The 144,179-nt window shown below is 37.2% G+C and overlaps 12 protein-coding genes across 17 annotated transcripts; 5 read left to right on the top strand and 7 right to left on the bottom strand.

Annotated features, from left to right (window-relative positions):
- Positions 1-4,124: 4,124 nt before the first annotated feature.
- Positions 4,125-13,999, top strand: LOC129252704 (uridine 5'-monophosphate synthase). The gene is made up of 3 exons (XM_054890953.1): positions 4,125-4,526; positions 4,599-5,109; positions 13,093-13,999. Exons 1-3 carry the CDS (start codon positions 4,386-4,388, stop codon positions 13,914-13,916), a joined length of 1,476 nt encoding a protein of 491 aa, XP_054746928.1. The 5' UTR covers positions 4,125-4,385; the 3' UTR covers positions 13,917-13,999.
- Positions 14,000-19,267: 5,268 nt separating this feature from the next.
- Positions 19,268-51,133, bottom strand: LOC129242427 (annexin B9). Of its 6 annotated transcripts, none has more exons than XM_054879072.1 (6): positions 48,231-48,338; positions 34,662-34,739; positions 29,140-29,622; positions 28,831-29,056; positions 28,572-28,753; positions 19,268-19,467 (listed from the first exon to the last, which is right to left on the bottom strand). In XM_054879072.1, exons 2-6 carry the CDS (start codon positions 34,689-34,691, stop codon positions 19,414-19,416), a joined length of 975 nt encoding a protein of 324 aa, XP_054735047.1. In that variant the 5' UTR covers positions 34,692-34,739; positions 48,231-48,338; the 3' UTR covers positions 19,268-19,413. The 6 variants fall into 6 exon arrangements, with proteins under 6 accessions (XP_054735047.1, XP_054735057.1, XP_054735041.1 ...); XM_054879082.1 differs by lacking the exon at positions 19,268-19,467 and adding an exon at positions 19,782-20,071; XM_054879066.1 differs by lacking the exon at positions 19,268-19,467 and adding an exon at positions 20,195-20,789.
- Positions 51,134-51,811: 678 nt separating this feature from the next.
- Positions 51,812-53,931, bottom strand: LOC129253217 (DNA repair protein RAD51 homolog 3). The gene is made up of 6 exons (XM_054891504.1): positions 53,705-53,931; positions 53,540-53,646; positions 53,292-53,479; positions 53,087-53,215; positions 51,908-52,096; positions 51,812-51,844 (listed from the first exon to the last, which is right to left on the bottom strand). Exons 1-6 carry the CDS (start codon positions 53,863-53,865, stop codon positions 51,812-51,814), a joined length of 807 nt encoding a protein of 268 aa, XP_054747479.1. The 5' UTR covers positions 53,866-53,931.
- Positions 53,932-56,138: 2,207 nt separating this feature from the next.
- LOC129253060 (uncharacterized) lies at positions 56,139-57,345 on the top strand. The gene is made up of 2 exons (XM_054891299.1): positions 56,139-56,861; positions 57,000-57,345. The coding sequence occupies exons 1-2, from the start codon at positions 56,265-56,267 to the stop codon at positions 57,204-57,206; spliced, it is 804 nt and encodes a 267-aa protein (XP_054747274.1). The 5' UTR covers positions 56,139-56,264; the 3' UTR covers positions 57,207-57,345.
- Positions 57,346-64,476: 7,131 nt separating this feature from the next.
- On the top strand, positions 64,477-65,630 carry LOC129249397 (uncharacterized). Its single transcript, XM_054889200.1, has 2 exons — positions 64,477-65,205; positions 65,328-65,630. Exons 1-2 carry the CDS (start codon positions 64,591-64,593, stop codon positions 65,517-65,519), a joined length of 807 nt encoding a protein of 268 aa, XP_054745175.1. The 5' UTR covers positions 64,477-64,590; the 3' UTR covers positions 65,520-65,630.
- An 11,297-nt stretch (positions 65,631-76,927) lies between these two features.
- LOC129242486 (importin-5) lies at positions 76,928-93,553 on the bottom strand. Its single transcript, XM_054879152.1, has 8 exons — positions 93,174-93,553; positions 91,648-91,797; positions 85,669-86,763; positions 84,913-85,543; positions 78,289-79,008; positions 78,082-78,206; positions 77,823-78,010; positions 76,928-77,750 (listed from the first exon to the last, which is right to left on the bottom strand). The coding sequence occupies exons 1-8, from the start codon at positions 93,252-93,254 to the stop codon at positions 77,417-77,419; spliced, it is 3,324 nt and encodes a 1,107-aa protein (XP_054735127.1). The 5' UTR covers positions 93,255-93,553; the 3' UTR covers positions 76,928-77,416.
- A 1,106-nt stretch (positions 93,554-94,659) lies between these two features.
- LOC129235470 (pickpocket protein 28) lies at positions 94,660-96,601 on the bottom strand. Its single transcript, XM_054869338.1, has 2 exons — positions 96,179-96,601; positions 94,660-96,114 (listed from the first exon to the last, which is right to left on the bottom strand). Exons 1-2 carry the CDS (start codon positions 96,555-96,557, stop codon positions 94,790-94,792), a joined length of 1,704 nt encoding a protein of 567 aa, XP_054725313.1. The 5' UTR covers positions 96,558-96,601; the 3' UTR covers positions 94,660-94,789.
- Positions 96,602-97,528: 927 nt separating this feature from the next.
- Positions 97,529-99,118, top strand: LOC129253207 (uncharacterized). Its single transcript, XM_054891492.1, has one exon. It carries the CDS (start codon positions 97,529-97,531, stop codon positions 99,116-99,118), a length of 1,590 nt encoding a protein of 529 aa, XP_054747467.1.
- A 6,493-nt stretch (positions 99,119-105,611) lies between these two features.
- LOC129245282 (uncharacterized) lies at positions 105,612-106,847 on the top strand. The gene is made up of 2 exons (XM_054883365.1): positions 105,612-106,269; positions 106,337-106,847. The coding sequence occupies exons 1-2, from the start codon at positions 105,690-105,692 to the stop codon at positions 106,792-106,794; spliced, it is 1,038 nt and encodes a 345-aa protein (XP_054739340.1). The 5' UTR covers positions 105,612-105,689; the 3' UTR covers positions 106,795-106,847.
- Positions 106,848-107,039: 192 nt separating this feature from the next.
- On the bottom strand, positions 107,040-115,984 carry LOC129245274 (AT-rich interactive domain-containing protein 2). The gene is made up of 3 exons (XM_054883353.1): positions 115,663-115,984; positions 111,220-115,594; positions 107,040-108,277 (listed from the first exon to the last, which is right to left on the bottom strand). The coding sequence occupies exons 1-3, from the start codon at positions 115,938-115,940 to the stop codon at positions 107,081-107,083; spliced, it is 5,850 nt and encodes a 1,949-aa protein (XP_054739328.1). The 5' UTR covers positions 115,941-115,984; the 3' UTR covers positions 107,040-107,080.
- A 10,248-nt stretch (positions 115,985-126,232) lies between these two features.
- On the bottom strand, positions 126,233-129,229 carry LOC129235519 (uncharacterized). Its single transcript, XM_054869405.1, has one exon. It carries the CDS (start codon positions 128,553-128,555, stop codon positions 126,456-126,458), a length of 2,100 nt encoding a protein of 699 aa, XP_054725380.1. The 5' UTR covers positions 128,556-129,229; the 3' UTR covers positions 126,233-126,455.
- Positions 129,230-132,493: 3,264 nt separating this feature from the next.
- Positions 132,494-143,942, bottom strand: LOC129253199 (hormone receptor 4-like). Its single transcript, XM_054891481.1, has 2 exons — positions 143,905-143,942; positions 132,494-133,700 (listed from the first exon to the last, which is right to left on the bottom strand). Exons 1-2 carry the CDS (start codon positions 143,940-143,942, stop codon positions 132,494-132,496), a joined length of 1,245 nt encoding a protein of 414 aa, XP_054747456.1.
- Between the last annotated feature and the right edge of the window lie 237 nt (positions 143,943-144,179).

Genomic DNA, 144,179 nt, shown 5'->3' with positions numbered 1-144,179 from the left:
TTAATCCATTAATTTTTTTTGGCCCACAGTTGTTTTGTGTGTATTAATATTCTTATTTATTTCTGACTGTTCTACACTTTTCGTGCGCTCAAATTCTGTATCAACGGCTAAGGCCAAAAAGCAAAATGAAAATTAAGTAAAAAAAATAGCGAACAAATAAACGTCTATGTAAGCACGTGCTTAGTGTTGATTCAGTTAAAGCTGTTGGCGGTAGTATTTTTTATCAATAATTAGTGTTTTAGCAATTGGCTTGGATTGGTATATAAAATTCAAACGTTGGTAGTATACATAAACAGTTAGAAAGTAAGCGTAACACCCCTAGTAGGTGTAGGCATACGTTTTCTTGCTTCAGTGATTAGTATGTAGTAGTATTTCAAATATTTTCTTTAAAGTTTTCGGTAATTAGAAGAGCTTTGCATTATTCTAATAGCACCTGAGGCTTCTTCAAACTTGAAATAGAATGTGATTTTCCTTTAATTTAATTTTCTTTTTGGAAAGAACTGATTATAGTATGAACTAAAATACTTTTAAGGGAAATTGTGCTAAAGATTAAGAATTCTTTGGAATTGAAAAGACGTTAAATTTTTTTTTATTTATCAATATTTTTACTCTTTAATCCAATGAAGTAGTTTACATATATATTTTTAAGGTTGAACAAAAAAAATGTAAGGTTAGGAAATTGTTTGAGGACTACATTGATAGCAATTCGATTGAAAGAAAATATTTTTGTATTCAACCTAAATTTAGTGGTTTATTTTTATATATAAATACATGTGAGGTAACAAAACGCGAGGAGGTCATGTCCTTAATCAGGTTTTCAAATATAAATAGTAAGTTGCGGACAAACGATGGAGCGGTAGTAGTGTTATATAAAATATTTTGATTGAAAAATCGAGTGTAAAAGGGAATCGGCACAGAAAAAATTAACTCGTCAGCTATAGAGGAAAAAAAGAAAATTTTATTTATCTGTAAGGCATTATTTGTTACATGAACAAATGCTTCAGATTCGATTTCGATTTTACACAAACTGTTTTCTCAAAATTGAATTATAAATTAAAAATGGAGAAAATATACATTTCTACAAAAATAAAAATATAATTTTTCGGCAATGGTGATACAGCATTACACAGAAAATCCAAGAAAAAAGTATGATTCAATAAAAGTAACGCTGATGCAAGAAAATGTAGGAAGGCAAATTGGTTGATGACAGCAAAGTCGTTATTGATAATATGTTTCGGATGATGCAAATATTTAAATTCTTAAACTTATTATACTTAAAATTTACTTAATAATATTGGGTAAAAATTGAGAAATGTGAATAAGAAAAACCACAACAATTGAAATAATGTGAAAAACCACTATAAAAAAATTGAGAGTAAACAACAAGCAAAAGTGCGATATTGTCATAAATTATGAATAACTTTGTACTTGAATTAATATTTTATTTAAAATTAAGTCAAGATATTCAAATAAATTATAATCATTTCAATTTAACAATAAAAGGTGTATTTCAATGGTTTCTACACTTTTTCGGGAAACGGCATTCGATGTTTTGTTTGTAGCAACATACGAGTCGAAATTGCTGGTAGAGCAGCAGTGCTTAATAATTTTTAAGAAATACAAATCTATACAGGTGGCCGTCAAATCAATGGAGGCAGCTCTACTAAGATCAAAGGTTGCTCAGGAAAGCCTGGCAGCTCTAAATGATATTAGCACCGTCTTCAAGGTCAGCCTTATATGGGTTCCGGAACATAGAGGCATTGAAGGAAATCGCAATGCCGATGAGCTAGCCAGAAAGGGTATTAAGGGTACTTCTGATTGAAAACAGAGGCAATATTGGGATTCCTATGGCAACTTGCAAATTAAATATAAAAAATAATATTCGTCAGGCGGACAATAGGTCACGGAAAGAAGAAAAGGCTTGTGTTACAACAAGGCTAATTTGGTCACAAATAGATAAGAAAAAGTCAGGAGAATCGCTCAACCCCTCAAGAAAGAACATCTAAAAGGTCGTGGCTTCTGTCATTGGCTGTTAGGTAGGCACTCTTCTAGGCTATGAGTATTTTCGCATGAATACTGCAGAAGTTGTAGAGATGAGAAAGAAGAAGGAGCAGGAGAACACTTCATCCGTAATTGTCCAGCCTTAGCTAGAAGTAGAGCAAGGTTGTTAGGAAAATATAATTTGGGCTTTCGAACGGAACATATCCTACGCTTCATAAGAGAGTCTAACTGGTTTCATGAAAAATCAACAGTAAGGGTCCCGTCTTACCACAACAGCTGCCACAAAAACCTAACCTAAATCTTTTTTTATCAACTCGGGATGAACTTCGCGGGCAGTATGACCCCAACCATAATACAAAAACGGAGGCATGAATGATAGGATAGAACAAGATTGCGCCTTCCCAAGAGTCACGATGTCAGTACAGATGAAGATTTAGCGAAAGTGAGTGGAAAGTCAAAAACATTGTACAGATAGCGGGCGAATCTATTAGAGGTGGTGTAGACAATGGGAAACCTCCGAATGTATTTATGCCATGAAAAATATTCTCATACAAAAATATCTGCCTTTCGGAGCAGACTTAAAAGTGTACGTCGCTCCATCTTTCAAACCACATCAAGACGCACACCACAAATAGGAGAAGGAGCTCGGCCAAACACTCAAAAAAACGCGCTATTTATACATACATACTATTTAAAAATTAAAATATTAATAATCGATTCCTAAACAAGCAAGGTGGATTTAATAAGGTGACAGCATTCACCCAGCTGAATTTTTCGCCGTAGGTATGGCTTACGTCAAAATGATATGCTTTGTTTGTATGTATTGGTATGTTTACATTCGTATGTTTACATTTGCTTGCTGATTTTGACATGATGCTTGCACCAAACACAACAACAAATACATGTAGGGTTTTACTTATATGTGTTTGCTGTCACCTGTAATAAATTCGCCTTGTAAACAAGTAACTTTGCTAACAAAGGTTTGTTTATTTTCTGAGTTGCTGTCACTTCTTCCGTCGAATTCGCCGAAAAAAAAGTAGCTACTTGCGGATGACGCCACGAAAGGCACTTTAAATAGGTAGCAGCAGCAAGGCTGATTTTTTCTATTTCTTTGGTTTACTGTAAACGGTAAATTTTTGCATATAGATTTTAGAATTCTAGAGACCAATACCAAAATCAAAATAAACTGTTTTTGTCGTTTTTGCTCTACTGTAGCAGTAAAGTGATAAGATAACTGAATGTTGAAGATGTATTTAAGTTACTGAACTTTTCGAACGCATTGACTCACAATCGTGCGGCAGCACTTTGATAGCAAAGAGAGATGCCAAGAGAGAGCAAAACAGAAATGTCAAAACTAGATATGTACGTAGGTTTAATGAATTTAAATCAAATTTTGCTTTTAAACATTTAATATAACTACTCCCTTGATGCTTTTGTTGGACAATACGTGATATAATGAAGCACGCCTTGAAAAAGTAGATTGTAAATGAGGGTAAAGGGATGAATCCCCATCCCAAAACTACGAAAACGGCACCCACCGGACGCTTATAATATTTAAGTAATTTGTTGTTAAAGTTGTGGGAATTAGCGGACTGACTTTCCGCTGCCTTTCAGCTGCCAGACAACTGTAAAAGAACGAAGTTCGTGTTGCAGATTCCTCTAAATGTTACAAAGACGTTGACTAGAAATGTGTTTTTAAATCCGCACTATTTTTGAGTAGAACTTTTTGCCTCATGAGTGTCTTAAAAAATAGCACACATCAGTCTAAATCCAGTTAAGCCATCCACAGTATTTTTGCGTAGAACACCTTATTGAAATTTATTATAAAAATGGTCGATCTTTAAGAACGGCATATCAAAAAATTCGTGATTCTGTTGGTAGATTTAAATGTTTGAATAACTTGCCTATTCAAAAGTTAGTGAAAAAAGTTCACGACTCTGATTCCGTCGAGGATAGAAAAAGAATTTTTAGGCCAAAAACTGGACGTGCTGGTGAGAATATTGCTGCAGTAGTGCAAAATATTATTGAACAACTTTCAACTTGTGAAAACTGAAAGAATAAATACTTTTCTATGTTTTATTTTAAAACAGGATTCAGGCGCCTCTTTCGGAAGACCCTTTATAACTCATTTAAAGCCAGAGGTGTCAATTGGAAGAAATATTCATATTTGTCGCACTACGGCTACCCTACTAAAGTGACTTCGCCGGTTGTTGAGCAACCACCTTGCAGTTGATTCTCTTAACACCCAAGAATCGCCAATATTTCATCTGTTATCAACGAGCACCAACTGCGTGATCTAACCCTTTCAAAAACGTGTACGAACTGTGATAAATAAATATTCCCACTTACTTAATCGCCGCTTGTTGCATCGACCTGTTGACAAAATGAGTGAAGAACGCAAAGCACTGGCTATTAAACTATACGAAATAAATGCCTTCAAATTTGGCGATTTCAAGATGAAGGTGGGCATTAATTCCCCAGTATACTTTGATTTACGCGTAATTGTTAGCTATCCAGAAGTGATGGTAAGTTATTATATAATGTGATGCCATTTTAACATTCATAACTAACTATACAAAACCTGTTATTGAAAATAGAAAACCGTTTCCGATTTGATTGCTGCCTACATCAAAGAGCATCAATTGACGGCGAAACATGTGTGCGGTGTACCATATACGGCACTACCACTGGCCACACTAGTGTCAGTGCAGCAGGGAACACCGATGTTGGTTCGACGCAAAGAAGCAAAAGATTATGGTACCAAAAAACTCATTGAGGGTCTCTACAATGCCGGAGACACGTGTCTTATCGTGGAAGATGTCGTAACATCTGGCTCAAGCGTATTAGATACAGTTCGTGATTTGCAAAGGGAGGGCATTGTTGTGACTGATGCAGTTGTTGTTGTGGATCGTGAACAAGGTGGTGCCGTTTCAATAGCTCAGCATAATGTGCGAATGCACTCATTATTTACACTATCTTTCCTGCTAAACACATTGCTTGAAGCTGGTAAAATTCAACGCAACACTGTGGATGCGGTTGCTCGATATATTGCAGCATCACAAATAAAAGGCGATGGTTCGTTTGTGAATCCACAACAAAAGGTTGCTGGTAAGTGGACACAATCATATGTAGAAGGGCTAAGTGAGGCATAAACAATCATATACGTGGTGTCTAAATGCGTTCCTTAGGACTTTGTTTATTAACTTTAGTTATATTTACCTATAATGGTAAACGCTATCACGGTTCAAGTACTTTATGGTTCTCATAGAAACAATATTCTACGCCAAAGTTATATTGTGTATGACATTTTCTTTAGGTGGGCAAATGCATTGATCCACATTAGCGGACTAGTGCACCGTACCTTACCCTCATCCACATAAGGCACGTTCCCCGAGAGTCGGTGGTCGACTACGTTACCGGAACGACCCGGATTTATATCCAGCCAAAGACTCACTCCAGCAGCATTCCCCGTACATGTATGGAGAATGTACAACAACATCCACATTAGGCAAATACGAGCGCTGTTGTAGTCCATTTCAGAAAAGTCAATGAAGTTTTTGTCTGATCTTTGCTGAAATTACGTAGCTTTGATGAAATCTGCTATGATTAAGGATTTAGGTTGGCTAAAAAGTTGCCGATGACTGAATTTCTCACTGCCGTTTTTAATGCGCTTGCATCGCTTTAACTCTTGCTTTAAAACACACTTATTATTTAGTCGGTTATAATTGTTTCACCGGTACCACAAAAAAAACGTTGAGATCTAAAACTTATTAAAGCAGGAAATCATTATCTTTTATTACGTAACCATAAAATATAGGAAGGCAAGGAAATAAAGCAGTCTAACGCATTAAAGAGACTATGTATTATAAAGGGTGATCAATTTAGAAGTATCGGAATTTAAATTGAAATAAAACAACATTAAAAACATGATTTTTCTTTTTTGTGCAACCATTCCTGATATTTATTTAAGGTTGTCAATTTCAAATGTTGGTCTCAACTGCGCCGTAATTCGGCTAGCCGTAAACGCCAATTTTGAATGTCTCGCTGGAGGAACTCGGTCGGTATCTCGTGAGTAATTTCAGTAATAATTACTTCCAGTGCCTCAATGGCTGTAATGGTTGTTGTTGAATGGCTTTTAACCGCTCTTCAGCCCAAATACGGCAATTTTGCTTATTGACGTAGCCATCAAGCCATAAAAAGGCCTCATCGCTGAACGAAATTCGGGTCCTGAGCGTGCGATGAACACTTTTCACAGAGCGTCCATTTTCGTAATACAATTGTACGATTTATAAAAGTTGTTGAGACGTAATTCTTTCCAAGTTAAAATGTCAATGAATACGGAAAAAAGTTATTTATTTAAATTGACAGTAGTCACGCGTGATCTGTGAAAAAAATCCTATTGGAAAAAGTACCTCCAATCTGATCACCCCTTACGTATGTAACGGTTGTAAATATTAATAAATTTGATCAAATATCCACTGCAATTATTCAATAAACGTTCATATATTGCTATCAAAAATACAATTAAATTGTATACGTAGGCAAAATGTTAATAACAGTGTGACCCTTGTGAAATCCACCCATGAAATGTGGTAATAGGAAAAAAGTCGTTTTAAGTCCAAATTTAGCTGACCTTATTTTCAGTTCTGATACAAGAAGTTTAAAAATATTAAGCAGTGCCAGCCCTTTATATATGTAACTACCAACTAACATACTTGTGCATACTGATTAAAATCTACCAGTTAGGTTAACATCAGATTATTATTTCTGTTAAAATTGTCAAAACTGCATGTATGTGGGTATTTGTAACAAAAACTGCAAAGTAAGCAGAAAAGTAATAGCAACGTGAATGTACGCATAATAATAAGCTTAAACACATACAAAAATGCATAGGCAATTATAAATTAATTATTTCAAAGCCAAGGTAGTTGTGGGGATGTACGGGGAGTGTTGCTGGAGTGACCGTCTTTGGCCGGATATAAATCCGAGTCGGTCCGCTAACGTAAAACCGACTGTCGTGGGAAGGTCAAAACCAAAGTCGTTGCACTTGCATTTCATGTAAATACATTTTTGATTCGTTGTTGTTGTTGTTTTTAACAGCGTAGTTAGCCCTGTCAGTGTAGGTATATCATCTGTCATCTTCGTCTAGCTCATCTAGGGGTAGGCCCAAGAAACATGCTGTTTCGACAGGTTGGGTCCAGAGGGAGAGGGGGGTTAGATGAGTCTGATTGAGGGGGCATGTGAAGAGGTGGTTAGTGTCGTGCGGGGTCCCTTCACATGCCGGACATGTGTTTGGTATGTCGGGGTCAATTCTGGATAGGTAGGAGTTTAACCTGCTACAATATCCAGAACGTAATTGTGCCAATGTTACACGAGTCTCACGGGGAAGCTGGAGCTCTTCATCTGCAATGGGTGGTGGTTGGACTCCGATTACGGCATTCACAGGACGGGAGTTCATGAAGGTGGTAACGGTCTCCCGGTGAATGTCGTTTGATGACTGTCTGAATACTGTCCTGTCCAGTAGGTCTCGGTTAGTTTTGTCCTGGAGTTCGTCAGCGTAATCGAGGAGATGTCTCCTGACGTGTCTGGGAGGCGGCTCGGGCTCAAGCAGGTGTCTGCAGGGGTGAAACCTGCGGTAGCACCCCAGCAGGAACTGCTTGCTGAGCAATTTGTTGTGCTCCGCAACTGGGAGCATTTGTGCCTCGTTGTGCAGGTGTTGTATGGGCGACATCAGGAGGCACCCGGTCGCTGTCCGAATGGCGGTATTCTGACATGTCTGCAGCTTTGTCCACTGCGAATCACTAGTACCAGGCGACCAGACAGGCGCAGCATAGTTTAGAACCGGCCGGCCAATTGCCTTAAATGTCGAAAGCAACAGTTCTTTGTCTTTGCCCCAAGTGCTGCCGGCCAGCGATTTGAGGACCTTGTTGCGATTTTGGACCTTAATGGCAATTGCGGTTGTATGCGCAGAGAAGGAGAGCAAGCTGTCGAAGGTTACACCCAAAATTTTGGGGTTATTCACAGTCGGAATTGGTGTGTCATCGACTTTTACCTTAAGGGACAGCTTGACCTCCTTTGTCCAGGTGGTGAAAAGGGTCGCCGTGGACTTGGTGGGGGAAAGTTGGAGATTCCTCGCAGTGAAAAAGCGAGAAAGGTCGGTGAGGTAGTTGTTCACTTTGGAACACAGGCCATCGATGTCATTGCCCGACGCCATTATCGTGCAATCGTCAGCGTATGAGATCAGGGAAACTCCCGCTGGTGGTTGGGGGAGCTTCGAGATGTAGAAGTTAAAAAGCAAGGGTGAAAGGACACCACCCTGCGGTACGCCTTGCTTAATCTTCCTCTGCTTTGACATTTGATCTCGAAAAATCACTGACGAGTGCCGACCGCTCAGGTAGTTCGCGGACCACCTCTTCAGCCCTGGCGGGAGTGTCGACTGATAAATATCATCTAGTAGCGTGGAATGGCTGACTGTATCGAAAGCCTTCTTTAGGTCCAACGCTACTAGGACAGTCCTCTCGCAGGGGCGGTTTTGGTTGAGCCCGCGATTTATCTGGGCGTTTATGGCGGTGAGTGCCGTGGTGGTGCTGTGCACTCGTCGGAATCCGTGCTGATGTGGGGCTGGGGCCAGGTGTGTCGTGAAGAGTGGGAGTAGGAGGGCCTCAAGTGTCTTCACTACTGGGGAAAGGAGAGTTATCGGCCGATAAGACTCCCCTTGGTTGGCGGGTTTCCCAGGTTTCAATAGTGGGACCACTCTCCCTGCTTTCCACTTGTCAGGGATGATGAGAGTGGCCAGAGACAAATTGAAGACCCTTGTGAGATATCCTACTCCCAGGGGTCCCAGATGCTTCAGCATCAGCGCGTTATCATTTTTGATTCGCGCGTATCATTTTTGATTCGTCTTTTATATTCATTACACAGGGCAACAAAAAAAAAAAAATCTGCGGCAATAATTTTGTTAATGGTTTTCATTAGTACTTGTATTATATATATTGAGTATGAAATGACATTTTTTGAATTGACTCTGGTTCTTGAGATAAACGCAAAATTAAAAATTACTTAAAATTTTAAAGTGCCCTTCTACAGCTGCACTAATTTGATTAAACCTAACTACGGTTTCGTTATCTGTTTGCATATTTAGGTACAACACTTTAACTTATTTGCTGTTAGACTCAGAAGTTATCAGTTAGTGTCATTTTTCAGTTTTAATGAAATTGTTGTCTCGAAAATATGAGTTCGTCACGAAAACCTTGTGTTAACGATTGCAACAGTTTTTGTTATATATGTGGCAAATTTTGTTCGCAAAAGCAAAGAAAACAGATCACAGAGTTTGTGAAAACAACCCACCAAGCATACTTTGGGATAAAGTATGTACAAAAGAATAAATATTGGGTGCCCAATATTGTGTGTAAGTCTTGTGTAGAATCTTTGCGATACTGGAGCCAAAGAGGACGTAAAGGACTTCAATTCGGAGTACCGATGATGTGGAATGAGCCAACGAATCATTTTAATGACTGTTATTTCTGTGCAGTAAAAGTGAAAGTACAAACCGTTTTAAGAAACGGAATTGGGTTTATCCTAATATTAAATCAGTTAGACCCCCAGTATTGCACAGTGACAATTTACCAATTCCTGTGTTTACAGGACCATCTTCTGCTAACTGTAATGACATTGAAATGTTAGAGAATTCTGACAATCAAGCAAGCAGCAGTGAAAGCGAGTTCGAAGAAAGTAGTTGTAAGAAACAAGGATTTTCGCAAGCAGAGCTTAGCGACTTGGTTCGTGATTTAAATTTATCAAAAAAATCTGCCGAAATTCTTGCTTCAAGACTAAAAGAAAAACAATGTCTTCAACCTGGCGTTACCATCACATTCTTTAGGACCAGAGAGCAAGAACTTCTTCCTTTCTTTCAAGAAGAATACAAGCTTGTATTTTGTAACAATGTTTCTGGTCTGTTAAATTGTATGGGGCATCCTGAATATAATCCTGAACATTGGAGATTTTTTATAGATAGCTCAAAAAGAAGTCTGAAATGTGTATTGCTGCACAATGGAAATAAATTTGCTTCGGTTCCAATTGGTCATTCAACGAAACTAAAAGAAGAATACCAAAATATTAAAATTGTTTTAGAAAAGATTTCATACGCACAACATCAATGGTCAGTATGCGTGGACTTAAAGATGGTGAATTTTTTATTAGGTCAGCAAGGTGGGTATACTAAATACCCCTGTTTCATATGTCTATGGGATAGTCGCGCAAAAAAAGAACATTGGACTAGAAAGGTTTGGCCTTTGAGAGAAAATATGGAAGTAGGAAAAGCAAATGTGGTTCATGAACCACTAATAAGCCGAGAAAATATTCTTCTTCCACCACTTCACATCAAGCTTGGGCTAATGAAACAGTTTATCAAAGCCCTTGATAAGACCGGTGACTTTTAAATATGTGTGTCAAAAATTTCTGTCTTTAAGTATGGAAAAATTAAAAGCAGGTGTCTTTGATGGGCCGCAGATCCGTACTCTTATAAAAGACATTGAATTTATAAACCATATGTCACAAATTGAATCTAAAGCATGGCTAAGCTTTGTCTTAGTAGTCAAAAATTTTTTGGGGAATCATAAGGCACCAGATTACCAAAAACTAGTTGATGAAATGCTTGGAAATTTCTGCAGTTTAGGAGCTAATATGAGCATTAAATTGCATTTCATAGCCATTTGGACAAATTCCCGAAAAACTTGGGCGATTATAGTGAGGAACAGGGAGAACGGTTCCACCAGGATATAAAAATAATGGAAGAAAGGTACCAAGGTCGATGGGACTGCCACATGATGGCAGACTACTGCCGGACCTTATTAAGGGATTCTCCTAAGCAAAACCATAACAGAAAAGCCAACAGAAAAACTTTTTTGTAATGTTTTTAAATTATTTAAGTTAACTGCAAATATATATTTTTGTTTTTGTATAATTTTTCATGAAATATATTAATAAAAATATTTTTTTAGTGCATATTGGTATTTTAATACTGTTTTTTTCAGTGAAATAGATAATAGTCTTTATCTCAAAAACTAGAGTCAATTTGAGAAATTTAAAATGTTTCTAGTATTCAGCACACTAGTCTCACACAGAATTGACTTAAACCAACCCAGCCGCAAAATGACTGTTCCCCAGTGTTATCCATATTAACTCTCTTATTTCGAAGGCATATGCCAACTTAGCTTTTTTTGCGATGCTATTCTAGTGATTTTAAAGACCCATGCACTAGAAAAATTTTATATAATCATTTAGTCCCTTCGAAGTTGGAATATGCCTCCATCATCTGGAATCCGATGTATTCCTCACATTCTCTTAGAATTGAAAGAGTTCAACGCAAATTTGTACGGCTTGCTCTTCAACCTTTACGCTTTGATAGTCCCTTGCCATTCTACAGTGCAATGTTTTATCACTTGAGATCCGATGGCATGTTCAAAGCTTAATGTTAATCCGGTACAATTGACCGCTCAGATCTACTCAGCCAAATAAGTTTCAATATTCCTAATAGAATATAATATATAGCTCTTATAATCCATTTTATGTTGAAGTTCTCAGATTTAATTATCTTAATTTTGCCCCTCTTACAAGAAGACTTGAAGGGCTTAATCGGCTTCCTAGAAGTCTTGATCTTGATTTTGCGTTGTCAAGACCTCTATTAAAGTCACTTATTGTGTCTTATTTAGTTTACAAATAAATTGTTATTTAATTTTAGTTCTTAAGTTTTTTTATTATATATTACCCTGTAAATCTAGTCAGTAAGGTGGGCAGTGAGGATGAGACGGCGGACCACTTTCCGTGCATCTGCCCAGCCTTCCCTCGAACCAGGCTTGAGGTCTTTGGCACTGATGTGTTAAAAAGTGACCACTTTGGCTCCTTGGCACCACAAAATCTACTCAGATTTCTTCGGAGGTTGAGTAGATTTAAAGAAAATTAAAAAGGGAACCCGAGTGCAGTACAATGGACTTAATTGTGGTTGAGTGCTGTACTTGCTAGTCTGCCCCGACAAAAAAAAAACCAAAAAAAAGGTGTTTACCATTGACTTAAATAAAGAAATATATCCTGCTGGTACAGTGGAGCGAAATGGCCAAACAAAATCAACATATACCTCGTAGTTCTACTGGGTTGTATCTAACCAAAACTTTAACTTGCGTATAATCACATACATGCATATATTTATATACCTACATATATACAGGGTTTGATTGAAAAGTAATGAGCCTTCCCGCGCGGAGCGTCTGCCAAGCGATTAACCGAATCGGCTGGTGGGGGGAAATGATCGTTGGATCTTCCCCTTCCACTAGAAACCGGTCTCAGTTCGCTGGCAACAGCGGTGCAGTCAACATCGCTCCGCGCGTGAAAGCTGTTTTAAAAGTGTGTTAGGATTTTGCAGTGGCGAAAATGCAACGATCGTTGGAGCAACGTTACTCGATCAAATTTTGCGTAAAGCTAAACAGTTTGTACCTCCAGGAAGCACTGTAAACGCGGCATTTTACAAAGAAGTGCTCCTTCGGCTGAAAAACCGCGTCGCCCGGGTTTGGCCCGACCTCGTCAACAGTTGGACCCTTCATCACGACAATGCGCCGGCGCACACCACCTTCCTCTGCACCTCTGCATTGGCCAAGATGGGGGTTCCGGTGCTTCCCCACCCTCCCTACAGCCCAGACCTGTCCCCTCCGGACTTCTTCTTGTTCTCGCGCCTGAAAAGAAAGCTGAAGGGGAGACGTTTCGACTCCATCGAGGCGATCCAAAAAACTGTGACAGCCGAATTGAACGCCATTCCGGTGGATGAGTTTAAAAAATGTTTCCTGCAGTGGAAGGACCGCTACCAGCGGTGTATTGACGCTCAAGGGTCCTATTTTGAAGAATATTAGTTGTATAAGCCAAAAAGTTTAATAAAACTGCTTTAAAAAAAATAAGGCTCATTACTTTTCAATCAAACCCTGTATGTAAGTATCTGAATTACGAAATTTAGTTTTGCCCGATTTTAGCCCCTAACCAATTCTACTAATTTCGCTATCCGAATATTATCTTTAATACTAATTTAATTTAATGTTTCTTTTTCAGTTAATGATTTTTCACGCATTAAACTTCCATTTGAGCATCGCGCCACTTTAGCGAAATCTGAAGTAGCCAAGCAGCTTTTCCATTTGATGGCCAGCAAGAAGACTAATCTTTGCCTAGCCGCTGATCTCACTCAATCCGAGGAGATTCTTAATATTGCCGACCTCTGTGGACCTTATATATGCGTGCTAAAGACACACATCGATATTGTCGAGGATTTCAGTGAGGCATTCATCAAAAATTTGCGCATTTTGGCAGACAAACACAATTTTCTACTCATGGAGGATCGCAAATTTGCTGACATTGGCAATACAGTGTCCCTGCAATATGGCAAAGGCATTTATAAGGTAGCCGATTGGGCAGATTTGGTTACCGCACATGCAGTCACCGGTCGCAGCATTTTACAAGGACTGAAAGCTGGTGTTTCTGGCACCGCATCGCAAATGAGCAAACGTGGCGTATTCTTGCTTGCCGAATTATCTAATTCGGGCAGTTTAATTGATGCTAAATATTCGGAAGCAGCTAGTAAAATTGCAACCGAGGGTGCAGATATTGATTTTGTGGCTGGTGTAGTGTGTCAATCGCCAAAATGCTTCGACTTTCCTGGCTTGATACAACTCACCCCTGGTGTGAAGATCGACGACACCACCGATCAGCTGGGCCAACAGTATCAAACACCGGAGCATGTGGTGAAAGAACGTGGTGCCGATATCGGTGTGGTGGGCCGTGGAATTTTCCAAGCAAAATCTGTCGAAAAGGCTGCGGCCCTGTATCGCGATCGCCTCTGGGCGGCATATACTGAACGCATAGCGAAAACAGGAGTGTGACAGGGAATACAAATAATAGTACACTTAATTGCTTTCATTTATATTACATATAATTATAACTTCAACATTCCTTCGGAAAATAATATTTTAACTTTTCTTTTTATAAATTTTTATTTTATCGTTTTTTGTTGATATCTTAAAATAGACTCAGTAGCCCTCAGACCCCAGGTTATTCTTATTTTGTTATTGATAAAGTCTGTGTTTTTTCTTATGTGTTGATTACTTTTAGTAGTACTGGAATTAGGGCTCTTGGTCGAAAGTTTTGAAAGTTATGCAGATCTTTGTACTTTTTGGGTATCGGCACAAATTTATTTATTCTCCAATGATCTGAAATTTTGATGGTTTTGAAATTTTTGCGAATGAGATCTGAAAGTCAGTTTAAGATGTTGAAGGATATTTGGTTGTTGTTGTTGCAGCAGCATACAAACCCCTGCCAGTGCAATTTAAATTACCGGTCGTCTACCGGCCCAGGAAACTTGCTGTTTCGACAGGTTGGGTCCAAAGGGAGAGGGGTGTTAGATGAGTGGGTTTGATGGGGCATGTGAAAAGGTGGTTAGTGTCGTGCGGGGCGCCTTCACATGCTGTACATATGTTTGGTATGTCGGGGTCAATTCTAGATAAGTAGGAGTTTAACCTGCTACAGTATCCAAAATGTAATTGTGCCAAAGCTATGCGGGTCTCTCGGGCTAGCTGGAGCTCTTTATCTGGGGGTAAGTGGTTGGACTCCAATTACAGCATTCGAGGGTCGGGAGCTTAAGTAGGTGGTAAGTATCCCCCGATGAATGTTGTTAAGTGTCTGTCTAAACTCTGTCCGGTCCAGTAGTTCTCGATTTGTTTTGTCCTGGATCTCTTCGGAGTAGTTGAAGAGGTGCCTCCTGACGTGCCTGGGAGGCGACTCTGATTCCAACAGGCGCATACATCGGTGAAATCTGCGGTGGCACCCTAGTAGAAACTATGATATTTGCTGAGCCATTTGGTGCGCTCCTTTACAGCAAGCACGTGCGCTTCGTAGATTCCTGCAGCTGATTTTGGTGTATTTTATTTCTTCAAAGCTCATAGCTACGTTAATGGTTGTAAAGGGTTAAGGTATGGCCCCTTAGCACTGCGACCATATTGATCTATTGTGTACCCTATGCTGTCTATTGACTGTTAAGTATGCTTATGAATTATACCAGCTCCTTCTGAGGGAGTGATTGAAGGTCTTCATCTGTAAGCATGAACTTGTTTAAAAACCTTTTCCTTCTATGCGTCAACTCCGGACATTCGATATTGAGATGTTCCATAGACTCCTCATCTTCGCAGCAGAATCTGCAGGTGCTGATGTTAGTTATGCCTAATTTATGTAAGTGTTTGTTGCAGGTGAAGTGACCCGTGAGGGCGCCTGTGAGAGTGCGGATCCTCTTTTTGTTTAACGTGAGGGCCATGTTGGCTCTTTTAGCGTTGAAACTTAGGAACTTTTTGGAGTGTCTAAGACCCTCTACGTTGTTCCAATGCTGATTTAATAGAGTTTTGGCCCAGTGTTTTACTTTTTGTTGAATCCGAACATGGGAATAGGTCCGATGAAGTTTGCATCTGCCCCTTTTATGGCTTGAAAGTCTGCCTTTTCGTTGCCGTCATATTCCTCATGTCCCGGTACCCAAATTAATGAGACATTGTTTTTGGATGCCAGGTTGCCTTGTGGCATTCTAAGCGGGTTTTTGAGTTGTAGGTATAGCTATCTAAAGCTTTTAGAACTGATTGGCTGTCCGAGAGTATTTTGATCTTACGTTAGGGAATAGTTTAATTATGTAGGGTTTCACAACTTATACATACATTTGCAATTTATTTCGCAGAAGGACTTTCATAACATAAAACAGAGAGATACTGAACTGAGTTGTATTTTCCATGAAATTTTCGTTTACACGAGGCTTGTTATATTTTATATTTATATTTCTGGCCTAACAATGGAAAAATAACAAGTGGGGTTTGAAAACGAGTTTATTGTTTTTCAAAATACATTTTTGCATTCGTATGAACAATTTTTTGAAACACTTTGTTCAGTCCCATTTCTAGAGCGTTTTTTAAATCACATCGGGCCCAATACGAAAACTCCTCTTTTATCACAAGGTGATCTTATTAATGCTCTTCATACCAATGCCCAAGGATGACCCAATCTCACATTAAGTGAAAGAAACATCGTCTCTCAATGGTTTCGAGCACAGCATCGATATTTTTCGGCACAAATGATTTTACACGAACTTTCCCGAATTCGTCGGTGAGCGAATGGCGATCATGAGCAAATTCTTAGCATCTGTTTTTTGTGGCCGCCATAGCCGAATGGGTTGGTGCATAACAACTATTCGGATGTGCATGGGGTCAAGCTAAATTATATAAAAAGTTTGTTTTTGTAATAGCGGTACTATTTCTGCCATGAAAAAGCTTCTCATAAAAAACCATCTGCCGTTCGGAGGCGGAATAAAACTTTAGGTCCTTCAGTTTATGGCAAAATGTCAAGTAGCAAAAAATAAATTGGAGTAGGAGCTCGGTCAAACTGGTCAAACACCCAATAAAGGGTGTACGCGCCAATTGTATGTATATTTATATTTATATATTATGCTTGCTCGGCGTAAAATGATTTTAGTTCATCGATGCGTTCTTGTCCGCGTCGAAAGTTCTGAAAAATAATCGCAAGAAAATTTGTTTACGATTTAATTCCATTTTTTAGCCGAGATGAATTCTTAAAGCCCCCGTAAACAAGGCCAATATAGCTCACATATCAAAATTTCTGAGTGCATTCATGGCAAAAAATATGTCAAATTTTACAATAAAAACGTCGTTTGGCGTCTGACAACATTAGAAGTGCTCAAGGTCAGCAATATAAATAGCAGCCCTCGTATATGCTATGACGCGAACTTCCAGTGTGCGCTGTTATGACAGGAATAGTTCCGCGTAGGAAGACGATGTAAAGCAGAGTTGTTATGTACGCGCTCTACAGGTCCAAAATGGCACGAGTATCTGGAGCAAAATATTTGAGGAAGTCGAAGACGTTCATAAATAAATTGGAGCAAGCGTATACCGAATTCAAAATGTTGACGTTGACCATTCGAGGATGCTTACGTGCAGAAGAGCTGAAATTCCGGAGCACATTTAAAAAACCGCTGCTCTCATTATCACATATTGGAAAAGGGCTTGCATGGGCCAAGTCAAATCCAGAAGGGAATTGGGCAAACTTGAAATTCACGGATGAATCATCCTTTTAGGCGAATAGTTGCATACGGTTCTGGTGCTCTGCAGCTTCAACGAACCGTTAAACATCCAGCTAAGCTTCATGTTTAAGGTTTGCTTCTCTGAAAAAGGATTCAGCCGTTTAGCCAATTTGAATGCAGTTTTAATGAATAAAATTTACCAAAAAGCATCAGAAGCGTAGATATTTGGAAGAACTAGCCACCCTTGTATTTTAGAAGAAGACAACGATCCCAAGTATCGAAGCCGAAGGTGTATAGAGTGAAAGCAGCAAAATGGGATGGATTTGTTGGATTGGTCTTCACAGTCGCCTGTGGCCAACTCTATTGAAAATGATAAGTTAAGAGTTGAGCAAAAACTCAAGGGAAAACAAATATGGGCATTCAAACAGTAATCAAGGCAAATTCGGCTGATTTGGAGACGATTAGTGGTCAAATAGTTTCCAATTTATGGCGATCGCGCTTAGGTTAGACAGACTGTACCCTATGATCAGAAAGTACCGGGAATGTTTAAATAAAACAAAGCAGAGCTAAATTTCAGGCAAATTTATTTTATCTTCTTCAAAATATGACCCGTCTGAAGCAACACACATGTGACAACGTTTAACCCATGCCATCCTCCATGCACCCCTGGTAGGCCGACGGAGGAATGGCGTTCAGCTCCTTCGTCGCATCGCCTTTGATCTCCTCTATCGACTGAAATCTCCTTCCACAAAGTGGTAACTTGAACTTGCGAAACAAAAAGAGGGTATGTTCAACAATGCATTACAATGCGCAACATACCATTTCAGAGTGAGTAGTGCGTTCAAAAATGCAAATATGGCAGTACTGCAAATGCAACGCGTTCTTAAACGTCATTTTTGTATCAAAAGTCGTGCATTATTTGCAGCAAAAATTTTCACACTGCCAATAAATACGCTAGTACAATGTCTGATGAAAAGTGGGTATTTAATTATTTATTTTAGCTTTTAATACAAAAATTGATGAAAAATACGATATTTAAACTTTATTTTATTATACTTTTCTTGGTTTTAGTGATTACTTTAGTACATCGGAGATAAAATTACTGCTCAGAGTCCGACTGATATTAAACTTTTGACAAGATATGTCCTTCTTTTAAGCTTTACACGGTTTTTTTCTTAAATTTAATAAAAGACTATCGGTTTTTTCCTCACATACATTGTCCATGACCAAACTTAGTAACAATTCCATTTTACTGCACAGTGCGTTCATAAATGCAACAAATCTATTTGCAATTTTTCAACATGAATTTTCACATTGACAGTGCTGCCAGCGCTGCAAGTACTGCGCATTATAATGCGTTTCTGAACATAGCCAGAAGTCCCCTGAGGCCATATCAGGTGAAGACGGTGCTTGCACTATGGTATTTACTTGGTGTTTGGTCAAATAATCCAGCACAATTTGGGTTCGGGCGATGGCGCGTTATCATCATGCAAAGTCCAAGAATTGTTTGCCAACATTTCCGTCCGTTTCCGACGTACAGGATTTCTCAAACGCTTCACAACGGATAAATAATATTCTTCATTGACTGTCTGGCCCTATGAAAGGTATGGACCGGTTCCCACGGGCGTGGTTCATTTAAATTAAACATTCCCGGTACTTTTTGATCATAGGGTATATAGTATTCCTCCAATCCTGAGACTAGTAGCAGCACTGCAAACATTAGCAGGTGGCCGTTACCAATGGCGAAAGGGAGGAAAAAAGAAACAAGTACACTGTCGAAGTTCTTTCGCGACACCTTGTTATCCGTTGAAGGCCATTTATGTAGCCAATTGATAATTTATGAAAAATACTTCTAGCCATGTTAAGAGTGGTTCCTAGAGGTGAGTTCGTGGAATAAATAATTAGCTTTTCAAGCATTCTCAGTTGATTTGTTACGATATGCTGTGGATTTTTGACACGCGTATTCAGCTGCTTTCTTACGCGGCATTGTGTCGAGTAGAATACCTCCAGTTGTGGCAGCTGCTGAGATATGTAGCAGTTGGTCAGAAATTGCTTTGAAAGCATGATGTTGCGTTTACTGGCCCGGAACATTCATGCCTCGGCATCCAAACTCATTTGAATACAACTTTTAACTCATATGAAAAAAAAAACAAAAAAGCAATCACATTTTCTTAATATCTTTTCCTTTTATTATTTCAATAAAACATCTCTTTTGATTTAATGAATCGATTCGACTTTTGGTGATGAATGATGTGGTGATTTGTTGGTCTATATCAAAAATAGCGCTCTGGTTAAATAATTTTTAGTCGCCCTTAATATGAGGCCAATGCAACCAAAGTTTTGCCAGTGTCGCCACCAACGTCATCCTGCAAAAAATAATAAGAAAATAAAACATTGTAAATTTTTGTATGATGCAATAAAATTTAGAATGAGAAATGAAATAAAAGACTTTTTTTGGCATGGAGTATTCCATTATATGAAATCGGTTATTGCACTTTACTGTTTATTATTTCTTGTATTTCCATTTAAAAACTACAAAAGCACGAAAATTAATTCAAACACAAATCTACAAATTATTTTTTAGCTAAAGTGTTTACATCATACATACATTTTTGTATATCAAACAAAAGTACTTGAATTACAAGAATATAAAATTTACTAGGATTAAAAAAATGTTTTTTTTTTTCAAATGTAGCTAAGGCAATACTTTTTCAGGCTTTCGAACTATGTTCGTCTTTAAACTTTTTTTATTTATTTATTTAGTGAGTCTCATTTTAAATAACATATGTATGTATGTGTGTACATATGCATATCAAGCGGTTCATATTTTAAATATTCTTAATTTAGCAGGCCGTCTCGCTTCAAGCTGCACTACGCTGTTTTCTTCGCCTTATCGGACACTAGACCGCAACCCCCTTACCAGGCGACCACAGTGATAAGCGCTAAACCGATCTCAGAGTCTGAATCCTCCTGCAAATCACACAACATAGCAAATGGGTACGTATTAAGAGCGCATTAATGGGAATTTGTTTTAAAACAAAAGCGATGAAATATATTTTATGATAGAGAGAGTGTAAGAGAAACGAATTAAAATAATTTGATTTTTTTTATTGCACATCTTTACATAGAGCAGAAGCATTAAAGTATGTTTAGTAATAAAAAATAAGTTCATAACTATATAAGTAAGTATGTACGCATTTATGTTTGTATGTATTTCAAGGTATGTATGGAATTTTTAATAAAAAAGTATTCAAAATTTGGAAAAAAAAATCTTTAGAATTATGAGTATTTTTGCTTTAATAGAAAAATCACAAATCTAATCGCTCAATCTCACTAATACCAAAATGTTTGAGCAAACTAAATACAAAATACTTTTTTCTTTTATTTTAATGTTGGTTAAAAATACTTAAAGCAGCGCTTTTTAAAAGCTGTGTTTGCATTCTTTGTTTTATACTTTTTTCTTTGTATCAATAACTTGCATTAGCACACCAGTAAATAGCATATATTTATATGGATGTATGTATGTATGTATGTCTGTTGCACACATAGGGTGTTTCATATTTTATATATTTTTAATTTAGCAGGCTGTCTCGCTTCAAGCCGCACTACGTTGCAATCTCTTCCTCTGATCGGACTACCAAGCGACCATAGTGACAAGCACAAAACCGATCTCAGATTGTGAATCCTCCTGTGAATGGGCAGTGAGAATTGTTTCAAGTGTTTTAAAAAAGCGTTAAAAAGAGAAGGAAAGAGTGGGAGAAACAAAAAAAGTTGCATATTTTAAATTTGTTTTCGCATTAAAATGGCAAAGAAGCTTTAATTGTATTATAAGTTCAATGTTAAGCAATTAGTTAACCGTGCTGGATGTGTGTGTATGTAAGTATGTACATATGTACACGTTTTGCTGTTACTGCTCAATGCAAGACGTGAATTTAAAAGTTTCTTCCCTGTGTCTCTCTTATTAGTTTTGTAGGTTAAAATGAATTTGGTATGTTAGGTAGAACATTAATAATTTATTATTATTCCACGTCACTCTCCCCACCCCCCGCGTACCATGCAAGACGGGTCCATTTTCACCGAACACGACTGCAGTTGTGGGCTGCAAGTCGTGTCGGCACTATTGATTTTTGTTTGGTTAAGTTTTGTATTATTTTATTGATATTTATATCAATGTTTTCCTAACAATGCTGCATGTTTTTTAAATTATAGCCTTTTGTGTCTTGTGATGCATAATTGGTTCGATGTTGAGCTGTTTTAAGTTTTTAATAATCCAGATGCTGAAATCACAAATGGGATTGTTTTTACAATATTTTGTTTCTATTTCTGTTTTATTCCTTGAGTTAGTTCACCATATTTTTAATTTTTTTTCTGTGTATGTTGGCATCATTTGGGGTGCTGATTTCTATTAGTATGTAATTTTGTTTATTTTATTTATTAAAGTAAATCCGGTCTATTTTTCATTACAGTTTTATTGGTGTGTATTGTAGTGTCCCAGTATAGGGTAGATTCTTCATTGTCTAAGATGTTTAAAGGAGTATATTTGTAATATGGATCTTTGTTTCTCAATTGCAAATCCTTCTCTCTCTCTTTTCTGAACCTGGTATAACTGCTCATTTTATCAATATTAGGGTCTTCCATAATGTGTGAGTGATTGCGATGTAACTGCGATGCTCAAGTAGTTTTCTTTTCTTAGGTTCAGTTGTTTGGGTGATTGTTATTTCAGTGTTTTGTAGGTTGCAGACTTGCTTTTTTCTTACCTTTGCTTTGCTTTACTTTGAAAATTTCTATGACCAAATGGCAGTTCTCAAGGCTGTCAGCATAATAGGAAAAAATGAAGCGACTTTGCAATTGGAATGTCGGAGGCCGATAAAGCGCTGCCAAATAGAATATCGCGCTATTATAAACTTTAAAGCGCTTCAAGCGAGTGAAACAAAGCGACCATTTAGCCAACTTTCATACATTACGGTACACTTCTATTCTTGTTTGACAGTTGTCGAAGCAAAGAAAGCCTGCATTGGGTCATCACCTTAAATGAAAATAAACTCTTTTCGATTTTCACTGTACTGGCGCTACACTCTTTATTGGGTGTTTGGCCGAGGTCCTCCTTCTATTTGCTGTCTGCGTTTTGATGTTTTCCCACAAATGAAGGAACCTACAATTTTAAGCCGACTCCGAATGGCAGATATTTTTTATGAGGAGTTTTTTTTCACGGCAAAAATTCAATCGGAGGTTGTCATTGCCTGCCTATAATGTTGCGCAACAGTTTTTTTCTAACATGCCGGATATTTGCCAGTTCTAAATATCAGCCGAATCGGATCATTAATGGGATTTTTATAGAACACTTTGCTGCTAAAAATAATGGCATTGATTTTTTTTTTACATTGTAAATTTTTCTTTGCCTCTGTTTTTTAGAGTGTCCGCACTTTTTCATGCTACTGAGCCTGAAACCTGATGCGCTAACTCAATACGCAACGATCTGTTGCCATTATTCTATTTATTATTTTCCTTTAGTAATAATGCCAGTTTGATCTAAAGTAATCTGCTGTCATAAGTGCATACATTTCACCATAATGTTCTAGATTGTGCATAAAAGTACTTATAGAGCCCGATTTCTGATTTGTATGTGTGTTTGCTTATTTTTGTTAAATTTTTTTTTTGTTAATTTTAATTAATAGGCTTTAATGTTAGTAAACTCAAGCCTGTTGTTTTTTTGTTTTTTTTTTTTGTAATTTGAGGAATAGCCTTTAATGTTAGTAAACTCAAACCTCTTTTTTGTTTTTTTGTAAAATTTGTGGCTTTAATGTTAGTAAACTCCCTTTGGAAACAGATATTTGCTACCAACAAAAATTGTTGTAATGTGTAGACAATTATTTCTATACACCTGTGTTCACAATAATAGTTACCCAACTTATTGACTATTTTTTTTTTTTATTTTTTTTTTATTTAAAAAACAAAATTCTTTTTGGTAAAAATATATTTCATACCATAAAAAAGCCACTTAAAACCACTTAAAGTTTGAAATTTTTTACACAATTTAAAAAAATCCAAACAAAATTCTTTTAATCAGAATCTTTAGAAAAATTTGAGCAAGTCGTTTTATAGTCCATTGAATGTTTTCACCGGAGTCGGATCTACGTTACCGGAACGACCCGGATTTATATCCGGACAAGGACTGCATCAGCATTCCCCGTTCATGTATGCGGAATGTTTATGATGTTACAACAACAAGAACAACAATCTATTGAATTTTGATACAATAAAGTGCAAGTTTGACTTTTGACAATTTTTCTAAAAATTCTGTCTAAATGGTTTGTAATTTTGATGAAACTTTGGTGATATATTTTTTTAATTTTTTGCAAATTTCAAACTATGAGTATATGATTTTTGTTGCAGTATGAACATTGTTTTTATAAAAAAATTCCAAGAAAAATTATTATTAAAATAATTTTTAATAAGTTTTAAGTTTTTTTTTTAATTTTTTGTAAATTTTCAAACCATATACCTGTTTTTGTTTCGATATGAACAACATTTTTATAAAAAAAAATCATAAGAAATAAATCTAAAAGTTCTGTCTAGAACGATTGCAATTTTGATGAAGCTCTGTTGAATTTTTAATTTTTTTTATTATAATATTTGCAAAGTTTGAAACCATGAGTGTATATTAGGGCGGGTCGATTTAAAAATCGCTCATTGCTCTGTGAAAATTTCTAGGGATCAAAATAAGAAACTTTGCCGAAGGAACCATGCCTCTAAAACGAATTCTGATGTCCCCCAATTTGGGTCGAACGAAAAATCCCACTTTGACCCATTTAGAGTGCTCCAATCGAGTACAAATGTATGACTGACCCCCACTAACTTTGGACGGCCGATCCACCCATGCCAGTGGCACACCCCCTGGAACTCCCCTGGGGGGTTTCCCATACAATCATTTCAAAATATCACCTTTTTTGGCCTTTACATGAGAAAAGAAACTAAAAAGTTCGACCCAAATTGGGGGACATCAGAATTCGTTTTAGAGGTATGGTTCCTTCGGCAAAGTTTCTTATTTTGATCCCTAGAATATGATTTTCACAGAGCAATGGACGATTTTTTTGCCTCCCACAAATCGACCCGGCCTAGTGTATATGGTTTCTGTTGCTGTATGAACAACATTTTTATAAGAAACAAAAATCATAACAAATAAATTAAAACTTTTTTTTAACTCATATGTTTTTTGTTGTAGCATAAACCGTAATTTCATAAGAATATAAAAACAAGATAAATAAATAGTTGTTCAATTTTTTTTTTTAATTTTTTGCAAAGTTTGAAACCACGAGGTTTTTGTTGTAATATGCACAAAATGTAAGAAAAAAAATTCATAAAAAATAAATTAGTACTCAATTTGTTTTATTAAGTTTGAAACTTTTGGTTGTGGTATAGACAATAATTTTAGAGAAAAGAAAAAAAATATTTTTTTTAATTTTTTGCCTAGTTTGAAACCACAGTATATGGTTTCTGTTGCAGTATGAATAAAATTTTTATAAAACAATTTCATAAAAATGTAATTAAAATTAAAATTTTTTTAAATTAAGTTTAAAACTTTAAGTCATATGTTTTTTTGTTGTAGTAGAAACCATAATTTTGTAAGCAAATAAAAACAAGATAAATAAACTAAAATAAAAAAAAACTTTCTAATATGTCGCGCTGCTATTATTGTGAACGTAGGTGTATATCTATTTGTTAGTTGCAAAAGAAAAAATATATTACTAAAATTCGTTGAAATTTTTTTGGTTATAAGATTTAACGAAAATATATTTATTATATTATATTATATAATATTTATATATTTTTTTAGCTACTACTATCTAGAGGATTAGTATGAAAAGGCTTTGTTGCGTTTCTTTCAGTTGCGCGCAGTTGCATGCCTGATGCATGAAATAAATAAATGCTTGTTTGGTTGTATATGAAAATGCACATTTATTCATAGCCACTGGTTCAATTACATGTGTATGTATGAATTTACAAAAAAAAAGCAAAAGACGAGCATATACAATTTTTTTAAAAAACTTATTTTTCATTTATATTGATATAATATTTAAATATTAACAAAAAACCGAGACTTTATGCATAAAATAGTAATTAATATTCGACGAAAAATCTTTATGGATGGGCACAAGTGTAGTAGTAATACATATTAAATATTGCCTAGCGCATATTAAAAATCTGCAGCACGCACTTCACGTTTTGCTAACATATTTAAAACAAAATCTACCATTTTCCAAAAAGTAGATATTTGCATATAATTTAATACTTGTATGTATATCCATGTCTTGTATATTTTATTTTGTATATTTCTAGGCAGATAAGTTCGAAGGTAGGTAGTTTGGTTGTGAATGCTTATTTGAGATTTGATGTATACATAAGTATGTATGTATGTACGAATATAGTAATAATGTGCGCTTAAACGTGCTTATAGTATATATAAGGCATATTTTTAGGAGGCTTGCGGGCAACAATGCCGCTATTTTCATTTCATTTCAGTTAAGACAATATTTTTACAACATTAGGTACTTTTGGTAAATAAAAAATACATTCAGTTTTATTTAATTTTTATCCATTTTCTTTAAAATTAGAGTTTCGATCTTAGAAGCCGACAATTGCCAATAGGGCTCGCTTGTAATCGCCAGAGGTGTCGCCCTGAAAAAGTCGAATATTTTGTGATTTAATTTGAATTTGAGTTTGAAGCAGAAACGAATAATTAATTATGAGTAGGAGAAAAAAAATTAATAGTTTTTTGGTTTTCTTTTAATTTTTTTGCTTTTGATGTGTGTAGAAACCATAAATCCTCCATTCATACGAGTATTGTCGTCTAGTCACCACGAAAATTGACAAAATTAACGAAAAAAATTATATATTTTGTAAAAAACTTTACAATCATTTAAAAAAAAGTACTACGCTAGCAAGAAATTTTGTTTATGGCTTAGACTTTTAACTAAATTCCGCCAAAAGCTTACAGTTCTTGAACAAAAAAATTTAAGTTGTTATATTTTATTGAAAATTGAGAATAAAATTTCGTGCGGAAAAACAAACTACAGCAACCAGTCAACAAAGGATTTAGGATTCAAGCATTAAAATATTTTTTTTTTATTTGCCGAAGACAACATTTTAAAAGCAGGTGTTAGTATACAACAGTAAAACAAAAAAATATAAGCTTTTCGCGTACTTTAAGCCTGCCTTGAGGTGCTTTTGTGTTTTTGGGAACGCTTTTTTGAGCTGATTAACATGATGACTTTTCACCCTGGGTTTTTTGCACATTCACTTTTAAAAAAGTCTTAGAAAATCTTCGTGCATTTACACGATGACTATTTGTTTGCGGCTTTCCTTGCCTGTTTTTGACGTTTAAGTGGATAATTTTCTTTCGCATTCGTTCGCTGAGCGCGAGCCCAACGCGAGCGCTTGAATAAAAATACGAAAATGAGAATACGATGAAAGCGAAATATAAATCAAAACACTCGCTTTCGTTGATCGTGCGTGCATTCCTACCCCCTTGACTTCTCTACACTTTTTGCCACCAAGTTCGACATGCATGACTTTTCAACCTGGTCAACCTGGTTACCCTAGGTGAAAAGTCATCGTGTAAATTGGCGCTTTATTGAAGTACAATGTTAACCAGTTTTCATGCTCGAAAACAAAAACACTCAAATAGCTCTAGATCGGTATATTTTTAAGTAAGCTTTGTACCATTTATGAATCTAATTAATAATTTTCAAAATTTTTCATGAGAAAATTTTTATAAAATTAAATTTTCGAATCATTGCTGAATTTTTTTTTAATTTTACGAATTTCTTTTTGCATAATTTTGGACACTAAAAAGCTTTTTCTAACAACATATGCAATCTTATAAACCCTTTTTGGGTGTTTGGCCGATCTCCTCCTACTATTTGAGGTGCCCGCTTTGATGTTGTTCCCCGAAATGGAGGGACCTACAGTTTCAAGCCGACTCCGAACGGCAGATATTTTTTATGAAGAACTTTTTCATAGCGGAAGTACACTCGGAGATTTGTCATTGCCTGCCGAGGAACTGCTTTTGCAAAAGTTATAGTTATGGGTTAGATTTCTAAAACAAATTCCCAAAAACAAGCGCGCAAAGCGGTACAGATCAGAATAGAAAAACATTTCTTATGAAAAATCATTTTTAACTTTGTAATTTATGTAAAATTATTGTCATTTTTTAACTGGCTACACTGCAAATTGTTTAAAGAGATAAAATTTCACGGAATATTTTTTTATTTTATTTTCGATTATTTAAAACAAAACATTTGGTTTTGGTCCACTGCAAATTTCTTAAATGGGATTCAATTTCACGGATTTTATTTTCGATTATTTAAAAAAAAAACATTTGCTTTGTAAAACTGATTTACCAAAAAAACTGATTTATGTTGTTTAGATTATTAGCGTAATAGAAGCAAAAAAGCTCAAAAAGCTCTGAAGATCAGAGTTCAAAGTACTTTAATTCTCTGCGGTTTTAACAAAACCTGTTTTTCTTGTAATTTTATACAAATTTATTGCACACAACTGCAAAAGTTATAGTTTCTGACACCGATGTCTTATATGAATCCAGCCAAAAAGCAGGATAACTCCCTGTAGTTTTAGGAAAACATTGTTATGCCTTGATTTTGTAAAAATCTACTACATTTGAAATACCATTTTTTTAATTTTTGTATAGAAGTAATAGTAATTTTAATTTTTACAAGTTTTTTCTTACATTTTTGTGCCTATCAAAGCTTTCGGCACCTTAACTTTGTGTGAGAATATGATTGGATACTTCGTGCATAAGAGTATCAAGTTTTCTCCAGCTGCTTTAGCAACAATTAAAATTTATAAGTTAATTAAAAAAAAAATTCTCACACGGAGAAAGCTGGCCTAGCGCTTAACTCAAATGTCAAGATAAATTTAAATAGTCGTAAATAAACAAAAAAAAAATGCACTCAGGAATAAAAATGTGCTTCGGTGAAAAAAATATGTAATTCAGCGCATAAATTTGATGCAAAAAATAGCACAAAGGCTTTCCAAGTTTTAAAGCTCACAAGAGTTAAGCTCGATAAATACTTATTAATATTTTTCGCAACAAAGCATTTTCGGAAGAAAATATTTAGTGTTTATTAATTCAAAATTTATATACCACTTTAATTTATTTAAAAAAAAGTCCAAATTAAAAACAGCATGCCAAACGAAAATATATAAAAAACAAGTTTTAGAAAACTCCAGATAAGTAAATTAATAACCATCACCATTGGCAAGCAGTTAGTAGGCAACAATTCAGCGAAAAAATACAACATTTATAAAAGCCAGATTTTGCAGCGGTTGATTGCTAATTAAACATAATTTTTTTAATTTGCATTTTAATGCAAATCTCGCTCCTTTTTACACAAACATACACCGCAAAATCTTAGCTTCCTACAGCGCAATAAAGCAAAACACTCATATTTACCTTGATCCACGATTCCAAGCTCTTGCCATATTTATTTTGGAATGCTTCCTTAATATCGCCCAAGTCGATTTCTGAGCGACTGACCACCACACGTATCAGCGTCTTGTCTTTGGTGCCCATACCATGCATGGACTCGTACAGACGCTCGGCGAAGTAGTCAACCTTCGACTTACAACATTTCACTGCAAAAATGTATACGTGAATGGGATATTTCCATTTTTATTTGGGATATTTAAATTCTACTTAGACTCTCACTTACCGATAGCGAGGAAGCCACGCTCTACCGAGCCGCTGAATTCACGCTTGATTGCCTTCTCAATATCGACGCCAGCGATATTTTCATATTCGAGGAAGATCTGTCGCAGCTGCTGGTAGGAACGTGTAATCAAAATCGAATTGAATGTGGACTCATCGGTGCCCCATTGACCCTCACCGGCTTCGTGTAAGGCCTGTGCGTCCGCCACGGCAGCGGCTTCATCGACACCCTAACCAAATTGCACGAAAACATATATACATTACTCGTCCTACACTGGCGTAACGGAACTCAGCACTAAAAGGTATAACTCACCTGATTCTCATCGCGGTTACCCTGCACCAACGACACACACAAACGTTTGAAATGGCCGCTTGTGTCACCCTTCAGATCCGATTCCAAGGAACGACCAAAGCTCTGCTCGTAGAACTGTGCAATGGTCTTAATACCATAATTGGAAAGAGTGCAGAGAATTTCAATGATCGCCTCCTCATCGGTGCCGATTCCAGAGATGGCATCATGCAACTCATTTGCGTAGAACTGTGGCAGCGGAGTCATCAATGCAATGATAACATTTTCGAATTTGCCGCTCAATTCGGATTTCAGTTCGGAAAGCAAATCTTTGCCGTAGGAAGTTTTGAAAGCTTCAGCGATTTCCAAACGCTGTACAATGCCGCGACGTGCCAAGATCTCGATGATGGCCTTTTCGTCGGTGCCAAAGCCTTTCATGGCTTTGCGTAGAATGGCAGCATCCTCGACGGGATCGAAGGGATCAGCGGGATAGACGGTGGGGGTGCACTACAAGTGAAAAGTCAGAAAAGAAATTAAAATATTAAAACATTTTTGTTAGATTAGTTGGTCAACTAAGGACCTATGCAGAAATTAGATGTACACACATACATATATATGTATTTATTCATACCAAGGAAAACAAGCGTTTTAATTATTAAAATCCGGAATGGTAACCAGAAAGAAATAATTATAAAATGCAATTTGAGGATTTTCAGTCCAGAATAGAGATTCTAACTCTCAGTTTTTCAAACGTCTTCTTCCATGCCTTTTATTTAGCATGTCGCGGCTAATTTATCATTGATGTAAAAGGTTTTCCAATGACAGGTGATATTTTAAATAGGATTGCGCTATCGAGAGATGATTAACGATTTTTTATGGCCGGTATTGGATGGTATTGATCTGGACAATGTTTATTTTCAACAAGACGGCGCTACGTGCCACACAAGCAACGAACCCATAGATCTTTTACGGGAAAAGTTTCCGGACCGTGTTATCCCTCGAAGAGGTGAGCACAATTGGCCACCGAGATTTTGTGATTTAACACCTTGTGACTTTTTTCTTTGGGGCCACGTGAAAGAGAAGCTCTACGCCAACAGTCCAGGGTCGATTCAAGACCTCAAAGATGAAATTCGTGAGGCTATCGAGAACATAGGGCAGCCACTTCGCAATTTGGTTATGGAAAATTTCATGAAAAGGATATTGTCCTGCAAGCGTGGTCGTGGTGGTCCAAATGACCTGATGTTATTTTCCACTATTAACGGCATACCTTCCCCTTTATAATGAAATAAACATCCGATCATTTATACTAAATAATAGCATTTTTCTTTGAATATCAAAATAACACCTCTTATTGGAAAACAATTATTTTACTCTTTTTTATTTATATTATTATTTATATGCGGCCGCCGTAGAAATTTGAGAAAATATAAATTTGCAGTTTGCAATCACGAAACCATTTTCTTTGGCAGGCTGCATCCTCCGAAGTAAAGTTTCATAAAGATCGGAACGGAAAAGTGAAACTTTCTATCAATTTAACACCGAACCCCCCGGTAACAGTCAAGTGTTAGGTAGGTTTGTAGGTGAAATGGTTGAAACACCACCCTGGCACTCCACAAGTAGCACTAAAGCAGCTCCAGCGGCTGCAGTGGAGATATAAAGACTAAAGGTATTAATAGTAGGGTTCATTGCTGATCTTGGGTTATTAGAATTGTTTTAATGTAATTCCGAAGACTACTGGATCGATGCCAAAATTAAAATTGTTGAACCCTTTTTATTTATATGTAAGTGACACATTGAAGCTAATAGTCAAAATAACTAACGTTGAAAAGACAGGGTTAAAAAATAAGTTTGTGAAGATGCCTCGTCTGCGTTGGAAAGATAAAGTGGAGAAGGACTTGGCTTTACTTGGTGTGTCCAACTGGCGCCGGTTAGCACAAGAAAGAAACGACTGGCGCGCTTTGTTAAACTCGGCCGAAATCGTGTAAGCGGTTATAGGGCCAATCAAAAAGAAGGAAGATATTATTTCATAAAGACTTTCAAATGCAATTCACATTATTTTTTTATGAATACAAAGCCTTTATTCATTTTTTTTTTAATTTTAAATTACTAGCATTCCAGAAAAAATCGTCTAATCTGAAAAATATTTGCGGTTTTTTCAACAAATTTTCTAGCCACAAGCAACTTCTTCGCCTCGTGTTTTCACGCAATGTGGAATTTGTTGATATTCCAAAAACTCTTCGCTTTGAATTATTTCAAGCGGCCGATAGTGTTCTTTTTTCTGCTAAAATTAAAAAAATATATATTGGCGCCGTGAGGGTGTAGCCACTCGCCGCCTGCCAATTTCTTCTCAATTTTCTATTTTTAAAATACCGAAAGTCCAATTGAACTTAGCGAAATTTATTTTTCCTTTATGCCTCCGGCAATCTAATCACTCTGTTTATATGGCGTGGGTTGCTAAATATTTGCAAACATGACGCAAACATGACTGATATCTTTTTCAGCCGCTTTTGTTTGACCAGTTTTCCCTTATCACTTATATACTATGTTTATGTAAAGGGTATTTCAAAAGATGTTGTTTTAAAATAAAGCATCTAAAAGTGTAGATTCTTTCAGGTTTAGCTATTTTTTACTCAAAATACGACTTTTAACAATTACTTATATGTGAAAAATGAAATCATATAAATCATTTAATTGTCCACCCTGAGCCTGCCTACAAGTTAAATCCGCTAAACAGTCGATTCATGAATGCCTAATTCTTGGGAGCGTCAAAATATCGATGTTGACAGTTATTCAGCATCATTTTGCGCTACAGCAGCAAAATTTGCAATAGAACGTCCAGTTTTTGGTCTACCACTCCTTTTTCTATCCTCGTCATGAGCAGTTTTTTGACGTTTTTTCACCAACCTTTGAATTGTCGACTCATTCGGATGATTATTTCCACCAAAAAAATTACGAATTGTGCGATATGTTTTCTTTAAAGATCGACCATTTTCTTAATAAGTTTCAGGAATTTTAACGCGTTTTACTACCGTGTAAATTTCTTAGAAAATCCAAATGTCAAAGAAGACATAAAAAGAAATCGTCTAGGAATTATTTACTACTGGCATTTAGGCATCACTTTTGAAATACCCTTTATATACATGTCAGTTAGTGTCTAAATTTGTTTTTGTATAGGAATTCTATATCAACATTAGTAATTCTATGTATCGGATATGCCAATATCTTTGTGATCGATGATAGGAAATCCTGAAGATTTGAAAATAAAAAATAAATATTAAAATAAATACCATATTACACTTGCACTTAGTCTAAGCAAAAATAAAGCTTCAAGTTTAGTAATACCCTTTTAATTCCAGTGGGCCGTATAACAATAAAAAAGGTTTTAAAAATAACATAAGACTTCGCTACAAAAATACTAGAAATTGTATGTACAGGGCGATACATATTTTATTTTGACAAGGAGAGCTCTTTTTTCCTGGGAATCGTGAGAGAAAATCAGTATCATATATTCGCAATATTGAAATGAATCGCTTTACAGTTCTCAGTTTGGACCTCAGAGCAGCTCGAAATGCACAACGATTTTACGAAGTCGATACCAAGGAAATTTCATCACACTTGCAAGTACTAACCAGTAGAGACAAAGAAGTAAGACGCTCGCAAACCTCCAGCCTAGACGTCTGGTATATTGGGTTAAAAAATCCACTCGTTTCTTCAAGAGCAAAACTACAATAATATATTTGTGTATTACCTGGAGTGCTCCTTTTAGTTAACTGAATAGTCAGAAGTCACACGGATTGACACGGACACTGATTGAGTTAGGCGAATATATTCCTTAGGGAAGTAGGTACATACAGCTCGTTTGCTGAACAAAATGTCGTAACTCAAAAAATAAAAAAATTGGGAAAAAAGACTGCAAAGTTTTCAATTATGAGATAAAATAAATAGAGATAAATAATTGGCGCGTACATTTCTGTTAGATGTTTGGCCGAGTTCCTCCTCCTATTTGTGACGTGCGTCTTGATGTTGTTCCACAAATGGAAGGGCTTGCAGTTTTAAGCCGACTCCGAACCGCAAATGATTTTTATGAGGAGGTTCTTCATGTCAGAAAAAAATACACTCAGAGATCATTTTGCTGTTTCATGCATGGGAATTCGAATCTATGCACTTCCGAATTGTAGTCACGCACCAACCCATTCGGCTACAGCGGCCGCACTTAGTCTCCGCAAAAATTAAGCTGCGAAGCTCTTTAATTGTAGAGTGGCGTATGACCATAAAAAGGGTTTTTAAAATAGCCATAAATAGGGTTTAAATAATAGAAAATATATGTGCAGGATTGTCTATATAAATCTTGAGAGAAAATCAGAGCGATATCAATTGCTTTGGGTCTTAGAGCAGCTCATAATGGACAACGATTTTACTCGAAAAATCATCTTTTCTGACGAAGCGCATTTTTATCTCGGCGGCTAAGTTAACAATCAAACCTAGATAAACTGGGGATCGGAAAACGCACATATGATCGCCCAGAAGCCAATGCATTTTCAGCGAGTGACAGTTTGGTGCGAATTTCGGAGCGGTGCTATCATTGGCCCATTTTTCCACGAAAATGCTGCTGGAAGCGCTATTTCGGTCAATAGTGAGCGCTACAGAGGCATGATAAGTGATTTTTTGTAGCCGAAAATTGAAGGCATAGACTTGGACGATCTATGGTTTCAGCAGGATTGCCACTAGAACACGTGTTGGAGCCAAAGTTATACGGGTCTCACAAGGCAGCCGAAGCTCTTTGTTTGCGATGGGTGGTGGTTGAACTCCGATGACGGCATTCGGGGATCAAGAGTTTAGGAAGGTGCTAAGAGGCTTATATTATGTAGTTATAATATTTAGTACTTCTTAAAAATGCCATCTAAAAGTATATATTATCAAGGAATAAAAAAAGAGACCCCCGATGAATGTCGTTTAATGTCTGTCCGTAAACTGTCCCATGGCCGCCGGTTCTACGTACCGGAATGACTCCGGATTTTCAACATCAAAGGACTGCCGCCGCAGTAAACTAGCCCTATCTAATGTTCCAAACTTCAAGAAAAGCTGGGGTTCATGTCTGCATACTCATCTAAACCTTTTCTTTTTAGGTTATGGCATTAGTCAAGCAAACGAACGACATATGAGTCGCGTTTATGGTAAAATAGTCACAAACACGGAATTTAGTGTGGCATGGCGCAAAACCTTGAATTATCTCACCACGATTCTGACCCCTTTTTTGCGATTAGGTACACGCAAACGCCCAGTTAATATAATAACAGCGCTGCCAAACTACAAAGCACAAATTTTCCGTGTCGCTATACTCCCGATGTTTACTTTGGAAGGCCACATCTCAATTTGATTTCAGTAGTTTGTGTGCTGACCAACGCTTGAATTCCCTTAGTAAACAATTACAATCAATGACATGTGTTTATATGTATGTGTGCAAAGCTATGTGCATTACTCATACCTAAGTTAATATGCTGAAAACAATTATTTACAATTATAAATTTCTTGATTCATAAACTCACCTTGAATGGATAATATTCAGCAGAGCTCATTTTGTTTGGTTTATTTAGTTGCTTAAAAAGTTAGTGAAATAAATTATGCTGCAATGAGATAGAGAAGAAAAATTTCGTACATTAATAGATGGTAAGCCAAAAATTACAAGCTACAGATGTATGAAAAATGTATACTAAATAGATATCGGGTGTTTTTTTTCAGAGCTTGAGAGCTTAAAATGAAAATACAAAGCAGAAATATTGTTGGATATTTTTTTTATAAGCTGTTGGATAATTTCAGGCAATATGTTCGCAGCGGCTACAAGTTACATGGTTGTTGTTGTTGTAGGAGCTTAAACACTCCCCATATGACCGGATATAGGTATATCCGGGTCGTTCCTGAAATATAGAACCGACTGTCGTGGGAACAAACAAAGTTACATGGTCTATTCGATCAGCCCAACTTTTAACTACTTTTTGATATAAATAATCTAATCTAAAGAAGCCCAATCAGCAAAAATGCGACGCAAAAGATGGTAATTTGCCTTCAAGTCTTGGGCGAGTTGTATTTTATAGGCCCATAATCCAAGATCCTTACAAGGCCAACAAGTTGAGAACGACGACGAATCGACATTTCGGCGTCTTCTTCAGCACTTTGCTCTATGAACTTGGCGAAGAGATTTATTATTATTATTATTATTATTATTTTTTTTTTTTTTCAAAGTGAATTTCCGTAATTTCTAAGCGTTGTTCTGGCGTTAAACGATTCATGGTGACTTGCCAGACCTTACTGAACAGAAATGTCAACACAGTTTGGCATTCTCAACTGTTAAGTCATAGTTATCGATATCGATAGTTCTTAAGCAGCTAAAAAAAACACCCGATAGATACTTGAGAAACAAAAAGTTAATTACATAACATAAATAAGTGCCTTTTTGAGTGTTAGTGCGTAACCAGACTCATCACTTTTTGGAATTAACAAAAATTGTCTACATATATAAATATGTATATATGTATGTATATCAACATAGAAGGGCCTCAGTTCGAGCGAACCGGTTCATGCAAACAATTATAGGAAAAAAAATTAAAAAAAGTTAAAAAACAAAACAAAAACTAAAAACAAACAAAAAAATAAAAAACAAATAATGAAAATTCAGCATTAGCACTAGCCAGCATGGTTGTTTGGTAAGAATAATTGTCACACAGTGGAATTGACACTTGTGAACTAGACTCGTAAAGGTTAAAATAAAGATTTTCACCACTAAAGATCTTTTTTTTATAATAAATAAGTTATTAAAAAAAATTGCATGGTTGATTTTGTGCCACGTTGTAAAAAATGAAGTTAACATATTTCCATATCGCAAGCTGTTGACTTTGGGCGCATTTCTAGCAGCATTTGGATATTCTTTAATGCCCTGCCTTGAGCAACCGGAATGAACCAGTGCACATGTTTGCATGCCTTATACCGAAACAGTTGATTCAAATTTTTCTATTAATTTTTTTACTCCAAGTTCTGTTGAACGATTATAACGACCAAAAATAGACACAATTTTATGAAATGTCGTAGGCCGGTCCACAGTTTTAGCGGTGGATTTTAATTATTTTTATATGGTTACAGAGCGAAATCTAACTAATTTTAGTAAGCTCCAAATTTTCTATCCAACATTTGTTAAAAGAGATGCTATCGCAATCATAATAAAGCCATGCTAAAAAGCAACTCTAACTCGAAAGACCCTGTGTAAACGGGTATTTTCGCATTTATTTTAACTTAAAAAAATATTATTGTTTTGACGCCCAAATCTTTAACCATGCCGCTCCTTTTAAATGCCTAGCACTCGGGCGTATACTACACATATCAATTGGCCTTACATGTCACGCATACGCCAGGGCACATGCAATTTATAATATAATATCACTCGCTTGCTGGAAGAACGTCATAACTTAAAAAATCAAAAAAGTCGACAGTTTATAATTTACTATACGCCCCTAAGGAAAATTAAAGATAAATTTTTATCTATGAATACATTTTTTACACAGCATAAAATACGTAATAGAAGAAGAGCTGGTGTTCACTTACGCATATTTATCTAAACAAATTTCTTTGAGGGTTATGATATTCTGCCAGCAAAACGAGCAATATGTGTTTCCCTTCGTTAATATGGCTCAGTAGGTACACCGAGTGGTGACGCCATCCGCTTTGCAGTGAGAGCAGAAAGATGGCGCCAAAAACGAACCAAACAAAAAGGCAAAATGTTTTTTTCTTTTTAATTGTAATGTAAAAATATGTACACATCTAAGTGCCTGCTTTTATAAAGTCAATAGTCGCTATCTGTTGGACACCCCACCCCCTCTAGCGGAAGCCATATGCAATTTAGGGTGTAATAAATTATTTCCAAGAAGGTCCCCTGGGCCGCAATAGTTCTTTGTATTTTTTTATTTATTTATTTTTTTTTTTGTACTATAAGCTTTTATTCATCCCTTTGCACGCTCATATGTGCTCTTTGAGTGCCAAAATATAAGCCAAATTTATTTCAAGGTCCAAGTTGGCGCCAATTCGCGCTGCCCTCTAACAGTCGCTTGGCGACTATTCAAACTATTTATTCTTCTTCAACATTGTCAGAGTAAAAGTTACAATATGGCCTGTCCGTACAGCCAACATCTACTCTCCAACTAACGAAAACTCAATAGGGTTGTATCAAAGCGCAGCCCATTGAAAATTTGTATGACTGCACGGTGGCAGTTATTTGTTAACCGCTGCGTGGGAATTCATATTCATACATATATACATGTATGTATGTAGCTATACGAAGCAGTAAAATGGTTCATCAAACTGCTGGAATTGCATTGCACACCCATTGGTGGCCATCCTTTCCCACAGCTGCAAAGTTACGCTTAATGGTCAATTCGCCCAATACTGCACTCGTAGGCACTGGCATGCACTCGTTTTGTGTTACAAGGTGAAAGTGAAAGTTTTGTCGTGTCAATTGGGCGCCATCGTCTTGTCGGTCAGCACACATACCCATCTATTTTATGCGCGCATCCACTTTCATAGGTTTGAATGAGTTTTTGATGGTCTAATAGGAGCATGAAATTCGGTTGGTAACTCCACGTGAAAACATGAATGTGTGTGAGTAAAAGCATTTATGTAGATCGTTAGTTCATAGGTAGGTTAATATTTCAATGTTTGTATACACCGGGTGGGCATACTAAAATATAACTACTGAGTTTATATATGTACATATTTGCATATCCATATAGGTGGGTCCGGATACATATGTATATTTGGAAATGTGTGCATTTAACTATCTCTTATATGTCTACATTTACACCTGCGTCTGTTGTCATCGTCAATGGAGAGTCGTAACCCGTACGCTGCTACACTGGCCAACTATGTAATTATATTTATGCATACATAAGCACTTTAAAACAGATGACTGCGTATCGATAAGTTTCGGAATTACGCGAGGTAACTTAATGAAATTGCATGCATATACTATAGGTATAAAGGTAAATATGTATGTATGCATACATAAATTAATACAATTTCATTGTGTATCTATTCAAATGTCAGTGCATGAATATGCACTTCTGGCCCGTGACTTGTATGACTGTCAAAATAAGTTACACTTGAGTTTATATACATATATATATAATTGGCGCTTACACCCTTTATTTGATATTTGACCAAGCTTCTATTCCCATTTGTTTTGTGCGTCTTGCTGGAGGTCCCTACAGTTTTATGCCGCCTACGAACGGCAGATGTACATATGTATGCTAATAACTATGCACGCCGAGGTGCGCATTATGCCTTAAGCAAGGCAAACGCGACCCCAACCATGTTTCAAGCGACCGAATGTGCCCCGTATTCCAGAGGCCAAAAGCTAAAAGCTACGTGGCGACAATCCAGCACAGAGTATGAATTTCTTGCAACTAAATCTTAACCACTGCGAGAAGCAGCACAAATCCTGCTTACCCAAACTATATACGAGCTGGACATGGATGTTGCAATAATACGTGAGCAGTATAAAAATAAATAAGAGGCGACGTACGCCAGCGACGCAACAAGCAAGGGTGCTATATGAAGCTGCGGAAGCAACCGAAGCCATCTAGTGTGCAAAAATATGGAATATGTATGTATACAGCTGCCATATACCGCCCAGTCGTGGTCTCGGTACCTTTACCAGCATTGTTGACGAGCTGGTTAATGACGCTAAGCAAGGGATTATGGCACTTATGGTAGGAGATTTTAAAGCGTAGTCAATATAGTGGGAATGTAGCAGAACGAATCCAAAGGGCAGAGAACTTCTCTTCTCCCATCTGCGACAGCAAGATCAGAATGTTTAGAGAGTTATGCGATGGACTCAGTAATAAAACATGGGGCTCGGCTTATAAAATAGTGCGTAATAAGCTAAAGCAGACGGTGCAACCAACATGTCCAGTTCTCTTGGACCAAATTGTGCAAGAACTCTTCCTTGCGCAGGCTGACTTCGCTAGGGACCTTGGAAATGAACCAGTCACTAAGATTCCAGCGGTAAATGTAGAAGAAGTACTCGAAGCAAGTTACAAAGTATCGCCTCGAAAAGCGCCAGGACCAGACGGCATTCTAAAAATCGCGCGAAAGAAAGCGGTTTCACTAAATCCGCAAATATTTGCAAACATTTTCAAGAAGGCATTTTTCCAACCAAGGCTGCAAAAATTGGTGCTTATACCAAAAAATGCAGGCGCTGGGTGTTCCACGGCATATCAGCCACTATGTATGTATGTTGGACCCCACCGGCAAGCTGTTCGAGCTAATTATCAAAAACCGGCTAGAAACATTTGCAGATAGACTACTGTTAAGCAATCAGTTCGGTTTCAGGAAAAAGCGATGTACCTCAGATGCGATAGAGGTTGTAAAACAAATTTCCGAAAGGGCGATTGATGGCAAGCGATGGCTAGGTGGACCCAAAGAGTACTGTTTGGTCATCTTGTTAGACGTTAAAAACGCGTTCAACAATACTAGTTGGATAGAAATACTCCACGCTATTGAAGTCTATTGCTTCAGCGGCATTCCTCGAACAATTACGGGGAATATTTTATGATATTATAACAACAACAGGCACTACATCGGCTGTCGTATTTATATCCTGCAAAGAACTCTTACTTGGGCAGCTGGTTGGTTAAAGTGCTGATTCATTCGGGATTCAACTAGGGTTTTTGCATTATTATTAGGCCAGATAGTTGTTCGAGGCTCTGGAACATTGGTTTATCCCGAGGTTGACATTCTCTCCTTCCATAGGGCAGGGAATTCACAGAGGAAATGGAAACTCGCTTCCTTTTTCGATGGCAGTGTATGTTGTGAGGGATGCCCATTTTGGCTGTTTGTTGCCCCATAGACCAAAAGCCAATAATGATTGTCGTGAGTCTCCAAGCGTCCTGTCGTTTCATGCTTATCAATGTTGACGTTTGTTTGAGGTTGTAGGTGAGTTGTACTTGAGCAGCACTCATCTAACATTTTTTGGGAATTTTTATGGTATTACTTGCTTAAGTATATGGTACATAAGCTCTGGGCTCTGCAGTCGTCTGGTGGAAAATGCTCCACAAAATATGGTATGCCAAAGCCCAATAGCAAGCATGGCGTTTCCACGGCAGTCGGTTCTACGTTACCGAAACGACCCGGATTTATATCCGGCCAAGGATTCCCCCTATCCAGCAGCATTCCCCCTATGTAAGTATGGGGAATGTTTATGCTGCTACAACAACAACAACAGCAAACATGGCGAACCATATAAAAGCAATAGTGAAAGCAACTATGTACGACGCTTTATTTCATTAGTCTCTGGTTAGTCTTTATAGACTAGAGATACAAAATGACTGATGATGAAAAATAAGACTTAAAAGTAATTTGATTCCAACTTAGACAAAAATAGAGGTGTAGGAAAGGGGGCCAGTCAAGGACGAGACTCTTAAAATGTCCATCAATTTCATTGAGAGACGTAGTAATGGGTGCATAATTAAAATAATTTGATTTTAAAATTTTAGCATGCAACGAAAAGAGGGAACCTTTTGGGGAATACTGAAACTGATCTGCTTCATACAATCAATGATACCACAGGCAATGTCGTAGCTCAACTCCAGCAAATGAATTATATTACACGCTTATGTAAGTAAAATTCTAACACAGTGCAAAACTAAAATACCTATTTATTCTATTATTTATAGTTCGTATAGAATATAATTTATTCCACGGGTTTCTTAATTCAATGCAATTCTAGAAATCCGGTTTAAATATAATAAAGAAGAAATCAACTCGAAAGCTTCATAACACCTTTTCCGTTCACTTTTGCCCCACACTGTACAAGCACCCGTACATATGTATGTACATATAGGTATAATATTTGCCGGTGTGGGTAGATTGATGATACACATAAGCGAATCATATGCGTCAATAGCAACTATTGTATAAAAATATAATAAAACGCTTTTTTGCTGGAAGAAGCATTTTTGAGGTCATTCTATTGAAGTGACTTATATGAATTTGTGGACACGTCATTGAAAGTCTTGTCGCCACTTTTTATATGCAATTCAGTAGCTCAAGTCAATTCAAAGCCTACGCAAACAAAAAAATTTATATTATATATTAAACAAAAGTAATAAGAAAAAATGCCGATAAGAGTGTGCAAGAACAAGTGTGCAGTACACACCCAAAAAGCGCCGGCAAAGAGTAAGTACATAAATGCACAACGAACGAGAGTGCAAAGAATGCGAGGTACAAAAGTAAAGTTGCCTTTAGAGTGCCAACCCACAAGTAACTGACTCAACGAAATTCCAAATTTACTTTTAAATACAGAATTTAATGAAGTTTGCATTTAAGTACAAAAATTCACACTAAAAAGCTGTGACCAAAAAATTCATATATACCTACATACATACATAAGTATAAACAGTAATACATACAATGACGCGGCTAGCTGACAAGCCTGGCAAGCTTGACTTTTCTCTTCGTATGTTTCTTGAATTCTCTATGCTTTGCCTCGAAACTGGTTTGCATTTCTAATGCGAACAATGGAAATGTTGGTGCGCAAGAGATATGGGAAATAAGTAAAAAAATAATAATACAAAAACACAACTGGACAAGACTTTTGATAACCGGCGACGAATGTAAATGCGGCTTGAAGTTACTTAGAAACAGGCAGATGTGAATAAGAAAGCAACTCGCGATCAACTTATTGAAATGATCTCGAAATCTCGATGGCTGAACTAATAAAAATTAAATTGTATATTAAGTGAAAAGCGAGGACAGAGAAGAAAAAATATTTGGGCCAAATTAAGAATCCGAAGCGTTGCTGGATTCTATTGGAAATTGGCACAATCAATTAGCAACTTCAGATATACACCCGAACATGTATACAAATTGCATATAGACATTCATATTCATAGTGATATTCTGCTAATTAAAATGGCTTACATATATGTAGTAAGCGCTTGTGTCGAAGAATTTAAAATGCGGCGCTGAACAAATTTCAAAGTTAGTTGAGCTATTAGGCATCGAGAAATTTCTTTCATTTTTACTAATATCCAATTCTCCAGAAGAAAAAAATAAATATAAAGCCTCAAATTATATTCTAAGGGAGTGACCCACTAAATAAAAAATCTTAACTATATTGGGTTAACTCTCAAGCCAAACTGCGCCGGAGAAAAGATTTTTTTTCAATTACAATCTTTGTGTATGTACATTTGATGACAAAAGGTAAATAAAAAAAATTAATTATTAAAAAAAAAAATTTTAAACTTAGTTAATTATTAAAACAAATTTTTTTAAATTAATTTTTTTAAGAAATTTTGGCGGCAATAACGAATACATTTTAAGTAATAAAAAAACAAAGGTAAGAGGTAAAAGAAGAAACAATTATAAAAAACAAAATTTTAATTTTTTTATGAAACTTTTTTATGAATTTTTTTTTTTAATAGCTTTCATTGCGTAAAATATTTATTTACAAGTAAAAACTATTTTTTATTTGCATTGGTACTGAAGAAAAATATGTTTTTCAATACCTCGAAAACCAAAGTAGATATACTGAATGATGTACTAGTAGATATTCAAAAAAATTAATTTTTAGAAGTCAGAAAAATTTAATTTCAGAAGCGATCTAATTAAATATGCATTATTTATGCAAATCAAAGAATTTAAACTTTGTCTCTGTGAATTTCCAAGTCTTAAAATTGTTGCCTGACCTGCTTTCTTGTGCTCTTGCGCTCTCGCGCTTAACATCAGTTGGCATATAACTGGACAACCAAGACACTCTATTGTGATGTTAATAATCAGAAAATATAATTATGATCCACTCAAATTAAGATTTTAATCAGCCCATTACTACATTTAATTGACAATTATTTGTTTACAGATAAGATGGATGTGTCGTCTATGTACGCATACATACACATGCATATAATTCATTTTGCATTTATTGCACAAATATGATAATCTTAATAGGATAATTAGAACTTTGCATGTAACGAAGATGATAATGAAGATAAGACGATTTATAGTTTTAAGTAAGTAAAATGAAATGAGATAAAAATTAACTATTATAAATAGAAAGTACAAGAATTAAGTGACACAAAAAAAATAATAAAAATAAACAAACAAAAAATTATTAAAACATAAATAAAAATAGTAAATGAATATAAAGTCAAAAATTAAGTGACAAAAAAAAAATAATAATAAAAATAAACAATAATAATAATAAAAAATAAAAATAATAAAAAACAATAAAGAAAGAAAAAAAAAATTAAAACAAAAATAAAAATAGTAAATGAATAAAATAAAATCAAAAAACATTAAAATTTAATACAAAAAAAAATTTAAGTTAAGCTACAACTGTGCTTATTGGCGTTTGCATTTCTTGTAAATTGTTCAGGTAGCATTGCCACAAAAAAAAATTATTGCTATGGAAATTTTAATTTTTTGTTTGGGGAAAACAAACAATTTTATTTAATAGTTTTATAGTTTGCTAACTGGTTTAGTATTAGCTTTTGGCTATTTTAAGTTTAAAATCGGCTGCTTTAAAAGTGAAAATCGACTCCAACTCGATATATTAGTGAACTATGCTTTCCAGCAAATTCTTTCTAAAATTCACCACAGTTAAACAAGTACTGAAAAACTGGCCCTAAAGTTGCAATTAGTGATACTGTAGCCATAACCGTAACCATAGCAATTCTGATCAAACATATGGGCATCACTGTAAACGATTATAGCTGCCACACCATAACGCCGTAACCATAAACGTAGCCGTATGTATCTATTGAATTTTGGTTTTTCCTCGTAACCGTAAGCAACTGTGAAATACTTTACATTTGTTTTGATATTTGTGATAAAAATTTGAATATTACAAATGAACGATGAAAAATTAGTTGAATTAGTGGAAAAATATTGGTGTTTTTGTGACAAAATGCAAATGTTGTCATTCATTTACTTCAATATCAGCTGTTAGTGGTTACGGCATAAATAATCGACAAATGCTGTAAAATTGCGGCTATGGTTATGCTTACGGGTATGGCGTTATGGCTACGGCACCCCTAATTGCGGCATAAAAGCCTACGTTAACTTGACTCTAACTATGCGCCGTAAGTTCAAAGTTCAGCTAATTTTATCCAACGCAAATGTAGAGTACAGCTTTTGTAAACAATTTTAAATGCATAAAAAAATATTAAAACTTAATTGCATAGGAATGCTAAAATATACATTTGATTGTGTGCCTGCATATACTTGTATTATTTTTTAAGAATTCAATTGCAATACTGCTTTAGTAATTTTTTTTGCAAGTACCCTTCATTTATTGCTATTCATGCGATGCATTCGACTTGAAATTCTGACATATTTGTAGTGAATACAATATTAATTCGCCGGAAAACCAATTAGTCGGTACATAAATACATACATACATATGAATCATCAACATACAAATGCCATCGATGTCATCGGACATAAAAACAAAATTGCCTTCAAAGTGGCACATTGAGTCATGTCACATATGCAGTAAACAAACAAGCATTGCAAATCGTTCAACTCTGGCAGCATACATGCATATGAAGGAACTTTTCGAACTAGAACCTGTAGAACTGTCAAAAAATAAAATTACGCTCCAAACTGAAAAACAGCCGTAAAAGTTACAGAGTCGTAAATAATTTTAGGGGGAATTTAGCAATGTTTTATTTGGTCACAAATATATTATTTATTTTGAAAACACAAAATATTCACGTTTTAGGAAGTAGCAAAATCATGTGTCACGATATGACTTAAGAGAGAATCTCCTTTACCAACAAAGCTGGAGCAAATAGGATAAATGAAAACGACCATTACAGAATATTTTACTTTTTACTTCTATTTTCGAAAAAAATTTACGAAATAAAATACTAGAGTAGAATATTTTCTAGTTTTTCGGTTCCGCTACTTTCAGCTTTTGTTTTCAAATACAACACAGCTGATTGTGTGTAACTTTTCTTGAATTTGTGGGAAGGAAAACTGCGAGCTAAAGCAAGTAACTTTTGACTAAGTCAGCCAGGCCAAATTGCTCACACAAAAGCGTTCTCAATTACATCCTTTTTTTTTTGAATGTTTGAGAACGCTTTTCCTTTAAATTCTAACTAAATAGTGAACAGTAGAGTAAGTCTGACTCTGAAGGCCGCAAATTTATTTACCAAGGCGAGATCATATTAGGTGATGTTACTAGAGCAGCTGATTTCTTTTTTTTCTTCCGAATTAGTGGTCAATTTCGTTTACAAGGTGGAAGGGAGCACTTCGTGAAAAGTATTCAGTTGATTGATTACATATAAATTTTGTTTCTGTACTTAATACTGCATTCACTTCACACGAACTCTTCTTGGTATTTACATTCGTCATTAGCAAAAGTCTAGCTTAATAATTGTTGTTAATAATCAAAAAGCGCAAATTACTCGATCGCCGTCAATGCCTACAAAATTCTCAACTGGGCCAGTGGAAAAACACGCATCTTAGGTGTTGGCATTCCCCACGCCCTTCTTCTCCCTCAAATAAATAAATGCCAATATTTTGCTTTGTTTAAAATTTCCTCTTTTTTAATTGTGTCGTGATGAACTTGTGACTTTCAATTTTTACTGTACTTCTCACATCCGTTGCAATTCTTTTCACAGTAACATTTTATCTCGTTTTATAACAGAACACACGGCTATGTTTACGTACCAATAAAAATTTAGTACATATGTATATATACTTATATGTGCATATATGTAAAAGTGAACAGGGAGCGCCAAATACATGCATGTGTTTTTTTTTATTAAAAGCTGTTTTGAGAGTGAAAACTTTGCTTCAATACAAATTTTGACTGTCAGGTCAGTTGGTAACCAAAGAAATGAATCCGTTTACGAAGATCGGGAAAGCTTTCAACTTCAAATGCTTCCAAAGTGGGTATCCTGAAAAGTGCTGGCTGAAATAAAGCATCCTCTCAACGAAGTCAGTGATTTTGATTTGCTAGTGCGGGACCCCCACGATCTCTCTCTCACCTTGAGCGTTACATATCGATGAAAATGTGGCTATTGCGGCTCACAGTGTGCAAATCAACTCCGAAAAAGTGATCAGTGGCGAACATTTTGAGCATTCAGCATTTGAACATTTCACGTACTAGCATTGACTAAGCAATCACAAGCAAACGATCGACCGCTACGTTGGCGTTTCACAGTGTTTGTAGTAGTTTTTGTATTAAAGCAGCTCAAATTGTACTTCAAATTTTACCAAAAAAATCATATTTTTTTGACAAGGCGCATTTTTTTCATACTCGACGACTATATATTGGCCAAGGCGCATTTTTTTCATGCTCGACGACTATATATTGACCGAAATTGTTGCAACTTGAGATGGATAAATGAGCACATGATTGTCGATGAGTCAATAAATTTGCAGAGCGACAGTTTGGTAGATAAAGTTATTTGGCCTATATTTCGAAAATGCAGTTGGAAACTATTTCAGCCAATATTGAGTGCTAATAGTCCCTTTTAGTTAACACAATTTGAAAGCTGAGTGGTACATGAACGATCTTTGGTGTCCGCAGGATGGCTTGACATGACATACAACCCCTCAACAACGTTGCCACGACATACGTTGCCGCATACATATGTGGAATGTATGGGGAATGTTTATGGTGCTACAACAACTACAATAACAACCCCTCAAAAAAGAAAAAACTAATTTCATGAACTCTGTTTAATTGCTTTGTAATTTGCCGTAAAGGCATTTTTCGTTTACTAGATGCCCTAAAATATTGGCGTATTGGCGGACAATCTAGAAGCGAATTCGTCGCTTAAGACGAATGTCGTTGTGAGTCATTTATGAGATAAAGCCCAAAAACATTAACCAGATCTGGTAAAATTTGATTGTGGGGTAGAAATAAAAATGAAATCGCTACTGTTATCACTGCAGTCGGGCCTACGTTACCGGAGAAACCTGAATGTATGCATAGCTGGCCAAGGACTGTCAGTTCAGCAATCAAAAACGAATGAGTAATGTTTTGTGCTGCAGCAGCGAATCATAGTTCATTAATAATAGGCATATTTATTTCATTACTTTTAATGATTATCGTACTTGGACCACCCTTTGTACTTATATATGTATGTAGCGATTATCAGTATCGTTCGCGCAACTGAGGTACATCCCATACACCAAAGTATGGCGAGTAGATACTGTTTCGCAGAATGATCTTGAACAGATGCCGCTCTATTAAATCTATTATTTCAGTTGTTATACATTTTATGAGTATACATACACTCATACATATGTATTGTTAACACCCTGTAACTTTATTGTATTGACTCTTTCCACAAACTGTTTAGGCATATCCATTATTCATCTGTAGACAGCGGTTACACTGACTTGGTGGCAATCACGACTAGACAAAAACCTTCTTACATATTTGTATTCTTAATTTTCATGCATACTTATAGACATACATACATACATATGTATACATGGATGTACATATGTACATATATGTATGCTTATGTGAATAATATTAAAACAATTTGGCCTTAGTCACTGAGTAGATTTTGATGATTTTATTGTTGTTTTATCGTTAATTTGCTTTGTTTAACATTTATCATATTTGCTGACTTTTGTATTCCAAATTTCTTGTTGTTATTTACAAATGTTTTTGAGTTGGAACGATGATGTCATCAGCTGCTGTTAGAGCGCTCGATTTGAATCGAGTTCCAGCAAGAGAATATTATTTCAGACAAAAAATTTTAATTTTTTTACGCATTTTGTTTGAACAACAAATATGCAAAATGTTAACACTAGCGTTGGCAAGTGAAAAAAAGATATTAAAAAATAAATAAATATAAGCCGCGCCCAACTCAAATGACATTTTTTCAAAAACAGTTTTTCATCTGCCTTAGAGTGAAAATTAATTTATTCACTTTTTACCACACTTTCTCTTTCGATCCACACTATTTTCATGCACATTTCTATACTCAGAAAGCAAATAGCACAAACAATATAAAAAACAAAAACAAAAATCAAAAACGTACTTCAATGTACTCGCACTAAGTGAAAGTTGAAAACTAAACTATTTTTAATAAATTTCTATTTACCACAAGCGAATGTATTTTTGATTTTTTTGTGTTTCACTCCCAACTGTGTACACTCAATGCTTCAACGCCTCAACGTAGACTGAAATGCGCCACTCAATTGTAATTACTTTTATTCACATGGCCATTGGAAGCGCATAGAGATGTGTGAAAAGCTTTTTGCGGAGCGTAAAATGTGGTAATGTTAATAGACAAGTTTTCAACACAACGACAAGCTACCGGCTTTCTATGCTTTTATTATGTGGAGCAAATACTCAGTTGTATTTTACTTCCAATAAAAGGTGCGTCTCGCGCGCTCACAATCTCTCCCGCTCTAACCGCAAATTGAGAGCTTAATAGTTGGCAAAAATAAATACAATTTTCAACACCGGCTATTAAAAACGTACAACCACTTTCATTTTTTGTTGTTGCTCAGGTTATTGGAAACTTTTAAAACTTGTTCATGTTGCTCTAAATGACGTCATTTATTTGGCAATGCTTTGAATTGTATTCATAAAAAACAAACACTGAGTCTGCTTTCCAACAAACGCCATGGAAAGAAAGGCAACAAAAAATAATAAGAATATAAGAATATAATAATGATAATAATAAATAATGTGACGCATAAAATCTTGGCATGTATGCATATCTAACTACATATTTATATGCACCCAATTTTTTTATATAAATAAAAGTTTTTACATCTTATATGGCATCCGAAGAGTAGTTAATTTTATGTGAACAACTTTTTTAAGCAGTTTTTCTTCCGCTTAGTTACGATAGCATTCTTCGATCAAAAATAATTTGTTTGATTTGTATTTGGAAATAAATAATTTTATAACAACAATCTCGGAAAAAGAATAATATGCATACCAAAGTCAGCATACACACGGACGGACAGACATGCTAAATTGACAGCTCTCATAATTATGTGAATTTTGGTTTATACAGTTGTCCACAAAATAATAGCAGTGCGACATGAAATATATGCAATGTTAAATTTTCAATAAAACAACGGTTTTATTTCAAAATAAATCAAATATAAATAAGTTGCATTTATTTTTCCGGAATTCACATATTTCAATCAAAGGTAAACTAAATTTCCAAAAATTAAAATTCCCATTTCAGTACAATAAATTAAAAAATGTCCACATAAAAATAGGAATAATTTTCATAATACCGATCATTTTTAACTGTTCGCATAAAATGCCTTCAAGGCTTTATAAAACACAAAAAAATAAAATGAAAAAAAACACTAATATTTCGTTGAAACACTAATAACCTCAGTTTTTCAGCACTGCATCACATCTTCGTGATATAGGCTATACGATTCTGCAACGGGATTCCTTTCGAAGTTTCTTTTACTACTTTCCATAAATCACTAGAATTGGTTGGTTTCCGTTTGGCAACACAAGTTTTCTGTAGGGTCGAGGTCAGAAGACTGAGCAGGCCAACGTATAACCTCAACTCCGCTAGCCCTAAACCATTCTTTTGCGGCCTTGCGGCCTGTTTGGGATCATTATCCTGCTGATATATCCATTTCAGAGGAATATTCCGTGTCGGATCTGCTAATATTACCACGTATGTTCCACATATGCTTTTTAGCCTGATGCCTTTAATCAAATAAATTGGGCCTACGTGAAAAGTTACCCCATACCATAACCTTAGCGCCGCCATGTTTGAACATATCTTTAGCGGATATTTTGCACTTTCGTCCGGGAGTTTCATGCTAATTTTTATAATCGAAGGCATTTTCTACCATCTGAGCAGAACATCCTATAGAATCTTGAATTTCCTCTGTACAGTGTTTTCCTCTACACAATACATAAATTAAGAATAGTTTATTAAAATTATTGTATTTTTAAGTTAAAAGTTATTTGGTTAAAAACTTGCAGAAAACAAGTAATCCGCTTTAAATTAACTACCGCAGCAATAAAATTTTGCCTCATATTTTACTACTAGCATCCCGTTAGGGTCACTCGTATAGTGCATATGGGGTTACATATGATACAAAAAATTTATGTATTTATATACATTTTTTATGCCGACAATTTTTGGTGGACAACTGTATAAAGACATGGTAAAAATAATAAATGCGCGATATTTTGACCAATTTTACCTACTTCGTTTTTTTTTTATTTGTATTAATTTTTTATAAAAATATTTAATATATAATACATATGTATACATATAATTAAAAATATTCATTAGTCAAATTTTCACTAAAAACTCGAACATTTTTATCAGAATTTAAAACAAAATTTTTAGTCCATTGATATTTAGTACAATAAAACGCAAGTTTAAAGTAACTAAACATTTTTGTTGATTTTTGATAATTATTTTCGGCGGTGTTGCCTCTTTTCTTCATCAAACATTATTTTAAGAAGAAAATGCGCAACACCGCCAGGAAAAAAAAATTTAAAAAAATAACAAGATTTTTTTGCAACTTCAAAATTGCACTCTATTATAAATTTAATAAGCCATAAAACTACGTACTAATCAAATTGAGGAATCGGAAGAAAAGCTTCGGGAATTTTTCTAATTTTTGTAGAAAACTTTAAATTAGGATTTCCTTAGTTTTTTGAGCTATTCTTTAATACAAAAATATTGTCATTTCAAAAAATAAAAAATAGTCAAAATTGGTTAATATGTTGACGCACTATGGTTGGTCGCGGGCTGCATTTTGAGTATACATGGGTCTACATACATACCATAACCACGCATACATATATATCAAATGCGCGCCGGTATTCTAAGTACTCTATGAATTTAAAGGCTACTGATAAGAAAATTTATAAATAAATATAATTCCCTATGAAATAAAAATAAAAGGAACGAAGTAAAAATGTTTGCAAAATTACTAATCGTTTTATTACTTACCGCTTTTAACTGTTGCCAAATTCTCCGATTTTCACGTTACTTCCGCTAATTTCTAAATCACTGCAAATGTAAGGAAAAATATTTACTCATAAAACGAAATAAACACTTTCATATATAATTACATTAATATTTTATGCAATAAGAATATTCTGCGCGTGAATCATCGGCATTCAACAGATCTTGAGAGCAGCAGCAGCCAAAAAGAGAAAATTTTCATCGTTTCCACGACAGTCGGTTCTACGTTACCGAAACGACCCGGATTTATATCCGGTCAAGGACTGTCACTCCAGCAGCATTCCCCGTATGTAAGTATGGGGAATGTTTATGCTGTTACAACAACAACAACAAGAAAATTTTCATTACGTTTTTTCTAAGCTTACAAATAGCGCTTCTGGCTTTATCACTTTTCACACAGTGTTCCACAGAGCGCAATAGCAACCACATAGAGATAGATTCACAACTACAGTAAAACAATATGGGTAGAGCACAAATATACGTTGGCATTCACTTCAATAAAACGCCGCTTCATTATAAACACAAAAGTATGCAGCTGGAATTCGTTCATGTTACTCATTTTCTCAACGTCACAGTCATTAATCACGACACTAAAAATATTATATTACAAGCACTCGCGCACTTACCTTTTTTAATGTATCGCATGCAAATCGAGCAGTATTTGAAATCTGACTTTTAAGCGTTTTGGAATGTACTCGCAGGTTCATTACTTAGGATACATCACGTATGCCATTTTGTTTGATCTATGTGAAGAAGAGGAGCGTTTATTTCAGTTATGTGTTTTATCACATCAAAATATTTATTACCACAAACGGTACTGCTACTTGTGGTATTATGTTCGACTTTTCCACCAGTGCAACGAAATGCTTTTGTTCATTGCATTTACTGAGAATAATGCGCTGATTAATTTTGTGCGCATGGCTGTCACCTAGCGCAGGACATATTTTCCAGTCATTGCCGTTAACGCGCGTAGTCAGTTCGTTTGTTATAACAACCTGCAATACGATTTGATAATGTAGAAAAAAATTTAAAGTAAATGTCAATGCAATGAAGCAATTAAAAATATTGAGTTAGACGCTTTAAAAAATGACGTAACATACCGGAACGACCCGGATTTATATCCGGCAAAGAGCTGTCACTCCAGCAGCATCCCGTTGTTGCTACAACAACAACAACAACACAAAATGACGTTTTACTAGGTTAACTACGGTGGGGAAAATTCCTCATATTATAAAGGGTTTTTCAATTGGCGCGGGTCGATTTTGACGCCCTGTGGCAGCCATTTTGTTTTGGTGCCATCTGTCAAATCTTTTGTTTATTATTTAGTTGTTTATGCCAAATCATCATGGCAAGTTACACGATTGAACAGCACGTTCAAATGATAAAACTTTATTATCAAAATGAGTGTTCATTAACGCAAACGTTGCGCGCATTGCGCCCATTTTTCGGTAGACGTGGTGGCCCCTCCAATTTCTTATGGCCCATATTGAACCATATGGACCTAGACATGTGGTTCCAGCAAGATGGCGCTACGTGCCACACAGGAAACGCCATTTTATTCCATTTCAACATCTACCCGCCCTTATTGAAAAACCCTTTATTTATTTATAGGTTGGGAAAAAATGAATTATTTTCTTCGTAGAGGGCTGTAGTGATCGATATCTCGTAAAGTATCGATCAAACAATTTAAAGTTTTGCTCGTTTGCAAGGTGATATTTCCCACTAAAAAATTCTTTTGCTGTTTTTGGTTTGTTACATTCAGTTATGAGTTACAGGGTGTTAACAATGGAAGACAGCAAAGAAAAATTTTGGTACATTTTTCAATTTGTCTTTAATAAAGGCGAAAACGCAAGCCAGACCGCTGAAATGGTGGTATTTATGGTACCAATATTGTAAAAGCTAATTACTTGCAATTTTGTTTTCGTTGATTCTGTTCGGGCATTTTTGATACTACAAAAAAAGTCGATTAAAAGATTATCGCTTACCACCAGTTGATACTCCACTGCTAACTGTTGCAAGTCGGTTAATAAGCTATAAAGTATGCCTGTGCGTTCTGCAACATCTTCAATTACACGCAATGGGAAGGAGAACGAATCAATTACGATGAGTTTGATCTAGCAAAAACAAAACAAATAGCAATTTCATACCCACATACGCACAAAATGGCAGCTATTGATTTTTTACGCTTACCGCTTTATCCTCATTAAGCATTTCGCGCATTTCCCCTACTGCAGCCTGTAGCGTTAAATAGCTTTTACAATAAATATATGTAACACCATTCATTATAGTATTAGCGGTGAAGGGGGTCTGCGTTGACGTTTGTAAATCCGACTTGTGCAAAGCTCTATGAAAACGCTTCTCAGTGCATATCGCCATTTCTGTAAAATATTATTTAATTCATTATATTTTTTCGTCATAGTAGTAGACAACTATTTTACCAAGTAAGCGCGTCGGACTAAAGTCCTGGTTGGTATCCAGATAAACAGCTTTGCTTTGAAGTCCACCAACTATTCGGGGGAATTGCACATTGATACAAAGCTGTAAGCTATTAAAAAATAACATCTGAACTAGACAATATTTTAATATTATAAAGAGTTCATTACCACATTTGCGTTTTGCCACAGCCCGGTCCCCCGCAGAATTCTGTAATTAAACCCGTAGCAATGCCACCTCCCAGCTTGTCATCCAACTCCTTGCAAAGTGTGACAATGTGTGGCATTTCCTTTTCTTGGCGCCATATGTCAAAGCAAGTTGTTTTAAACATAGTTCTGAGTAATTCGTATATTTATGAAATTATGCACAAATGCCCGCGATTTTATTTTCAATTGGCAGTTGCTACCGTTGATTTTGTTTTCTTTCGTTATTCGCCTGCTTCCAGCTGATCATGTTGCTGGCAGTGTTGTAAAATGTGCGGCAGAAAAATTGTGCAAAATAAATATATTTAACGTTCTCTGATTTGTGTTTCATGTGGGAATAGTGATTTAATTTTTCGCGATATTTTTAACTTTAAGGTACATATATGCATGTTGTACAGAGGTCGGTACATAAATTTGCATATTGGCGCACTTAAACACGAATTGAGCTGAAATGTGGGGTTATAGTGATAAGTTTTTTTGCCTAGTGACGGTACAAAAGAAGCGATTGCCATGCGCGCTCGATAATGTGAATTAATTAGAGCCAGTCGGATTAATACTTGCGAATGCACATCAAAGATATAATCATATAAAAATTACATTAACAATCTCACGAATATGTGAAATCTTAATTTCAACAAAAAATTATAATAACCTATATTGTATATATATACATAACTAATAAATAAATTAGTTAAAACAATAAACAAATTCTAGAACAATAAAACATTTCCAATATTTTCATTTTATCATTCAGCACTTTTTACTCATCAACAATATTGTTAAACTGCAACGATTTTGCAATACGATATACATACATACATAGAATGTATCCCGTCTACTTGGCCTACTTTTATAAAACTTTGTGGGCATAATTTCTTTATTATTTTCATTGTACATTTGTCCAAAATTTAATAGTTATGCTCTAAAATTGTATAGTTTTACTCTAAAATTTTATAGTTTTGCTCTATACATTGAGGCGGAATAAATTGTTCGGAAAATAATTTTCGAAGAAATGTATTACAATCGGCGGCCGCCGTAGCCGAATGAGTTGGTGCATCACTATCATTCGAGAGTGCGTAGCTTCGAATACCCGTGCATAGCACAACAAAATGATTAAAATAAAGTATTTTCTCTTCCGAATGTGTTTCTGCCATGTAAAAGCTCGGAGACGGTTTGGAACTGTAGGTCCCTCCATTTGAAAAATATTTTCTGAGGCCACCCTATTCTTAATTTTGAAAAAAAAGCTTCGATCAATCACAAGATTATCTATTAACAAAACTAATTTCTCATGTCCGATCGATTTTAAATGAATCTCCAAGGACTTGTGACGATCACCGCAAAGGACTTCTGGACAGCGATAACTTTTACAATTATTAATTTTTTTGTTTTTTATTTAAATTAATGATATGTTTTTATTTTTGTAAAATAAAGAAATTGATTACCAAAAAAATAATTATTGAAAATCATAATTTTTTCGGGCCTCTGACTACCCCTAACCACTTAAATTCCAAAAACGGATAATTTTAAATATAGAAATACGAATACAAATTTTGGGAAATGAGCTCACCTTTCAACAAAAATGAATACTCACAGCAAGGCGAAATCATAGAGTTCGCTAGAGCAACAACAACATTTGCATGCTTTATACTTGCAAATTGTGGTTCGAATGTGAAAATTTCTATGAGAATATAAACAAACAAATAAGGCAACAAAAAGAAAAAAACAAATCAGCTGCTATAGTGAAGTCACCTTCCATAGAGCTCGCCTTGACTACAGTGTCTAATTTTTTGAACCGCGCGAACAATAATTCTTTTTTGTTTTTGTTTTTTATTTTACGTTTTCAAGCCTATTATTAAACTAAGTCCGTTAAAAGAATAATCGGACGTAACTTCATTGCGACCCTTTTATATTCATAGTAGTTCACTGCATTGCACTTCCATATGCAACACGCTCAGCACCATATCGAAACAGAAAAAAACAAATCAGCTGCTATAGTGAAGTCACCTTCCATAGAGCTCGCCTTGACTACAGTGTCTAATTTTTTGAACCGCCCGAACAATAACTCTTTTTTGTTTTTGTTTTTGTTTTTTATTTTACGTTTTCAAGCCTATTATTAAACTAAGTCCGTTAAAAGAATAATCGAACGTAAACTTCATTGCCATATTCATAGTAGTTCACTGTATTGCACTTCCATATGCAACACGCTCAACACCATATCGAGACCTTTCATGTGCTCACTGTTTATTTTAGAGCGCAATTGTCTCAAGTAGATACAACTATTGGCAGCGCTCATATTTGACTATTATCAGTATGTAAGTTTATCAAATACTCTCATGTTGAACTACATAAATCCGGGAAAATACATAACGACAATTTACCTAAATAGGGTATAAATACAGACCGCCCATGTTTAACGGACATTCAAAAGTTAGTCTAACGTTAAACGACTGTCGCTTCGCACAAAAAACAATCAAAAATTTTAACTGAGTGTATTTTTTACCACAGCAAAGTAGAAACAAAATTTAAAATGGTTGGCACTTCGAACTGTAAACGCATCTACAAACAGCACAAACCAATGATCTGCTATAATAAACCTCCCTCGGCACAAGTCAACCCAACAGAGTACGAAAGCAAACGGGAAGATGCACTCACTGGTGCGGTCGTCGAGGCGCTGATCGTGCCAAAGCGCACAGCACACACCTGGACAATGCAAGCTGGCGACTTATGTCGCATCACTGTCTGCGAGGGCTCACAGGTGGGTGACATGAACTTCTGGAACTTAGATAATACCAAAGAACGTTTCTATTCGGGCAAAACACGCCAACTGCACAGTACACATCTGAATGTGTACGATCGCTTGTGGAGCAATTTCCCCTATTTACGGCCAATGGCCACCTTTGTTCACAACACTCTAGCCGATTATGGCATAGATGAGGATGGTGGCTCATTGCATGATGTGGTTGGGACGCGCTGTGATGATTACACTTACAAATTAATCACTGGCAAAGAACGTGTGGGCAGTTGTCATAGTTCGTTGACAAAAGCAGTGGTGGAGGAGCGTGGTTTGAAGGAGGAAGATGTGCATGATGTGTGGAATATTTTCATGTGCACCGGTTTCACGCGAGTGAGTATTGAAAAAACGAAATCTTAATGATGTGAAATTCAATAACCATAAAATATATGTATGTATGTATGTATGTATGTATGTATGTATGTGTGTATGTTTATGACGTTGGATTAATGTTTGTACTTTACTTTTCAGGATACTCAACAATATTTCTGTAAACCCAGTCCTGCACGCAAAGGCGATTACATCGAATTTATTGCCGAAATAAATCTTTTGCTTGCCTTAAGTGCCTGTCCACAAGGTGACGTTTCCATAACGGTGGGCGATGAAGTGCCCGACGAGGTCTGTCATCCATTAAAGGTGGAAGTTTTCCGCAAAAAATGTATTGATAAGAAAATATAACGGAATTTTTAATATTTGCATTTTTTTTTTTTTTACTTGAGCAACTTTAGTAAACATCACCTATACCTATTATTTTTCGCTATAAAAAGCAAAGAAAAAAATTGACATAAGAAATCAAATTTCTGATTATGCGCCTAATATCTGCTGGATTATGTTATTATCTGAAGTATTGTAAATAAATGAAATTCTATATACAAATTAATGTTTGTTTGTTTTCTATCCGGTATGCAATTATGGTATATACGGCACTAAAACTTTAGTAAGTTACTGTAAACATGCCCGTTAAGGTTTAGAAGTTTGATTTTATATATGTATCGATATATAATATAATTGGCGCGTACACGCGTTTTGGGTGTTAGGCCGAGTTCCTCCTCCTATTTGTGGTGTGCGTCTTGATGTTGTTGCACAAAAGGAGGGACCTACAGTTTCAAGCCGACTCCGAATGGCAGATATTTTTTATGAGGAGCTTTTTCATGGCAGAAATACACTCGGAGGTTTACCATTGCCTGCCGAGCGGCGACCGCTATTAGAAAAAACTTTCTCTTCATTTTGGTGTTTCACCGAGATTTGAACCTACGTTCTCTCTGAATTCCGAATGATAATCAGGCACCAACCTATTCGGTTAAGGCGGCCGCCCATTTGATTTTAGTTGCACTGTATTTCTGATAAGAAAGTTTGAAATTTTGAAGAACATTTGTTGAATTTTTTCTTTTTAACTTACACAATTTAAATGAGAAATAAATAACTTGTCAAAACTTTTCCATAAATAGCTACGCTATAGTTATTAAACGCTCTGTAGATAACAAGGAAGGGCTAGGCACTTCTATTCCTTACTATGAACTATGAACTATTAAAGTGAATGGTAAAAATTAGTACAATTTAATAGGATTTCCCAACACTTTACTGTTAGTTAAAGGACTTAAGGGGTTAGGGGTAGTCAGGGGCCCCGAAAAAATCATAATTTTCAGTTATTTTTTTATTTAACAAAAATAAAAACATAGCATTAATACATCATGTTTCGACTTGACTTTAGCAAAATTTCAAAACAACAAAAATGTATAATTGTAAAAGTTATCGCTGTTTGTGTGGAGCCCGTTTCTCCAGAAGTCCTTTGCGGTGATCATCACAAGTCCTTAGAGATTCGTCTAAAATCACTCGGACAAGAGAAATAAGTTTTACTGATAGATAATCCTGTCCCTGATCGAAGATTTTTTCCCTAATATAAAATATGGCGGCCTCAGGAAATATTTTTCAGATTTTCGAGAAAAAAACCGACAATTAATTGTTAAAAAAATCGAAATTAAAAAAAAAAAAAAGAGGTTGTCTGTAAAGTCGGTTTACTGACGACAGTTTAACGTGACAACGTCATAAGAAAATACTGATGGAATGGGTGCATTTTTCAAAAGTAAATTTTAATTTTATTTGTTTGATAGATATTTTGTATGGATATAGAGGAGAAGGTAAATGGAATTGCAATGGAATAGGTCAAGTTACATTTACACAAACGTGAAAAATTACGAAACATTTATCAAATTCATGAAAGATATCTTCAATTTCGATTGTGCATCAGACGTTAATAAGTCAACAACACTAAGAGGCATCATCATCGATTTATCTTTTTCAAGACACTTTACACTCGAAACACTCCCTTTCATTTCCTACTTTTTCTATCATCGTCCTATTCTCAACAGAGAAATGGTTCATTACCATGCACACAGGAAGAAGGCATATCCAAATACAAGTATGTGAATTTATATACAAATGCGCATATACATACATATACATACATATATATGCTCACGCAAGTAGGACAGAGCCAGATGTCGAACGTTGCCGAACGCGGGGGCCGATTGTGCTCTTTGTCGTTCGTTCCGCGCTCTCGCTTGCAGTTCAAGCACATTAGCTTACATTTGCTTGCGTACGGAATAGATTCGTATATTTGATATGTCCATATGACTTGTATGCATCTTTACATATAGATTTGTTCTTTTTGAAAATTGCGCGAAATTGTATATGTATATGCATGTTTATATACATATATTAGTATACAACATATCTTATAAGGTATATGGTAAGTATTACCATACATTTTTTCCTTCATACATAATAAAAAAATTAATAATAATAACATTAAAACAACAGGTATTATTAACAAACTTGGTTTTATTTTAAATTCTTCAAGTAAATCAAATTAATAATAATCAATAAGAAGGCATATGCAAATACAAATACGTGAATTTATATATGTACATATGCGCATATACATACATATATACGCTCACTTAAGTAGGAGAGAGCAAGATGTCGAACGTTGCCGTTCGTTTGCTTTGTTCGTTCCGCGCTTTCGCTTGCAGTTAATTCAAGGTAACGACAAATGAGCAAGGTAACGACAAATGAGCAAGGTAACGACAAATGGGCAAGGTAACGACAAATGAGCAAGGTAATGACACATTTTTTCGTGCGTGCAGCCTGTTAAATCGAATTATAAGACGTTATCACGTCAAAATACTTCAATCAGGCACCAGTTTTTTATGTTTTTCAACAGCAGTATAAATTTTATTGAAATGTACCAAGCGGTTTTTAAGTTACAGTGATCACAGTGATCAAAAAACATAGTTTTAAGCAAAGCGCATTTAAAATTTTGCTATCGATTTATGTAGAGTTATAATACGTTCATATATGCATTATATATATTATATATATATAACTGGCGCGTACACCCTTTTTGGGTGCTTGGTCGAGCTCCTCCTCCTATTTGTGGTGTGGGGACCTACAGTTTCAAGCCGACTCCGAACGGCAGATATTTTTTTAATCTATCTATAGGAAACGAAAATATTGTTTTATAAGATTTGCTTTATTTCTTCGAAATTAGACTATGGTAAGAAGCTATGGTTGTTGATATTCTAAAACGCGATAAACTAAGCTTATCTCGAATTTCCATTTATTAGACCACAGAGTATTAGACCAATTTTCCTCCGTAAATTATTGGTATTGGAGAGCCCATTTCAAACGCTTTTTCCGATTTTTCTGCTTTCTTTCTAGCTGTTTGATCACTAATGGATTTTCCAATATCTTCCGACAGGGCAACTGCAAGAGGAGAAGAGCTTCTTGATTTCTTATGATGCTTGAGGAACTCGCGTATAAGTTTTCGGTCTTCCCGTTCACTAGTGCAGTGTTTTCTTCCACTTTTTGATTTATTTTGGTGGAATTTTGTCTCCGCAAATCGTTCAATAGCATATTGGACTGCGCATCGTGAACATCCCACCATCTTAACCTGAGACTTCCCTTCCTAATTCATAACTTGGATTTTCACTCTTTTGTGGTCACAAAGTTTCCTTTCTTTAGGCATTTCGATAAAAAAAAATTATTTATATCCGCTTGATAATTTTGCACTAAAGATCTATATATAGACTACCAAGTTTAAACTGCCAAAATATTTTAAGCGATCCTTTAATAATGCAACCTTTTAGACTTTTTACACTTGGTATGCCATGGCTTAATACAATTTACTGTTGTCACATGTCAAATTACGTACTTGTATTTTAGTGGGGTGCCGAATACTTTTGGCCAAGGCTGTATAGGGTTGTACTATGTATATGTAGGTTGGAGGTATATGTACTTCTTGAGAAATAGATTGAATTTAATTATAATGAGCGCAAAAAAATTATTGAAAATATTAATTATTGATGAGTGTTCGGAGGAGAAATATATTGAACCAAAAAGAAAGTAGATATGATCTCAAGATTTGAACTTGATAAGAGATGAATTTTCAAATATTAACCTTTTTGATCTATTTCTTTATAAATTTTAAGAAGTGTTTCAAAGCCTCTCTTTTTTAAATTTGTTTTTATATGGATCAGTTTTGATCATCCAAAGCTCTAGAAGCTCTTTCCAGGTATCAAAAAAAAAATTCTCGAATCCTCTGTTTGTACGATTGATGCTATATGCACTCTTCTGTATTCCCAAAATAACTGATGTTACGTTTCTAGTTTCAAGCACGCCCAAAATTCAAATCAAGTCCAAATCCAAAAATGTTTTCCATATAACAGGTTGAAGAAAATATTGAGTTAAGTTACGTACATTAAATCTAAAACAACTGAGTTCTTACGCTCATTTTCCCAAAGGTCAAGTAGGAAGGAAGTTACAGGGTTACAACATTACGGTAATTATTGCGTAGCTTGTTTTAATAACTTCTAAACATTGCTCGTTCGTGAAATTATCATTATAAAAATGCAGATCTTTAAGTGCCATTTTGGCATTTCCAGAAAATAAAAAAAATCAAGTGAGCGTTGGTGTTTACGTACAAAATGATTACACTCCTATTGAAACCCCCTAACGTGCTACTTTTATTAGCGTTGAGATAAGGTTAAATGCTTCGTAATTAATATCTGCATATGTGATGATTGAATATTCCATCCATGTGGCACATCCATACTTATGATTTCACAATGAAATCTCGTTATTACGTTCTCGGTGGCACCTTGATTCGCACTTTGAGTGACTTAGGCGTTGTATACAGAACCTGTTACTACAAATGTTCTGAGCTGCGTACAAAAACCCAAACAAGCAATCGTTGAAGAGCAAGTACAGGGGCGATTGAATGAATACCAAAAAAACGGGGTTTTTATATTTTTGTGCTTTTAAATCGAAAAATAAGAATTAATGAAATGAAAAACTCATTGCAAGAAGATTTAAAATTTTTTTAGATAAGCATGCAGATTTGAGCACAAGTTCTTCTTTTATGCGGTGTGAAAAATTCACAGCGATATGTATTTACAGTACCTCGTTAGATGAAAATAAGTATTTACTTTTACGCAGAGAGGCATAGTAAATTCAAAGTTTGAAGCCGTTTTTCTTGACATTCTGAGTTATTATCCTATTGAAGTAAATAAACGATATGGAAAAAACTAAGTCTGTACTTGCCAAGGTTGTATGTCCGACACTTTTTATGATCTCTTTTTGATATCTTTGATATTTCACAAATAACAAGTAACATAATAAAATAAGACACTCCAAATGCGACCATGGCCACGATTGCAATTTACGTAAATTTTCTTAATTGGTTTTTTTGGGTATTTTCCGCTTTCAATTGCTAAACATTCTATAAGTTTTACAAAAAAAAATTGTATAAAACAGATTTTGTTAAAAAACATTAAACAATTTTTTAACAATAGAATTACAAAAAAAAGAGGTGGTCTGTAAAGTCGGTATACTGACGATAGTTTAACGTGACAACGTCATAAGAAAATACTGATGTAATGGTTGCAATTTTCAAAACAAAATTTTAATTTTATTTGTTTGATATATATTTTGTATGAATATAGAGAAGGAGGTAAATGAAATCGCAATGGAATTGATCAAGTTACATTCACACAAACATGAAAAATTACGAAACATTTATCAAATTCATGAAAGATATGTTCAATTTCGATTGTGCATCATACGTTAATAAGTCAACAACACTAAGAAGCACCATCATCGATTTGACTTTTTCAAGACTCATTCCACTCGAAACACTCCCTTTCATTTCCTACTTTTTCTATCATCGTCCTATTCTCAACAGAGAAATGGTTCATTACCATGCAGCCAGGAAGAAGGCATATGCAAATACAAATATGTGAATTCATATACATATGCGCATATACATACATACATATGCTCACTCAAGTAGGAGAGAGCCAGATGTCGAACGTTGCCGAACGCGGGGGCCGATTGTGCTCTTTGTCGTTCGTTCCGCGCTTTCGCTTGCAGTTCAAGCAAGGTAACGACCATGAGCAAGATAACGACGAATGAGCAAGATAACGACGATTGAGCAAGATAACGACACATTTTTTCGTGCGTGCAGCCAGCTAAATCGAATTATAAGACGTTATCACGTCAAAAATATACGACATATTCATTTTTTGCAATAAATTTGGCATATTTCCATTAAATACACATATATGTATATATATAATTGGCACGTACACCCTTTTTGGGTGTTTGGCCGAGCTCTTCCTCCTATTTGTGGTGTGCGAACGGCAAATATTTTTCCATTACTCTTTCAAAAAACCTGCAAAACTTTGGAGAGTTCATCCTCACTTGGGACTAAGGTCATAACACGGGGCTATGGCATAAAGGAGTGTAGCGCCGCCAACACTAGGATGTAAGAGCTTTATAAATGGCCCTGGTTGAGCGCAAGACGAAGTGTAATTAATTTTCTTACAAGATCTAATAATTGTATAAACTGCTTGCCTTAAAAGTGAGAAAAATCTTAATTCGTAGTTTGAGGGCGAGAATTTTAAATTATTTGTAGGTATCACACTAAAATAGATTCGAATTGATTTTTTTCTATGTGTTGCGTATTTTTCCTACGTAACAAATGCACGCCAGGAGGAAAACATTTATAAAAAAGTGAGATTTTTTAGCAGCGTGCAATGAACTTACACTTAACTTGCCAAAAAATTTTCTAAAAATTGTAAATAAAAACCGTTGATTTGTGATGAAAGGTTTGTGAAATTTTTCTAATTTTATTATAAAGTTTGAAATTTGATTTTTATAGATTTTGCGTAGAATGAACTATACTTTTTTACAAAAATAGTGAATCTAGACTTCATAATCCGCATAAGCTGTTCAACTATGACCCAAATGCAAAGTTCAAAAACGGTTTGAGAGGGAAAATTAATAAAAATAATTTTGCTTGATATTTTTCTGATTGGTTGTTTTGATTTTATTCAACGAGGCATAGCAACGGATGCCGGGTATTGTAATATTACGGTTATTAATAAAAAATTATTTTCTATGAAATTATTGTTTGTAATTCTTAAATCCCTCAAAACTACTCCTACGCGAGCGGGGCCGCGGATTAAAGCTAGTATTTTAATAAAACACCAATTTTCGAAAAACACTATTTTCACAAACACATACATACTCATATATGTACTTAACAATCAATAAATATCTGGCAAAACTTAGATTTCATTACTCGCCTTTCTTTCAGAGTTTTTTCTTCACCAGACTTATCTAAGCGGTACTATACCTTTCGTAAATATCTCTCAAATAACAATTCGTGTGCTTTGAATCTGAACAATATAAACATTTCTTATTAGCTTGACGCTTTAAAGACTGTTATCAGACACAGCTTTTGCTCAAAGCTCATACACGCGTACACTTATCTATCCACTTATCTATAGTATGTATGTGTGTAAATAAATAAATGTTTCTCTCTTTCCAAGTGTAGCTGGTTGCTTATAAATATCATACAATCTGATTTACATATGTGGATTAGCATTCGAAATTCCATTTAAGTAGCATTTAGTTGTGGCTACTCGTCCAAGATATTAATAATTAGAAAACTATCAATTTTATTTAAAATTTAAAAAACTAGTGAACTACTTGAGGAAAAATGGCTAGCAATGGTGGTTGGTGTGGACGCGGTTTTAAGCCACGCACATTTCCCAAACACGCCCCTTTGGTGTGCTACAATAAACCTGCCTCGGCACAGGTCAACGAAAAACAATACGATGACAAACGTTTTGAGGCACTCACAGGTGCGATCGTCGAGACGCTGATCGTACCAAAGCGCACAGCGCGCACCTGGACAATGCAAGCTGGCGATTTATGTCGCATCACCGTATCCGAAGGCTCGCAGGTGGGCGATGTAAATTTTTGGAACCTAGACAACACTAAAGAACGTTTCTATTCGGGCAAAACGCGTCAACTCCATAGTACGCATCTCAAGGTGTACGATCGCTTATGGAGCAATTTACCATATCTGCGGCCAATGGCCACCTTCGTTTACGACTCTCTAGCAGCCTATGGCATTGATGAGGATGGTGGCTCATTGCATGATGTGATCGGTACACGCTGTGATGATTACACATACAAGTTGATCACCGGCAAAGAACGTGTGGGCAGTTGTCATAGTTCGTTGACAAAAGCAGTGGTGGAGGAGCGTGGTTTGAAGGAGGAAGATGTGCATGATGTGTGGAATATTTTCATGTGCACCGGTTTCACGCGAGTGAGTATTGAAAAAAAGAAATCTTAGTGATGTGAAATTAAATAACCACTTAATATATGTATGTATGTACATATGTGCGTATGCTTATGACGTAGGACTAATGTTTGCACTTTACTTTTCAGGATACTCAACAATATTTCTGTAAGCCCAGTCCTGCACGCAAAGGTGATTACATCGAATTTATAGCTGATATGAATCTTTTAGTGGCGCTGAGCGCCTGCCCACAAGGTGATGTGTCAATAACGGTGGGCGAAGAGGTACCTGACGAGGTCTGTCATCCACTGAAGGTGGAAGTTTTCCGCAAAAAGGTTTAAAGTGACACTCAAAAATTATAAAGAGTGTATGGCAAAGCGCTTTATTTTGAATAAAAAGTGAAATAAGTAATAAAGATATATCTGTAAGAAAACTTTACAACTCTGAAAACAAAAAAACTTTATCTCTGCCGCCTCATCTTTATCTCTAACCCTCTCTCCATCTCTAACTTTAATAACTCTAATTGTATAAATTTGCCTTGCTTTTGATGTATTGGTGTGTTAAAGTGTGGTAAAAAACGGGAAAAATAAGAAAGTTAGTATGAGAGGTATTTTCTTTTTTTGATTTCATAGCATCACTGCTTTTCTGCTCTGCACTCTTAGCTCAGATACGTGTATTGCAAGGAAACCAAGAGTGAAAAAGACACGGACACTCAGAAACAATGATTCAATAATACATAGAAGGTTGCGTAAAGTTTGGTAATTGGCAAATCGGAAGTAAGGGAAAAGGGGCCTAAGTTTATCTCCTTCCTGGAAAGTTAGGAAAATATTTAAAAAAGGCCGATATAAACCATAGAATAAATATGTATACATATGTTATTTAATGAATGGTACTCAATTAATTGTTTAGATTTTTACTTAGCCATTTCCGTGGATTTGTCACATAGACATACGAGTATGCATTAAAAATGCACGTTATTGGCATCTATGTGTGCCTAGTTACCTGCACAAGCAATGCTTAGTGTAGTTGCAATTATCTTATCGGCTGTTCATTGTTCTCTTCTTTATTTACTGGACCAGTTAAAGTGTTTTATTCGAAAGTTTATTTGGCATTTAAAAAAAAAATCGTTTAACATCTTCACGCAAACTCACGTTTTCACTTGTTTACGTTAAACAACGATGATCCGTACGATGACTTGTAAAACCGATGATCCACAGTGAAGCTCAATGCCGTTGAACTGGTTAAACGCTGATTCTAATATTTTAATTTTGTCCAAGAAGGTGCTTGGTTTAACCAATACGCCCTCAATTTTCATATTATGTATCCAAGGGCAATGTATTAGGTTGGGGAATAAGTTCGTAGCGTTTTTACCGAAGACTTTTATTTAAACAAGAAACAATAATTACAGGGTCCGGCACTCGAAGTGTAATGAACTTCACACCGCTCGCGCAGCTGATGCCCGTGCTAAATGACGGCCCAGAGTATTGTTTACAAGCGCGCGGAAGCATTTTGCCGAGAGTAAACGCGAAAAAAGAAAATCTGTAATGGATTTCAAACCTAATAGTGTGATTGCATTATATTATATTTGACTGGAAAATCACAACCAGCGATTGTTCGTGAGCTCGAGCACCTTGAAGTAAATAAAGTTTTTGTTTATCGCACCATTACTCCATACATTGGTACTGGTAGCGTCGCGAAACGTCATGGAGGTGGTCATCAAAAGACTGAAACGTCACGTGAAATGACGACTTGAATGAAATCCCTGACGAAGTGCCAATCAAATGGCGCAAGAACTGAAAATATCTGACTGTAGCATCCGCCGCATACTGAAAAATGATCTCAAAGTCAAGCCTCACAAGATCCATAAGACGCATAATCTCACACCAAAGCAGCAACAAGTCAAACTTGAGGAAGCGAAGGAGTTGCTTCGCTTGGCCGAAAGCACTCAATTACCGAACATTGTGTTTTTTAACGAGAACATTTTTCAAATTGAGCAATTCATAAGCTCCCGAAACGATAGCGTTTATTTGACCGACCGTTCATACAAGAATTTGAGTCATCGATTGTCCATCAGGAGGCAACACCCGCCACAGGTAATGGTTTGGGCCCCTGTAAACGCAGATGTGCGCTCTTGAATCGTTTTCATAGAGCCTGACATCAGGGTAAACGCGAAATACCACTGTGGGCAAAAAGTAAGGTGAAAATCAATTTCATCCCGTTCAAAATAATCCCCTCTCGATGAAATACACTTACGATTTTTCCAATCCCTGAAACATGCCAAATAGTCCATTTCCGGTATACCCATCAGCACCTTCTTCGATTCAGCTTTTATCTCCTCAATCGACTCGAAACGCGTTCCCCGGAGTGGTCTCTTGAGTTTTGGGAATATCCAGAAGTCACACGGAACCAAATCAGGCGAATACGGTGGTTGCGGAACGATATGCGTGGAATTTTTGGCGAAATGTTCACGAAGAACTTGTGCAGTGTGAGACGGTGCAGAATCGTGATGCAAAAACCAAGAGTTGTTGACCCATAATTCTGGTCTTTTTAGACGAATTGCTTCACGAAAACGACGCATAACGCTCAAATAATATTCCTTAATAACAGTTTGGCCAGGTGGAAGGAATTCATAGTGCACCACACCACGAAAATCGAATAAAACTGTCATCATGACCTTTATTTTTGAACGACTTTGACGTGCTCTTTTCGGTCTGGTCTCGCCTTTAGCACGATATTCGCTTGATTGGTCGGTTGTTTCAGGGTCGTAAGCATAAATCCAAGTCTCATCTCCCGTAATGATGCATTTGAGCTTGTCCTGATAGTCTGAAAGCAGAAATTGAGAGTTTTCGGTACCAAACGAGATTTGACTTTTCCTGGCCCAAATGGTCTTTCAAAATGGTTTTCACAGATCCTTCTGATATTCCGATCATATCAGTAAGGTCTTTAACAGTCAACCGACGATTTTTGAGCACTAACTCCTTCACTTTATTGACGTGTTGGTCATCTGTTGACGTCGATGGTCGTCCGGAGCGCTCCAAGTCATCAACACATTCTCGACCCTCTTTGAAGTCTTTGTACCACTTATAAACATTTTTCTGCGACATGGTCGAATCACCAAATGCCTTCTGCAACATGCTAAACGTTAAGAAATTTCATTCGCCAAAAAAATTTGGTGGCTGTTCTCTGCTCAATCAAATCAGACATTGTAAAAATCGAAAAACTTTGCTAACTTTGCCGTGGCGGCGTTTTAGCCTTTCTTATTGTTTATGATGCCCTTATTGTATGAATTTCTTTATGCACCGGGGGCCCATTTTGTGTTCAAGCACATAGCGGGTTCAGTAGGGTCATTAAGGATTATACTAATAAAATTCATGAGGCCTCCTGGTGCAGTACTGTCACTTGCTAAACAACCAGGTATTTCCAGAAATGGCGCAACAAGTTGGCAGAGGGAGATAATGCTGCTATGTCCGGGGCTTGACTATCACTGTAGATCTTCATTTTATATAAATATGTACAGGATAACATAATTTTCTTCGCGTCTTTGTTTTATGTATATTCTGACTATACAAAAGTACATTCTTTGAGTGCATTTATTAACGAAGAAATTAATGTATTACTTTCAATAATCGGATAAAAATTGCGTAAACTACGCTAGTTTTCCGTAAATAGAAAAAAATGCCTTGAATATCTATCCATTTGTGGAACCATAGTTTTTGTCTTCAATGATTATTTACTCGGAAAAATCACTGCATTCTTTATTCTTTATTCTGCAGAGACCCTCTCCTCCCACGCAGTAATTTTACCTCTCTCTAATTCGGTAAGTTTTGAACCGCGTGGCATATTGATATTTATTTACTTAAAAAACGATTTAAATTAAAAGTTGTACTCAGCGAACACATAAATGCACTTTAAAGCTTCAATTCCTAATGCGTTCTATAGTTATGAAACGGCAAAAGTAGTAACGAATTGCTCTGACTCGTGCTCAAAGTAACGGTACAAACAAACACAAAAATACCACGATGAAAAGTTGTTGTTTATTGATACTAAGAAGAATAACGGTATTATTCCATATACTCATTTATTTTTACAGAGTACTTACATATTTTTGGAGTAAAGATTAAAGACAAAAACTATGGTTCCACAAATGGATAGATATTCAAGGCATTTTTTTCTATTTACGGAAAACTAGCGTAGTTTACGCAATTTTTATCCGATTATTGAAAGTAATACATTAATTTCTTCGTTAATAAACGCACTCAAAGAATATTAACAAACATCTTTAATTTTGTTGTAAAATTATGCAATAAAAAATTGTTAAAGTTAAAAAAATGATAAAAAAAAGCACTTTCTCCAGGTTTATTCAAATAAAAATCACAACTAACTAGTTTGAATAATTACTTTTTGTACATCATTTGAAAGGTCTGACAATATCATTTTCAAAACATATAAAATATTGAAAATCGGTGAAAAAATGACTGAGATATCCGTAGATTACCGCGCAAAGTCTGAAAAAACGATTTTTTATAAATAAATAAAAATTGGAGGGTACAAAAAATATAACAAAAATATTTTTATGCATTATTCGACCATATAAACAACCTACAGTGTGTAATTTATCAGGTGTATTTTCAGTGTTGCACCGTGTTATGTATGTATGTATATATGTGTATATATGCTTGGATAAATAAAAAATAAATAAAAAAATCAATTAAATCAAAATATTTCATTATAAAGTGTATTTATAAATTTTTCTTTCAGTTTTGTTCTTCATCTCCCATAGGCAGACATTAATTGTGTGATCCTGAGCATCCAGTTGTGGAAGATTTCGCTGTATCTAAATATATCCGCTTTCGATTCGCCACTTCTCTGCTTACTAGGGAACCTCGTTCCGCGCGAAGCGAAAAATTTTTATGTGAAAGTAACTTTGTTTTTATCTGCTTAGCTGACAAGCGACATCCTTAGGCTAATGCCTCCCAAGTATGTATAAGTAGGGATATTGCTTTTGTTACATTCTAATCTATCATACATTCGTCTCTTGAGGACCTGCAAGTGACCTGCGATGACATGCAAGTCATGCTGGAACGCACTCTCGGACTGAAGGTCCAACATAGCCAAGACAAAGGTTAGGAGCATCAACCACAATAAAGCAAAACCTATAATGGTTGACGGGTGTCCGGTGGAATTTATCAAAAGTCTCTGCTACCTCGGCTGAATTATCACAATAGACGGGGGAACGGGCTAAACACAGTAAGGGCGGCGTTCGGGCGAATGCATACAGTATGGGCGAGTTCGTAAATCTACAGACGCACCAAACTGCGAATATTCAGCTCATGTGTTAAGTCAGTATTGCTGTACGGAAGTTAAACATAGCTGGTCTCCAACATCATCAAACTGAGTCTACAATCTTTCGTCAACAAATACCTTCAGATCATCTGTAGAATATTCTGACCGACTACAATAACAACGCACTGTGGAGATTAATAAATGGGGAGCCCATATTATAGTAAATCAAATGTAGAATGTAGCGATGAATAAGTCTGGTACTGGACTGGAATCCGCAAGGGAGCGAAAGTTGCGGTCGGCTAAAGATCACTTGGCGAGGTCGATGTTGCGCGAACTAGCAGATGCTGACATTTCATGGGACGGCGTAAAAACAACAGTCTAGAACCGTGTACGATGGAAGAGTCTTGCCGAGGCCCTATGCTCCCGAGCGGAGTGAACACGGATATAAAAAATAATTTTGCATATTTTTGACGCGATGCATCATCGATCTTATGGCGCGAACCTATGGAGTTGCGCCAGTCAAAGTAATGTAAATATATGTACTTCAAGTACTCCAGAATAAAATCCTTCACCTGGGTTCGTTCGCAATAAAGATATTCATCGTGACCTCAAGTTTCCTACAGTCGCTGAAGAAATTAAAAAATAAGCAAAAGCCCACTCCCTCAGGCTTCAAAGGCAGGTGAAGGAGGAAACTAACAAACTCCTCAACCCCTCAGGCCTAACCCGACAACTCCATCGATTCAAACCACATGATCTGGCATGATGGTTGTTAACTTAAGGAAGGGACTATGAAAATCTCTGCACAAAATTCTCTTTATGTTACTAAAATTGTATTGCTCGTTAGTTAATAATTCTGCCTTTTTCAAACTGTATAAAGTAGCAAAGCGAATGGATCTGGTAGCGAATGAGGACAAAATAAAGTACATCCTCCATCAAACAAACAGTCGTATCGGCACATATGTCGAGGATATAAAAGACTTCGTTTAACTAGGAACCAGAATTAATACCGATAACAATGACTCAATCTTGAAATGCTACGGAGAATATCTCTTGCCAATAAGTGCTACTATGAACTCTGAATTATTAGGAGACGTTTAAAAACTTAAAAATGTTCTCTAATCCTCTTCATTGTTATGGCTGCAGAGGGCTTCGAAATCAGGAATTTTCGCATTACTATCTTAAAACATCTCAATGGATTCATCAAACCGGATAGTAGAGAAAGTGCAACGAAAGGTCCGAGCTCACTTGGCAGCGCACCAGCGAGAACCGAGTGGAGTGGAAGTGGAGGCAGTAGTGGGTTTACTACTTCTAGGTGAGTAGTAGCAGTGCAAACCCAATCAGTTGCACCTGATTCAACAGCCAAAAAACCAAGTACCAGTTTTTAAGTCGATGCCAGGGGTGGAAATCGAAGTGGCTCCAATATTTGGGTTAAAGCTTGACCCAAAATGTTTTTTCGCTCCTCTACCTGGTACAACCAGAGTTAGAGGAAAATTTAAAACTTATTTAGAGTGTTTAGTATGCACATACATATGTAAATATTTTATTACCAATGGAAAAAAGATGATCTTTTTAAAAATTTTGAAAATGTTCACGTCGCTCTCTAATTTGATACAGCTTTCTATGGCGGCTACCGTGGCCGAATGGGTTGGTGCGTGACTACCATTCGCAATTCAGAGAGAGAACGTCGGTTCGAATCTCGGTGAAAGATCAAAAAAATTAAGAAACAATTTTTTCTAATAGCGGTCGCCCCTCGGGAGGCAATGGTAAACCTCCGAGTGTATTTCTGCCATGAAAAAGCTCCTCATAAAAAATATCTGCCATTCGGAGTCGGCTTGAAACTGTAGGTCCCTCCATTTGTGGACCAACATCAAGACGCACACCACAAATAGGAGGAGGAGCTCGGCCAAACACCCAAAAAGGGTGTACGCGCCAATTATATATGGCATACAGAAATACATGCATATGTATAAATCTATATCGTAGATTATCTACAAGGGCGTTGGACGTACAAATGCTTTCCCAACCTTAAGATTTGGTTAACGAAGCCGCGGTAACATAGATGCTTCAATGCATATTTATACAGGTTTAACCGCGACGACAATCTCTATTGCGACTGCTACGACGAAAACATTTCAGACGACGTTCACCACATATTTTCCACATGCCGGCGTTCCATTCTGCAAAAGAACGTTTGGAGAACCTCCTTCATCGGAAACCTTCGTGTATCATCCAGCGTTCGAAAGAAAAGTGGAATACGGCATGCGATTTAGTGGCCGAGATTATGAAAGATATGAGGCGTCTAGAAAGACTGCGACACAGCAGCGACGGCTAATCACCTTACCTCTCCGCGAAGTAATACTTGACGGTGGTCCCGCGGCGAGAGGCTCAGTCTAGTTTCAGAAGGCCACTTGAGGGTAGCGCGATACCACAACGCCTATGAAAAAAATTTGCATCCTTTATTGAGTGTTTGGCCGAGCTCCTCCTCCTATTTGCGATGTGCGCGTCTTAATGTTATTACACAAATGGAGGAACTTGCAGTTTTATGACCCCGCCAAACGGCAGGTAGTTTTCTCATGCAGCTTTTTCAGCGATGTCTTTGCTTTCATACGTAAAAAGTAAACAACTCGCTATCATGCATTTTTTTTTTTTTTTAATTTTCTGTTGATTCATTTATTTTGTACACACAATGCATTAGGTATTCATTTCGCCTTAAGTACGACAATCGTAATTTATGTACGAGTAACTGCATGAAATTTGAGTATCTCAGATTTTGTGGTTCCGGTCAAAAGTGATTTGAAAATTTCAGTTTATATGGGAGGTGCCATACCACCTTTTCCAATATGTACCACTTTTCACCATAGGACAGGTTTTGGCAAATTGTGTAACTCTATGAAATCTCATTAACTTACTTTTTGTGATGCGGGAGAAAACCGCTTTTCCAATACTTACCTCTGCCAATACCTGCGTTACTTAACGCGTTACTTAACGCAGGTATTGGCGATTTTTGTAACTCTATAAAATTTCATTAACTTAGATTTTGTGGTTCCAGAAAAACGATATATTAAGGTTTCCGTTTGTGATAATTTGTGTGACTCTATCAAATTTAATTATACTAGTTTTTGTGGTTAAGGAGAAAACAGCTTTGGAAATTTCAGTTTATATAGGAGTACGGTATATACCATATACATATGTATGTATATACATATGCATTCTCAAATTACAGATCCCTAGCTTAATTGGCTTTAAGTTGTCTAGCTTTTAGTGGTTTTCATCTTTTGGCCTATATGCCAGAGGCCACGCCCCTATATATCGAGGTTAACATCTCTGCACTAAGGGAAGCCATTTTTTTTCAAATCAGTGCATTTTGGATTGAAATCGATTTAACCATCTTTCAACATTCGAGATTAGCGTATAGGTCCACCTTCCTTTTGTCGAGTTTTCCCAACGCTCCTGCCATTTTAGTAAAGACATAGCCTTCTCTTTTTGTATAATCGCTGATCTGTTAGTGTGACACCGCTGCTTTTGCACGTACACTCTCACTCGATCTTCCGCCAATATATCGATAGGCGTCAAAATTGAATGCGACGTATTTATAGAATAACGGTGGCATTTGCTTTGCAATTTTTGTGTTGTTGTAAAATACTGCATATGTGCTGTTAGGCGTATTTAAATTTTTCAATGCATACTTTCAGGCGAGATGCTTCGAAATGAAATTAGGAATGAACGTTTGATACATACCATCTTGAACGATATGTTTTGATGAGCAGAGGGTCTGTCTTTTACACGAAAAAAATAAAAGCAATTGCTTAAGGGGTTAGGGGTAGTCAGAGGCCCGAAAAAATGATGATTTTCACGAATTTTTTTTGCTACTTAATTAATTTATTTAACAAAAATAAAAACATAGCATAAAAACATCATGTTTTAACTTGACTTCACCAAAATTTCAAAAAAAAAAAATTATATTAATAATTGCAAAAGTTATCGCTGTTTGTGTGAAGCCCGTTTCTCCAGAAGTCCCTTGCGGTGAACATCACAAGTCCTTGCAGATTCATCTAAAACCAATCGGACAAGAAAAATTAGTTTTATTAATAGATAATCTTGTGCCTGATCGAAGCTTTTTTTTCAAAATGAACAAAATGGCGGCCTCAGAAAATTTTTTCCAGATTTTAGAAAAAAAACCAACAGTTAATTGTTAAAAAAAAATCGAAATTTTTGAAAAAAAAAATCCTTCGATCAGGCACAAGTTTTTTATGTTTTTCAAAAGCTGTATAAATTTTATTGAAATCTACATAGCGGTTTTTAAGTTACTGTGTTCACCAGTTTGAAAAACATAGTTTTGAGAAAAACGCATTTAAAGTTTTGCTATCGGCTCCGGAGCGGCCGAGCGCCCTTTGTTAATTGTTGAATAACTTGAAAAGTATTTGTCGGATTCACTTCAAATTTTTACACAATATTTTTAAAACATTATACTTTAAGAAAATGCAAAAAAAAAATCGATTTTTTGAAAATTCTGACTACGCCTAACCCCTTAATTCGCATAACATTTTGAGCGCATTCGTAACAATTCACCGAGGCTTGACTTTTTATTAATTTTAAATTTGCGTAAAATAGAGAACACACATTACTTACTTACTTACTTTACCATAATTAGGGTAAACTTTATTTGAGCCTTTTCAAAAAATAACGGCAAATCTTAATGTACATAAAAGAGAAGCGTGCTGCTCCTCACCAGATTGCTGTTCAAAGCCTTGAAAATATGTATGCATTGGAAAATTACATTAGGCCTATCAGCATATGTACAGTATTTTACAACAAGAAAAAACATATGACTCTGAATGTAAGCAAATGCACATTTCATAAATGCGGCTCCGCTCACGGAAGAAGCAATGTTCGATAGTGCAAAGTGTGCATTTAGGAATGAGCATGGAATTCCGTGATGGAATTGTTAAAGGTGTTGTACGTTGGCAATTTCTCAGCCAATAATTCGGCCATCTTAAACGTTCTACTTTTTATTTCATCCTGATTAAAAATATTAAATGGATAGAAAAAAGCTCTATAGAAATGATAAAAAGAAATATGAATATTTTTTATTTATGTTAAATCCTTTTTTTTTACAAAACATATTTCTAAGTTGGCACGAACTCCTTGTGGACAATTCCCTTGGGATCGTAAAAACAAATGAGCATCGACTTGATTTTTAACTTCTCCAAACGCGATGTTTTGGGTGGCCATCCATTCGGTACATTGACGCTTAGTTCCAGGTTCATTTTAGAAACACCACATTTCATCATCAGTTACATTATTGTAAAGGAAGTTATCGTATTTTCTCGCCTCTTTAAGAGGTCTTTCAAATGTTGAATTCTGAACAATTTTTGGTCCTTAGTTAACTTGTGCAGAATGAAACGAGCATAGACCTTTCGTAAACCCAAATGATCAGTTAAAATGCGATAAATCGATGTTATGGAGATATTCAACTCCGATTCCATAAATTTCAACGATGATTTCGGTAAATTTTTGATAAATTTAGGAAAAATTTCGATTGAGTTGTATTCTTTTATTTTTTATTACTGATTTCGGGCGAGCCGTATGTTTATTGTCATTTATGTCCTCACAACCATCTCTGAAACGTGTAAACCACTCGTGAATCCTGCCACGAGATAGACAATCTTCGCCATAAAGTTCGTTCATCAATTCAAATGTTTCGGTAAACGTTTTACCGATTTTAAAACAAAATTTGATATTAGCTCTTTGTTCGAAACTCATTTTTGTACCGATAACACAAACATACTGACACTTTAGACGCAATAACTTCGCTTCCACTGAACCGAATGTCACCAAGCTTTCACTGGAAGTCAGCTTGGGATGTAACTTCCAATGCACTAACTCACTAAAAAGATGGCGCCATCAATAACATTTTTATAACGCCAGTCTTGTTTATTTCGGACCTCACCTTGTAGTCTTCTTCTTAATTGGCGCAATAACTGCTTACGCTACTTTGGTCGAGTTTTACAAAGCGCGCCAGTCGTTTCTTTCGTGTGCTAACCGACGCCAGTTGGACACACCAAGTGAAGCCCCCCAAGTCCTTCTCCACCCGATCTTTCCAACGCAGAGAAGGCCTTCCTCTGCCTCTGCTACCATCAGCTGGCACCGCATCGAATACTTTCAAATCCGGAGAGATTGTATCCATTTGGACGACATGACCTAGCACGGTATATTCAGAATACCGCATTTATAGTAAGTTAGGCCAACCCTAATATAATTCCATTTATGCTAGATTCCAATAATCCAACCATATTCTACATAGGAATTGTAGCGCACTTTACCAGTGTTTGATTACCTTGCGCGGTTAAAAATTTTAATATTCTCTGGAACAAGTGCTTTCTGTGCGCCCCTAAGTAGGTATCAATGTCAATCACCTGATCATAATGCAATGCCCTAGAAATAAAAAATCTAATACCTCGCTAAGTAGAATTGTTTGAAATTTCACTTCAATATACGTATATATTTATGTATATGTATGCATATATATCTATATATATATTTATTTATATTTCCGTAGTACACGTACATATATATAATAATGTAGCATTTATTTAATTTTTGCAATTAGTGAATTGATAGAATTTTAACGCTTCATAGAATGCAAAATTTGCCGCTTCTCTAGCTTTATGTGGTTTTTGTTGTTATAGTCAAGCAGCATATCTCTCTTAAGTAGCGCACAGGTTGTGTTTTGTCTGTTTCAAGATTTGTTGCTGTATGTGGGCTGTGGTTCTATGTTTATATATGCTATATACTGTGGGTAGATTCATCACAATATCACCCGCGTTTTTTATACTCATAATTTTTTTTCTTTTCAATTTTATTTAAACATATATAACTGTGTATTAGTGTTGAGAAGGTGCAGCGCAGCAGTAGCGGCAACAGCTATAATTTGATTTGCTCTTCTTGATGTATTTTAGGCAGTTGCTGGCACCGCACCAGCAGCCAGCTCCCGATAAGCGTCTTGCAGCGCATACTGTTGTTCAGGTGTCAATATACTTGCACACGCCTGAAAAACTTCTGGGTTGGCTTCCACTTGCTTCACAATTCCCAACATCCGGGTGCCCACATCCTTTAGCGGTGCCACAACTTTCGTGACGAACGCCTGTGCTATGATTGAGACAATGCGTGGTAAATTGCTGTTGTTATTGCCTAGTATGATGGGGTGATTGGCCTGAATGAGATCACACATGTATCCGTAAATATGCGGTGCCTCATCAGCATCCTCAGTGACGGGCAGCCAGGAGAACCTATTGGGTATAAATATTTGAAAATGGGAAAATCCTTAGTGAATGAAAACATATCAAAATATCTTGACGTACCAAACATTGATGATCTCATCTACATTTTGTATGGCGCTGCTGTTATATTTCAAGATCTTCGAAACGGCTGCAATAGCATTTTCTGTGGGGTTGACATTCTCGGGGTCGCGACTCTTCGGATCAGATATAACTTGCACTAGCAGCGGAATGATTTGAGCACATGTGACGGCAAAGTGTTCGCCACCAAACTGATGAGATAAAAATTTGTTTCATTAAAATTGTTTCCAATTAGATCTTACAATTAATGATGCCTCCTCACCTGTCCCAATACACCGCAACCGTAGGCGGCGGCTTGACGCACTTCGGGTGATTTGTCGGTAACGTATTGCAACAATGGTGGTGTGAAGATCTGCTGATAAGCAGCGCAGGCTGGACCACAAAACTCTACACAAGCGCATTAAGCGATATTTAGTTGTATGAATTTAAAAAATTAAATCGAAGTTTTTCCAAAAGAGTGCTCACTTACCGATAACATCGTCAAATGCACACACGCCCCACTGTCTGTCCGACCATGAACGGTTGGGTTCGAGCAACTTTATAAAGTGTGGTGCAATGCGCTCGAAATAGGGCAAAAATTGAGATTTATTGGTGAGGAAAAGTGCATGCGAAATGTCCACCACCTTCGAAAGAATATATGTATCCGTATCATCCTGTTCGGCCAACTCCTCTTCAACGCCATCATCGTAGTCCTCCTCGTTGCGTGCTTGTAAACGCTTGTCAGCGCGCTCAAAGTGTTGGCCCATGTATTTTGAAATGATATCCAATACTTGGGTCATTGCTTCTTCATTCAAGCAATTCGGACCCAAAGTCTCTATGCATTTAGCCAATGAATTAAGTAATTCTGATTGTACATCCGCTTCCGGTTCGGTGCCGAGGACCTTCAGTAATTCTGGGCAAATATACAACCACATACCCTCCAAATATTGTGGACCCTTGATCTTAGCACAATCCAACAAGTACGGCAACGATTCTGCGGCAGCCGTACGCACGCCATCGTGGAAGTAGAATTTCAACATCGGCACCATTAGACGTACGACCTCTTCGGCATAGTCGGCGAAACCATCCTTCAATTCACGCGCATAGCAAACCAACATCTCACAGGCAGATGCCTTATCTTCCATGCCAGCGGTGCGGATGGCAAAGTTTTGCTGTTCACCCAAATTGATAAAGGACCAATCGACGTCATCTATAGATCAGAGCAAAAATAAAATACCTTGTTAGTTTAATGAAATATGCCAGTCAAGCTACAAGTTATAAAGACAACCTATCTACAGAGAGAGAGTGATAAAGTCTAAACACACGGGCTGAAAAGTTCCGGGTCCAACAAAGAAAACATGTTTTTTTTGTGTTCAAAATTAGCTTTATTCATCAACATAATTTGCATCAAAAACAACGCAATCAATCCAGCGCCGCTCTAACATATCAATACCACTTTCGTAGAACGATTTATCTTTTGCCTCAAAATAGACCCCTTCATTCGAGCGAAATTTCTTTCCGGCGAGCATTTTTTTAGCCCAGTCGCTAAGAGCCAAATCTGGCGAATATGGGTTCATGTGGAAGCAAATTGAAGTTCAATTCATGTAGTTTTGCAATTGTTTTGAGTGACACAGTGCGTTGTCTTGTTTATGGTGAACAGTGAGCAAACGCGGCACCCGCTTTGAATCGAGCTTTCTCATAGTCAAATGATCATGCAATATAAAGCCAACACGTGCTTTTGATATCTTTACGATGTCAGTTAACTTACGCAACTTAACTTTTCGATCATTCAAAGCGATTTTGTGAATTTTTTTGATTTTTTCTGGTGTTACCGTCTCATTAGGACGTCCACTGCGTTGTGCATCATCGGTGTCTCTACGACCACGTTTGAAGTCACCAAACCATTGTTTTATTGTTTTTTTTCTGATGGAGTGAAGTCGCCATAACACTTTTGAAGCCATTGCTTCACTTGAACGGTATTTTTTCCCATCAATAAGCAGTGTAAAGCAGAAGTAGAGTCACTCTTAGCATAATAATTCACGAACAAATTAATAGAATATCATGAAATTTTAGCAGCTGTCTTTTCAAGCTTAGTCCTAACTGAAAAAGAGGTGAATGCAATAAAACTATGTGTTAGGCCCGGGACTTTTCAGCCCATGTGTTTTATATATGCATATAATATTGAAAGCTATAATACCTTTCAGAATCTAACCTAACATCACCTGCAAATTCGCAAGCGTCAAAAAAATAGTCAACGATTTTCAAAAATATCACATTTTTATTTATTAATAAAAACTTAACATAAATAAAATATTTATAGTACATGCATCCACATACACTAAATTATTATAACAAAAATCTTAAGTTCCTACGACGGTCGGTTCTACGTAACCGGAACGACGCGGACTTATATCCGGCCAAGGACTGTTACTTCAACAGCATTCCCCGTGTATATATGGGGAATGTTCATGCTGGTAAAACAACAACAACTACAACAACAAAATTTACATTTTCCTCTAAATCTGGTTGTACCAGGTAGAGGAGCGAAAAAACAACTTGGGTCAAGCTTTAACCCAAATATTGGAGCCGCTTCGATTTCCACCCCTTGCATCGGCTTAAAAATTGGTAACTTCGTTCTGTTGTTGAATCGGGTGAAACTGGTTGGGTTTGCACTACTACTCCAGGCTCTCTTAGAAGTAGTAAACCCACTACTGCCTCCACTTCCACTCCACTCGGTTCTCGCTGGTGCGCCGCCAAGTGAGCTCGGACCTTTTGTTGCACTTTCTCTACTATCCGGTTGGATGAATCCATTGAGATGATTCAAAATAGTAATGGAAAAATTCAGTTTCACTGCCATTTTATAGATATTTTTTCTCTGGCTTTACTACAATTTTATGTTGCCTGCTACCTGATTTCAAAGTCCTCAGCAGCCATATTGAACGACTCCGAAATTAGGCCTACCTACAGATGGGATAATCCACTTATAATAACACTGCCTTTGGCATTTGCCTATTAGCACGAGCAAGTACGAGCTGTCGCAGGTACTATGCTGTCTGTATATATGAACTACAAATACTAATATAAAGTATTGGTTTTGTAAACGAAGAAGTGTGTGACCTTAAAGAGATAATAAAGGAAAATACATATCGTCATTTCATAACTGGTGCATATGGTATGTGTGATGACAGCGAACTGACATGCCGCCAATGCAACAAGGTAACAGCAATAGAGCAGCTGGAATTTGAGTATGTAAAGTAGAAAAAAAAACCGATCACCAAGTGCTGCAGTTTTCACACATTATCTGCAATTTCTATTAATTTTTTATGATATTATTAAAATTTTGACAACTCCTTCATTATCGTTGGCAGAGAAAATTCAATACCGGAACAACCCAGATTTATATCCAGCCAAGGTCTATCACTTCAGCAGTATTTCCCAAACATTTATGGGGAATATTTATGATGGACAACAACAACTGCAAGCAATGAACCTTACTCATCTAACAACCCTTTCCTTCTGACACAATCTACCCAAAGTTGACATCCCTAGCTCTTAACAATAAATTTTAACAAAATCAAAAACCTCTTAATTTTGGGACAGTCCCGGCATAACGGCATTGTAAAATAAGATCCCGACTATCCCGCGATCAGTAAAATCAAGAAATTCTACATCCCTAGTGCTGTAAGATAGAACCATCTACTCGTATATCCACTTAAAACAATGCCATCTCTGCCAGGGATTCGGCTAAACCAAATTATTGTAAAACCCCATTTAGGTGTGTGAAATGTGAACTAGACGAAACCTTTTCTGAAAATAAAAAATTCCATCGAAATGCTTCCCTGCCAAGTAATTACAAAGGTAGTTTCTGGAAATTGTTATGTAGAAGGGACTACACTAACAATGTCATATACCAAGGCTATTCAGCTCGTTTATGAATACATAAGAAGACAGGCCAGGCAGTCAAGGCATCATCGACAAACGATCTACACCTTTGTGTACTTGAGTACAAAGACATTTTTAGATAGTAAACGGTACTTGCCAGGCATTCGTAAATCGTAAAATATTTGGCGTTTCAAACCGGTTGCTGTTGAGACGGTGGAATGAAAAGTAAATGCCAGTATTAGTGTAAGCGAGCAATTTATAAAATCAGAATTTGTTATACCTCGCGGGTATTTGTGCAAAAAGCATTACAATTTGTTCACATAACGGTTGTCTGTAAGAGCAGAAAATAATCGAGATGGATATTGATTTTCATATGTCCACACACATAGTCTATAAAGTCTGCGTACACCTTACAAATACTTTTAAATTGATTAAAAACACAATATAAGTTTATAGTTGAAAACATATTCATTACATTTTTAAGTTACAAAATCAAAAGAAATAATAAGATTACTCACTTTATTGTTTACGTAACGGTAAGTAATTGCAGCAACATGTGAACATAGCAATCAGAAAGTCTGCGTTCACTTTTAGAGCATTTGAAAAAAGCCTTATAAATAATATCCAAGAACTACAATTAATATTTGGTTGGATAGCTACGATGCTTTAAGACTTCACTCAATCTATTTAGCATTGAAGTTACTAACTTCTCTGTTTCCTTCGCCCATTTTGCCCATATAACGCTGCGGAAAGCAAACTCACTCGTTATTACATGCTGTACAATTCATTTTCTCAATAGGATTCAGATCGACTGACTGACGGCGGGGTGTTTTGAGCTGTTTTGAAGCGTTTTTCAAGTGCATAAACTTAACGATCTCGGCTGGATGTTTTGGGTGATTATCTTGTTGAAATCAAAACGTTCTTAATAAGCCACGATTTTCGCCACTCTGTGTCACACTCTGCCTTTTTATAACGTTCAAATACCCCATTTATTAATTGTCAATTCAATAAACTCTAACTGACCCAAAACTCCACCACCGCCGTGTTTGATTGTACCAAAAAGACTTTGTTTCTCAAGAGCTGTGCCTGATTTGCGCCAAACAATTTGACTACCCCTCTTATCCCAAAAATACAAATACAAAATTTACTTCCGTCTGAAAATATGACTTGTTTCCAAAAATCGTGAGACTTGTTAGCAAATTCAATGCGCTTTGCTCTGTTCACAAGTGAAATAAACAGTTTTCTACGAACGGCTCTATCATGATATCCAGAACTTTATGTAAAACCTATCTAGCGATTTCCGCACAAATACTTTACTTCAGATGTTTGGTTTACGTTTTCAACAATTTTTGTTGATGTAATTCGAGTTGGTTTATTACAACTTTCAAATAAAAAGTGCAACTGAGTTCGCTAACCGACCAATTATAAATCACAAATAATGAAAAGTGCGCAAAAACGAAAAAAAATCCTAATAAAATAATGGTAAAAAGAAAGTAAAAAGAAACAAACTGTACATGTTGCTGCAATTACTTACCGTTACGTTAACAATGAAGTGAGGAATCTTGTTATTTTCTTTTCATTTTGTAACTTGATAATTTAATGAAAGAATAAATAAATAAAATATGTTTTCAACCATAAATTTATATTGTGTTTTTAGTCAATTTAAAAATATTTTTAAGGTGTACGTAGACTTTATGGGCTATGTGTATATGCACACTTGTACTCACGTAATTAACACAAGGGCTGAAAAGTCCTAGGCCTAACACATGGATGTCGCTAGTTTTATTGCATTCACCTCTTTTTTAGTTGGGACTAATCTTAAAAAGACAACTGTTAAAATTTCATGATATTCTATTCATTAGTTCGTGAGTTATTGTGCTAAAAGTGACGTTATTTTCAAAACATACCGTTCAAGCGAAGTAATGGCTTGAAAAGTGCAATGGGAACTCCGCTTCATCAGAAACAATAATAAAACGATGGTTTGGTGACTTCAAACGTGGTCGTAGAGACTCCGATGATGCACAACGCAGTGTACCAGTCGAATCCACATGAGGCGGCAATACCAGAAAACATAAAAAAATTCACAAAATCGTTTTGAATGATCGAAAAGTTAAGTTGCGTGAGTTAGCTGACATCGTAAAGATATCAAAAGACCGTGTTGGCTTTATATCGCATGAGCATTTGACTATGAGAAAGCTCTGTTCAGATCGGGTGCCGCGTTTGCTCACTGTTCACCATAAACAAGACAACGCACTGTGTCCACAAGTAAATCAAAACAATGGCAGCGACTACTGGCTGTTCACAAACCTAAAAAAAATGCTCGCCGGTAAGAAATTTCGCTCGAATGAAGAGATTATCGTTGAATCTGATGCCCATTTTGAGGCAAAAGATAAATCGTTCTATAAAAGTGGTGCCATAGTTTGGTGCCGGCAAACCTCCCTTAGCATTTGGTCTCTGCTTGATAGTGTGTTGTCCCATAGCAAGCAAGGGCTCGGGTCATATTAATGGCGAGGCGGCAGCCTCTCTTGTGTAGTGCAGGATACACTGTTGTTGTTGTTTTTAACAGCGTAGTTAGCCCTGACAGGGCTAGTGTACTGGGGCGGCAGCCCTTGGTCGGGAAAAACCCGAGTCATTCCGGTAACGTAGAACCGGCTGCCATGGGAATACACTCCTGGAATTTCCTTTCAAATCCAGGTCTACTCCAGTTTAACTTATAGTCCAGTTCAATTGTGAACTTCTATGCTAATTTGGTGACTTTAGTGATATCATCTCTGGCAGCCCCTGCAGTTTCATGTTTTTAAACGACACCACTTTTCCTCTCCCGAAACATTCCCTGGTAATATTCACCATCGCCACTAGAATATGTTACAGGCGTAGGCTTCAAATAATATCCGTTATGCACTGCAAGTAAAGAAACCCGCGACGAGAACTTCAAAGTGTGCGCGCTTGTGTAAATAACCGAGACCCTTTGTCTCTTCGGAAGTTCATCAAAATGCGCATAATGTTCAGTTGAAACTCTATTTAGGTTTTAGTTTGTTGCGTAAGATTAGCAAAGTAATAATAATTTGTATCACTTTTTTGCCAGCCAAACCATACTCTTCACTTGAATAACAACTTGAACATACATAGGTACACACGCTCACACAAAAAAATCTTCCCTTAATGCATCAATAGTCAAATAAAAAAAAAATATCTATGTGGAAAAATAAAATAAACACTAATTTCCACTAACCTTCAATGTCTTCTACTTCGTCATTGTCCAGTAGTGCTACCTCTGGTTTCATAGCTGCCGTATGCATTACCGGTCCCATCACCAATGGTAGGTACTGCTCGAATTGTTTACCCAAAATCTTACACATACGCGCCCAAGCCGTAATCAAGTAAGATGTTTGCGGATCATCGTCAGGTAAATCGCCTTCGGTGTGCGTCTTCAACAACATGTCCATAACTTCGCCAGCATCGGAAATGAATTTCTCACGACCAACAGCCAACCCAATCAAACTGACACATTCAATAGTTTTGCCACGCAACATACGCAAGTCCTCGGACTTGGCATTCTGTATGATAAATTTCAAGCATGGCATGAGACGGTCGTAGTATGTGACGAATTCTTTTTCACATGTATCGGCCACTGAAGCAATTGTAGTGACCACTTGTTCCAATACCAATTTGTTGCCCTTCTCTACGAGCTCTTTGAACTTGGAATTCAAAATGGTCTCTAGCTTAGACATTATGCCATTCAAGTAACGAGTCAAAATGTGTTTGGGACAATCTTCAGAGAAGTTAACCAAAGCAGCTCCAGCGTGCGCCTGCACACGAGGATTCTGTACGTCGTCCAGCAATGATAGCAATCCTGGGACCACCTAACGAAAGTAATAGAAATAAATTTAAATATCGTAATTTTGAGAAAGAAAAAAAAAATAATACAAATATGAAATTAAGCCCACAACAAGCGTTTCTTATTTGATAAGCTAATGTTAATGCGTACCTGTTCATGGAATTTCTTTTCGAAAGTTGGTGCGAAATCTGTGGACATTTGGCCAATAGCATTGCAAGCGGCGTAACGCACACGTGGATGGGGATCACGCAAAAAATTCAATACACCTGCCATTATCTGATCTAGCATCGTCTCCATTTGCTTGTGACAGCCTTCACCAATGGCCGAAATGGCCATAAGTGCAGCGTAACGCTGCTTCCAGTCGCTGTGACCCAACATATTTGGTAATGCGTTCATGACGTGTGGCAACACCATTTTGCCACCCAACCCACAGGCCAAACGATCCAACGATGACTCGGCAATGACATTGTTATCACTATTGTCGTCATCGGTTACCACATCAGAGGTAGCCCATTCCTCGTCGTCCTCCAAATCGGTCATCATTTGCAATACCAACGGTATCAACGCTATTATGTATTTTTCGGCACGTTTGCGTACCATTGCTGGTGCATTCTCTGATAGCGAAACCATTACTTCCAAAACCAGGTGACGCCAACTGTCCTCTACATCTGTTGTGCCAAATACTTTCATGCACATCTCAAATATATGTTCCAATTGTGGACGCAAGTATTTCGGGCATGTTTCGGTCATATCGATGAGTAATTTTAATAAGCTCTGATCATCTTGTGCTTCGATGCTTTCAGCAGTGATCATGATCATACGTGGCAACAAATCGGAGAAATGCTTGAACACATTGGTCTCCTCATCTTTGTCGTGATGCAGTATAAATGCGCCAATAGCACGTACAGCTTGGAAACGTACCTCCACATCAGCTGTAGGCTCCAAACTTTTGGCCAACATTTGCTTGATCAAATCGAGATATTGAGCTTCTTGGTTGCCAAAAATGGATGGAACGCTGGCAAAAATGCGCAATGCAGACTCTTGCAATTGTGCCGATGGTGAGTTGGCGCATTGGAATAGAAATTGCAAAATATCCGTCCATTGATTGTTGCCCTCTTCATCGGTGAGACTGCGTGCAACCTCAGCAATCACTTCACAAATTTTGCGCCGTAAATTCGGAGTAACTTCCTGTTGCACGGCCAGTAATATTTGTTGCAATAACTGGGCCTGCGACTCTTGCGGCAACTGTATGGGACAAAAAGATTGAGACAGAGAGAGATATTGTATTACAAATCACGATTACTAGTTGGGTTTTTCAAAGAAGAGATAAATTCAGATTAATCATAAAATTATAAATACACCAAAAAAAGTAAATAAAAAAGTGGTATATTAAAATGTTAACTAAACGATATAACTAAAATGTACATATTGCCCAAGAATGATAGATTCCCACCCAGTCTTGCTATTTAGCTATGGAGTAAATCAACTTTAGTGCCACGTCACTTTGGAAATTCAGCCGAGTTCGCAGAATACCAAAGTAAAAAAAAGTACCAGAAGTAATAAGAACAAAATTTGATTGCTAAAAAACAGATCCTCCAGGAAATGAGTGAAAAATTTTGTTCAATTGTGTGAGGAAGATAACCGGCTCAGGTTCCGGTTTCGCAGGCTACCTTTAAAACTATTGAAGATATTAAAAGAGCACCCTTAAATATAAAAAAATAAAATAAATAAATTACCAAAAAAAAAAATAATAATAAATATATAAACAAATAAATAAAACGAAATAATTAAAAAATTATGAAAACAAAAAAAAAATTAATAAAAAAAATAAATAATAAAAAAAAATAAATAAAATTAAAACAAAAATGTTATTAAAAAAACAATACAAATAAAAAAATAAATATAATAAAAAACTATAAATTAAAAAAATATGTAAATAAACAAACAAAAATAAAATAAAAAAACATAAATATATGAAGAAATAATTAAAAAAATTCGCAAACAAAAAAAAAATAAAAAAATAAATTTAAAAACAAAATAAAATAATTTAAAAAAATAAAATAATTAAAAAAAATAAAAAACTGTTATTAAAACAATACAAATAATAAAATAAAAATATAAATTAAAAAAATATGTAAATAAAAAATAAATAATTAAAAAAAAAATCAGCAAAATAAATAAATAAAAAAAATAGTTTAAAAATAATAATAATAAACAAAAAAAATTATAATAATTAAAAAACAAACAATAAATGCTTTGTGGATGGAAAATACAGAGAATACTTTTCAAACCATCCTTTTTAATCATCTATTTTATTGCTATGAACAAATAAAACGTATAATAAAATAAAACAGAAAAAATTCAATGTGTTTCGCGTTCGAATTCTTATACCCGCAACTGTAGAATAGAAATAGAACCAGCCGACACTTATCACCAATTATTGATTATTTGGAGTGCACTTTTTCAACAGATAATACAAGAAAATAAAGAACAAATATGCATAGTGACCTTCAGACTCCCAAATCTTTAATTCTGCTTTAATATAGGGGCAAATACATTGTTTCCAATCAAAATTGTACTATAATAATATATTTAATATATTTATACTTTTTTTTGTATTTCGAAGAATAAATTCTGACAACAGCCAAAAATTTAATTAATATGCACGAAATAATGGTTCAACTATTAATAATTTGTTGTTGCAATAGCATAGGAAACTGTTTATTGTTGTTGAAAAAAAACCGCTTGGCCAATGAACAAAAATATTTAAACATTGGTTAATTTTTTAAGGCTCCCATTATATTAGTTGAAGTTTTGAATGCATACCGCGGAGCCTTTCGAGTGCCATATCTCAAGATGTGAATAAGTACATTTCGTCGGTTCCTGCTATACGGAAATTTAAAGGAGAAATTACGTATCACGAGTTTTGTGTTTCGTGAAGTTAATTGTGACAATATAACATTGGGCACATTTCTCTATACCATCAGACTAAGGTGCAAAGTAGGAACAGGCGGCCAACAAAATGTATGCTGTTTATGGACACAGTTCACTATCGAGAGCAGCGGAAAAGCGTGATTTCAACGAATCCATTTCTGTGCTGTTGACTCCTATGTTACCTCACAAATGCTGGCCGAACTGCATATTCTAATGAAAATTTGTACTTATTTCTATACACCATGAAAGATTTTTATCATTTCATCAGCCGAATTCTGATGTGCATGTGTTTAAGTCAAAATGTAAGATTATAAATATAGAATTTAGTCATTATCCGAGAGCTTAAATACATATACAATAGCATAATTATGTATGTATGTATGAACCTATAAATATACCACAGATAAATTATAAAAAAAAAAGGAAAATAAAATAGCAAATACCAAATTAGTACCAAAATTAAATATATGCAATATTTTTAACGCAGTGAAAGAACAATGCCAACACATATACATATGTACATAGTTCTTGCACAATGTTCATATTTTTATACTGAGTGCTCATAATTTCTATTTGCTTCTCGATCTCTTAGTCTTCGTTGACTAAATCTTATAGGGGACAATTAAAGTCAGATTAATTAAAACATAACAAAAAATGTACACACATTTTTTCTAAGAACAGGTATTGCAGTGACATACATGTATAATATATAAGCAAGTGGTGCCGACCTTTGAGCTATTCAGTTTACAATTACCACACTTTGGTGCATAAACAAACGATAATGAAGTGGCTTGCACGTGATTTAAACAAAAACTTCTTGAAGATTTTCCCACGTGCTTCATATTATATTATGCCGCTTAATTTTTTTAACCATTTTCATTTCATTCCAGAAAAAATTAAATTTTTCATTACGTTAGATGAGATCAAAACTTTAAATAAACATCTACCAGTATCATTTAATTGGGAAGTGGTCTTAAACTCTTACGCTCTCTCTACTCTTTAATTTTAGTTTAAACCATTAACATCTCAAGAATGATAGAAAAACTGTGAATTCTTAAAATTGCAATTAATTATTTCAAGCTATGCAGTATATGTACATGTTTTGCACGGAAATGCAACAACGATATGTTGGTTTTACTTTTCGCCATTAGTTTGGCAGCACAACCTTAATTTCAGAGATAAATTTCATGTTCTATGAGGTTTTTTGCAAAGAATTTTAATGCTACGGTATTAGGCATAAACTATCACGACGAATTGATAACAAATTTATAATGTAATCGCCTGAATTTTGTTTCAAGTATTCCGAATGCATCCTTGGAGAACAATTCTTGTAGGATAATGTAAGAAATTGTTTGTTTCTTCCTCTTCCTACTACCCAACACCAATAAGAGCAATGTATTTCGTTTTTGGGTGCCTAAAATCCAGAATTTATAAACATGGATTGAAAGATTTAGAGTAATTGTAACATTATTTGACAATTAGCGACCAAATTATTAGAAAGAATTCAAAATTATAAAGCGGCAAATATTTGTTTAGTTTTTCAGTCTTTATAGCATTATACATATATGGCAAACAAAACTAACTTTTCAAAGTTAATTTCATGGACCATCACTGCACTTGTATCTTATTCTTGTTTTGCATGTACATACAGCTGCGAGCACTGAAATAGTAGTGCGAACCTACGGCTAATATTTCTTGAAATTACAAGTAAACCAAAGTAATATTTGTATTAATTTTATTGCAAAACTAAGGACAAATTTATGACACGTACTAGGGGGGAAAAATTGTTCATATATAAGCTTTAATAAAAATAATTTCACGTAAGATGTGTTTTCATGCAAATTACCGCGAGCAGCAAAATAGTAGTAAGTTAGTAAAATTATTAAATACGCTTTCAATTGTTAATATTATTACTAAGACTTAGCATAAATATTTAGTATTTGGTAGCATGACTGTTATTTTTAATCATTGCTACACATCGGTTTCTCATAGAGTCTACAATATGTTGACATCTCTCCTGTGGTATTGATTGCCATGCGCGGAGCAATACATGCCATAAATCACTGTTATTTTTTGGTTTTGCATCCCACACAGCTTTTTTAAGATCTGTCCAAAGGTTTTCTATGGGATTGAGGTCAGGAGATTGAGCTGGCCACTCCATGACCTCAATTGCATTGTCTTGAAACCACAACTTTGCCAACTTACTTGTATGCTTCGGGACGTTATCTTGCTGCAGTACCCATTTGAGTGGCATAACATCATTCATTATTTTTACGTACTCATATTGGCCCATAATAGTTTTTATCCAATATATAACATCCCCATACCATAATACTGGATCCTCCATGCTTCAACGTCTTTGCAGTATATCGCGGATGATATTCCATATTTGGTGGGCGTCTTACAAATTGTTGAGAGACTTTTCCACCGTACAGAACAATTTTTGACACATCCGTCCACAAAATGTTCCTCCACTTTGAAATAGGGCAATCAAGATGTTTTTTGGCAAAATCTAATCTACGTACCACATGATTTTTTTTTTAAAGCGGAACCTTACGTGGACTTCTAGCATAGAGGTTATGTTCTCGAAGCTGTGCCCTATGCACACTACATAATAACTTCAGGTCGCGTAAAATTTCAACTGCTGACATTGTGGGATGAGTCTTCGAATATTTAATAATTTGACGTGTGGTAGTCGTATATAATTTATGCTTGCCGCCCCTTTTGCTATTCCCGCTAAACATATAATAAATAGGTAAAGTGATCAAACTTACTTATTGTTAGAAAAAATTAATTATTTTTGCAAGAAATTAAATTTTGTGACACTATTTGCTCTACGCTACTATTTCACTGCTCGCCTTAAATGCTGTACATTGCAGAGCTTGCTTTTTTTAAAGTTAAACCGTTGCTGTTGAACGGGTTATATGTTGCATATAGTTAAAGCATACACTAGAGATGATAATTTAAAAAAAATCGATATCGATAGCACATAATTTGCGATTTTAATGGAATTATGCATTTCGCTAGTGGGCACTACTATTTCAGTGATCGCAACTGTATGCACACACACACATATGTCGATTGTTTGGTGATTGGTATATAACTATATGGTAGTAAAAAGCTTACATCTACAATCTACCTTTTTATGCAATTAGTTGACTCACTGTCAATAGCGCCCAATTGTCGCTTACTCACCTCCTTATAAAATTCAGAGAATTCAGATGAGAAGAGACGACGCAAAAGTACTGCAGCCATCTGACGTGCTTCCTCCGATTGTTGGCCATTGTGGATCGTGCCCAATAGATGCGTTACCTTAACATCGCGTGGCAAATTATTGTACGCATCCTAATGATTAGAAGAAAACAAAATAATAAGAGGAACGGAAATATTTAAAATGAAAAATTTATTTTAACAAATGTGGAGCAACGCACAAACGCAAATGTCACACGAAAACATCAAGAGCTTTGAACTAAACTTCGTTGCGATGTCAATGTGGACATAATCATACCTACTACAAGAACACGTGCCAACGAAATGATTTTAGTAGATATTTTTTCTTATTCAAAAGTAATTCAGCCATAGAGTCCGAGAGTTACTTTGTACAGATTCACTTGTTGTTATGGCATTACAATGGTACGGATGATAGAGTAGTGCCATTTTCACCTATAATGGTCGCCGAATTCTAACTCGTGTTAATAGCCATAGTCAGTCATTCATCCTCGTCGCCAATAGAGCAATAGACAATTTGTCTATACATTGCCTCTGTTATCTTTGCTTCCGTCTTCCACTTTTTGCAAATATTTGCGCATATTCACTTGCCGAATATTGAATGTGTGTGTGGGTGTATAAATACTACTTTCGCAAATTTGCAAATAATCATAAATACATAGAAAAATCATATTATATACTGCACTTTCCCATTCTCTGCCGCACCAGCTAATAACCATCTAAAACATAATAATCCAATCGGTCATTACCAACCCTAGTTCTTATTTTTCTTGAGTTTTTATGCAATTCCCTTTATGGCCTTTTCATTACCGCCCGCTCCAAAGGTACACGTACCAGCCCATATATTTTTAAATAAACATACAACGCCCCAACATTCACAACAAAAGCAATTAATATAAAATCACTCGCTAGTTAAGAGAAATATTAAAATGAAGGCAAAAAGAAAACTAAAATAAAAATAGCGAAAGAGTGTGAAGTATAATGAAAACACGTTTTATAAAACGGTTGACGTTTTGACGTTCGTTCGTTGTCGTGTTCTTTGCCTTTGGTGCGAAAAACGAGAACGAGTGTTAAGTGCAAATTTAAAGAACTTCGAACAATACATATATACACAAACACACGTATATATTGTGATATATTGGAAAAGGCAAGTATAAGAACACAAAGTAAATTGCTTAATGGGATATGTCAAATTTTTGCTTTATGGAAATATGTGCAGCTGTTTGCAAAATATGATTTAAAATATATATTTGATAAATCAAAAATCCAAATCTGCATACAATCGATCAGCACAAAAACAAATTCGATTTTACAATGTGCGCAGTTTTGACTTTTCATATGCACCTTTCCATTTCACAATTAGCGCAGCGCTGCGTCATTGGTTCAATTGAATCTTTCTAGATTCCTTAGTCAGCCCTCGTGTTGCAAAAATTTTTAGCGAATAGCCTACATTCATCAGTAAGGAAATTATAGATGCAAATCTGAATACCCACCTCGGCTTGCTGTCGCACATCGTTGTCCGTAGATAACAGCGAATTCAGGAGCTGCTGAAATTGTACCTGGTCGGCGGCCATGACTCGATTTCGTTCACAAGCTTCTTTTTATTTACTAGACACTTTGCAAAACTTGCTTCGTGGTAAATAGCAATGTAGTTTTTTGCAAACCACCGATTTAAGTGACAACCTTTATACACGTTTTTTATTTGATATAACCACAATCGAACAAAGCTTGAGCAAATTTATAACTTTGGAAAAAGATTTTCTTTTCTATGTTTGTTACAAAATTTCATTTAAATCACACACGACGCACAGAACCGTACACTACAGCGCACGAATGGCGAAAAGAAGAGACAAATTCCTGGATCGCCCGCTCGTTCGTTTGTTATGTTGGAAAAACGAGCGCGAAAATTTATGCTTCACTCGTTACATGTACGGGTTGCTGAGGTACTGATTGTTTACATTTTTTGGTAAGTCAATGAAATTCACTTGGAAGTGAGTTACAGAAACTGTACGATAATCGTACATATAAAAAATAAACATCATCGCAAATTATTTTAATTTATATAATTATTCCTTGTATAACTTTGCAAATGAAAAGGAAGTATTCATAATTGTACCACATTTTTTGTGGGATTTGAGCGAAAACCCAAAGTAACGGGTGTAGTTTTTCTAACTACATAAGAACTATCGATTTCGATAACTATGGTTTGACAGGCCAACTGTGTTGACATTTCTGTTTAGTAAGGTTTGGCAAGTGATCATGAATCGTTTAACGTAAGAACAACACTTCCAAATTGTGGTAAATTTCCAAAAAATAATTATATTCCCGAAGTATGGAGGAAGACTCCGAAATTTCAATTTGTCGCCGTTCTCAACATGTTGACTCTTGTCCTTGGACAACGATGAACATTTTACGTAAAGATCTTGGTTTACGTACTCGTGCAAGATTTAAAGCCAAATTACCACTTTTGCTGATTTGGCGGGCCAATTTAGATTTATTGGAAGAAGTAGTCAAAAACTGGACTGATCGAATCGATCATGTAACTCGTAGCTTTGGCTGACATATGCCAAATATCATATTAAAAAAAATAAGTGCCATGGAATTATCTACCAGATTATAATAAAATTCATTCCAACAATAGTTTTATTTATCTTAAGATCTTAAAAAACACACGATAGAATAAGAATAGATCTCCAAGTTTGGTAACTTGAAATATAGAAGATATTACATTTCTCGATGGTAATGTTTTGTATATAAAATTATAGCTTCGGCATCTTAAAAAAATATCCATCATACAACTGCCGATTGCGCTTTTTAATATACATCTAATAGAATAAATAATTATTTTCTGTACTAAATAAATATTTATTTGGATGTTCACAATAAATACAACTTTCACTAACGTTACTATGTTTTAGTTTAAAATTGAATAAATTTTGAGCTTCAGCAATAATAAAATACAAACAAATATGAAATAAAAATATATTGTAATAACTAAAGAATATGAGACAAAATAACCGACAAAATACGTAATACTAAATATTATAACATTTATATATACATGGACTTGCGCACAAGCACTTAAATTTCTAACATATCATTCGCTTATTTACAGTATTGGTGTTTGTGGCCCTGCCAAACGATGCAGATTATTCCATAAACGTAGGGAAATATGGTAAAACAGTTCAACCAAACTTAGCATAGAGAAACCCATGAACAGACCAAAAATTCCACCACAATTTGCTAAAAAGTCTGTTCTGCCATACAGCTCGGATCTCTTAGACGTTATAAACTGACGTTCCTTGAAATATATTGATAGTCGTGACATCTGTGACCCAGGGAACTCCTCATAGAAGGAAGTATCATTAGCTGCCTTTAACATCTCATCCAAATCAAAATTACCTTGCGATATCTCGGTATTGTAAATAAGCGAGGTGCAGGCCGGCAGACAATTACATTCCGTGGTGCCCAAATATTCAAGCCGTGATTCTTTAAGGCCTTGACGAAATTCTCTTAGTAGTAGAATGTCTTCCGCTTTATCGTAACAAAATATCTTATTTTCGCCACATACAGGCATGTCCAACGTACGTGGCATGGAAAACTTGACACACCCACATTTAGCTAATGTTAAATTTGTTAAGCATTCGAGCGCGCAATTATTTTGGGTATACACTTTAAAGAATTTTAGTGTCCTTTCATTTTTCAAAAAGCATTGGCGTCTTTGTGGTGGGTAATCTGCAATGCCTGATGACGTGGTGATCATGTTTGGTTTAACAGCTATAAGCACTTCCTTGCTCATAGGAATGCGTACAAACTGATTTGAAACCAACGGCACATCATCGGGTGAATGCAGCGATACTTTGAAACCCTGTATTGGGCCCCGGCATACATAATCGACTTCTTGACGAAAACTTTGTAGTGCAATAAACAGCCCTGCTCGAGCTCCCGCACCCAAAACACGTGCCGGATACGATTTAATACCACTGTCAGGCGTATAACCATCTTGCAATGACCACTTAAGAGGTCGTTTCAATATTATATTATGCTTGGAAAAGTTTTGGAATCCCATACGCTGATATTGGACAGTGTTTTCACGATAAATATCAGTGGCGTTGAGGCCATTAAAAGTGTAGCAAATACCTTCTTCGGTGTAAGTGCGTGTGAAAAGTTCATCACATTCACCAAAGTGACTAAACCATTTGCAATAGAAGAAATATCGACTAAACTCCGGTGTCATTTTATTCAATACGCTGAAGTAATCTATCAGATCAGTAGAGAGAATCCGGGTACCACGTTCAATAAGTTGAGTATTGCATATATGCAGAAGCGTACGGAATTCTTCCAACTCTATATCACTAATGTTTTTCGGTTCAAAGCGCCGTCGCATCTTTATATGATTTTGTAAATCTTTGGTGAATTGGGCATAAGTTACACCTTTGTTTAAAAAATTACAATAATTGGGGATTCATATGCAAGCTCTTATATTTATTCTACATACCTTCTGTTTTAAGGACTCTCTTGGTTTCCGAGCAAATAGTAATTGCTGGAAACGGTATGCTCCAGACAGGTGTGGATTTCTCAGAAAAACTCACGATCACAGGAGTTTCATTCCATTTTATATAAACGCTGAGTATTAGATTGGAACAACAGTATATTGAAGCCAAGAACACACATAACCAAAATATATTTTCCATCCATGGGCGGTGTTGTCCAAAGTATTGGATGCCATGAATTGATGTATTGGAACAGTATTCGAAGAACATTTCTTTAATACCTTTTACCAATGTTTTTCGTTGTGGCGTATTTCTGATCAAATTGTTTCTTTTTCCTTTGAAATCAGAGTCCATTTTATTACAACTTAAGTTCATATTGTTCATTTTTTAATATTGTTCAACTCTCCCCATTTACTAAAATTACTAACAAATTTTAACTAATAACGGTAGGCATGTAAATACAAATATGGAAATCGATCATGCTGCCATATCAGAAGAAATATTACTTTACTGATTTGTATATTTTTTTATGTATTTATTGCAGATTCCTCCCACAGTCGGATATATGAGATGTACTTAATAACGATTTACATCATTAGTTATATATATATCTGGCGCTTTCATCCTTTTTTGGGTGTTTGGCCAGGCTCCTCCTCCTATTTGTGGTGTGTATCTTGATGTTGTTTCACAAATGGAGGAATTACATCATTGAGTAAATAAATAATAGGCGCGTACACTTCCGTTTGGCTGAGCTCTTCTTGCTATTTGCTACACACGACGTGCGTATCTATCTTGTACCACAAATAGACGCCCAGGAACGAGATTTTTCGTTTTCATTCGACATTTGGTGACCGGGAACCGATATTTCTCTTTTTGGTAATAAGCATGATTCAATAACAATAACTATTAACAATTCATTCATTGTTTTCGTTCTAACGGCATTTGTACTGCTATTGAACGTTATCCATTGGGTTTCTACGTAAGTTTTCAATTCGGTTTTTATTTAGGAGTGATTGGTGCATACATACATTCAAGTGTTTAAATATTCATAGTAATGATGAATTTTGTTTTAAAGTTGTACACTCAGTCGCATTCGTGACACAGCTGTGATCGGTGTGTTTTTTCTCAGTGCTCTGGTTTCATTTGGAAAAAAAGAAAAGGCGTAGTGAAATAGAAAATACAATAGATAGTGACATTTTTTTTTCGCGGAATTCGGTGTATAGCGCTGTAATAGTTCTGTTTGTGAAAACCACGTGTTTTTTTTATTACTTCCTGGAATTTCTACCTGAAAGGCTAACGTATAGAGTTGTCCTACCGCAAAAGTGCCTGCGGTAAGCCGCAAAAAAGGTGATGTGATGGCGTCCTCAACGCCTTCGGCATCGTGCTCAGCAGAGGATTTTGAGGAATTTTGCGCTAGCAATGAATCTCTGATCCATAAACCTGCTAGTGATAAAGTAGATACAAATCTGCGAAAGACTAAAAATAAAGGTCAAAGCGATATATTTAAGAAAAAAAGAGTGAAACATGTTCTTGATCCGACCAAGACACATGCTTCGGTTGAGAAGAGTGGATCTCAGTCAGATGGAAATGAGAGTGAGGAGATGATGGAGTGTGAGGTTGTAAAATCTTCGAAAGACTCCGTAAAAATGCAAACTATTTCTAATGCTGAAACTGGTACAGTTGAGAAAAATGCAACTACCAAAAAAATCCAAAATACAAACAAATCTGATAGCTCCGTTTACTATCCATCAAATTTTATAGGCAAACCTTTTGTATTGGTAGACACCTCAGAGTGTGACCTATTCAAAAATATCAAAATTAGAAATGGCATGAGCCTATATCAGCATATCCGTCACTTAAAAATACAGGGTATTGATATAATTGAAGCAGTTGGTGTCACCTTATATAAGGTATTCTTCTGCAATCCCAAATCGGCAAATAATTTCGTCACCAACAATGACATTCTAAAAATGAAACTTAAGCCGTTCATTCCCAGAACGGCCTTTGAAACATATGGCGTAATTCGAGGAGTTGCGCTTTACCTTTCAAATGAAGAAATTCTGAGAGATATAAAGTCCGCTAGCAAGGTAAACTTCGTACAACGTTTCCTTAGACGTGATCCGGAGGATTCAAGCAAATTTCTCCCAACCTTCTCAGTTAAGCTGGGATTTTTGGGCAACAGCCTACCTAAGGATGTGAAGCTTGAGTATACAAATTTTCAAGTAGAACATTACTATCCATCTGTTAGACAATGCTACAACTGTGGAAGATTAGGACACACACAAAAAGGCTGTAAAAGTAGTAAACGCTGCTTGCTCTGTGGAAGTACGGAAGTTTGTATACCGCCCTGCAAAATAACTCAATGCATTCTATGCAAAGGTAACGACCATAAATATTCAGATAGGGAGAAGTGTCCAGTATGGAAGAAGGAGAATGAAATTAATAAATTGAAAACAGTAAAAAAGTTATCGCGTAAAGAAGTGCTAAATACTTTCTTTCCGAGAAGCAACAACCGCTTCGATGTCTTAGATGTTGAAGATACGGATTTTCCGGTACTGGTTGAGAACGACAACATGATCGACTCTAATGAAGTCATAAATCGTTCCTTGACAAAAAAGAAATATAGCTCAGTTGTCAAGAAGGGTGCAATTCCCAAACAATCTTCTGTCAAGCCTGATAAAGTCTTGAACAAAAATACTAAGCCTCGTGTGGTTCCAGTCTTTGAAAGACAAGACTATCAAATTACTTCCCAGCTAGAAAAGGTGTTATGGGAGCTAGTGAAGATAGCTAAAGCTACTTGTGTAAGACTAAATGATACTGAGACCCTTGCCCAGGTCACCAAACTGAGAGGTATGAGGGATCAGATTTTGGCTAATCGAGACGTAGCACTTTCTAAGTGCGGTTCGGCATCAGTAGATTCATTAGATGAAATGTCTGCAATATAATTGCCAATCTTTGAAGACAAATATAGACAATATTGATTATTATATTAATAATAATCGTGTTGATGTGGTTTGTCTTAGTGAAATATTTGGGTATAATGAAAATAAATGTAGAAAATTTATCAATTTTAATATCATTAGAAAAAACAGACCAGATCGCTATGGGGGTGTTGCCATAGCCCTGAAAAAACAAATTCAATTCAGGAGCATAACTTTTGCTTCTAATCTGGATATAATTGTTGCAAAGACGGTTAATTTAAACCCAAACTTTGTAATTTGTGCGGTCTAAGTACTTCCCTCCAAGTCTACACTTAAATGAATTTGCGACCGAAGTCAAAAGGTTGTTTCAGTTTCTAAACGGTTTTAGAAATGTGTTAATTTGTGGGGATTTCAATGCCAGATCGACTGTATGGGGTGACAGTTTAAATTCACCCAGAGGTAAGAAATTGGTTGAACTTGTAAATTCATCCGATTTCTGGTGTCTGAACAATTCTTGTTTTACTTTTAAAAGAGATCTAAACAGGACCGATGGGTCGGTTTTGGATCTAACCTTCACAAATGCTCCTACCAACTGTACTTGGAATCTTCTGCCTTTTCAGCTTGGTGGTAGCCACCATTTCCCAATTCTAATAGAGTTCTCCAAAGTTAGTATGAACAATCCCAAATTTCTGGCCAAAAAGAAGCTTCTAAATGCCTTAGGGGATATTTCCTTTGATCCATGTTTCGAAATGATTGAAAATAAACTTCAAGAAGAAATATCTGCTGCCACCTTCCGTTGGTCTGAGAAATGCAAACCAAAGGCTTGGTGGAATGAGGGACTAGCCAAGTCCTATCGTCTACTTGTTGCTGCTTACAAAAAAGCTAAACACTACCCATCTCCGGAAAATTTGGAAGTAGCTTTGCAACGCAAGAAGGTGTGGCAAGCTGAAGTAAAAGAGGCCAAAAAAGAAAATTTTGAGGAAAAAATAGCGGAGCTGAATTGTAATTCAAATTCGAGAGAGGCGTGGAATTTTGTTAAATGCCTTAGAGGAGTAAATGGATACTCTGCAGACTCTAAGTGGAACTCAGACAATAATGATGTGTACCTTAAGCATTTGAAATCACAGGTACCACCCAACTCTGCTGTCTGGCAGGAATTACCTAATACAACTCCTGTATCCAGGCTAGCCTTTCAGTATGATGAAGTGGTCACGGTGCTTAATGCCAAAAAACGGCGCTCAGCAGGAGGCTGTGATGGAATAACCTACGACATGATTCGCGCTCCCTCTGACAAAAGCTTATGCAACCTTCTAACAGCTCTAAATGATGCTTTTCTTGCAAATAATATTAGAGAATCGTGGAGATGTATTAAGATTGTTCCCATTCCAAAAAAAGATAAAGACCTCACAGACTTCAAAAATTTCAGACCTATTTCCTTGATTTCAGTCATGTTAAAGTTAACCAAATGCTCAAGCTAAGAATAACCGATGCCTTTGATGGGAGTCGCGCCCTCCCTTGGAACTCTTTTGCGTACAGGAAGGATAGATCGGCTGCTATGTGCATCAATCAATTACAACATGAAATTGCTATATGGAAAAATAGAGGTCTTAAGGTTATACTCCTTACTTTGGATATAGAAAATGCCTATAACTGTGTAAGGGGTAATCTGTTAGTTGATATACTCAGAAAAAAAGGCATAGAGGGTCATTACACGTCCTGGATTGCGAACTTCCTATCCAATAGAGTCCTAAAAATTGGTACGGATTCGGTTGTTGTAAGTGACGGCTTACCCCAAGGTAACTGTTTATCGCCTATACTTTTTAATGTCTATACGGCTAAGTTGCACGATATTCAGGATAGTTGTACCGCTATCTATCAATTTGCGGATGATTTTATTATTGCCTCATATCATAGAGATTTTGATTTGGCTGAGGCCAATCTCCACAGTAAAGTTCGAGAGTTTAATCTTGTGGCAAATACGTTAAATCTGTCATTCAACCTTGAGAAATGCAACCTGATGTATGTTGCAAAGGGAAACCGTAAAACTCGGAACAATAATTTTGGCAGTGTGATGATTAAACAGACAAAAAGTATCAAGTTCCTTGGTCGAGTAATAAGCTCATCACTAACCCTAGGAACGCACTATGATCAGATAATCAAGGACTCGGCCTTCAATTTAAATTTTTTCAAGATGTTGACTTCTGTCAGGGCTGGGTTACACCCTCAGACTGCTATGAAGTTCTATAGAAGCTTTATAAGATCAAAAATTGAGTATTGTAGGACCACCACCGGTCATGCAAATAAGACTGTGATCAGAAAGATTACTACCTTTCAGAATTGCTTCCTTAGGAGAAGTTTAGGGGTTCCTCCAGCTACACCAGTTCCATTGTTGTATGCTGTCGCCTATGAGTTACCACCCACTGAAAGATCTCTTTGGCTTACGGCCAAAGAAATCGTGAAATTAAAACAAACAAACTCTAGCATTTACAAAATGATTGAAAACTCTGCAGAGGTTAAATCCAGTTATAGCTTTGTTTTCAAAAAATTTGAAGAGATTTTTGTGAATACCAATGTAAAATTAATGACCGTAAACTGTGAAAACTTGGTGGTGATAGACGACTCCTTGTCGAGAGCGAAAAGCAAATTTTCTAATCATGAAATTAAAGCTATTTTTGCTAAAAAAATCGATGAACTCAAGCGTAATGGTGTCGATCTTCTGGCAACTGATGCGTCTGTTGAGCTTAATGCCGTTGGGTGTGGCATTTTTAATGTTACGAACAACACGGAGCATTTGTTTAAAATAGAAATGCGAACCTCCTCCACTTTTGGTGAGTTGTGGGCCTTGCTTAAGGCCTTAGATATTGCGAAAGAATGCAAAATGAGCAAGATCTGTATTTTTACTGATAGTCTGAGTTCATGTCTGCTGCTCAAGAAAGCAAGCTCCAACAACTGCTGTGTTACTCTTTTTAAACAAAAAGTAAATGAATACGGTTTTGACAGTGTTCGGGTGATTTGCACGCCTGGACATGTTGGTATTCCAATAAATGAAAGAGCCGATGCTATTGCAAAAAAAGCTGTTTGCTACGGCTCAATATTGAGCGTAGAATTCACTTTTGAAGAGGCACTCAGAATTATAAGAAATTTAATATTCAAGGATTGGTATGACGGCTTTCGTTCTTTCTCAGAAGAAAAACCAAACCTTTTTACCAAACTGCATGATTGCTTGCCGACAAAACCTTGGTTTCATAAAGCTTCCTTTGATGTCAAAATTATCAAAATGGTAAATAGAATACTAGTAGGATGTACTTATGACAGCGTATATTTGCACAAAATAGGGGCAAATGACACTGATCTTTGTATGTGCGGTGAAATTAACTCTTACGTTCACAGAATCTTTAACTGTCCACTCCTTAATCACATCAGAACAAATTACAGCTTTTTTTGATTCATACACGGACCTCGTTTCAATATTTAAAAACAATGAAGTCTTTAAGTCTTTTATTGCATTTCTTGGTGCTGCCAACCTTTCCTTTTAAATAATGTCACTCTCAAAACTTTGATGCGCCAGAGCACTTAGTTTTGCATACCGAAAATAGGTATTTTTCAATACCAAACGTTGAACACCCTGGCTTTTTGTGGATGTAAAATCCCGCCAAACACATCTCAAATTCCAAAAAAAAAAAAAAGTTGTACACTTTCGTTATGGATTAGGAACACTGTTTTGCGGAGGACTTGCATAATATTTGTATGAATATGAAATATGAAATTTATTGTACACCTCCCAAACTAACTTTCAAGTTTAAAATCACTGGACTTCTAGTAAACTTCAGCTCTTCTGTTATTTTGGGGTTTGATGCACGGAGATTCGAACCTATACATTTACGAATGGTAGTCACACTCTAATTAATTCGGCGGCCGAACTATAATATTTATATTATAACATTGCATTTATTATATTTATTATTGGTTTCTTCTTCTTCTTAATTGGCGCGATAACCGCTTACGCGATTTTGGCCGAGTTTAACAAAGCGCGCCAGTCGTTTCTTTCTCGTGCTAACCGGCGCCAATTGGACACACCAAGTGAAGTCAAGTCCTTCTCCACCTGATCTTTCCAACGCAGAGGAGGCTTACCTCTTCCTCTGCTACCAACAGCTGGCACCGCATCGAATACTTTCAAAGCCGGAGCGGTTGTATCCATTCGGACGACATGACCCAGCCAACGTAGCCGCTGGATCTTTATTCGCTGCGCTGTGTCTATGACGTCGTAAAGCTCATACAGCTCATCGTTCCATCGTTTGCGATATTCGCCGTTGCCAACGTGCAAAGTTCTAAAAATCTGTCTCTCAAACACTCCAAGCGTCGCTTCATCGGATGTTGTCATCGTTCAAGCTTCTGCGCCATACGTTAGGACGGGCATGATGAGAGCCTTGTAGAGTGTTAGTTTTGTTCGTCGAGAGAGGACTTTACTGCTCAGTTGCCTACTTAGTCCAAAGTAGCACTTGTTAGCAAGAGAGATTCTACGTTGGATTTCAAGGCTGACATTGTTATCGGTGTTAATGCTGGTTCCTAAATAAACGAAGTCTTTTACAACCTCGAAATTATAACTGTCTACAGTGACGAGGGTGCCGATACGCGAGTGCGCCGACTGTTTGTTTGAAGACAGGAGGTACTTCGTTTTGTCCTCGTTCACCACCAAACCCATTCGCTTTGCCTCTTTATCCAGTTTGGAGAAGGCAGAACTAACAGCGCGGTTGTTAAGGCCCATGATATCGATATCATCGGCATACGCCAACAATTGTACGCTCTTATAAAATATTGTGCCTGAGCGATTAAGTTCTGCGGCTCGTACGATGCTCTCCAACATCAGGTTAAAGAAGTCACACGACAGCGAGTCACCCTGTCTGAAACCTCGTTTGGTATCAAACGGCTCGGAGAGGTCCTTCCCAATTCTGACGGCGCTGCTGGTGTTGAGCAACGTCGTCTTGCATAGCCGTATTAGTTTTGCGGGGATACCAAATTCAGACATCGCGGCCTACAGGTAACTCCTTTCCGTACTGTCGAATGCAGCTTTGAAGTCGACGAAAAGGTGGTGTGTGTCGATTCTCCTTTCATGGGTCTTTTCCAAGATTTGGCGTATTGTGAATATTTGGTCAATGGTAGACTTTCCAGGTCTGAAGCCACACTGATAAGGTCCAATCAGTTGGTTGACGGTGGGCTTCAGCCTTTCACACAATACGCTCGCTAGAACCTTATAGGCGATATTTAGAAGACTAATCCGGCGGGAATTGGCACAAATTGCAGGGTCGCCCTTCTTATGGATTGGGCAGAGCACACTTAAATTCCAATCGGCAGGCATGCTTTCATCCGACCATATTTTGCATAGGAGCCGATGCATGCACCTTACCAGCTCCTCGCCGCCATGTTTGAATAGCTCAGCCGGCAGTCCGTCGGCGCCCGCGGCTTTGTTGTTCTTTAGCCGTGATATTGCTATTCTCACCTCGTCATGGTCGGGTAACGGAACGACAATTCCGTCGTCATCGATTGGGGTATCGGGATCTTCACATTCTCTACGACATGCGCAGCTGTCACTGTTTAACAGGTTCGAGAAGTGTTCCCTCCATAATTTAAGATTGCTCTGTACGTCAGTCACCAGATCGCCGTCTTTGTTCTTACAGGAAAACGCCCCGGTCTTAAAACCTTCTGTAAGCCGCCGAACTTTCTGGAAGAATTTTCGGGAGTTGTTCTTTCGGATAATACGTCTCTCTTCCTTTTTCAGCTCTCTGTAGCGATCCCGCATGGCTCGCGTTGCGCCCGATCGCAGCGTAGCTCTATAGGCGGCATCCTTTCTTTCTGCGGCAGCATGACATTCCTCGTCGTACCAATTGTTTTTTCGGGCTCGCCGGAATCCGATTTCTTCTTCGGCGGCGGTACGTAGAGAACGAGAAATGTTGCTCCATTGCTCGTGCATGCCGGTTTGTTGGGAAGTGCTCTCTGAGAGCAGGAGTGAGAGTCGAGTGGCGAATCTTCTGGCTGTCTGTTGTGATTGCAGCTTTTCGATGTCGAACATTCTTTGCGTAGGTAGATGTACGTTTTTTGCTGCACAGAGGCGTGTGCGCAGTTTGGCTGCAACAAGGTAATGATCCGAGTCAATGTTGGGTCCTCGGATTTTTAAGTGGCGGGTCCCAAGCCCAGCGCACAACCAGCTATGCTGGGATGCTTCGCCTTCTCACGTTAGCTCACTCCCGAACGGGTGTTCGAAAGCTAACCAGAGGATACGTGGGCTAATCCCGGACGTTGTGAGCTGCTTGAACCATATGTAGAAGAATCGTCCTGGCCACTCCCAAGTGAATGGCGATCAGTAACTTTCCCCACTTGCGTGGACTTCTAACATGGAACCATTGGTTTGGCGGGATAAATAAAAATATTATTTAGTTTAGTTGGCAACGCATATTTACTCGTTGCTCATTTTAGGATGAATTGAAAGCAACGAATAGGCAAATTTTGTTTACAACTCCGAACTAACTTCTGTCAAAACAACTATTGTTTCTTTGGTATTGTTTGAAGACATAAAATTAGAGATTTCTCTTCCGCTATAATGCTTTATAAAGCTTGTGTTTATAAAGGCTGCGAGAATTATACATACAATAGTTTACCTTGCGGCCATAAGCAATTCACAATTTTTCGTTTCCCAAAAGATCCAAGGCGATATGAGCAATGGATGAAACGGGGTAATGTACAAGTTGGATTACCGGAAACACAAATGCATATGTGTTCTGAACATTTTGATGATAAATATTTAATAAGAAGCTCCCGACGAATGTGTCTGACCAACACAGCAGTACCGTACCCCTATTGTGAAGGGAGTAGTGATATCGAATGTAGGGATAATGCTAATAAGGAATTCGAAGATGCGTTAGTTGATGTAGCTGAGGAATTGGATTCAGAAATAGAATTTTCAACACAAAGAAACTCAAATGATCGTTCAGCGCTCATTAGACTTAAGGAAAGTTCATGTGAGGATGACGACGAAGATGTAATGCTAGAATTTGAAAAATTGGAGAGCAGTAATCCAGATTATTGTGTGGAATCAACAACAATGAGGGAAGAAGAGCACGTTGCGGAAATGGTAAACGAATATGACGTTGCAATCGATTATGATGATGACCTTTTGACTGGTAAATAAATTAGATAGAAAAAGATGTTAAAATTTTGATATAAAAATAATTTAAAATTTTGTTATAGAAGTGGTACCACACACCGTACATAACGAAAAATTTGTTAAACGCATACAAATGCACGCCGCTAAAAAACGCAAACCAAGTTCTGACAGTGATGAAACCCAAGAGCCTACCAGCTCCAAAATTTGCACATCAAAAATTACAACACTAAGGGAAAAAGGATGTGATAATGTTACTACTGTATCGAAACGCAGCAAAAAGCAGGACAGTGAGGAACATAACAAACACATGCGACTACAAAACAAAAAACCAACTCATGATTCTGAATCTCAGAAAATCGACCCGGATACACTGATAGACCCACAATCTGTCACAAGCTTTGTTTTAAAGGGCGAAGAGTACGTACAAATGACCAAAGGGTATTATGTAGAGGAAAAATTAGAGCTCACTGAGAAATTGAAAAAATATGAAAATATACTCCGTACGCTCAAACATAATTTACTCGATTTAGAATTGCCATAGGTAAAACCAAGATAACCTTCCAGCCGAGAAATAAAACCAAATTAGTTTTTTTTTTGTTTTTAATTATAATTGAATAAAGTATTGACTGTACTTTACTGCTACTTGGTACACTTAGAAAGGCCAGATTAATGGTTACACCAATAACCACTGTAAGCAATCTATCAGAAATACCATTTAACGTTACGCCTAAATATAAAACTAAATAGTAAAAACATTAAGAAATACAGTTTTGTTTTGTTTAGAAAAAATTTCGGAATATTGTCCACTCAAACTGATATTAGCTCATTTAGTTATTTAGCTCGAATAGAATATGCGAAATAGCCCCACTTGATTCCACGTTGCTCAAAGCTACATTGGATAGATGCGGCTCATAACGACGCAAGTTACGTTTAGCTGTGTTGGTGTATGTAACGAGATTCCTTAATATCAATGCGGCAGTTAGGCGTATACTTTTCGTAACCGGACCTTCATTTTCATCCATCAATTCTTTGGGATTCACATAATCCACTGTGTGTCGTTTGATAGCGTGCATAGCTGAACTACCAGTGGCACTGCCAACACCAGTTTGATGTGAACCGGAGGAGGATGACGAAGTCGATGGTGATGGTGAAGCCGAGTTATTGCGTTGCGCCTGCGCTTGAGCTGCCTCTACATTGCGCACGATTGTTACCGGTGCTTGGGTCGGCTGCAGATTTACCGTACCCGTTGCAATGCGTCGTTGCATAGCGGCGCGCAAACTATCGTTTGTTAAGTGTCGATCTATGATGTGCGTCATCAGCGAATAACGTTTTCGTGGTATACCATCGCAAAGGCCAGGCCCCACACCCCATTGGCAAAAAATTTCCGCCGCCGGATCCAGATGGTCCGGACAATGCTGAGAACATGCATGATGCTGTAGGTCGTTAAGTGATTTGTATTTGCGGCGCGGGCAATTACGCCAATCGCAAACGTAAATCCAGTTAGGATCTAAAGGCGGTATTGCTACTCCTGGTGGCAACTGCACTTGTGGCAGCTGTGGCATGGGAGGTGTGGGTTTCGTTAGTGGCATCTGCACTGAATTGGCTGTAGATGGTGGGGGCGGTGTGCTTGAATTTGCCGCCACAGCAGCTGTTGTAGTGGCTGCCGGTGCATTCGTTGTCGTTGTTGCCGTTGATGAATTGTTCATAGTATTTGCAGATTCATTTGATTTCGTTACTTCTTTCTGTGGCTGCGGCTGCTGCTGCTGCTGTGATTGCTGATTGCCAACCATTGGTGGGCGTGTTGTCTGTGTCAGTGGTGGTGGTTCGGAGCAAACTGTTTTGTTGTTAGCAGCTGTTGGAGTTTGTTGTTGTTGTTGAGGTGTGGATGCTCTGACCGGTTGAGCAACCGTTGGTTTGCATGGAATTGGTGACTGTGAAGGTGGTGGTTGTTGAACTACAGTCTGCACAACAGCTTGAGGTTTGGCCGGCAAAGTGGCTTGAATTAAACTGGACTGCTCACTCGTCTGAAAGATACAAATAATGCAAAAATTTATTTTAATTTTTCAAAACAGAATATTAGAGTGGGAGGAGGAGACTATGGCCCCTATTATGAGTTGCTTTCGATCTTCGATATTCGTTGGTTGTCGAAGATCGAAAATCGAATGTCAATTTGGTATTATGAGCGGTGCAACCCTATCGAAATTTTCGTTGTTTACCGAATTTAGAGTCGAATGCAATTTTGCTTTCGATTGTGTAGCGTATTGTGGGAAAACTTGTTAAAATGTAAGTTGTTTGCGATTATTTATTGTTTTATAGTAACCAAATAATAAATATATGCTAATGTTGTTAATATTATGCAGGTCGAAAGTCGTGAGTACCAAACAGCAATTAGAAAGGCTAGTTGCATTAATGGAAGAGAATCCCCAATTCGCAAAAGGGATTTCCACCAAAGTACAAGCAGCGAAAAAATGGGAGGAATTTACAACGGAGCTGAATTGCTTGGGACTACCAGTTAGAACGGCAGCAAAATGGATTAAAGTTAATAATGGATTTTTTTTTGTGATGTTTATAGAAATACATTTTTATTTTCCCTTGGCAAGCATGGGCTGAAAGACGTAGAGGAACTGAAATACATATTTTTTTCGAATGACGATTAATTGAATAAAGAAAATTTATAACAAAAATAAAACAGGAACTGTGGCGTACAGGTTTCTATTTAATACTTTTTAGATTTTTCTATAATATTCTAAGAATTTCATTTTTCATTTCAATATCTTCAGCATCATCCGGAAGTTGAACATTATAAAACAAGCAAATGTTGTGCAAAGCTGCACACACATTAATAATTTGTGTTGCTTTTTTTGGATAATAGTGAAGAGCTTTTGGCTCGGGTGCACTGCTGCAACTGGTTTTCTGTACTGGACAGTAGGTTCATAAACGCCTCTTTAGATAATCTAAAGTTCTTTAAAAAACTGTAAGGAAATTTCTGTAATATTAAATACGTCAACACATTTTGAAAATTCTAAACGTACTCAGTGGAAGCCATTTCTAGGGGGTTGGATGCGCCCCTCAACTGTTTTCTACTTCTAGCTAGTTCCGCTAATCTTTCATCGTCCGATAAATCGTCGAACCACAACTCCGTTGTACTCATTTTCACAAAAAATACTTTTTTTAACTTTTAAAATTGTTGTTAGCAAAGAATTTCCACACAATCGGCTTTTCTTTTATTTTGATTTGCTTTATCAGCTGAGAAAAATTATCTATTGTAAATGCGTCGAGCGATCGAAATTCACAATAGTCCTATTCTTCAACGAATGAGCACCATAATAACAAATGAAAATTCGTTCGATCAGCATATTCGACTATAGTCGAAGATCGAATGTTGCTCATAATAAGGGCCTATGATTCAACTATTATAAAAGGTCGCATTTAAGAAGGACGAAGAAAGGGGAAATTAAAAAATTAAATACCGTTTTTACCAAATGGAAGTAAGAGTTTTGTTTTTAATTAAAGTATAAATAAATATATGGTACGAACGGAAATTTATCAAGGATTAAAAAAAAATCGGAAATTGCAAATTATTGACTCTTCTTCTTCTTCTTAATTGGCGCGATAACCGCTTACGCGATTTTGGCCGAGTTTAACAAAGCACGCCAGTCGTTTCTTTCTCGTGCTAACCGGCGCCAATTGGACGCACCAAGTGAAGCCAAGTCCTTCTCCACCTGATCTTTCCAACGCAGAGGAGGCTTACCTCTTCCTCTGCTACCAACAGCTGGCACCGCATCGAATACTTTCAAAGCCGGAGCGGTTGTATCCATTCGGACGACATGACCCAGCCAACGTAGCCGCTGGATCTTTATTCGCTGCGCTGTGTCTATGACGTCGTAAAGCTCATACAGCTCATCGTTCCATCGTTTGCGATATTCGCCGTTGCCAACGTGCAAAGTTCTAAAAATCTGTCTCTCAAACACTCCAAGCGTCGCTTCATCGGATGTTGTCATCGTTCAAGCTTCTGCGCCATACGTTAGGACGGGCATGATGAGAGCCTTGTAGAGTGTTAGTTTTGTTCGTCAAGAGAGGACTTTACTGCTCAGTTGCCTACTTAGTCCAAAGTAGCACTTGTTGGCAAGAGAGATTCTACGTAGGATTTCAAGGCTGACATTGTTATCGGTGTTAATGCTGGTTCCTAAATAAACGAAGTCTTTTACAACCTCGAAATTAAAGCTGTGTACAGTGACGTGGGTGCCGATACGCGAGTGCGCCGACTGTTTGTTTGAAGACAGGAGGTACTTCGTTTTGTCCTCGTTCACCACCAGACCCATTCGCTTTGCCTCTTTATCCAGTTTGGATTGCGAATATTCAGCTGATATTGAAGTAGAATTAATGGCAACATTTGCAATTTTTCATAAAAATACGGATAATTTTCCACTAAGTCAATACAAATTTTCGTCGGTCATTTCCAATATTCAAATTTTTATCGCAAATATCAAAATAAATGTAAAGAATTGCACAGTTGCTTATGGTTACGGGGAAAAACCAAAATTCAATAGATACACGCGGCTACGTTTATGGTTATGGCGTTATGGCGCGGCACCTATAATCGCTTACGGTGAAGCATAAAACATGACCCATACATGCAAAACAGATTACTCCGGGAACACATACATGCAAAGATGGGGATCGCTGAAGGACAACTGCTATTAGATAGAAAATTTTCGTTATTTTAATTCTTATGCCCCCAACTTACGAGGCTAAAAAACCCGCATGCGTACTCTCTTATGGTGATTGCTTATCATCCGACGAAAAGTACTCGCCTTTTAATTTTGGCTGTTTACTAACAAGAAAAAATAAATACCACAATCAAAAGTTGCCGGCCACGTGAACCTCAAGTTCAGTTTAAAATAATAATAACATCACTGCCTTAAATCACCAAAATAGAGCCCTTCTAAAGAGCGCAAACACTCACCTTCTGTGGTTGCGGCTGCAAGGTGAATTTCTGCTGAATAAGCGAGGGATGCTGTTGTTGTTCTATGACAGTGCGTATTTGCTGTGCTTGCTGTTGTTGTTGGGGTAAAACTTGTTTTGTTATGATCGTTTGCGAATTTAATTGACTTTGTTGCGATGGCGGCGGCGCTTGAGTGATTACCGTCTCCTTAATTTCAATAGCTCGCCCACCCAGTATCATCTGCCTTTTCTCCGACGGCCCTGATATGATGTGCTGTTGTATTATCGACTGATGTTGTTGCAGTTGCGGTATTTGAATGGGTGGTGGTGGCGGTGCCAAGGCTGGTGGAGTCTGCACAATAGAAACCGTCTTTCCTAAGCGCGAAATCGTCGCCGATGGATGTTGAAGGGCTGCTGTCTGTACGGACGTTGCAGGCATTTGAGGTTGGTGTAGTTTGATAGTAGCTGGAATATGATTGAGTTGTGAGAGCAAAGACGGCGAGATCTGTCCTGTTGCGGGCTGTGTAGGAGCCATAGTTGTCGCTTGAGATGTTAATATTTGATGACGCTGTAGCAGCTGATTGTTGGTGGATACACTTGTTGCTATGCCACCACTGGAAACTGGCACATGTTGAATATGTGTAGCCGTGCCTGTTTGTGGATTTATGAAAATTTGCTGTGTTGTGGGAACAGGCAGAGCGGGTTGTGGGCGCTGCGTCACGAGCACTTGTTGACCTTGCGACGTTGTCATTATCACTTTTTGTGGCCCCCCACCGATGAGTTGTGGTTGCGGTTGGTGCGTTTGTTGACCAGGCATTGTTTGTTGTTGTAAAATAATAATTGTTTTTGCCCCAACCGATTGCTGTTGCGGTGTCTGTGTGACCAATACTGTTTGCTGTGGCGGTGGTGGTGGTGGCTGCGCCTGTTGTGCCACAAGATAAGTTTGACCCTGTTGATTTGTGGCAAGAACGTACTGTGTTGGCTGTTGTTGCGGCATTGCCTGCGGTACGTTTTGTGTGATGACTTGTTGTATTAGCTGTTGTGGTTGCGTTTGTTCCAACGTCTTCTGTTGCAGAATAACCGGTACAGTCTGCAGACCCTGCTCGGTTTTTATAGTAGCCATGGCTGTGGGCATCTGTGTTGGTGGCGCAACACCACTATGTGTGGTCAACTTCAGTTGAGGTGGCTGGTTCGTCTGGAAGACAAGCTGTCGCTGTACACCCTGAACTGTGGCCTGTTGAATTTTAGCTGGAATTAAAATTTGCTGCTGTTGCAAGGGTTCAGTAAATGTTGACTGTGTCGTGGACGTAGATGTTGATGGCGCGGTTGATGTAGCTGGCAGCGGCGGTATGTCTTCGAGATCCTCATCTTCAAGTATGGACGCAGCCATCTCGGCGTATAAATTGGCAGCGTTCTTCGACGGCGTCACTTGCACGTCCTCTTTGCCAATCAAGGGGTCCAAAGCGAGTCGTTTTGCAGGCTCAGTGCTGTCTTCAATTTTCCTTTTAATGATGGTAGCGGGTATTGTTGGCTCACCACCCTTTTTGTCGAGTATTTCTACCAACATCTGATTGGCAATAATCACTGGTCGTCCATTGGAGTCTTTGGCAACATTATTGCCACTAAGTGGTGCCAAGGGTGGTGGTGTAGATTCGAGAATGGGCTTCTTTTCCAATGGAGTTTGTGGGTTCAGCGGTTTAATGGTGGTCTGTCCAACCTTTACAGATGCATTTTGCATCAGTGGATTATTCACCAATGCACTTATTGCAGTACTGGCTACTTTAATAGGTTGCTGCGCAAGGGCGTTTGCCGGCGACTGTGAGCTAGTAGCGGTGGTATTCAACTCCTTTTGATTCTTCTGCTGACGCTGCGTCACTTTGTTGGCTAACAAGCTTTTGATTAGAGAGGAAGAGGGTTGCGCACTTGTATCGGTGGCTTGTGGCAAAGCCAATGAGGGAGTAACTGCAGTGATTCCAGTTCCTCCGGACTGTACTATTAATAAGGGTGCACCACTATGACTTGTGATGCTGGAAGTTGTTGTTGCTGCTGCTCCAGTAGACACTTCCTCATTAAAATTTTGCTCTGGATTTGTTGGTTCTTGTGTAGCTGTCGAAATACTGCTATTAGATGCAGATGAGGACGTTGACACTTCCGTGGAAGTTACAGGAGTTTCTTGCTGCACCTTGGACTTCTTTTTCAATTTGCGTGCAGACGTTGGAGCTGCGGCGGTGTTATCATTCCCAGGAGGTTTTGTTGCCAATTTGATATCCAGTGGCTTAGGTTGGATTGGCAGAGTTTTAGATGATTGTATTGGTAGAGGTTGTGCGCGCAAACGTATACCGACGTAATGCATTCCTGGCAAATCAGAGCCATCGCTGCGGCGCACAGACATGGGCCCCACACTGCCATTGTAAATTAAGCGCACAAGACGCGGAAATTGCATATGATTCACCACTGAGTGCTTACCGAACTTTTGACAATGTGTTAAATACATGCGGTACAGTTCCTGCTGTTCGACATGACTCTCTGGGCTTGGGGCACGTTCGAAGGTAGCTCCCAACCATGCCAATGCGTATTGTTCGTCTTCGTGTGTGAAGTTTTGCGGCGGATTAGTTGGCGCTTGTGTTGGCGTCGATGTGTGCTGCTGCGATGTGCCCGGTTGTTGTTGTTGCCCTGCTGTAACTGATTGCGCAGTAGCAGCTGGTTCACTGGTCTGTGTTGGCAGTTTTTGATTTTGGCCAGAATCTACTGCGGCTGGTGGTAATTGTACTGTAGGTAACTGTGGATTTGGCATTGCCGGAGAAGCAATGTATGTGGGTAGTATTACTGGTGTAGGGACAGGCGGTTGGGGTGCCGGCAATTGTGTTGGTAATGCGAGTACATGTGTGGGTGGCTTCTGAATTACTGCAGCATTTTGTAGATTGGCGATATTTTGCGCCACAATAGGTAACATATTACCTGGCACAGTTTCCACAACTCTCATTAAGATACAACCATCTGGCCCGTATGATTGGGCCTCGACGGTGATCAGTGAGACTAGTTGGTCGACAATGCCACGCACTTGCATTATAAAATGACAAGATCGAGTACCCATTGACGTCAGCGCATAAATGGCTTCCAGCGTAAATATGAGTAGCATAATGTCATTTAGACTTAGAAACTGGCATACCGTTTCATAAAATTGTTGATTCATATACTTATTTATGTGGTCCTCATTGCTATCCTTTTGACACAACTTATACAATATCTCCAAACTATTTATAATGACTCCACGATCCATGCTTTCAATGCCGTCACATAGCGTTACCAGTAGACTGCGCGAGACATCGTCCGTAGCGGGATCTGAGAGTTCAATTTCAGTGGCTATATTTCCAGCGATATCCAGTATTTGATTGTGCAGATTGCCCCAGCGTATGTTGGCGCCCATCACTATGAAGCGCAAGAAGGCTCGGCTCTTTGCAAAAACTGGCAAATTTTCTTCAAAAAAACTGATATTTCTAAATATAGCCACAATTTGTTGAACGCGTTGGCCCACATATTCCTGTGTGCCCTCTCCACGCCCCAAATTCAAGAACTCAAAATCGCTGGAATCTTCGTAACATGATAACTTTTTGGAATCCATAGCTGCATCTTCATCAGCTATGAGTCCAGCTTCGCGCATAGCCTGCTCATCTGTATACAAATCCAAAATCTGTGGCTTGTCGTGTAACAAATCGCGCCAAAATTCGAAAAGGGAATTTTCACGTACTTGTGTATAAACGTGTTGGAACAGTTTTCGCAATGTGTAGTCCGTAAAGACGCCAGTGTGGGCGAGCAGTACATCCAAGAGTTTGGGATACTCGTTTAACTTTAATGTCTGCTTGCTTTCATTTGCCATTAACGAACACACATTAATGGCGAAGTCTTGCTCATTGGGAAGTGGTGATATAAGCGACAGCATTATCTTTTCATATGGTGATGGTTTGTGCAAATCGGTAGACAGCTTATATGTACGTCGACGATCCATATTCACAACATGTTGGCGGTAATTGTATGACATCGGCACGGTATTAACACTTGCAGTTGCCGTACTGCTTGAATATATAGACGTAGGGTAGCGGCTACGTGAACGACCACCTCCCTCCATGGCGTCAACGGATTCAAGTGCTTCCAACTTGTCTGGATCTTCGCCAAAAAAGGTCTGTCGTTCATACTTTTCCAGACAGCGCCTGTAAATGTACTTCACTGCTGCCGTAGCGTTTACACATTTGTCGCGTATTCCTAACACCGGCAAAACCTCGTCCCACTCGTCGCGCTGATTTACCTTGTTGAAACCGCCGCGCTCAGTAACTTCGCTGTAAAGCTTGTGTAAATCCACCTCGCGTCCGCTAATTTTAGGTGCATGCATTATAGGCGTTCTATTCACAATTGAAATTTTTGATATTAATTTGTGAGAATGAAATATTATGCCGATAATTGTACTTACGCACGACGCTCGTGGAACTGCTGTACGTCGCGATAAAATTCGTCTGGGGGTTTGGGCAATGCCTTTCCTTTTGTAACAATGGTATTTGCTGCAGTAGAATTTGTGGTGAGATCGGAATTTGTTGCTGGTGTGTTCATGGTTTGCGAACTTCGTGCACGGATTGGTGTTCCGCTAACGCCTGTAAGTGTATTTGAGACTGCATTGTCAACTACCTCCGGCGCGTTGTTGGCATCAGCCCCAATAGGCATCGCGTTTTTCAATACGTCTGACATAGACATAATGAATTTCAATACAACCCACTTAACTTTGCTAGATCTTTAACTTTTCAGAAATTTTAACATTCAAATAGGTAATAAATAAATTAAAAACGCGGAAAAATTAACTTCTATAGACTTTACTAATCAACTGCGTTGCCAACTATAGAGACTTAAAACAAGCCGCAGGGATGATTTAAAACTGAATATACTAATAGTGCGGTTATCGACGATGGCATCACAGCATTTCCATCAGCAACACGCATTCGATGAAACTTTAACGCGCAGCGTCAAGATCTTCTGTAGTTCTCGATGCAATTAGTTTTTCTTGTTTATTACTTGAGCTTTGACAAGATTATTTACATCGCTGTGATGTCATCTCGGTGAGAAATATAGACTACGGCGGCCGCCGTAGACGAATGGGTTTTGTGCGTGATTACCATTCGGAATTCACAGAGAGAACGTTGGTTCGAATATCGAAGAAATACGAAAATTAAGGAAAACATTTTTCTAATAGGGGTCGCCCCTCGGCTCGGCCAATCACCCCAAAAAAAGGGTGTACGCGCCAATTATATATATATATGTATTTATTTTAGGAAAACTTTTTGCACTCGTTAAATTCTGTCAATAGAGAACTGGTGGTAAGATGTCCACATAAACGTGCCATATTCTAATGTAGATCGAACAAAACCAGTAAATAGCCACTTAAAGGTACAAAGGTCGAGCTATTTCTTCTTATACAACCAAGAACAGGGTACGCTTCAGATAGAGTAAAGTCTATATTACTTAGTAATGTAAAACGCATAACTAAACACCTAGATCTTTGATTTCTTCAACAGATTGAAGAAAATTATTTTTGAGCAACACTTGCAACACACACATTGTGGCACACCCCCACGTCTTATGTGGCATGTCAGTCAACCTACTTCTGCTGTAATGGGCGAAACGTATTCAGTTCGTTTGTTTTGTATTGCAAAGGAAACTGACATCAGACTTGTCAAAATCGCGAAAAATAAAGAAACTGTTTTTTAATGGCGCCACCAAGGTACTCAATTCGCCTTGGTATCAGAGTCTTGAAGCAAATTCATATGGGGCGACTTTGCTAGTGCAACAACAAGATTTGCAAGCATTTTGCTTTTGAAGTTGAGAATGTAAGTAATAAATAAGGCAGCAACGAAGTGCAGGTCACTATGACATCCAAACCAAGAAGAAAAAGAAAACAAATCGGCGGTTAAAGTGTGAAAATTGAGTTGTCAACCTACGAAATGACAGTTGATGTTAAGACAGTGATGGCAAGAAATTCCGTACCCCAGATATCTTTTAACAGTGAAATTCGCAGTCTCTACCCGATATTTCTGTTTTAGCACACGCTTTTTAAAATAATCCAAGGCGCATTCATTAAAGGTGATGGCACTAGACCAACAACCATGTTTTGATTGCCAAAGCAAAGTATTGGGAAAGTAGAAAACAAATAATGAATTCGCCTTGTTTCACTCTGAGCTGACAGCGCCATGGACACGGCGAAGGAAAAAAAACCAAATCAGCTGATTTACCGATACCACCTTTAATAGATTTGCCTTGAATTAATCTATACACACCAAGGTGGATTTACTAAGGTGACAGCATTCACCCAGCTGAATTTTTCGCCGTAGGTATGGCTTACGTCAAAATGATATGCTTTGTTTGTATGTATTGGTATGTTCACATTCGTATGTTTACATTTGATTACTGATTTTGACGTGATGCTTGGACCAAACGCAACAACAAATACAAGTAGGGTTTTACTTATATGTGTTTGCTGTCACCTGTATTAAATTCGCCTTGATACACACCAAATATTCATTGTAGGCCAGCAACACACTAAAGACATTTTTTTGCTTTCGCAAATAGTGACCGAGTGGTGACATTCGCTACGGTGACATGCGGCAAGATTATTTTTAACAAGAATTGGATGGACTTGAGATCTATTGGTTATAAAAAACTAGAGCTACATGTCACACAGCTGGTGAACAAATCAGGTCTATTGGTCGTAAAGTTCAGTAATCGCGTAATTTTGCGAAATGGTCTGACCGACTGAATTTGCTGCTTATGCAATTTAACGTCGATTTTATATTTTTTTTTCTTGGGATTTGGTAATTTGAGTGCTAAAATTATCTGTTTTCTGCTGTTGTGTTGTTTATTGTTTTTGTTTTTTTTTTTTCAAATTCTGATAGCAATTCTGTCATTCAAACCACTAAACCACCTAACTGCAAAAAGTATATGCAGGCTGTTGTTATGGTGAGTTCCTTGTACAGATTCCAGGAATCCAATTAGCGCTTCCGCACCATTGCCACATTCTTGCTACCAACAAGTTATACGGTTATTATTTAGCGACAATATCCAGTCTGTGCGGTTGAGAGACCTGATGAGGTTATTTACGTCTAAACCGGCCAGCTTTTCGAGGTTTTCAAAAGGCGGGTTGCCAAGGGTTACAATCCTCGCTTTCGACAAGGCAGGGCATTCACAGAGGAAGTTGAAGATAGTTTCCTTTTTCTCAGGTTGATACCAACTATGGCAGTATATATTCTTAGGGATACACATTTTGGCTGCCTGCTCTCTTATGTAGCAAAAGCCAGTTATTACTGTCGTGAGTCTGCAGGCATCCCTTCGTTTGTTGTAGTTGTAGCAGCATAAACATTCCCCCTACCTACATACGGGGAATGCTGCTGGAGTGACAGTCCTTGGCCGGATATACAATACATCCGGGTCGTTTCGGTAACGTAGAACCGACTGTCGTGGAAACGCATCCCTTCGTTTCGTATTGGTCAGTGTCGACGATTGTTTGTGGGTCATAACATTCTGCTAACTTTGCATGTTGTCTGGTCTCTCCATATACAGCAGATTTCGAGCAGATTGTATTCTTGACTGCACACGATTCTGCAAGAATATTATTCAGTTCGTCCACTTTTTCTTTTCCTTCAATGCTCCGATGTTCCGGGACCCAGATTAAGGTAACGTTTAAGGTTTATTCTCATGCTGGTAAGACTATTTCTGCTTTGTGCCATCAGTTTAGATTGTAGTGTCGAAGTTGTCACCCTGGGACGATGTAAACAGACCTCCCCGAGATGAACTGATTTCGACGCAATAACAGCCTGGCATAACCATAAGTTTTTTCTGTCCAGCGACCCACTTCATTTAACCTAAATGCTCTCTCTCCATGCGCTGGATATGGAGATCTACGGGAATATCATGTGTTAATGCATTACGAATCACGCTAGTAAATGATCTAGATGCACCGACCGTAATTCCACAGGCTGATCTTTGCATTCTGCTAAGCAGCTTGATATTGTCATTTCTTACAGAAGCCTTTCATCAAACAACAGATCTGTAAGATAAAATTGGTCGCATATCTGCCTTATACAGCCAGAAAGTGCACTTAGCTGGAATACCCCCTTTTCTTCCAAGCATACGCTTGCAGGCATAAAGAGCAATTTCTGCTTTTCTTACCCGTTCTTCATCATTCAGTTTCCAGCTCAGTTTGTAGTCCAAGATTACTCCAAGTACTTTGCGCTGGATGAAATTGGGAGAGTTTGTCCATTGATTAGTGGTAGAGTAAAATTATGTACCTTGTATCTAATTCTAAAAATCATGAGTTCTTTTTTACGTGGGTTCAAACTTAAGCCACAGTCTGTAGCCTAAGAGGTGAGCTCACTTAGAAGCCTATGCTTTTTTTTGTGCGGATGAGGGGGTTGAAAATGTTAATGCATCATCAAAGCTGCAGTCGCAGCAATGGTATGTCCGGATACTAAAAAACTCTCCCTCGTGAATGATCCCACTGATCGTGTTAGGAATCAGTCTTGATGCTTTACCATTACATCATCAGCGTACGCCACCACATTTACCCCAACTCAATCAAATTTAATCTAGAGTCTGCTTATCACACATAACCTAAGAAATGGCGATAACACCCCTATCTGTGGAGTTTCCCTACTGACCCTCTTCGTTTTGTTGGTATTTCCCATATTAGCTCTGATTATCCCCTGTTTCTAGTACAGAGATGACCCAATTACAAGTCTATCAACGCCCGTTGCATTGTATCATTGCTAACGTTATCAAAAGTGCCGTTATGAAGTGCTGCCTCCATAGATTTGCCTTCAAGATACGCATGTTGTGCACTTCATATACCAGAACTCTCCAATGAGATTCTTAGGTGTATATCCAAAATACTTTCAAAAGATTTTAACAGGAAAGAAGGGAGACTGATTGGTTTAAAATCCTTCGTTGATTCATGCCCCCTCCTACTTACATACTTTTGGTATGAATACGATCTGAACTGTCTCCAACTGTCTGTAATGTGGACTAAGTTTAAACAACTTTGAAAATTTCCACTAGCCATGGTAGGATATAGTCCTGGGTTTCCTGTAGGTAGGTAGGTAAAATGGTACTCCCAAGTAGCACTAAAGCGCCGTTTTGATACCATTCTACGGCCTCCAACAGATAGATATCTACAGCCAGCCAGAGCTGTTTATATAATGGAGAAGATTGATGACATTTAGGCTGGCACTGCCCCAGGCTGTCGAAGAAAGGAGCACCCAGTGACCTTAATCGTCCAGCTGCCGCACCCGGACAGTTACAGAGAAAGTAACCAACAGTCTCCTTCTCTGAAAGGTCCCCACAACTTCTGCAATCGTAAACCTAGCTTATCCGCGTGTGTACTGATCGTTTCTTGTAACATCTTTGGACTAATCCCATCACTCATTCTATGTTTTATTTAAATATTACACAACAAATTTTATGTCTCGCTGGAAAAGTCCTTTACTTTCGGGACAGACTAGCAAGTACAGCACTCAAACACAATTATGTCCATTGTACTGCACTCGGATTCCCTTTTTAATTTTCTTTAAATCTGCTCGACCTCCGAAGAAATCTGAATAGATCTTGTGGTGCTAAGGAGCCAAGGTGGTCACTTCTTAACACATCAATGCCAAAGACATCAAGCCTGATTCGAGCGAAGGCCGGGCAGACGCACAGAAAGTGGTCCACCGTCTCATCTTGCTCTCCACATGCTGGGCAGAGTACACTGTCTGAGATGCCCACCTTTTCCATGTGCTATAGAAAGTGGCCCGTCATCAGTCCAACCAGCTGCCTACAGTCCCCTCTGCTTAGTGACAGGAGGAGCTGCGACAGTCGGTCGGACATGACAGGTAACATCTGCAGTCTCTCAGCCTGCCAAGCTCGCTTGTGGGTTAGAGTAACCTTGGCTTTTATGGCTGCAGAAGGGAGCAAGGGAGTGACAGAACGGGCTCCGGGTCAAGGAAGTTGGCCTCAGAGCCCAAGGCAAAGTCCTTTATATAATATGTACAATACGAGTACTTACGTGTTATCAGTTGGCCAAGAAAAATTAAACACATTTCATAGGCAATTTTAATAGTATTTTTACATTTTTTTAGTATTATTTATTGTTAAATTTATTGCATGCACAAAAATGTTAATCTTTTCATATACTTTTTTTTTGGTTGTTTATATTCTAATATATTTTCTTCATATCTATTATTTAGTTAATGTGTATGTATGTTTAACGTTTATGTATGTACTCGCATGTATGTTCTTCTATTATTTTATTTGTTTCTGCACTCTTAGTGTGTTTTTTATAACTAATTTTAATTATATAGCATTTTTTTTATTTTTTCTACAAATGTTTGGTATTTTTCAAGTTTTTATTTTTAATTTTTTGTTTGTTCTCGCTCTTTTTGCATGCACTGTAACGCCAGAAATTTTACATCTATCGCTATGGGCCTTAATATAAAAACTAGTAATTCTACAAACATACATTTTAATAGTAAACTACATTTGTATGTATTGCTCAGCTGGTCTAGCATTTTGCAGATGCAAATTATGGCTGTAGTCGAACAAACCAAATAAAAAAATTCAGAAAATGTGTAAATTATGCGCAGCGCGAGCATCTGGTCATATATGTATGTAAATTAGTTGATTTTTTCAAAAATTATTAACAAACTATAAAAATATTTATTTTGCTGTGCGAGTTCGCTTTTGATTGCTTAAGAATTTCGGCTCTTATTTTCTTAGTTAATTATTTTTTGTACATACGATTTTAGTTTTTTTAATTTTCAACGTTTTTTTGCAAAGTCCTGTTATTCTTATTTAGAGCCTTTTATTTGCTTTGCTTCCACTTCGAAACGTCATAATTCGCTGGAACTATAGAAAAGTGGCCTCTGTTAAATGAAAAAGATAAAATGAGCATAAAACATTTTACAACCACATGCATACTAATATAAGTATGTATGCACACGCACATATCTACATACATATGCGAGTTTGTATTTGCAAAATTATTTTCGTGTGTTATTAGAATTTCACTTCCTTGCAGTAAATTCAGTTATTAAGAGACTATTCTTAAGTATTTATTATGACACACAATAACGATTACTTGGTATTAAATACATACATACGTACAGTGAAACCTGTTTATTTGCAACCATGGAATACAAAAAAAAAAAAAATTACTTCGAAATTAGAAGGTATACAGAATATCAAGCAAATATAATCTGGCATTGGACGTTTCATGAGTTAATGCGGGTCGCGTCTTCTTGAATACACTGCACCTCGAAAGGGGACAAATAAATCCGTAAAAATTAAAAATAAACGTGTTAATGCTTGCCGTTTGAATTTTCTTTGAGAGTTTTTTGTCTTGATGCCACCTAATAAATTTATTCTATGGCCAAAAAATTAGATAGTTGTTTTGTATTTAATACCAGTGTCATTAACGCTTTGAAAATTACCTTTGAATTTCCATGAAGTGGACTTCTCCGTACACTTGGTATAAAATGTTTACCAATCCCTAACATTTAATCTCCTCTTTTAACTCCCTGTCACAAATGTCCAAAAAATTAAACCCTGTGGTTCATTTGAATGGGGTTGCCATAAGAAAACTTTTTTTGGAGACATATTTGTCTATTAGATATTATTTCTTAATGGAGTTTAGGGTCATGCCAGGGCAATCTTTCTAAGGAGGCAAGATTGGAAGGGGGGGGGGGGGGGGCGGCGGTTCTGCACCTCGAGAGTCAGAGCAGGGGTCTCTAAATCAGCCAATTTAGCTATTTCCTTAAAATAGTCGAATAATGGTAGTGTTTTTAACGCAGAAGTCTTTGCGATCCTGCAGGCATGCAAATGAAGAAGCAATGGAGATATTAACGATTTCTTCCGCCACGGTGCAGATCCAAATTAGTCAAATCCTGTGAGGCGGAGATCAAATCTCTTGGGTGTGCTGGTAACATTTCTCTGATCTGGGTTCAAGGACATAGGAACATAGAGGTAAATGAAATTGCTGATGAGCTTGCCAGGAAGGGGACTGAATTGGTGTCAGCGACCTCCAACACCCGGCCATCGGCATTCCCCTCACTGTTGTTAAAGGAAAGTTGCAACTTACCATTTTACCCCCGTTGCAAAAGCTGTGGGGACCTTTCAGAGAAGTAGACTGTTGAGCACTTTCTCTCTATATGTTCGGGTTTGGCAACTAGACGATTACGGTCACCGTTATATCAACAGCTCTGGTTGGCTGTACGTATCTGCCTGTTGGAGGTTTCATAATGGCATCAAAACGGTTCTTTAGTGCTACTTGGGGAGGGCCAGAGTGGTACTTCAATCATTTCACTTACCTTCCTACTAATCTTTATTGTACCTGTCTTTAGAAGTATTTGCCCGAGTCTCGCATACTACAATAGCATACTAGAAAATAACATATTCAGAAGACAGAACAAGTTTTTTTTCCAACAACATTACTTATTGGCTAGTGATGACAAACTTTTAAATACATTTCTGACACCCGACTTTTGATGGTAGAACAATTGAACACTCTATTTGTAGTAGAATGGTTTCTTTAATGGATTCGATCATTTTTACTTACTTCATTTCTTCGTGACTGGCGCTAAACCCACCAATAAATTTTTCCATTCCGTTCTAGCTGACGAAATATTTCCTCTTGTCAAAAAAATAGTCAGCGCACAGGAGTCTTGCTACTCTTGAACCTTTGTCAGTTTCAATTTTGAAGTAATGGAAGACTTCGTTAATAATGTCCTCCTTGAAATCCAATAAAGAATCTCTTACCAACAAGAGTTATTTTGAACTATGTAGACAATTGAGCAATAAAATCAGCTTCTCATGAACAAAAATGACACAACGTCTTTCATTATGACCGTCCGATTGCATGGCGCAGAAGTTTGGCCGATGACAGCATTGAATTAGGCGGTTTTTAGGGTGTTCGAGATAATGATTATGCAGAATACTTCTGCGCTGGAACGGTGGAATGGCGGCTGACGGTTAAGCTATAAAAATGAAGCTACAACTTTACACACTTGGATCAACGCACTAAATGCGTGTGTGGAGTTGAGGCATGCTCCTCCCTCGACTGATCTAGTAACCGAAGCTAGTCCAAACAAGTGTCTGACGTTGCTACAATACCATATGCTCTAAGTAGCAACTAACTGAGTTTAAGAGTGAGCTAATGTGAGAAATCCAGTGCTGGCCAGTGCAGCAAGGCCAGTTGCAATTGCTCAATAGAAAGTGCGGCTTGAACCAGCCTATTGCTCCAATACTGACGGCTTGACTAAAGCCTTTAAAAAGAACTTACACGAATTCGGCAGTGTGGAAATGAAAAACCCAGCGTGTAAATGCCGCTCAAATGAACCAATTGAATGCCATGCTCAAGTAAAATTAAAGCATGATATTCCAGCTGATTAGCTCACTTGTGTAATAACTGTCACGGAGGTTAATATCTACTCCAACAGCCAAGGGGCAATCAGGGCCCTGGGCTCAATGATGGTGCACTTAAAACTGGTTGCGGAATGACTTCGATATAAGACTCATCTGTGTACCTGGTCATAGCGACATTGCAGAAAACTGCGAGGCAGATAAGTTGGCTAGACAAGGGACCTGTGATGTTGTTAACTCGAGAAAAGGGGATTGGAATCCCGTTGAATACCAATGCTCTGCTTCTGGAGAGGTGGGCTTCGCGTCAACTCAGCGAGCGCTGGGCAAGTACACAAAGTTGTAAGGCGGCGAAATCTTTTTGGCCACAAGTGGATCAGAGGCGTTTGAGGGATCTTCTGAGATTAAGAAATTCTCAACGCTCGAATTTCGTGGTATACATGCTGTAAGACTCAGCATCACTCCGAGTTCTTTTTGCTTTCGCAGGGCTAAGACTTAAGTATATATCTTGGCTTTCATCTCTTGATGATATTAAAGACCTGATATACTTGGAAGCGGCTAACCCCACCGTATATCAGTTGTTGTCTTTAAATACATATCCCAAAAATTTTTTGGAAAATCAACGTGGTTTTTAAGATACTTAAAATTTTCTTTTTAATCATACCAAAGTTCAATGCGCTATAAAACCGCATACTCGAAATTTTTCTAAAAATTAGTAGTTTAAATATTTTTTATTACTAGCCAAAAGAAAAGGCTTTTTAAAATAAAGGAAGTCTAAATTTATGTAATTTAAAAAATTTTATTTGGCATTCTAAATCGTTATTAGCTACAACCGCCCTGCATGTGTCTCACTATCTCAAAAGGTACTAACGAAATGTGAACGAATTGTAATACAGAAGTGGCGATTGTCCCTTTACATGTATTTTACTATTTTCATTGTAATGCTGCGTGAACGATGGCCTACTGCCTACGGCCTAGTACATGGAAATGTTAAATACGTATACCGAAAGCATTGCAAATAGATTGAGCTGAGACTACTGGTGTATAACAAATGGTTAACGATTCGACAGTCCATGGCTGGTATTGCCGGGCTATGTGGTTTTCTTCACTATTACTAGCTCTCAAGGAATTTGAATTTTCCTTATTGCATAAAATATTTACTAAGTATTTGTAGAATAATTTCTTTACTAGATATTAACTTTTTTTTTGCTTTTTTTTGCCGTTAGGTTGGGATCAAAACCTTGGTTGCAATAAAGTGGTCTTCACTGTAAAATGTATTGGTATAGTTACATAAAATATTTTTCAAATTAGCTGTGAAGTATTACTTACAATAAACATTAAGAATATATTGTTAATAAATTAAAGTTTTCAACTCTCAAAAAGAGTGCTTAGATATATTTACAACGATTTGGCTTTGATATTAATTTTTTATATTAGATTTAACATTAACTTTAACACTGTTTAATAACTTACTTGTGTAAGGAATTAATGCTTTGGTTATAACATGAGTATGCTAACATAAAAATCAGTCACATTTAGAAATATAATTTTTTTATGTTATATTTAAATAAATTACAGTAAAAATAAATGCGTAAGATTTGATTGCATGAAAACATGGCTCAATAACACTGGCAAAATTAGTTGATTACTTAGTATTAATTAGTACAATGACAATACTGCTAAATATTTGTATCTATGTATATAACTAACATTTACGTTGGGTATTCTGCAATTTTCCTAAAACGCTACGATTTCAGCAAATGGTAAGTTCAATTATCTTCCGCGCGCTTCAGCAACTGCAACTTTCTTACTTTTACTCACACTGATTGGCTGTGCTTAAATTTCCGCGCTGCCACGCAGAAAGCTGCCATACTCATTGCGTTCGCTACGCGTCGTATCAGCGCCAACGCCATGTCCCCTACTGCTGTCGCGATTCTGTTTGTAGCTGCGTAACGCTTCCTCTCCCGCATCGGCCACTTTCATTACTTGCCCCAGCATCGGCGGTTGCTGTTTTTTTGGCGTCGCTGGTGCCGGATACTTACGACTTGTTGCACGCTGATAACGTCGCGCTTGTATTGCCAAATCATCGAGCAGCAATTCATTTGACGATTTAGTGCGCCGTTGCGATAGGTGTGGGCGCGGTGCGCCATTTACAGCATTCACGCCGCTGGCGCTGTTCGATTGCAATTTGGATGTGATGGGTGGCGCCGGTGCGGGCATTTTTTTCTTAGCTTTTTCTTTGTCTTGTCGCATATGCATTTGACGCACAAATGATTGGCTTAATGTGGAGCCGCGTAGAAAGTCGTCATCTGCCGCATCTGCATCGTTGCAACCCGTACGCTCGTCGGCGGCTTTGCCTTCACCTACTTCGCGATAAAGATCTAATTGTGGTGGATATTTGTGCAGAGCATGCGTCATCTGTTCAATATTCAATTGATCCTGTTTCAGTAGACTGTCCGACGATATTTTGGTAAACGGACGCTTCACTTTGGTCTGTGTCGCCTTGAGGCGATCGAAGAGGTTATGCAGCGTGGTGGAACGTTGCTTCTGTTTGGCAAGCGGCATTATGGTATGCTTACGCTTAGTTGATGGCGTTGACAATTGTATGTCTATATTTTTTATTGAAGGCGTATGCGCTGTTGCTGTTAGTGGCGGTGGTGGTGGTGGTGGTGGTGCTTTTTTCTGTGCGCCTACTGCTATTAGCGGGAACTTCATTGGCGTGCTGCCAGGGCAGCCAAGATTGTTGATTTGGCTTGCGCCAAGCGATTTGAAGACATCGTCATCCAGCTCGCTAAGACTAACCATTTGCTCTTCGCTATTACCAACATTGTATTCTTCTTCGTCATCGTCGGCGCCGCTATAGCCGGCGAATATTTCATCGAAAGCGGCATTTACAATGATTGCCTCATCATCATTTTCCGCGTTCAAATCGTTGCTGACACCAAAATCGCCATCTTCTTGGCTGCCGCGCAGACTATTATAAGGCGCATTTCCCTTTGCATAACCACCCATGCCATTACTGCTGTTCATCGTTAGCTGCAACGTCGGCGCGTGCCCTCTACTTGCCAGGGTGCCGAAGAGATTTTTGCGGTAATCGTCATCCATATGGCCATATTGCTGCGCCAAGTCATCATCACCATTTGGGGAGCGCGTCGCGTTCGCACTACGCAGACTCAAAGTACGTTGTCGTTTATGCGGGCTACCATCAGTTGTAAGTGCTTTGCTATTACTTTCGATAGCCAGCGTTTGTGCGCTATAGCTATTGGCAAGTTTTTTGCTTGCCGACGTCGCGGGCTGCCGTTTCTCACTCTTACCGGCATGGCTGCCGAAGGCAGCTAATAGCTGTTCTTTACTAAGTTGTATAAGACGCTGCCGCGATTCGTGTGATTTACGTTTGAGTTGATGGTATTTACTGTTACTGGTGCCGTGCTGAGAAGCGCGTGAAGCGTGTGTGGGCGTGTCATATGTGTATGTGGTCGTGTGCACGGCGCTAGTCAGAGTCGGCATATACTTACTTTGTCTCAACTGCAGTTGCTCCCGTTCCCATTGCTGTTGCTGCTGCAATGCCCAAGCGCGCTCTTTGGCACGCTCTTGATCAGCTAGTTTGCGCTGCATGGCGAGGGTTTCGAAAGTGTGCACCATACTGCCGACGTGTGAACGCACCTCTGGTATGCCCAAGTCACCGCTAAAGAGATCGCGTTGATGTCGCTGTTGTGCTGTTAATAGTTCGCCACCACTGGCGCGCTTATTGATCGTCGTTACAGTGGTGCCTTTTTTGTAAAGTGCACCAGCTGAGGCGCTGGGACGAAGCGTGCCATGCGGACGACGACGTTGTGGAAAACGTTCTATAAATTCCGTCGCCTCTCGTTGCCAAAGGAGTTCACCATCGAAGGAACGCGTGGCGGTGATTGCCTTTGTTGTTGTTGTCGTCGTCATTGTGTTCGGCTTGAATTGCGTATGCAAACGCGTGGTTTGTTTTGTTGTTGTGTAGGCATATAGTGTATGTTGTTATGTTGAAGAAGTGTGTGTAGTAGGTATAGGTGTTGTAGGCGTGCCCAAGCGGCGAACATGAAAGTATTCCATAACGTAGAAAAATAGCAAATTAAAATGGAAGCCAAAGAAACGGTAGCGTAAAAATGAAAAGTGACTAAGACAGCGTTTTACTTCGTTTATGCAAAAAGAGATAGAATAGGGCACTCAAAGTGCGCAATAGATCATATAAAAAGTTATGAAAAAACTATATAGTTTCACATAGTGGCACGTAGTTAAAGTTCATACTTGCTGTATGCACGACTGGAAGTTTTTAAATACAACTCTATTGGATCTTCATTGAGATCGGGACATCTTCAAACGTTTTCTCATCGAACGGTGTACACTTCCTAGTTCTGTGCTGTGCTCCCTGTGTCTTGAAGCCACTCGTTGCAAGTTTCGAAGCTTCGAGCTTTCTGATAAATATTCATCAATTTCATAGGAATGTTTTCTGTTTTTCTGGTATTTGACTCCTAAGATTTTGAAGATAGTTTGGAATAAAATTTTTCCACTTTCAGTCGAGTATTTTGAAAGAGTTTCACCTTATTGAATTTCTGTGGAATCTTGCAATAGACCTTAATGGTTCCATTGTCACTGTCATCTACTTGGAAGTCTATGTTACTACATTTTCTCTGAAATATGCCCGCAGACTGGGTCGCGCTCGATATCAAGCGCTGGGCAACTGCAGAAACGCGCTCAGGCCAACTAAAGGTGTTCAGCGATAATGCCGATTGTTAGCTTAATGGCTACGTCAATAAGAAAAATTGTCGTATTCCGGCTAAAGAGCCATTCAAGAACAGCCATTACATCTATTGAAAGCAACCGTTTGGTGCGGTCTATGGGCTGGAGGAATCATCGGCCCATATTTCTTCAAAGACGAAGCTGGCACCAATGTAACAGTGAATGACGCACGCTATCACGCCATGATAAATGATCTTTTGATATCGGAAATTGAAGCTCGTGACAACATTTGGTTCCAATAAGACAGAGCAATGGATTTACTGTCTCGCCGTTTCAGCGAGCAATTTGTCTCTCGTCTCGGACCAGTGGATTGCCGGTGAAATTCGTTGAAAGCGTATGCTACCTAGGCTGCATCATTACGGCAGATGGTGTAGCAAATGAAGATGTCAACTGCAGGCTAAACAAAGCAAGGGCGGCATTCGGGCGAATGCATACAGTATGGGGGAGTTCGCAAATCTCCAGGCGCACTAAACTACGAATGTTTGGCTTATGCGTGAAGTCCGTATTGTTGTAAGGCAGCGAAACATGGCTGGTCTCCAATATCATCAACAAATGCCTTCGCATCATCTGCAGTAACGACGCACTGTGGAGATTGGTGAACGAGGAACCCATCCTTAGACAAATCAAACGCAAACAAAAGTGATGGATAGGTCACACATTGAGAAAACCACCAGACAGCATCACGAGAATGGCACTGGACTGGAAGCCGCAAGGGAGCAGTGGTCCACCAAAAAACACTTGGAGAAGGTCGATGTTGCGCAAACTAGCAGATGCCGACATCTCATGGGACGGTATAAAAATAACAGCACAGAACCGTGAACGATGGAAGAGTCTTGTCGAGGTCCTATGCTCCCGGGAGGAGTAAACAAGGGGGAAACATGTAAATTGAGTGAAGGTTTGATAAGCTCTTACGCCAGCTAATCAGATCAGGCTGAAAATGCATATGGAACTTAAACTATCAAGTAATTAGTTGCCATCAGATTAAATATAAAATTAATCAGACCTTGAGATTAATGGCCCTAAAAGTATAAATTTCGAACCATCTCCTTGACGAGAGGACTTAACGCCTGTTAGCTTGTAATATTCCTCAGGCTGCAAGAATTTTTGCCTTCCTAAACAAGGTTAGGTTAGGTTGATTTGGTTGACTTGCAGTCACGTATAGACTGGTTCGGTCCATAGCGATACCAGTTGGAGTTCATTAGTTATGCATGGTGAAATAGTCCACCCGCATGGTGTCTATTTCTATTGCGACATTAAGAAGACATTTACAACCCACTGCTGAGATGTCTTCCAATCTGTGAAACTGTGTCTTGAATTACGCAGGACATCCGCAAAAGCAATGCTCTATGGTTTCGTTTGAGCCCTGCTCCCTACATTTCCTGCATGTGTGATCGTCTTATTTACACATGCACTTTTTATAATTGCAAGTGCATAGACTCTTCCATCTTGTCCTTAATTTTCCGATCATGTTTTCGTCTCGTTCGTTATAAAATGTTCATATTGACTTTGGTATTTCGATAACAAGGTCCGAGAATAAATATACCCCGATTTTCGCCCGTCTACTATTTCGTTGGCGGCCGCCGTAGCCGAAAGGGTTTGTGCGTGATTACCATTCGGAATTCACAGAGAAAACGTTGGTTCGAATCTCGGTGAAACACAAAAAATTAAGAAAAACATTTTTCTAATAGCGGTCACTCACCCCTCGGCAGGCAATGGCAAACCTTCGAGTGTATTTCTGCCATGAAAAAGCTCCTCATAAAAATATCTGCCGTTCGGAGTCAGCGCCTATTTCACTAGTCATTTTAGAACCGTCCGTTTTAAAGTTGTATTGTGTTTGAGCTAAAGCCCTTACGTCTTCCTTCTTTTCCGATATATATATATTATATATAGATATAGTCTACCGCAGCTATATAGTCTACATTGTTTTGGTTCTGGTTTTCTTAAACAAGAGCTTAATAAAAAAAATCGTCGAAAAAACCCGAGTTTTGCAAGCTCCAAATATTCTGAGCAATTTTATTGTTTAAATGAAATTTTCAAAAAATTACTTCACGTAAGAAATTTATTGCATTTGAAAGAAACCCTGATATTACTTATCCAACATTTCATTAATATTTAAGATGCAAGAATGGGAGCTTTGTAGAGATTTTAACCTACTATTAGCAAGGCTCGCATTTTCTTGACTCGACTATATTTTAAATAACCTTGGGTAGAAGTTGAATTAAAAAAAGCAGTTATGTATCTGCACTTTCGATAGCTTTTCAGCTTTTACTACATAAACAGAGATTTTTATGGATTTGAACAGTTGTGAGCGCTAATTTTTCACACCAGCTAACTAAGGCGTAACGAACCGAAAAAATTATAGACAAAACATTGTGTATGGTTTTCTAAAGAACCCAAATTTTATAGGTAGCACCTCAGTAATTTGTGTGTGCGTCGATGAGCTGTTTGGGCTTATACATTCAAAAAATAGGCTTGTGTGAGTTTGCTTGCCCCTAAGTTTGGGCGGGATTGAAGAATTTCGATCGCCAGAAGAAAGGAAATATAAAAGAAAAATTAATATCAAATATTTCTTTCTCCACTCGGGGACAGATTTTTTGAGTCTGCAGCAGAAAGTGGCGTTTTCTCTTCTAGCTGCCACACGCTTTTGCTATATTCGTAAATTATAGAACCACGTAGAGAAAATAAAAATGCTGAAAACATTTATATTGCTATGCATTACAATAACAATTTACAGTGTTGGAAAACGACATATGGTGAAGAAAACAAAAAAATAAAAAAAAACATAAGCAAAAAACTTACATTTTATACTGAGTGGAATGTTGCACCGCATGGAGCGCACGTTTTGTGGGCGTGACTGTATTGTGGTTATGTGCAGTTATACATAGAAATGTGAGTGTTTATGTGCAACATCTATGTACCATGTGTATGTGTGTATGAATGTATTTTGTGGGTGTACACAGGTACTTTGCGCGACGTGCATAACAAAAATGCCACGCAGCACGACGCTGTTCACATTAATGCGTGACAACAACAAAACATATGTGTGCGTGTATGTGTGCGCGCTCTTGAGACGTGGCTGGGTTAGTATGTTGAGGTGCAATGCTCTAATAGTAATTATTGTCGCATTGCATGCTCTCACTGGAGCTCGAGTATTGACTTGTTATTGAATTGGCTTTACTTATGTTACTAATCTGTGCTGTGTTGTTGCTGGCGACGCAATTGTTGTTGTGCTTGCGCTCCATACCGCCACCGCGACTACTTTTGCCAGCCTTCTCGGCTGCTGGTGGTTGCTGTTGATGCTGCTGCAATGAGCGACTGCTACGTGATTTTGCAGGTTTTTGTTGTTGTGTCAATTGCTGTTGTTGTTGTTGATGTGCACTCGCCTTGTTCTTGTGCGTCTTATTGCCGCCACCTTTACTATGCTTCAAACTGTGATGATGATGCTGTGGCTGATTCAGTGAGCGGTGCTGACCACCGGATTGATAATGTTGCTGTTCGCTAGTTTGCAGCTGGTGCTGCTGCTGCTGTTGATAGTGATTCAATGTGCTATTGCTGTGATATAGTACGGCATCGTGCGTGGAGCCATCATTGCTGCCGCTGCCACTACCGCTAGCGCTGCCACGTCCATAAATCTGCGACTTAGATTGGCTGCGATATAAATGCAGATTGGCCACACCGTAAGGATCGAGACTGTCGAAGGTTTGCAAGTAGTGCGGACTGATTTGATTGTAGTCGCCAATACAACCCGAGGCTGAAGGGGCAGCACCAGCGCTGCGTCGATCCAGTGTGTTGGTGCGCTGCTGTGATTGCTCGCGCTGCTGCTGATAGCCATGTCCATGCTTGTAGTGCGTTTGATTGCGTTCGCGGTAGTCCAAGGAGTTGAAGTGATGCGGCGGCGGTGGCGGCGCTGGCTGGAATGTCGACAGTGAGGACGTGCACATGGCCGATGATAATGCAGATGCAGCCGATGGTGATGCGGATGACGGCAGAATAGTGGTGTGGTGGCCGTGGTGTGCAATGTAGCCCAATGACGTGGGCGGTTCAAGTGTGAGTGGGTGTGGCAAAGGTGCGGGTCTGTCTGTGTGATTAAATTTATGATGACCAGTGTGGTTGTTGATGTTGGTGTTGGTGGTGGGTTCGTTGTTGCGACTGCCGCACTTAATGGCTACAAAGGATGTCGGCAATGGCGGCAGGGGTGGGGTGCTTGAGCGCGCTGCCAATAAGGTTGATGGCAAAGATGTTGCTGCCGTTGCTGCTGTTGTGTTGGAGTTGCTGCCAGCGCTACTTTGGTTGCTGCTGTTGCTTGTGCTGCTGTTGTTGTTGTTGGTAGCTGTGGTGGTGGTGGTGGTAGTGGGTGTGTGGTGACTGGTGTGGCTGTTGTTTTTGGTTAAAGTGGTGGTGGTGGTGCAGGTGCTGGAGAGGGTTGCCAGTTCGCGCTACGCACCGTGATGGTTGCCAAATGTGCGCAGCACCGGCACACTCTGCATGCCGTAGCAAAACAACAACAATCCCCGGATGGAATAAGTTTTGTAGGCGTGTGCATAAAAGGAATTTGTTTTTGAAAAAAATTCATAATTCAATTTTTGTAACTATTAAAGTGGTACATATTTACTTTTTGTCAAAGTTAATAGCAGTTTGGAGTTTTTTTGTAAAAAAGTAAAATAGCCATAAGGGTAAATAACGTTGTAGAAAAATACATTTGTTTTTCGTTTGGGTTTTTTTGTAGAGAATTGCAAATAAATCAATATACATTTTAATACGAGTAGTAAACTTTCATAGCAGTATTTTTTTCTGATTTTGCTTGCTTTTGGTTTTTCGTTCTGGTTAAAGATGTAGTTTTAGTTGTTTTGATTTAAGTAGTAGTAGTGGTAGTAGTAGTAGCAAGTAGTTATTGTTATTGCAATAGTTGTAGTAAACGCATTTGATTTCATAATTTCTGTGAAGCCAATAACTAAAATAGCAATTAAAAGCGATACAAAAGTGAAGCTTAAGAACTGATAAATTATGAGTTTGAAAAAAGAATGGCGCTAAAAAATATTCATATGTAGGTAAGTGGTGAATGAAATTGCGCTAAAAGTGCTTGACTGTAGATTGTTTGCAAAGTGAGAACACCATATTACTACTCAGTGTGTTTTCTTCAAATTCTATGCTACTAGCTGCTTTAGGAATCGACGAACTACAGTGTGTACTAAACACGTACCTTTCATAAGAAGTTGTAATAAATAAACAAAAAAAGGTATAAGTACTATTTTTACATACATACATGTATACGACTGACAGGTTATGCAAGTTGTAATAGTGTTAGTAAGTTGTAGTAGTGTTGCCTATTGAAACTACAGTTTTAATCTATAACAAATAAGTACTATCTACTTAATTTTATACATAAAGAGAGTTATTTTTTGGAAAGCGTTATCAATTTAGGCATATAATAAAATCGTAAAAAAATGCATGAAAAAATTACATATAAATATTTACAATAATTAGAAACCAAAAGAGCGAAAATCGACGTGTTTTATGCGCTAGTTTGAATGCTTGTAAATTAAGAGAACTATTTTAGCCTTTTCTGAGTTTTATCATTAATACTATTACCCGCTATGTTAAAGTTATATAATATTTCTGTAAACTACATCATCCTTTTTTCAGTTATTTCAAAACTCTCTGTCTACTTGTTTGCAGATGTAAAAGGCACTGATCAGCAAGTTCCGTGTTAAATAACATGTTTTTGTAAACAATAACAGCTAATGCAAAGAAATACGCTGCATTACTTGCTTTGCTGTCTGAATGCTGTTTATTTACATTAAATGACTCACTGCAGTTAACAGTGCTGTTACTTTTCAAACGGCATGAAGTAGCTGATTTTTACTTACATTTACGTTTTGCTGACAACAGGTGGCTAACAAAGCTGTTCTCATTTTTCTGTAAAGAGAGCCATATGTAACTTGTATGTTGTGGGTTTGTTTTCATTTTAAATTTGTTATTGTTGTTGCTGTGACAGCATAAAATATTCCACATACAGTTTTGGATAGTACTGACTACATTTAGCGGATATATAATACATAATACTGAGTCGTTCCGGTAATGGGTAACTGCCTGCGGCGAACAGGCTTGCTAGTACTGAAACTTAACAGGTATTTTGGCTGCTATAAAACATATTTCCTAAAACCATGCAAAACAAATTACGAACTAAATAAATCATTTCGCTGATTTTGACAAGATTTTAATCCTCATTCTAGCAACTTTGATAAAACGTATTTGCTTTTTAATGATGAGAAGAGGTTATTTTTAATTATCATTCGGCTTACGAACTTTCTCAGCGGCCGCCGTAGCCGAATGGATTGGTGCGTGACTACCATCCAGGAGTGCGTATGTTTATTTATTTTTATTTTTTATGAACTTTTATTTAGTTGAACAGTTTTAGAACTTGTCGCTTAACATACGTTTGTCTTTCATGACTAGGTGGGCGGGGTAATCATTGAGTTTATTTTTTATTTATTTACAGTGTTTATAATATATACAATATATATGTACTATATATATTTATTTTTTATATATAACTCTACACATTGTATGTATATATCTCTAAACACGCTTTTTGTAAGTTTAAAGTTCGTGTAAGTTTGAAATAAAATATATCCAGAAACTAATATTCAACATAACGTGACAACGCTTTCCGCATAAGAAGTATTGATTTTCGTGTTTCGATCTGCTAAATTTATAAGAAATAATCTCTATTTTTACAACATTTTATTATTTTTACCACAACATGCCAAGAAATATAAAATTCACTAGTTTGCATAGAACTAACAGCAATTTGTGCAATTAACATTTTTTTCTAACTTTAAATAAAACACATAGACTTGAAACAAACAGGACTCGTAATGTACTAACAAATAAGTGTATGTATATAGAGAAATAAAACATGCCACTTAAGTTTCAAAATTTACATATAAGAAATTCATTTTCAAAAAATGAATTGAACAAAACTAATACTTATAACTAAGCAAAAATACGATCAGGCAACAACAAGGGGCTAACACTTTGCTCTACTCTTCATTGAAAATCTCATGCAAATTATGCATAAACATGCTAAGTATGTGACGCTACCTTAAGGCAAGTTGGCAAGCAGGAACGTGACAATTAAACTTAAGCGGTACAAGGAATGCCGTGAATAATTTTTAAGCTAATTATACAATCTGAACAGAAAGGAAAACGTCTTCAACACAGACATACACAAGAACTGTTACGAAGTGAGATAAAAAGAAAAAGCAGCATTTTTATTAAGTCGCAGCTAACAACATTCGCTGTACATAAATTCGTAGTGCAGTTAATTTCATTTTACGCAACGCCAGCAACGAGCAAGGGGCGACTAAGAGATCCATTTGGAAGACAGCAAAGTTTCAGCATTTTTTTACATTTAATTTACACCATTTTATTGCATTTCACGGGAGTAGTATTTTCGTATTTAGCGAAGTTCCCCGTAAGTATTTGCCATAGATAGCATTTATGTAGTAAGAAAAGTAATTAGTGACAGTGATAGGGGCGCTGCTTGGTGCCGTAGTGCCTGCAAGTGAAAGTGTGTTTGTGTGTGTGTGCCTGTGTCACTAGAACCGTGTGTTTGGAGAGCTAAAGGTGACAGCTGAAGTGAGCAGAAGAATGCAAATAGACATTTACCTCACAACGCGCCAAGTGTTAAACAAACGGGTTAAAAGTGCCTGCAGTCTGTGCATACATACACGTACTCAAGTAAATTAGCCTTGGAAGGGGAAAACAAGATTCGGAAAAGCATGCGTATACGGAGTAAAGTTTTACTTGGAGGCGTTAGTTAGAGATTAAATTCAGGGGAAAATAATAAAATTACCCGTGCGATAAATGAAGCGTGCAGATTGCGAAGTACATCTCTGTGTGTGTATTGAAGGGAATTTTTTTAGCAGAAGACTTTATAAGGAGTAGAGTTAGCAAATTCTAAATACAAGTAAATTCAGAAAACTTTTGGCGAAGTTTCCGTCACGAGCTATTTGCAATCATGCATTTCAAACCAGGCTCCGAAACAGTTTTTTTGCAAATTTTCAATGCAAAGAAATTAAGAGCTTCCAGACATCGTGGAACAGTTTTCTCTAGAATTAAAAAAAAAAAAATGTTTCAAAAATTTAAAATTTTATTGCTATAGTCTGCCGTATAGAGTTGTCTTTCTGTCATCGGTCGCGTTCCCAGGTGTCAGATAGGGGAATCCTCGGCCTTTCATCTATCGCCAAGTTAGTATACTAGCAACCTATTTATTCGAGTCTAAATTGCTAACGAATCGTCCATTTCCCGGATTAATTTTCGGATAAATAATCGAAACCACCGTTGACAACCTTTGGCTATCGTATCGGTTGACGCCCCGTGCTTCTCAAGGAGTTAAAGGAAAACATATATAATATGTATTTATACATATTAAAAATCACATTTCGATTTGTAATTCATCGCTCAGAAAATACTATTACATATCGAGTTATATTTTTTGTTGAAGAATAGGGCTTAGATGAATAGTGGTGTTTTTAGTTTTTCGAAGAGCCAAAAAAAATTAAAACTCAAAATTGAATTTTTATTTCTGAGACAAAAGCAAAAAATAAAAAACTCTCCAGAAATCAGTTTTATTATCGATTCAAAAAATAAAACAGAAATTTTTATCAAAACGTAATATAATCATGAATAGGATAAATCCCAAAGAAAAATTACTATTTCTGAGTAAAAAACAAAAATAAATAAAATTCATATTCATTCTTCGAAAAACTGTTATACCTGATAATATAAAAATTAATTGGGCTATGAAAAAGTTTACCTGAAAATGCAAAAGGTCTTAGAGGCTTTACTATTAGGTCATGATACTTTCATCCTGACTGGGACATTGCGCCTTTCAAATGGCCGTGTAATTGACTGTGAAACGTTGATACAACGACTTCCAATGTGGCCGTCGATATTTGTTCTCGTTGGATAGCGCATAATTTGACAATTGCATATGAACCAAATAGCAAAAAGCAAAATAGTAATCGCCAGTATGGGTGTTCCAAGACGAGCTTCATGCAATAAAAGTTGTTCGCGGAATAAGCACCTCAAAGCAAATAGTTGCTGGTTTTTTTGGAAAACCCGGTCATGTCGCAACTGTACCACTACCAGAAAAACTTGAAACAGTCAATTCTGAATAGCATACAACCATTTGCTTGCCAGAAGTTTTCGGAGATTTAAGGAAAACTAACCGCCGAAGACGAATCAATCATCTTTCATCAATACTATGCGAACTCTCACATATCGGCTCAAACGAGAGCGTCTTTGAATTATCAAATTATCAAAAGATCGAGTTAATGGGTCATCTGATTTGGCACCTAATGACTATTTTTTTGTTCACGAACATCAAAAATAAAAACGCTTTTCAACGCGTGCAGAAGCTGTTGGAGCCTTGAAGCAGCTCGTTTTGGAGGTATCTACTTGTGAGTGGCAAAATATAAATAACTAAACATATACATATATACATAGTTTTCCTTATCTCCTATGTAGTAGAGCAAAGGACGTCAAAACCGCGTGAGCTACCGGTTACCGTGTGCAGTTGCCTGTCTCCAAAGATTCGCGTTTCAAGGTGGCGCATATGGGAGCGTTCCTGCGGATATGCAAGGTGGGTGGGGGAAAAATACCACTCGTGGACCAAAACGGGCAACACCAAAAAAACCAACACCTTGGAGGTAGTTTTCATCCATCACAAGCTGGGATGGACGGGCTAGCAATCTACTTATTTCAATCTAAATTGTAAACGAAGTGTCATGAGTGGCAAAAGTGATTTAAAAATTGGTTTAAGCGATGCTGTAAAAGCTAATTATGTTAAATTTCGGTTTAATCGACTGCGTTCGGGCACTTTCGATGTTAAGGAATATGTCGTTAATGTTAAAAATTTCGATAAAATCACAAAAATAATCGAAGTTGACCGGCTGTTAGTAGTTCTAGCAGGAGCGAAAACAGTTTTAAGCCATTCGCGCAAAAATTTTATGCAAAAAGAATTGATTTCTTTTTTCCCAAACTAATGAAACGGAACTCTCGTTTTGTTGCCTTTTTAAAAGCAAATGAATTGATGAATCACCATTTATAATGAGAAACTCTATTCAGCTTCATTAACAGGTCCTACAATGCGGCCAAATACAGAGGAAATGCTCGGCCAATGTTTCCATAATTTCGAAATATTTTTTCCCGTTATCATTTTTCCAATTTTTTAATATTTTTGAAAGACTACATCGAATAGCAGTATTAAAATCTTTTAGAAAATTTTGAATTCATTAAATTGAAATAGAAAATAAATTTTCTGCTACATTAGTTTGTTCGACTTTTCTCGTCCACTGACAACCATTACTCCAATTTAACTTTGAGCTGAAGTATATACTATCCAATAAATTTCATTGAACTATGCGTTCGCTTTTCATCCGCTTCAAATCTACTGACATGCAACAGTGCGCTAAAGTAGCGCCGCCATTCAGCTATGCATCGCTGCTACGCTGCAACAATTTCAAAGCAGAGCAGAAAATTAAAATCTTTTTATTGCGTATGGGCGTGTCTATCAAAAACTTTGCGGCATTATTGCCACACAAAGCGAAACAGCACAACACATACATCAAACACACATACATATGTACATACCCCGCGCTGCAGCAACATCGAGCGAATCATGAAGCGTTGAGCGTATTTAAAGAATGTGGCCGCTGTAGCGTTTAACATTTTTTCGCACAACTTTTACAAACTTTTCAAACGCGTTTTTTCTTCTTCACAACACTTTGAACTATATTTTCTTTTCAGCTTCTGCTTTCTCTACTACACACTTTAGACATTGCTCAGCGTTGTTGCATGCCACATTCTTTGCATTGTTGTGCATTTTCACAACCACAGACTGTGTTCACTACCAGCTGAATGGCTGAGTGCCGGAGTGTTGGAGTGTACAAGCAGAGGTCATCAATTGTGTCCAGAAGACGACGCTTAACAACTACGCAGCGAACTACGCTTTTCCGGCGTCACTGAGGAATTTGAAGCGCGCACGTTTGTCCGTTGAGAGTTTATTTGGAGATTTTACTGTGAAATTGCAAAACTTTGCAAACGCAGAAACTTCGAAAAGGAAAATTTGATGAACATTAGAGTGAAAAGTGTGAGCGGGAAAGTGAGTTTGTAGGTAAAAGAAATAGTTCCATTTATAGAGGTTGATATGTTTATAAATAATTTTTTTTAGATTTGCGCACTTTTTTCTTACAGATTAAGGTTGTAGGTTTTCTTTACGAGGTTACAACGAGTCGCAACATGCAATTTGTTTCCGAAAAATGTCAAGTGGTGACGTTTATGTTGCCGGTAACTATGCTTGGTTGCGCTGAAATGCATTTTTTTCTTTTGCTCAAAGAAATTATATATTTATGGTGAAGTTCGGTTTCAATCAGTTTACAAGTTTATAGTGCCAGATAAAAACATTTTCCATGCATTGCACAGGATTTTCTAGTTTTGATAGGAAATGAAATTTTATTAAAGTATTATTATTATTATTATTAATATTACTACACATAAGAAAGCTAACAATTTTCATAATTACTTAGTAAAATGCATAATAATATGCTCATGGTTAAATAATAAATAAAAGAAGCCCTAATAAGCAACATACTACAAAAAAAAAAAAAATGCATGAAAACAAAATATTTACTCGATAAAGCTTCTACAAGAAAATGTGTTCTTTCTGATAACAGTATTGCATAGCTAGCGACCACCATTGCTGTTCATTGCTGTTTTCGTTCTTACACTTACCTTTGCACTTCACTGATTACCTTGCAAGAAAATATTTTTTTTCGAACAACCAAAATACACATGCATTTACTATATATGAAAAGCAAAAACAAAAAATTGAAAAAAAATGTTTTTCCTTTTAGTCACAAGATTCCCATCACAACTGATTTAAGCACGCATTTCGAGTAAGTAAGTAAATACATGGTAAACTATACTTAATGCAAAATCACATGCATATAACCGCATACCTTAACAATTTTTGTATCAGTCAAAAAAATGTGGGTAAAATGCAGCAGCACTGATGGTGAGATATTATCGATCATATCAGTTCAGTTTTTTCATACAGTTTTTTATTAATATCTGATTTTCATTTTGTGATTCTCTATGACAAATCATTTTTCAATTGTATGTCAGAGTAAAATCCTAATAAGTCCGCATGCTTGCATTTCTTGTAAAATGTTGTGCTTAATAATGTTACGTATACGCCATGTAAGTATTTATATGTATTAAATTATTCCCTCTGCCCTTTACGTTGGTGCGTGATTACCATTCGGAATTCGCAGGGAGAACGTTGGTTCAAATCTCGGTGAAACCAAAATTAATAAAAACATGTTTCTAATAGCGGTCGCCGCTCGGCAGGCAATGGCAAACCTCCGAGTGTATTTCTGCCATGAAAACGCTCCTCATAAAAATATCTGCCGTTCGGAGTCGGCTTGAAACTGTAGGTCCCTTCATTTGTGGAACAACATCAAGACGCACACCACAAATAGGAGGAGCAGCTCGGCCAAACACCCAAAAAGGGTGTACGTGCCAATTATATATATATATAGCTTTTAAATTGTTCTTTTTCGGAATTACTTAACTTAATTTTCGATAAGTTAATGTCAAATTCGTTAACTGTCTTTTAGCTACCCTCCCCTCTTTCTGAACGGAATTAACTCAACACGGCCGTACTGAAAATGTTGTGTGAATTCATTAAACGACTATCACTGTTAACATAACATTTTCCATGTTAACAGGGATAGCCGTTTAATGAATGTAAACATTTTTTATAAGCTGCTTTCAGGCGTAGTAAGAGTCGTAACTATGCAAACGAAAGAAAAATCATAAATACATTTTTTTTACAGCAGAATTTAAATACAGAAAGTTACTTTTAGAACATATATATACCCTACAAGAAACAATTGGAACCTCATTTACGAAGACAATGCAAATGCCAACTCGATTTTAACTGTAATAGTTAATACTTTTTAATTTTCTTGTGAGGGTGATTATATATTTTTTGTACTGCAATTATTACAAAAATAGGACAAATCAGTACGCCAAAAATATGAAACTTCCACAATGTACTCTTTACATGCAGATCCCCGCCAGAGCTGTAAGCTGTTAGCCGTCTGTTGTCAGAAAACCTCAAATGTAAACAAAATTCTCTATACATGCAGATCCTCGCCAGAGCTGTTAGCTGTTGTTAACAAATCTCAAATGTAAACAAAATTCTCTATACATGCAAATGCTCGCCAGAGCTGTAAGCTGTTAGGCATCTGTTGTCAGCAAATCTCAAATGTAAAAAAATTGTCCTTACATGCAGATCCCCGCCAGAGTTGTAAGCTGTTAGCCGTTTGTTGTCAGCCAAACTCAAATGTAAAAAAAAAATGCTCCTAATATGCAAATCCCCGCCAGAGCTATAAGCTGTTAGCCGTCTGTTGTCACCAAGCCTCAAATATAATGAAAACTGCGATAGTAGCTCTTAACAGCAGTTAAGCTGACGGTAATAGCAAATACGCTATAAGCCATAAATTGTGTTGCAAACAATAAAAATTATATAGTCGTATAGCTAAAAAATAAAACTAAAAGCATATGTGACACGAAAAGTTTTATAACGTGATTGAGAGACTTGGAATCATGTTTATTGCTGCCATTTTTATTATGTTAATTGAACAGACCATACACCAAACGAACGCTTCTTGTCGTATGTTGGTTATTTGTTTTTGCAGAATTATACAGCAAAAAATCACAATAATCGATCACTTATGACTTTAAGACAGCTCAATTGAATACAACCCCATATGAATATACATTTCATATTTTTTAATTCGAAAAATTTATGGTCGCCTCAATAATAATGACATTAAATGTCTTCATTGTGAATACAAAAGAGTAAGAATATTGATTTTTGCAACCGCTTTCATTTATTGTCATGAAATTTGCATACAAATATTCTTCTAAACTGTTGCCACTTTCTATGTATAGGTATATACGTACGGATGTACGCAGGTACATATATACAACTATTTATATAATTAAATTAAGCAATTTAAGAAATGTGCAGAGAGCAAAAATATTCAACTAATGCGTATTCTTTTCTCTCTGCCATTCGTGGCGGCAAGTAATGCAAATGCGAATTTTTAGTGAGGTAAAAAATTTATTCAAATATAAAAATTTACATTAAAGCATTTTCTTTTATGCGAAGCACTTTCGACGTGGGTAAGTATACTTACAAGCGGTCAAAATTGCCGATTGTGGCATTATGATGAGGGCATTAAAGCAAAAGCGATTTGTGCATTACGTGGTTGCTCCTTTGTTGTTAGTTGCTTGGCTAACTGCCGTACAACTGTATGTATGTAAATATACACATTTACCAAGGTGAATGACGACGTCTGTGCATAATTACACGTCAACATGCGACCGTAAGCGTCGTTTCTCTTTGTGCATAGCCCAACATCATTCAGTGGCTCACATAGGCACCTTATTTGCCACTGTACTTATAGACGTCATTTTGCTTGCGTAATATTTAAACAAAGCAGATCATTAGTAATGTACAGGACAGTGTGTTAAAGGAATTGCACTTTGGCTCAATAGAAAATTTTGGGATAGTAGTCTTTAGAAAAGGCAGGAGATGGGTCATGTTGCATCGAAAATTAGTACATTCTAGTAAGTTGGTTATGGTTACTTTACTCACTCGTTAGCTGACAAATTTTAATTTTTATCCACCACATATACTATTTATTTATT

Source organism: Anastrepha obliqua, chromosome 1, assembly GCF_027943255.1.
Source record: "Anastrepha obliqua isolate idAnaObli1 chromosome 1, idAnaObli1_1.0, whole genome shotgun sequence".
NCBI classification, from domain to species: domain Eukaryota; kingdom Metazoa; phylum Arthropoda; class Insecta; order Diptera; family Tephritidae; genus Anastrepha; species Anastrepha obliqua.
This window is presented reverse-complemented; position numbering and strand designations above follow the sequence as displayed.

Excerpts from the sequence above, each read along its gene's own strand:
- LOC129252704 (XM_054890953.1), top strand. The coding sequence starts at position 4,386 with ATGAGTGAAGAACGCAAAGCACTGGCTATTAAACTATACGAAATAAAT. Across the intron at positions 4,527-4,598 it reads TTAGCTATCCAGAAGTGATG|AAAACCGTTTCCGATTTGAT; the intron begins GTAAGTTATTAT and ends TATTGAAAATAG. Across the intron at positions 5,110-13,092 it reads TCCACAACAAAAGGTTGCTG|TTAATGATTTTTCACGCATT; the intron begins GTAAGTGGACAC and ends TTTCTTTTTCAG.
- LOC129242427 (XM_054879098.1), bottom strand. The coding sequence starts at position 34,691 with ATGAGCTCTGCTGAATATTATCCATTCAAG. Across the intron at positions 29,057-29,139 it reads GTAACCGCGATGAGAATCAG|GGTGTCGATGAAGCCGCTGC; the intron begins GTGAGTTATACC and ends CAATTTGGTTAG. Across the intron at positions 25,778-28,571 it reads GCTTGGAATCGTGGATCAAG|GGCGACACCTCTGGCGATTA; the intron begins GTAAATATGAGT and ends CGACTTTTTCAG.
- LOC129253217 (XM_054891504.1), bottom strand. The coding sequence starts at position 53,865 with ATGTTTAAAACAACTTGCTTTGACATATGGCGCCAAGAAAAGGAAATG. Across the intron at positions 53,647-53,704 it reads TGTGGCAAAACGCAAATGTG|CTTACAGCTTTGTATCAATG; the intron begins GTAATGAACTCT and ends ATTTTTTAATAG. Across the intron at positions 51,845-51,907 it reads AAGTAGCAGTACCGTTTGTG|ATCAAACAAAATGGCATACG; the intron begins GTAATAAATATT and ends TTCTTCACATAG.
- LOC129253060 (XM_054891299.1), top strand. The coding sequence starts at position 56,265 with ATGGTTGGCACTTCGAACTGTAAACGCATCTACAAACAGCACAAACCA. Across the intron at positions 56,862-56,999 it reads TGTGCACCGGTTTCACGCGA|GATACTCAACAATATTTCTG; the intron begins GTGAGTATTGAA and ends TTTACTTTTCAG.
- LOC129249397 (XM_054889200.1), top strand. The coding sequence starts at position 64,591 with ATGGCTAGCAATGGTGGTTGGTGTGGACGCGGTTTTAAGCCACGCACA. Across the intron at positions 65,206-65,327 it reads TGTGCACCGGTTTCACGCGA|GATACTCAACAATATTTCTG; the intron begins GTGAGTATTGAA and ends TTTACTTTTCAG.
- LOC129242486 (XM_054879152.1), bottom strand. The coding sequence starts at position 93,254 with ATGGCCGCCGACCAGGTACAATTTCAGCAGCTCCTGAATTCGCTGTTA. Across the intron at positions 78,207-78,288 it reads TGCATTTGACGATGTTATCG|AGTTTTGTGGTCCAGCCTGC; the intron begins GTAAGTGAGCAC and ends GCGCTTGTGTAG. Across the intron at positions 78,011-78,081 it reads GTTGCGGTGTATTGGGACAG|TTTGGTGGCGAACACTTTGC; the intron begins GTGAGGAGGCAT and ends TTATCTCATCAG.
- LOC129235470 (XM_054869338.1), bottom strand. The coding sequence starts at position 96,557 with ATGAACAATATGAACTTAAGTTGTAATAAAATGGACTCTGATTTCAAA. Across the intron at positions 96,115-96,178 it reads GAGAGTCCTTAAAACAGAAG|GTGTAACTTATGCCCAATTC; the intron begins GTATGTAGAATA and ends TTTTAAACAAAG.
- LOC129253207 (XM_054891492.1), top strand. The coding sequence starts at position 97,529 with ATGGCGTCCTCAACGCCTTCGGCATCGTGCTCAGCAGAGGATTTTGAG.
- LOC129245282 (XM_054883365.1), top strand. The coding sequence starts at position 105,690 with ATGCTTTATAAAGCTTGTGTTTATAAAGGCTGCGAGAATTATACATAC. Across the intron at positions 106,270-106,336 it reads TGATGATGACCTTTTGACTG|AAGTGGTACCACACACCGTA; the intron begins GTAAATAAATTA and ends ATTTTGTTATAG.
- LOC129245274 (XM_054883353.1), bottom strand. The coding sequence starts at position 115,940 with ATGTCTATGTCAGACGTATTGAAAAACGCGATGCCTATTGGGGCTGAT. Across the intron at positions 115,595-115,662 it reads CAGTTCCACGAGCGTCGTGC|AACGCCTATAATGCATGCAC; the intron begins GTAAGTACAATT and ends AATTGTGAATAG. Across the intron at positions 108,278-111,219 it reads TGCAGCCGCAACCACAGAAG|ACGAGTGAGCAGTCCAGTTT; the intron begins GTGAGTGTTTGC and ends TGTATCTTTCAG.
- LOC129235519 (XM_054869405.1), bottom strand. The coding sequence starts at position 128,555 with ATGACGACGACAACAACAACAAAGGCAATCACCGCCACGCGTTCCTTC.
- LOC129253199 (XM_054891481.1), bottom strand. The coding sequence starts at position 143,942 with ATGACGTCTATAAGTACAGTGGCAAATAAGGTGCCTAT. Across the intron at positions 133,701-143,904 it reads GTGGCAAATAAGGTGCCTAT|CAGCACAAGCAACAGCAGCA; the intron begins GTGAGCCACTGA and ends CAACAACAACAG.